The sequence below is a fragment of the Loxodonta africana genome, chromosome 18 (assembly GCF_030014295.1).
Source record: "Loxodonta africana isolate mLoxAfr1 chromosome 18, mLoxAfr1.hap2, whole genome shotgun sequence".
Classification (NCBI taxonomy): Eukaryota; Metazoa; Chordata; class Mammalia; order Proboscidea; family Elephantidae; genus Loxodonta; species Loxodonta africana.
In genome coordinates, this window is record NC_087359.1 from 7,783,047 (window position 1) to 7,927,225 (window position 144,179).

The following is a 144,179-nucleotide window of genomic DNA, read 5'->3' on the forward strand; positions in this document are numbered from 1 at the left end:
TATTTTTGGTTAGACCAAGTGTTCCTAATCCCATTTCATAGTCCTATAATACCTGGGTAAACATGGGGTTAGCTGCACATTTCATAGACATGATGTAACTAGTCTCTTTGTAGAGGCAAAGGACAAAGGACAAAATAAACAAATAAATAAAAAGGTCTGTTCTGTTTTAGTCCTTGTTTTAGCTCTCTTTTTGGCTCCTGCCAAGTTGCAAAAGTTAAAACCAGGAAGACCCAAACAGAAAGAAGTTCATGGAAAAACATTCTATGAAATTGTGCCTGGGATGAGACAAGAGAGTTGCTGCTAACTCAGTATTATTTGAAACATGCTTCTGGTCTTTTTGTCATGAGTGAGCATCTGGTAAACTCAAGGATAATTTACAAGTTCTCTGGGCACACACAGTGTGTGGAATGATCCGTTGGTAAAATTGTGGCTGGCAGAAAAAGAAACTTGATATGTTCTTTATCCATTGCTAGGTATGCAAGGCTAGCCCAGCAAGTTATATATGTAATGAAGCCCAACAGCAGTGCTTTGCCCACTAGGGAAAATTATTCTTTTTCTAGTTTTGGTCAAGTGATAAGTGGTGAGATTAAAAGCAGAAGAAGGACCCGATCCAAATACCAACAGCATTCTTTAAAAGAGATGGAAAAACTAATCATTAACTTTATATGGAAAGGGAAGGGGCCCCGGATAAGTAAAGCACTGTTGAAGAAGAATAAAGTGGGAGGGCTTGCACTACCTGACCTCAGAACCTACTATACATCTATGGTAGTCAAAACAGCCTGGACTGTTACAACGACAAATACACTGACCAATGGAACAGAATTGAAAACCCAGATGTAAATCCAACCACCTACAGTCGGTCACCTGATCTTTGACAAAGGCCCTAAGTCCATCAGATGGGGAAAAGACAGTCTTTAAAAAAAATGGTGCTGGCAAAACTGGATGTGCATCTGCAAAAAAGTGAAACAGGACCGACACCTCACACTATACACAAAAACTAATTAAAAATTAATCAAAGACCTAAATATAAAATCCCAAACTATAAAGATCATAGAAGAAAAAATTGGATCAACACTATCCAGGATCAACACTAGAGACCCTAATACACAGCATTAACAGGACACGAACCACAACTAACAACACTCAAACTCCAGAAGATAAGCTGGATAACTGGGATCGTCTAAAAATTAAACACTTATGCTCATCAAAAGACTTCACCAAAAGAGTAAAAAGAGAATCTGCAGACTGAGAAAAAAAAATTAGGCTATGACAAATCTGACAAAGGTCCAATTTCTAAAATCTACAGGAAAATTCAACACCTCTACAACAAAAAGACAAATAATCCAATTAAAAAAATGGGCAAAGGGAATGAACAGACACTTCACCAAAGAAGACACTCAAACACTTAACAGACACATTGAAAAGCAAAGATGTCACCTTGAAGACTAAGATACGCCTGACTAAAGCCATGGTATTTTCAATCGCCTCCTATGCACGTCAAAGCTGGATAATAAATGAGGAAGACCAAAGAAGAATTGAAGTTTTTGCATTGTGGTGTCGGAGAAGAATATTGAATATACCATGGACTGCCAAAACAACTAACAAATCTGTCTTGGAAGAAGTACAACCAGAATGCTCCTTAGAAGCAAGGCTGGTGATACTACGTCTCACATACTTTGGACATGTTGTCAGGAGGGATCAGTCCCTGGAGAAGGACATCATGCTTGGTGAAGTAGAAGGTCAGTGAAAAAGAGGAAGACCCTCAATGAGATGGATTGACACAGTGGCTGCAAACATGGCTTAAGCATAACGATTGTGAGGGGAGCAGTACCATGCATGCAGTGTTTTGTTCTGTGGTACATGGGGTCGCTATGACTTGGAACTGACTCAGTGGCACCTAATAACAACAGACGCATGAGGAAGTGCTCCCTATCACCAGGCATTAGATAAATGCAAATCAAAACTACAATGAAATACCATCTTACTGCAGAATTACTGATACAAATAAAAAAAAAACAGAAAATAAATGCTGGGGAGGCTGCTGGGAGATTGGAACCCTTATGCACAGCTGGTGGGAAAGCAAAATGATACAACTATTTTGGAAAATAATATGGCGCTTCCTTAGAAAGCTAGATATAGAAATACCATGTGATCCAGCATCCCACTGCTAGGTATACACACTAGAGAATAAGAGCCATCACACGAATAGACATATGAACACCCATGTTCATTGCAGCATTTTTCACAATAGCAAAAAGAGGGAAGCAACCTAGATGCCCATCAACAAATGAATGAATAAACAAACTATGGTACATACACACAGTGGAGTACTACACAACGATAAAGAACAACGATGAATCCATGAAGCATCTCGCAACGTGGATGAATCTGGAGAGCATTATGCTGAGTGAAATAAGTCAATCACAAAAGGACAAATATTGTATTGTATTGTATGAGACCACTACTATAAAAGCTCATGGAAAGAAACAATCTTTGATGGTTACGAGGGGGGGTGGGGATGGCAAAACACTAAATAGACAACAGATAAGTGGTAACTTTGGTGAAGGGTAAGACAGTACGCAATACTGGGGAAACCAGCACAACTTGTACAAGGCAAGGTCGTGAAAGCTCCATAGACACATCCAAACTCCCTAAGGGATTGAATTGCTAGTCTGAGGGCTGTGGGGACCATGGTCTCGGGGAACATCTAGCTCAACTGGCATAACATAGTTTATAAAGAAAATGTTCTACATTCTACTTTGGTGAGTAGTGTCTGGGGTCTTAAAAGCCTCTGAGCGGCCATCTAAGACTCCATGGTCTCACCCCTTTGGAAGCAAAGGAGAACAAAGAAAACCAAAGACACAAGGGAAAGATTAATCCAGAGCACTAATGGACCACAACTACCATAGGCTCCACCAAACTTAAACCAGCACAACTAGATGGTGCCTGGCTACCACCACTCACTGCTCTGAGAGGGATCCTGGGCAGAGCTGGAGAAAAATGTAAAACAAAATTCTAGCTCACAAAAAAATACCAGACTTAACTGGCCTGGCTGTGACTGTAGAAACCCTGAGAGTATGGCCCCCAGACATACTTTTAGCTCAGTAATGAATTCACTGTTGAGGTTCACCCTTCAGCCAAACATTAGACAGGCCCATATAGCAAAATGATTAAAGGAGTACACCAGCCCAGGGGCAAGGACTAGAAGGCAGTAGGGGATAGGGAAGCTGGTAGTAGGGAATCCAAGGGCGAGAAGGATAGTGTTGACATGTTGTGAGATTGGTAACCAATGTCACAAAACAATATTTGTACTAATTGTTTAAGAAGAAACTAGTTTATTCTGTAAACCTTCATCTAAACCCAGTGTACTATATATATATATATCCTATCATCGGTTTCCTTACTTTTTTTATTTCTCTGGGGTTATCATTGGCTGAACCTAACAGAAAGCCAAAGATCACAAAAAAAAACTTTCATCTGAAGTACAATAATAATAATAATAAAAAGATTAATATCACTGGTAATACATAATAACATCACATACCCCCAATATCATGTTCTGAAAAGGGCACGTTGCTTCCGTGTATCCTTCGCAATACTGCACAACCTCAATCTAATCATTAGAAAACACCAGACAAACCCAAATCAAAGGACATTCTACAAAATAACATTCTTCAAAAGTGTCAAGGTCATGAAAGGCAAGGAAACACTGAGGAACTGTCAAGGATTGGAGGAAAGTAAGGAGACATGACAATCAAATGTAATGTGGGGATCCTGGATTAAAAATAAGAATATTAAAAAAAAAGAAATATTAGTGGGTGAAAACTAAATAAATTCTGTAGGTTAGTCAGCAATATTGTACCAATGTTAATCTCTCTATTTTAATAAATTGTTCTAAGTGCTACGGCTGCTAACTCAAAGGTCGGCAGTTTGAATCCACCAGGCACTCCTCAGAAACTCTATGGGACAGTTCTACTCTGAGTTGGAATCAACTCGAAGGCAATGGGGGGGGGGTTTATAGTTATGTAAGATTTTAATGTAAGGGGAAATTGGGTTAAGGGTATATGAGAACTCTTTACTAAATTTGCAATTCATCTGTAAATCTAAGGTTATCTCAAAATAAAACATCAAAAAAAAAGCAGATAATGACTACACTGAAAACAGTAATAATAAAAGAACTACTGTTCATTGTGTACTTACTGCACAGTAGGCCTATTACCTACATTATGCTCATTTAATTCTCTCATGGAGTTTGTGAAGTAGAGATCTTTAATAATGTAAAAATTGTGACCTAGACAACAGCCAACATCATTCTAAATGGAGAGAGACTGAAAGCATTCCCCTTGAGAAAAGGAATGAGGCAAGGATACCCTTTTTTACCACTCTTACTCAACATTGTGCTGGAGGTCCTAGCCGGAACCATAAGGCAAGAAAAAGAAAGAAAGGGCATCCACATTTGCAAGGAAGAAATAAAGGTATCTTTATTTGCAGACAATATGGTCTCAAACACAGAAAATCAAAAAAAAAAAGAATTTTTTCACAAGAAAACTACTGGAACTAATAGAACACTTCGACAAAGTAGCAGTATACAAGATAAACGTACTAAAATCAGTTGGATTCCTTTACATTGACATTTGGAACTCACCAAATCAATATCATTTACAATAGACCCCAAGAAGATAAAGAACTTAGGAATAAATCTAACCAGAGATGTGAAAGACCTATACAAAGAAAACTATAAAACACTACTGCAAGAAACCAAAAGAGACCTACATAAGTGGAAAAACACACCATGCCCCTGGATAGGAAGACTCAACATCATGAAAATGCCTACTCTACCAAAAGTGATTTACATGACAATACAATCCTGATACAAACTCCGAAGGCATTTTTTTAACAAGATGGAAAACAAATCACCTACTTTATATGGAAACGGAAGAGGCCCTGAATAAATAAAGAATTACTTAAGAAGAACAAAGTGGGAGGCCTCACACTACCTGATTTTAGAACCTATTATACCGCCGTGGTAGCCAAAACAGCCTGGTACTGGTACAACAACAGACACGTAGACCAGTGGAACAGAACTGAGAACCCAGACATAAATCCATCCACCTATCTGCAGCTGGTATTTGACAAAGGCCCAAAGTCCATTAAATGGGGAAAAGACAGTCTCTTTAACAAATAGTGCTGGCATAACTGGATATCCATCTATAAAAACATGAAACAGGACCCATACCTCACACCATACACAAAAACTAACTCAAAATGGATCAAAGACCAAATATAAAATCTAAAATGATAAAGATCATGGAAGAAAAAATAGGGACAATGCTAGGAGCCCTAATACACAGCATAAACAGAATACAAGCCATAACTAACAAAGCACAAACACCGGAAGATAAACTAGATAACTGGGAACTCCTAAAAGTTAAACTTATGTTCATCAAAAGACTTCACCAAAAGACTAAAAAGAGAACCTAAAAACGGGGAAAAAATTTTTGGCTATGACATATCCGATAAGGGTCTAATCTCTAAAATCTACCAGATACTGCAATACCTCAACAACAAACAGACAAATAACCCAAATTAAAATATGGGCAAAGGATACAAACAGACACTTCACCAAAGAAGACATTCAGGCAGCTAACAGACACGTGAGGAAAGGCTCGTGATCATTAGGAATGAAAATCAGAACTGTAATAAGATACCATCTCACTCCAACAAGGCTGGCACTAATCCAAAAAACACAAAATAACAAATGTCGGAGAGGTTGCGGGGAGACTGGAACTCTTATGCACTGCTGGTGGGAATGTAAAATGGCACAATCACTTTGGAAAACAATATGGCCTTCCATAAAAAGCTAGAAATGGAAATACCATGCGACCCAGCAATCCCACTCCTAGGAATACATCTGAGAGAAATAAGAGCCATCACACAAATAGACATATGCAGACCCATGTTCACGGCCACCCACTGCCCACTGCCGTCGATGTTCACTGCCAGCACCATTAAAATAGCAAAAAGATAGAAACAACCTAAATGCCCATCAACAGATGAATGGATAAACAAATTATGGTACATACACACAATGAAGTACTATGCAACAATAAAGAACAATGATGAATCTGCAAAACATCTCACAACGTGGATGAATCTGGAGAGCGTTATGCTGAGTGAAATAAATCAAAAGGACAAATATTATATGAGACCCCTGTTATAAGAACTCAAGAAAAGGTTTAAACACACACACACAAAATTCTTTGATGGTCACATGAATGGGAAAGGAGAGGGAGGGGGAGAAAAAGGAAAAAAAAAAAGTAGAAGAAAGGCCACAGGGAACCCAGAGAGTCCCCCACATTTAGAAGTGCAATCACTCAGGTCTCTTAGCTCTAGTTATATGCACAAAACACACACACACACACACACACACACATGCACACACACACATTGACACACACATACACCCCGTATACATCTCTTAATAAGTGCCTATTTTAGAATCAAATAATCTTCCAATAGTTGGCAAAATAAATGCTGCTTCTCTCCCTTGGTAACTTTAGTGATTCACTCTTAAGATGTAGATTCAATCAAGAGTAACACTAGGTATTTCGATTATTCAGAATTTATTATTATTCTTCGTTTTTGTGTTCTGTAGGCTCTATTTCCTTCAGGAAGACTGTGAAGACAGGAATTCTGAGATAAGCAATTATTAAAGTACTTCATAGGGAAGCATACCTATTGTTAAATTTTTTTCACAATCATTCAAAAGATATTTGGAGCAGTTTTTGATAAACTTGACTGTTTTGGATGAGAAATTAGCAGCCCTTTAGGAAGAGTATAGCGTACTCCGCCCCCACCCCCACCCCCCACCCCCCCCCCCCGCCCCCCGCGCCCCGCCGCCCATGGCCATGCAGTTGGGAAAAAATGTGGCCACTTTCTCCTCTGGATGTTTTAACTAAAACGACCTCTAAAAGGTGGTGGAACTAAAGGTTAAAAAAAAAAAAAAGGTTAGGAGAAGAAAAATAGTCTATTGGAAATGTCCCTTATGTCACAATTTTAAGAGGCATACTTTCATTTTTAAAGCTCTTTGCTTTACATTTAGTTCTCATTTACACACCAAGAACATTGTTTCTCCTCCAGGAAAAATCCTATGTAATTCAAAATTGCTAGTGGGGGTGTGTGTGTGGGGAGGGAGGGAGAAGGAATTGTAACTTAAAATATTGCAAGAATAAGTGGAGAGAGCACTCCAGATGAGGAGTCATATACTACAGGCTTCAAAATCACAGAGGAAACAAGGATTTACCCTTGAGAAGCTACACAATGGGGTAATCTTAAAAAACACTTAAAAGGCTGGCTGGGCCTAAGGCAGACGTTGGTTTACCTGAGGTCAATGATATGCGTAGCTGCTCACTAAGAGCGACTAGAACACCAAAAGTGGTGCCTTTCAGCAGGAAGCAAACAGCAAGGTTCCTATAGGTTAGTGTTTTTTTGTTTTTTTTTTTTTAATGGCCCTTACTTGATTTGCCAGTGTAAATAATATTAAAGCTATTAAAATTTACCAATATTACCTCAGCCTTAATTTTTTTTTTCTAACTACAACCTGGTTTGCCTTCTTATCCTTCCTTTGAAAAGCAAACAGAGGAAATATTCAGCTTCTAATAAGTCTTTACACACTTGGCCATTGGCTAGATGAGTCGTATTATAAATCTCTCAGTGAGTGAGCCATCCTGATGAATAATGATTCCATTACCTTCAGAGGAAGTGTGGTTTGGTGGTAGGTCTATGATTCTAGGGGTCAAAGATCCTTGGTTCTATCTATCACTGACATAGCCCATGACCTGGAAGAGTGATCTATAAGTCTTTGAAAATGTCAAGGTCCCTGCCTTGGATAAAGTATGAAGCTAATGTGAACTTTAATTTCCTTTAACTTAGCTTTCCACTGGATAGAGGAGCAGAGAGGAGGCTGGGGGCACTGAGCCTGAGTTAGCCCAAGACTGGAAGCCCTCATATACCTTCCACACTCTCCTTCTTCTGGTACCCAGCTGGGTGCCCAGGGCTTTGAACCACTGTTTCCCTTTCCCCCCAGGTGTGATGAGCAGATGTGCCCTCCCCATGATACCACGCACTGATTCTTGGCCTGTGCAAGGTGGTTTGATTGGGACAGCATGGGCTTTTGGAATCAGACAACCTGAGTCTCAGTCTTAGCTCTACTTCCTACCAGCTGTGGAACTGTGCCAAGTTCCTAAGCACCTAGAAGCCGGGGATTCTATCTGTAATATGGGCTAATAATAACTGCCACAAAGGAGCTTTGGTGGCACAAAGATTAAGTTCTTGGATGCTAACTGAAAGGTTGGTGGTTTGAATGCACTTAGTGGCTCCACAGGAGAAAGACTTGGCGATCTGCTCTGGTAAAGATTACAGCCTAGAAAACCCTGTGGGACAGTTCTTCTTGACAGCACCCAACAACAACAACAACGATAACTACAACAGAGGGTTGTTGTCAATATTAGATGACAAAGTGCCCACACAGTGCTCAGTTGGTAATTTACCTTTCCTTTCCTCTCTGAGGAAACCCTGGTGGCATAGTGGTTAAGTGCCACAGCTGCTAACCAAAAGGTCGGCAGCTCAAATCCACCAGCTGCTCCTTGGAAACCCTACGGGGCAATTCTGCTCTGTTCTGCGGGGTTGCTATGAGTCGGAGTTGACTCGAGGGCACCTAATTCTCACAAAACCCCTTTTCAGTTAATATCACTATAAGGGATAGTTTTCAAGAAGACAAAATCATGACTTCATTATGTATGCGCCATGAACATTCATCAAAGGTTTTATTTAACTCTTTAAATATTAGGAAAACTGATAAAATCTAAAAAACTAGTTCAAATTTGGATTTGACTTATAGAGACTTTTATTTCCAACCAAACAATTGATTTCTGTTGCTGTGAACAAGAATAACATTTGTGTCTACGGACAGGACACATTCACACCACTGACAGTTTTCGATAAAGTAACTTCTATCTCTACCATGTTGAAACTAGCCTAGTAAAGACTTTCAAAGGTGCATACCCCTATAGAGTCATATAACCTTGATAGTCTTGGTCCCTTCGACAACACCTAGCATTCCATGGAAAGGACACCCAAGAATCTCTGTGTCATGTCAAAGTCTTTCACAATTTCCCTGGATATTACCATTCCCATTTGATAGAAAACCAAGGCTTAGAGGGAGAATAGTGGTGTTTCTCACCTTCCATGAGGGATGCTTGGGTTCAATTCCTGGCTAATGCACCTGTCTATCAGTGGAGGCTCGTGTGTTGCTGAACAGGTTTCAGTAGAGCTTTGAGACTAAGATGGACTAGGAAGAAAGGCTTGGCAATCTATAGCTGAAAAATCAGCCAATGAAAAAACCCTGTGGATCACAACTGTCTGATTCCCAGTCAATCATGGGGATGGTGCAGAACCAGGCAGAATTTCATTTCACTGCGCATGAGGTTGCCATAAGTCGGGTGGGAGGCGGGAGGCGGGGAGGGAGGGTGACTTGAGGGCAGCAAACAACAATAACAGCAACAAACTACAGCTTAATTTGTTAGTTAACGTGCCCAAAGTCTTTAAGCAGCAGAGCTGGAATTAGACCCCAGGTCTTCCAGTGTTCCTTTCATCTGGTGTAAATCTCCACCCCTACCCCAGAACTGAAGCTGTCCCTGGGCCCCACTCAAAGCCAGCTTCATACTCAGTGTTGGCTTCTCATGCCTCTCTGGCAGAAGGGACATGGAGAAAGAAAGGGAATTCGTAAGGATCAGGGAGCGGGGCCAAGACCTGTCTCTGGCTTCGTGAGGAGATGCGTTCCTTATGTGCTTGTGCCCTGGATGAAGGGGCTGGGTCCATCTCTGACCTGCACTCCTCAGTCTCCTCAGCACAGGATTTCTGAGCAAGTTGGGGTGGGGCTCTCTCATCCTGCATGGAGGGGCCTCTTGCCCAGAGATCCCTGGCCTCCCCTGAAGGCAGGCAACTTTTCTTATCTTGGAGCCCTGGTGGCACAGTGGCTAAGAGCCCCACTGCTAAACAAAGGGTCAGCAGTTCGAATCTACCAGCAGCTCCTTGGAAACTCTATGGAGCAGTTCTACTTTGTCTTGTAGGGTCACTACGAGTCAGAATCGACTCAACAGCATAGGTTTGATTTGATTTGGCCTCTGGAAAACAGTAAGGGCCCAGGAGAGGCCAAGCAAGTATTTGAAGTATTAAACTTCATCCTTCCCTTTCTGCCACTTTGTGTACTAGACACTATCCTGGAGCCTGCAGGCCCTGGAGCCAGTGCCAAGGGGAAAGCTAGCTCTCCTAGCATGCAAACACTTTACTGGGGAGTGAAACCCCAGGGAAGCAGGGGTGAGGCTGGGCAGAGAGACACCGTGTATAAAGAGGTGTGTTTCCAAGCCTGTCACAGCTTCCCAGGATGTCTTTGGAGAGGCTGAAACTGCTGCATTTCCAGCAGTCCATGTGGGGGCACGGGGAAAAGAAAAAGGGTTTCCATCTCCTACTGGGGCCACATTTTCTTCCCCCTGGGTCCTGCAGTCACTGGAAAAGGTGGATTTTGCAGCAACAGCAGTGGTATCAGCAGGAATAGTGACATCCAAGCCTGCGCCACAACCCAGGCTAGCAGCATCACTGAACCTAGAATGTGCCCATGCGGGCCTCTGACAGCAGGAGGGCTGCAGGCAGGAGGAAGGAGCTACCAGGTACCTAGAGGAGAGGATGGGGCTGGAGGGAGGGCTGATATGACAGGCCTGTAGGAGGGGACGCTCTGACTTTCCGCTGGCCGTGGGGCCCTGCAACCTCCACAATGAAGATCTCCCATCTGGGGCACAGGAGGCTGGGTTGGTGCAGGCCTTCTTTCTAGCATCTAAGGGTTACCTCTATTATGGAGTGTGGAGTGGAAGACCAGGTCTGAGGGCATCTGGGAGGTGCACGAACTGGGGCTGACACACCAGACCTTGGCTACTTACGTGGTTCTTTGGCCACAGGGTCGTCAAATCTGTCCTGCCTATGAGGGGCATCTCTGGCTCTGGCATCACCTGTCTGCTCAGTCTGTGCCTCAGGACTCTTTCTGTGCTGGTTCTTAACCAAGAACCTGTGCATCCATTCCATTTGCCCCCAAAATCTCTCAGGTCTGCACATTTTATAAAGTTCTGAATGGAATTCCAGGTAAGGTATGAGAGGCACTGTGTGGAGAGGAGTCCTCTCTGACTCACTCACCTCTTCTGCCTCAAGGCCTTGTCTTTGAAGGGCAAAGTGAAAAGAAATGAAGTGAGGCCTGTCCACCCAAGGACGCTGTTGGTGTGGTTCTTCCTCCTTCCAGTCATTTTGCCTCAGACACTAAAATTTTACTCTTTCAGCCAGTCCCGCTCTGAAGTTCCTCCAGTAACTGTGGGCCTGTTGGGTGGGAGCTGGCTTCTGGTACCTTATGCCTGCTCCTTGCCCAAGAGGCAGAAAGGGCTTTCTGCCTTCCCTGGCTTATAGATCTGGAATTCTCCCATTTCTTCCCTCCCTTTCCTTCTCCTGATTGGTCCCAGAAATGCTTCTGGATCCCTAGTTCTTACAGTCCAGGTTTTTGCTCTAACACTGCACTTTGTTCTTCTGGGAGTCCACATGAGCCTCTTCAAACAGCAGGTGGGTCATCTGACATTTACCAAGTACTGTTTTACACCAGGAGCCCTGGTGGTGCAGTGGTTAAGAGCTATGGCTGCTAACCAAAAGGTCAGCAGTTTGAATCCACCAGGTACTTCTTGGAAATCCTATGGGGCAGTTCTACTCTGTCCTACAGGGTCACTGAGTCAGAATCCACTCAATGGCAATGGGTTTTGGTTTCATACCAAGGATTGGGGCAGAGGCTGAGGGATCCAACAACAAAACAAGGTCCTCGTCCTTCAAGAGTTAGAGTTTACTAGGAAGAATGTAGATAAACAGGTGCCAGAAACCATAACATAGTTTATAAAGAAAATATTCTCCATTCTACTTTGGTGAGTAGCGTCTGGGGTCTTAAAAGCCTGTGAGCAGCCATCTAGGATGCTCCACTGGTCTTACCCTTTTGGGAGCGAGGAAGAATGAAGAAAAGTAAAGATACAAGGGAAAGATTAGTCCAAAGGTCTAATGGACCACATCTACCACGGCCTCCACCAGACTGAGTCCAGTACAACTAGATGGTGCCCGGCTATCACCACTGACTGCCCTGACAAGCAGCACAAATAGAGGGTCCTGGAAAGAGCTGGAGAAAAATATAGAACAAAATTTTAACTCAAAAAGAGACCAGATTTGCTGGCTTGACAGAGATTGGAGAAACCCTGAGAGTATGGCCCCCAGACACCCTTTCAGCTCAGTAACGCTGTCACTCCTGAAGTTTGCCCTTCAGCCAAAGATTAGACAGGCCCATAAAATAAAATGAGGCTAAAGGGGCACAACAGCCCAAGGACATGGACTGCACAGCAGGAGGGATCAGGAAAGCTGGTAATAGGGAACCCAGGGTTGAGAAGGGAGAGTGTTGACATGTCATGGGGTTGCTAACCAATGTCATTAAACAATATGTATACTAAGTATTTAAAGAGAAACTAATTTGTTCTGTAAACCTTCATCTAAATAAAGTACATTAAAAAAAAAGTGCCAGAAAGTGTAGCCATTTCAACAAGATGCACCTATGCAGGGTACATGGGAACACAGAGGAGGAGCAGCCCATTCTAGGGGTGGACTAAGAGTAAGGGGAGGGCTATTCCTCTACAACAACAAAAAGAACGTCAAAGTGGAAATCACCAAATCAATGCCATTTACAGTAGCCCCAAGAAGATAAAATACTTAGGAATAAATCTTACCAGAGATGTAAAAGACTTATACAAAGAAAACTACAGTACACTTCTGCAAGAAACCAAAAGAGACTTACATAAATGGAAGAACATACCTTGCTTGTGGATAGGAAGACTTAACATTATAAAAATGTCTATTCTACCAAAAGCGATCTATACGTTTAATGCAATTGTGATGCAAATCCCAAGGACATTCTTTAATGAGATGGAGGAACAAATCACCAACTTCATATGGAAGGGAAAGAGGCCCCAGATAAGTAAAGCACTACTGAAAAAGAAGAACAAAGCGGGAGGTCTTACTTTACCTGATTTTAGAACCTATTATACTGCCACAGTAGTCAAAACAGCCTGGTACTGGTACAACAACAGATACGTGGACCAATGGAACAGAATTGAGAATCCAGACATAAATCCATTCACATATGAGCAGCTGATATTTGACAAAGGCCCGAAAACAGTTAAATGGGGAAAAGACAGTCTTTTAACAAATGGTGCTGGCATAACTGAATATCCATCTGCAAAAAAATGAAACAAGACCCATACCTCACTCCATGCACAAACCTTAACTCAAAATGGATCAAAGACCTAAATATAAAATCTAAAAGGATAAAGATCCTGGAAGAAAAAATAAGGACAATGTTAGGAGCCCTAATACATGACATAAACAGTATACAAAACATTATAAAGAATGTAGAAGAAAAACTAGATAACTGGGAGCTCCTAAAAATCAAACACCTATGCTCATCCAAAGACTTCACCAAAAGAGTAAAAAGACTACCTACAGACTGGGAAAAAGTTTTTAGCTGTGACATTTCTGATCAGTGCCTGATCTCTAAAATCTACTTGATACTGCAAGAACTTAACTGCAAAAAGACAAATAATCCAACTAAAAAATGGGCAAAAGATATGAATAGACACTTCACTAAAGAAGACATTCAGGTAGCTAACAGATATATGAGGAAATGTTCACAATCATTAGCCATTAGAGAAATGCAGATCAAAACTACAATGAGATTTCATCTCACTCCAACAAGGCTGGCGTTAATCCTAAAAACACAATATAATAAATGTTGGAGAGGCTGTGGAGAGATTGGAACAATTCTACACTGCTGGTGGGAATGTAAAATGGTACAACCACTTTGGAAATCGATTTGGCACTTCCTTAAAAAGCTAGAAATAGAACTACCATACGATCCAGCAGTCTCACTCCTTGGAATATATCCTAGAGAAATAAGAGTGTTTACACAAACAGATATACGCACACCCATGTTTATTGCAGCACTGTTTACAATAGCAAAAAGATGGAAGCAACCAAGGTGCCCATCAAGGGATGAATGGATAAAGAAATTATGGTATATTCACACAGTGGAATACTACACATCGATAAAAGAACAGTGAAGAATCTGTGAAACATTTCAGAACATGGAGGAACCTGGAAGGCATTATGCTGAGTGAAATTAGTCAGTTGCAAAAGGACAAATATTGTATAATACCACTATTATAAGAACTTGAGAAATAGTTTAAACTAAGAAAACATTCTTTTGTGGTTACAAGATGGGGGAAGGGGGGAGGGTGGGAGAAGGACATTCACTAAGTAGATAGTAGATGAGAACTACTTTAGGTGAAGGGAAAGACAGCACACAATACAGGGAAGTCAGCACAATTGGACTAAACCAAAAGCAAAGAAGTTTGCTGAATAAACTGAATGCTTCTGAGGCCAGCGTAGCAGGGGCAGGGATCTGGGGACCATGGTTTCAGGGGACATCTAAGTCCATTGGCATAATAAAATCTATTAAGAAAACATTCTGCATCCCACTTTGAAGAGTGGCGTCTGGGGTCTTAAACGCTAGCAAGCAGCCATCAACCCAACTGGATCAAAGGAGAATGAAGAACACCAACGACACAAGGTGATTATGAGCCCAAGAGACAGAAAGGGCCACATGAACCAGCGACTACATCATCCTGAGACCAGAAGAACTAGATGGTGCCCGGCTACAACCGATGACTGCCCTGACATGGAACACAACAGAGAACCCCTGGGGGAGCAGGAGAGCAGCGTGATGCAGATCCCAAATTCTCATAAGACCAGACTTAATGGTCTAACTGAGACTAGAAAGACCCCGGTAGTCATGGCCTCCAGACCTTCTGTTGGCCCAGGACAGGAACCATTCCGGAAGCCAACTCTTCAGACATGGATTGGACTGGACAATGGGTTGGAGAGGGATGCTGGTGAGGAGTGAGCTTCTTGGATCAGGTGGACACTTGAGACTATGTTGGCATCTCCTGCCTGGAGGGGAGATGAGAGGGTGGAGGGGGTTCAAAGCTGCCAAAATGGACACGAAAAGAGAGAGTGGAGGGAGAGAGTGGGCTGTCTCATTAGGGAGAGAGTAATTGGGAGTGAACTCTATGGGGCAGTTCTACTCTGTCCTATACGGTCGCTATGAGTCGGAATCGACTCGACAGCAGTGGGTTTTAATTGGGAGTGTGTAGCAAGGTGTGTATGGGCTTTTGTGTGAGAGACTGACTTGATTTGTAAAGTTTTTCTTAAAGCACAATAAAAATCATAAAAAAAAAAAAAGAGTAAGGGGAGGGCCAGGAGACTCCTGAACTGAATTATGAAGATGAGTGTTTCTCAGGAAGAGGAAAAGGGAGAAGAAGTGGTTAGGGGGTTGTTCCAGACATAAAGGGTAGTGTGTGAAAAAACAGTGGATCTGGAAAACTCCTGGGTAGCTGTTACTTCTCCATGGACAACTATTCATAAAGTGCTGTCAGCCTCTACCTCGGAGAGAGGGATTTCGCACTCTGACACACATGTAATCCCTAACCTCAGACCCTGAGGTTTTCCTGTTAATTTCTATTGCCTCTTTAAAGCCTCTGTAATGTTTTAACGTCATATTCTCAAAATTTATTCCAAATTCTTCCTTTCTGGACCACAGCACTGACACGTTGAGTAGATCTCAAGCCTCTGGAGGTTTGCACAGGCTCTCTCCGGAGCTTGCTGGGAGGCAGGGAATCTCCATGCTATGAAGAGGGGAGACCCTTGACCATTTCAAGCGTGTCTGCTGTGGTCCATTTTTTCCCCTCCCTGAAAAGGCTCTAAATTCCTCAGGAATTTGACCTCTCTGAGTCTTGATTAAACAGTAATCTTTAGCCTACCACTCTCTGAGGTATTTATTAAGAGTTTTTAAAATTTCTTAATTTTAGGAGTGCCTATTATGATGCTGAGTGGTTAAGAGCTCAGCTGCATTACAAAGGTCAGCAGTTCGAATCTACCAGCTACTCCTTAGAAACCTTATGGGGCAATTCTATTCTGTCCTGTAGGGTTGCTGTGAGTCCAAATCGACTTGATGGCAATGGGTTTGGGTGGTTTTTTTGTTGTTGTTATTGTTGTTATGTTACTGAGCACAGCTGACTCTGGACTGTCCAGTCCTGTACCTGGCACTCCCCTGAGAGCTAGACAGGGCTCCCAGTTACCACAGCTGCCCTCCCCTGCCATGTTGAACTGAGTTTTCAGTATTATCATGGCCCCTGCCTCTTGAAATCTACTTCCCTGCACTGATGTCCAGCTCTCTGACAGCCATGGTGACACCAGGCTCATGACTAAGGGGTGACACAATCCATGGCTCCTAGAAAAGATCCTTAGAGCATAACCAGATGTTGGCTTTGCAGACACTATTCTCACCTGATACTATCTTGAAAGAGCTTAGTATTAGAGAGAAATGGGTATTTGATAGAAGAGATGTGGGGGTGGGGGGGGGGCTGAGAGGTTATTAACAATTTTAGAAGTCAGAGCAAACTCTTTGAATCCCACAGTGATCTCTCTCCTCCCATGTTCCTCTCTCGTAGGACACACTCTGTCTTACTGCCCCCATACCTCAAGTCTCCCTTTCTATCACCAAACCTGTACACTTCACCCTCCCGAAAACTTAGGGATCAGAGACTCCTCCTGCTAACAGGACCCAGAGTCATAAATAATATCACCTGAGGCTTGTCCAGGCCCATGTGGGCTGTTCCTACCACCCAGCAACCTCCTTCATGCCAACTGTGCTAATGCTGCTCACAGGCCATTCCCACTATCTGGCACCTCCCCTGCAGGATGGCCAACTGCCCACAGGCCCACGCTCATCCAGCCCATTCCCTGTGTCTTTCTCTAGGGCAGGCTCGAGTCCTTCATTTGAACTCCTTTCCTCTTCTTCTGCTTGTCACCGGAATAGGTTCCTGTTTTCTGGTTGAGCTCTGTACATTTCTCATCTGTAGTGGCAACTATCACCCAAGTCCTGGGTCTCCCTGGCTTCTTGACCAGACCACACACAGTCTCCTCACATTCAGCATGTCTAAAATTAAGTCAGTCCTCTTTTCCCAAACCTGCTCTGCCTTCTGCCTTCACTTATCTTGGCCAGTGACATAACAGGCCTCTAGTCTAGACACCTGGGTTCACCATAGACACCTTTTCTCCTTCACCTCCTACCTCCAATTAGTTCTTCCTTGTAGGTTATGTGTCTGGGACATCTCTTCTGCACCATACTCTTCCTTCTTGGTTCAGGCTTTCACCACTTCTGGTCTGAAAAATAGCTTCTGAAGTGGACTCCTCATCCAAAGCCCTCTTCTGTCTCCCCTTTCATCAAGCTAATATCCATAGTAAGTGTCCCACTTAGTAGGCTGTAAGCTTTCTGAAGACAAGGGGATTGTCCCTACTCTGACTTTGGAGCTCTAGCTTCTAGCACAGTGTAGGGACATGGTAGGTAGCTCACAGCTTAAAGTAAGACCCTAGGCTGTGGATCCAGGGTCTGGGCACAAAGACAAGTTCCAAAATTACTAGCTATATGACTATGGACATGCTGCTTCACATGTTTGTGCCTTTATTTCCACTTCTGTAAAATGGGCACGATATTAGGATTTACTTCATATGTTTGCTTTAATACATGTAAAGAGCTTAGATTGGTGCCTAACATGCAGTCAGTACTAACTAAATGTTACTGTTTATACTGAGCATTTAATATTTACTAGTTAGAGAGAATGAGTCATTCTTAATTCAGCTTTAGCTTACTTGTATTATTCTTATTATGTAGCATCGAGTAGTCCCTGATAGATTCAAAGTTCCTTGACTCTAGAAACAATTGACTTTTTAACCCAGTGAAATGCTGAATACACAGCAGGCAATCAATAAATATTTATTGGTCTATTGTTCCAAAGAAATTAAGTATTCCTCCTACACAATATTCCTCCTACACAATCCTACGGTGTGGGTTGGGAGACTATTTTCCATGGATCCCTTGCATTTCTGAACATCTTGTGAACAGAGGCACTGACAGTTTTGTTCCAGACTCTCTTTTGAAGGATGTTTACATAGGGAACAGCCTTAGAAAATAGAGATAGTGAATCCCACTGGAGCAGAGGGCAGATATGTTTGTTCTCTGCTATAAAAAGATAATGTCTCTATTTGGGGCAAATGCTAGGTAAGTTTGCTTGCAGTCCTTTATAAAATACTGGGGGGTTTTAAGCTCAAGTTTTTTCAGCTGTGATGCAAACCCACTGTGCTTTCAGTATCTACATGGGCCATTCTACCTCATCCTGGTAGGACATGGGACAAGGGGAACCCACTCAAACATGAAGCTCATGCTACTTGCTGTGTCTTGCATAATGAACTCCTTTGTCTCTGACCCAGGAGTCTTGTGTCTTCTGTCAGCATCAGTGGAATTATGGCAGGCTCACTTGTGAGTTTGCAAGTAGGGTAAAATCTCAGACCCCTCAATTCTTTACATTATGTTGGATAGAAAAGCAAACTCATTTAACTACTGGCTTTCTGTTGTTCAGACTCCATTCAGAGGTTTGGTGAACTGAATAAACAGTACATCTGATTTTTAAATTCCCTATGTATTGTATCCTAGAGGCCCAGTTTCTCATGGTACCTTTCAGTGTTATTGTTATATGATTGTAACCTGCAAGACAGAACCCAGTGATGGTGGCAAATGATTTTGCTTTGAATTTTGCTCTGTGTTTAGACAGAGGATTGTTTGGTCCTGAGAACACATTTAGGATCCTTTTGTCTAGATGCACAGCTGGGTGAATTTATGTGTTTAAACATTTGCCAGAGGGCTGACTCCAGGGAAGGTAAGCTGTGTTAAAAGGAAAGGGGTTGTTTCATTTAAAGCACATTGGGGTTTGTGCCTATAATATGAGCAATGGAGAAAGGAAGTAAAGAAGTTAACCCAGGAGAAGTGGTGTAGTTTTCATCAAATATTGGAAAAGGCCTGTCAAGTATGAGAGATATTAAATTTGCTCTGTACGGTTCCAAGATGTGGAACTTGGTTCAAAGGATGTAAGTCTCAGAGAAAAAATTTTCAGCTCAGTCTAAGGAAGAGTGTATCAAATTGAAATGGGTTCCCTCAAGGGACAGTCTTCCTACACCATGGGAAAAATTTAAATAGGGGCAGGATGGCTTAATCGGACAGATGGCTGAATTAGATTAATTCTAAGGTTCCCTAAGAGTTCAACTGTGCTTAGTGTAAAATGACTACTTATATTGGTTTAACACTGTGACATTTCTGTCCATGTAACTGATATACTCTACTCTGTACATTGGTAAATGGAAGCCGCTCTTTCTGTTTAAACTTGCTTAATACACTGAGAGATGGCTTTTTTTGTTGTTGTTGTTGTTGGCAATAACTAGTATTTATCTCTCAAACTCTGTATGGCTAAGTTGTTTTCTATAGCATCAAAACAAGTGATGCTCATTGGCCTATCCTTTCTCCAGTGAGAGAGTAATAATTGATAATCATAGACAACACCATTGACCATTGTTTTTGTGCCTGACACAGTACTAGCACTTTCCATGTCCTGTCCCATTTAATTCTCACCACTCTCCTATGGAAGAAGCCCTGGCAGTGCAGTGGTTAAGCATTCAGCTGTTAACTGGAGGGTCAGTGATTCAAACTCACCAGCGACTCTGTAGGAGAAAAGACCAGGTGATCTACTCCCATAAAGATTAAAGATTACCACCTAGGAAATCCTATGAGGCAGTTCTACTCTGTCACATGGTATCATTAGGAGTTGAAATTGATTCAACAGCAGAAAACAACAATACTCCCCTGTGAAGTTGGCACTGTGTGACCCACGTGAGAAACAAGGAAGTGAGCTATGGAATATCATGGTTGTTCAACCAAGATTGCACAGCTTAAGGACCAGAGGGGTACTTGGATCCTGAGCAGTTTGATTTCTGAGCCAGTGCTCTTGTCAACTATATGTTTAAAAAGTGGAAGCAGATATGGAAGAAAAAAAAACCTAGCAAACTGTTGAGGAAGCATGAAATGTGGTCATTTTACTCAGGTGTCAAAGGAAAAGACTCACGTGCTTCCCCTGGGATATCAAAATAACCCAAGTGTTATTTGTTCATTTCTGTCAATTGTGATGTTCATCCTGAGTCTCTGCAGGCTATTTTAAAAGATGAAGTATTTCATGACATGGGCAGTATGGGAACATTTCTTCTAAAGACAACTTTGTTTTTTGCTAAGACTCTTGAACTTATTGCTCAAAGGGAAACAAGCAAGTTTAAAAGCTGAAATTTCTAAATGCAGTTCAAAAGCTGTCTACTTTATGCTTGGAGAAAACAGCTTTTATGACAAAGGTTTTCAGTCAGATAATATGACTGTTATGTAATATTGTAGGGATGGTTCATAGCTGGACATGCTGCCATTCTTTCTAGAACTGAAGACTCAAGGGTCAACACTAATGGACTTGGGGAATAATACCATTGCCCCTAAAGGGAGAGCTGTAGGATAGTTAATTCCTGGGATGACTGCTCTTGTAAATAGATGATGTGGCTCTGTTAAAAGTGAAGTTTAAAAAAACACAGTACTACTTTTCCAATGTGAAAAAGTCATTCAATAGAGGTAGTTTTAAAAGGAGCACAGCCTTCCATGAACCTAATAATATTTTCAAAACCATTGAAAAACCAGATAATTCATCCTGGGGGTTGGCACGCTGGGGCCACAGAGTAAATAGTTCAGGCTTTTAGGCCACAAACAATCTGTTTTAACTACTTAACTCTGTAGTCGTAGCATGAAAGCAGCCACAGACAATGTAAAAACAGATGAGTGTAGTTGTATTATAATAAAACTTTATTCTTGGAGTTTTCAGTGTTACAACATATTATTCTTTCTTTTGATTTTGATTCAAGATTTAAAAATATAAAAGCCATCCTTAGCTCAAAGGCCATAGAAAAACAGGCAGTGAGCCAGATTTCAACTGCAGGCCTAAGCTTGCTGACCCCGTTTAACCTGATTTCAGACTGACTTTAGTACGGAGAATGAACACAACTGACAGCCCTTGAGGGCCAACAGACAAAGTTGGTGAGGCGGTCTTAGTGCATTTCCTCTCCTCTTTCTGCAAGTCCTTTCCACTCCTGTACTTCCCAAAGATGACTTGCTTCCAGGAGAGTTTAATGTATGCAGCATGCCTAATCAGTCTTAATTACCACTACCAAAGGAGGGCCCACTGTTTCTGAGTGCTAGTTCCTCTTTTTTAAGTCTGTAAATTATCTTCAGAGGAAGTGATTTATGGATGGCTAGTAAGTTTATATCAAGTCACATTTAGTTTGACCTGCAATGCCTTGACAGCAAGCATAAAGTGTTCTATTTCTCTCTCCATCCCATCACAGATACTGCTCGTGCTTGAGATGAGGATTCTCTGTGGTAGAGCCCAGCCAAATGTTCCATTTCTTCTCGGAAAAGTGCAATTCCTAACCTCCCTTGCAGTTAGGTGGAGCCATGTGACTGGTTTTGGCCAAAGGAATGTAGGCAAAGCGATATGTGCCATTTGCAGGCCTGACTCTTTAACCATCCAGAGTGATCTTTCATACTTTCTGGCACAGCTCTCCTATCCAGACAGTGGAAGAAAGGATGGCAGAGATGCTGGAACTGTACAATAGAAGGAGCCACAGTGTAAAAGGTGAGCCACCCAGAAGAACTACTTGACCCACGACGGACATTGTTTGAGCAAGAAATAAACTGTTGAGCTACTGAGATGGTGGGGTTGTTTGTTAGAGCAGCTAGCATTAATTACACTGATTCACATAATTTTCAATCCCTGCAATCCTACACAAAGATTTAATTCAAATTTGTCTCCTTGTCTTTGAATGGGGTTTACTGACAATCTCTTATATTGTGTCAGTTGCAAATTTTTGCCTCATAATTATAACAATAAATTGTTACAAAATTTCATCAGACCCAGCAATCACATTTCTGGGAATTTATCTCAGAGAAGTGAAAATATATGTCCACACAAAAAACTGTGCACAAATGTTCATAGGAGCATTATTTGTAGTAGACAAAACTGGAAACAACAAAAATGTCCCTCAATAGGTAAATGGTTAAATAAACTGTGGTACATCCATACCATGGAATGTCCCTCAGCAATAAAAAGGAATGAATTATTGATCCATGCAACAACTTGAATTGATCTCAAGAGCATTATGCCAAGTGAAAAAAGCCAATCCAAAAGGGTCACATACTGTATAATTCCATCTGTGTCACAAAACTTAGAGGTGAAAAAACAGATTAGTTGTTGCCAGGGATTAGAAAATTAGATCGGACAGGACATATGGCTATAAAAGAGTACCCGTGAAATTCAAGGCATTTTTATTTAATGATAAGAGTATTCTGACTACTGAGTTATTTGAAACTAGTAGTCTAGTGACTCACTGCTTTCTCTTCTTCTTTGTAATATATGATCTTTCTAAATATGAGAACTACAGCACAACTTCAAGGTGCAGCTGAAATAAGTTGATGCTGATCAGGGTTCTTTGTAAACTTGTTGGCTATCAGGGTTTTAGCATTGGACTTTTTGATTGTATCTGTGAAGCTCTTAGTCTGCCAATGGTGACTTGGTTTTATGGAAATAGAATACTTGCTGAATTATACTTTTTGCAGAAAAGTATAATTTTAAGAAGCTTTCAGACATTGAAGACTGGAGATAGCAGTGGATAAGGACAGTTAGAATAACTAATTATTCCTTCATGCGATACATAGGAATTGAAAATCTACTGTGTCTGATATTGCGGTAGGTATCATGAAGCTTACAGGGTAGTCGAGGAGATGGCTATTAATCCAAGAACCATGGCAATAATGTGAAGATATACCTGTGATAAGAGCTGTGGGGGAGAGGTGAAATGGTAGGTTCAGGAAGGTTTCCCTGAGAAAGCAACAATTGAGCTGAGATATAAAGGAAGAATAAGAATTAATTCGGCCGAAAGCAGCCATGGTTGTATATTCCAGACATTGAAGTAAAGATCTCTAACAGAAGCACACATATCACCTTAGAGGAACTGAAAGAAGGCCGGTGTAACTATGGGGTAGGAAGCCCAGGGAACATAGTTCAGAGGGAATGAGACAGGTAAGTAGGTGCTAGCTAGCTGCCTTGACCCTGCATTAAGAATTTAATCTTGATCCTAAAAGCAATGGGAAAGCATTGAAGAGTTTTAAGCAGGAGGGTAACACAATCAGGTTTGTGTTTAAACCTATCACTCAGGTTGTAGTGTGAAGAATCACACTGGGGATGGAGATGAGGTGGATGACTAAGACCAGGTGTAGGAAGACTGGCTTAGAGGCTATTGATTTCCAGGTGATATAGCATGGTAGCTTGACCTGGCATGGTTAATAGTGAACCCATTAAAAAACTAATTTTTCAAAATTTTGGGGGTATAATTACTTTGATTTAAAAGATCATTATGAGGTAAAATCAACTGGACTTGGTAATGAATTGGATATGGGAAATATAAAAGAGGGAAGTGTTGAAATGAAGCAGGGTTTTTGGATGGTATCATGTAATTGGGTCGATGTGTTTCCACCCCAGGTTTGAGGAGAAAAGAAATGAATTTATTTTGAATTTACTTTCAAAGTCCTTTGAGACACCCAAGGGGAGATACTCAGTAGGCAGTTGGATCTGCTGGACTGCAGCTCAGAGGAGAGGTGTGTGCCTCCCCTGCTTGTAGGTGACATATCTGAGACCACCTGGCAGAAGGTCATAGAGCACTCTACATTCCTCATGGAGGGAATGTCTCCAGAACAGAACCAGACTATCAAGGACCAGACCCAGGTGCCATCTCTTGGTTCTGACTTTCCATCATGTCATCCTTAGCCCAACTAGCAGAATTAGCTAGCTTCTCCCACAGCAGCTACAGTGCCTTCCTGGTTTGTCTGCCACAGCGGTGCATTATAAACACCTGTAAAACCTCCCAAACCAGAAATCTAGGGCTAAGGCTGACTCCTCTCTCCACCTCCAAACCCCATCACCCTTTCAGTAAGTCACCAAATCCTGCTGGTGTTACCACATAGATATTTCAATAGTAGATATATTAAAAACAAACAAACCCAGTGCGGTCAAGTTGGTTTCGACTCATAGCGACCCTGTAGGACAGAGTAGAACTGCCCCATAGAGTTTCCAAGGAGCGCCTGGTGGATTCGAACTGCCGACCCGTTGGTTAGCAGCCATAGCACTTAACAACTATGCCACCAGTGTGCCATCAAGTCAACTCCAACTCATGGCAACCTTAGTGACAATGAAGTGTTGCCAGTTCTTCATCACCCTCACAATCACCATATGTTGGAGTCCATCACTGCGGCTGTCGTGTCAGTCCATCACACCAAGGGTCTTCCTTGCCCTTGCCAATGCTTTTTTCACCAAGCATGATGCCTTCCTCTGGTGATTGATCCTTCCTGATGGCACATCGGTAGAATTCAGTTAGCCATGTTCCACTGTGATCCATAAGGTTTTCGTTGTCTGATTTTCAGAAGCAGATCACCAGGCCTTTCTTCCTAGTCTGTCTTAGTTTGGAAGCTCCACTGAAACTCATCCGCCATAAGTGACCCTGCTGGTATTTAAAATACCAGTAGCATAGCTTCCAGCATCACAGCAACACACAAGTCAAGGCACAGATGAGTGGTGGGTTTCAAAAATGTGTTCCCTTTTTTCCATTCCTACCAGTACTCTACTTTTTCAGACATATATATTTTTTTCTCTTTCTTGCACTATTGTAATAATCTCTTAAGCAGTTTCTAAAACTCCAATCTTTCTCCCCTAAAATCCACTCTTAGTACAGCTGTTGCAGTACTCTCTCTAAATGAAACTTTGACCAGCCATTCCCCTACTAAACCCCATTAATGGTCCCTGATGACATGATACCCTGCAGTTTCTTTACCTCCTGCTGTTCCCCGCACCACTCACTGAAGACAGAACATCCCAGCAAAGCCCAGAGTCTTGTGCTTGACATTTACCACACTGCTTTTTGCCTCTTTGCCTTTGCTCACATGGTCCCCTGAATACACAGTCTCTCCTTCTTTCACTTGTTCTCATTTTTTGAGGCCCAGCCCAAAGTTAACTCTTTCCAAACCTGCTCCAAGCAAAGCTGGGTGCCTGTCTGTGCTGCCATGTCACCCTCTAAACACCTCTATCTTTGGCTGACTCTATTGTGCCATCATTATCCAGTATACTGTCCCCATACCAGTGATTCTCAACCTTGGCCCAGTGCTGGAATCATCTGTGGAGATTTAAAAAAAAATTACTGGCACCTGAGCCCCATCTCCAAGGTTTTGCAGCAAGGGGAGCACCAAGAGAAACACCAAACAACAGCAATCAGGGTAAGGACTGGCGTTCCCCCAGAGAGCAGAAGTGACAATGGCAGTGAGGCAGTGCTACGCCCAACAGCCTTTGGGGCTTCAGATCTCCGAGAGGCCTGCATAGGAGAATGTCCACGGACTCTTTACAGAGAGATGGTGTATACTTGGGGAGTCCCAGGAATACTTCCAGGAGATTTTGAGGGGCCAAGCTAATGTCATTTTTAATGAATGTGGGTATAATAAGCAATCGAGTTCAGGATTGTTATTGTCAACATAACCTTATTCAAAAAGAACTGAGGCCAGAGGAGACAATAGTAATAGTGACTCAGAGGGCATGATCTAACATAGAATATTCTTTGATAGCTATTTGGTGCAATATCTACAGTTGATCTGATGTGAGGGTTTTCACATCCAAGGGGGCACTCCCCATCATTGACAGTTCACACCATTCACTGACTATTTTGTACTTCTGTAAGATTCACCCAAAGTTAGCACTCTGTCTATCTGGAGCAAAAGCACAATGAAATAATAAGAACCAGCATTGAATAAGTCCTTACTCTACATTAAAAAAATTAGACTCTAAGAAATCTACCTGTGCTATCTCATTGAGTACTCATAACGACATTATGGAAGTGAATGTTTTTATCCAATTCATCGATGCATGCAGCAAGATTTGAAAGGTGAAATAGCGTAACGAAGACCTCACAACTACAAAGTGGTGGAGCTGAAATTCAGATGAGTTTACCTGCTTCTGCAGATCTTGTTTTTCACTCTTACCTACACATTCGCACTTCATTTTCTAAAGAACAGTATCCTATTCAGTACAGTTAATATCACTTGGTAAATATTCTTTACTTTGACAAGAAAGCAAAAGAAATATAGCACAACTTGAAATACTTTTATGCCAGCTAGAATCACCAAAAGAAACCTAAGTATATTAAAATGTGTGGCTAAATATTGTCAGGTTCAGAATTCCCCCACAACTAAGTATTCCAAAAGGAAAATAGAACTCATTTGCTTGCTCAAATTTAACAATTTTTGTGAATTAATTATGGCTCATCTTTCCTCCTCTGATGTACATCCTGCTTTTACTTTACTAGGACGGAATTGATTTTGTTTTTGCTTTACTTTTCTGGTTATACTTTATACCCAGCATAGCATATAAATCAATTTTTTAAATAAATTTAAATAGAAAGATTGTGTGACCTCAAAACAATTTTTTTTTTCTTCTTTAATGCAGAGGAATGCACTTGAGAACACAAAGTTCCTGGAGTTGTGTGGTCCTGGTCAATGCTCCCCTTTGGCCTATGTGATTATCTAGACTGCCTTTGGGTTTCATAATTACACCCACATATTGCATTAGCAGCTTCATGCTGGGCTCCAGCACTGCCATTTGGGGAGCCCTGTGGGTTTGGAAAGAGCTAAATGGACTTGTTTCCAAGAGCCCCACAGAGTGAGTAGAGCTGATTTTGATCGTTTGCAAGCTACATCTCTGCTGTACGTGACAACAACAAAACATTATAAGACTGAGAATAAAATTCTGTGTGGGCTCTAATTTTAAGGCAGAATGGAGGAGAAAAACAATCTGTCCAGAATTGCTGCCCTCTCTGTTGCTCTATGTAAAAACCTAAATACCATTCCTGATTCTGTCCTTTCTTTTATCCCTACACCTAATTTATTAACAAGAACCCTGGTGGCACAATGGTTCGGCACTTGGCTGCTAATGGAAAGGTTGGCGGTTTGAACTCATCATCAGCTCCACAGGAGAAAGACCTGGGGAATCATAAGGGGCAGTTCTGTTCTGTCACATGGAGTCACTATGAGTTAGAGTTGATTTGATGGCAAACGACAACAATCACAACAACCACTTTACCCCAGTATTATGATTGTTTTAAATATATTTATTTCCATGATCATGGTTCAGCATTTACAGTCTATACTAGCAAAAAGTCTCTTAATTTTTCTTCCTCCTGTCACCCTTGACCATCTCCAATTTGTTTTTCAAAATGCAACCAGAGTGATTTTTTAAAAAGTGAAATGTAATTTACAACTGTAAAAAGCTGAACTGGCAAACGTTGTGTGATGGATATATTTACGACAAAGACAAAAAACAAAAACAAAAAACAAGAGAAGCTGCTTAGGCTGCTTATGTAAAACCAAACACCTCATGGGATTTGGTTTCCTGGTTTGGAGGTTTAGATTCGTGATTTCATGGGACATCCAAGTTAACTGGCCTAATAACGTGTTTAGCGCTTCTGTTCTACCTCCTAATTTGTTGCATAATGTCTGAGGTCTTAAAAGCTTGCAAGCACCCATCCAAGGCACAACAATTGGTCTTTAATCACCTGTAGCAACAGAGGAGGCAGGAGAGTCAGGAATAAGAGAAGGATATGGAATTATTTTATTTTATTTTTTTAATGGAATGTGTAACCAATTGCCTCTATGAACATCTGCCTCCTTTGCCATGAGGTCAGAAGAACTAGATGGTGTACAGCTACCATTACTGAACATTTTGATCAAAGTTTCCAAAGAAAAATCCTGATCAAAAGGGGGAATATGTAGAACAGAATTTCAAATTCTCATGGATTCTAGACTTTCTGGAACCACAGAGGATGGATGCATCCCTGAGACTATTGCCCTGAGATAATCTGTAAACCTTAAACCAAAAATATCCCCTGAAATCCTCTTACAACTGAAAAATAGTTTAGCTTAATTACTAAAAAAGGTCTACATTGAACTTTATGCTCTTTTAAGAACTATCTATATGGGATCAAATTGACAACATCAACTCAAAAGATTAGACAGGAAACTTAGGGGGCAGTGAGTATATGTTAATGAAAGAGGGGCAACTCAGAAAAGGAGGGTGAGAATGGTTGCACAACTAGATGAATGTAATCAATGTCACTAAATTTTACATGCAGAAACTCTTGAATTGATGTATGTTTTGTTGTGAGTATTTCAACAACAGCAACAAAATAAGTAAAATTTAGAATTAAAAAAAGAGAAATGTAATCAAATAACTGTCCCATTAAAAATCTTCCACAATACTGGATCCATACCTGACACCCCACAAAAAACTAACTCAAAGTGGATCAAAGACCAAAACGTTACAGCTAAAACTATAAAATTCTTGAAAGATGACATAGGGACAAAACTATGATGCCTAAATTTTTTTTCAAAAATAGATCATCACAGCAGAGCAAGGGCAGGGGTTTGGGGACTATGGCTTAAGGGGACTTCTAAGTCAATTGGCAAAATAAATTCTATTAAGAAAACATTCTGCATTCCACTTTGAAGTGTGGCATCTGGGGTCTTAAATGCTAACAAGAGGACATCTAAGATCCATCAATTGGTCTCAACCCACCTGGATCAAAGGAGAATGAAGAACACCAAGATCACACGATAACTATGAGCCCAAGAGACAGAAAGGGCCACATGAACTAGAGACCTACATCATCCTGAGACCTGAAGAACTAGTTGGTGCCCGGCCACAACCGATTACTGCCCTGACAGGGAGCACAACAGAGAACCCCTGAGGGAGCAGGAGAACAGTGGGATGCAGATCCCAAATTCTCATACAAAGACTAGACTTAATGGTCTGACTGAGACTAGAAGAATCCCGGTGGTCATGGTCCCCAAACCTTCTGTTGGCCCAGGACAGGAACCATTCCTGAAGACAACTCATCAGACATGGAAGGGACTGGACAATGGGTTGGAGAGAGATGCTGATGAAGAATGAGCTACTTGTATCAGGTGGACACTTGAGACTGTATTGGCATCTCCTCTCTGGAGGGGAGACGGGAGGGTAGAGAGGGTTAGAAACTGGCAAAACAGTCATGAAAGGAGAGACTGGAAGGAGGGAGCGGGCTGACTCATTAGGGGGAGAGTAAACAGGAGTATGTAGTAAGGTGCATGTAAGTTTATATGTGATAGACTGACTTGATTTGTAAACTTTCACTTAAAGCCCAATAAAAATTGTTTTAAAAGATAGATTATCAAACACAGCTACAAATGAACAAACAGTAGAAGGCAAATTAGATAACTGAGACCTCAAAAAAATTAAATACTTAGGCTCACCAAAAACTTTATCAAAAGAGTAAAAAGTCAACTTACAGACTGGGAAAAAAATTTTTCAAGAATGAAATATCTGATAAGGGTCTAGTCTCTAAAATATATAGAAAACTTCAAGAACTCAACAACAAAAAGACAAACAACCCAATTAAAAAATGGGCAAAGGACATGAGCAGACACTTCATCAAAGAGGACATCCGAGTAGCCAACAAACACGTGAAAAAATGTTTGCGGTCATTAGCCATTCAAACCCAAAACCAAACCCACTGCTGTCAAGTCGATTCCGACTCATAGTGACCCTATAGGACAGCCATTAGAGAGATGCAAATTAAAACTACAATGAGATACCATCTCACTGCTACTAAAATGGCACTGATTTAAAAACAAAACAAAACAAAAAACAGGAAACAACAAATGCTGGCAAAGATGTGGGGAGAATGGAACTCTTAGCCACTGCTGATGGAATTGTAAAGTGGCATAACCACTATGAAAAATGGTGTGGTATATCCTCAAAAGCTAGAAATAGAAATACCTTACAATCCAGCAATCCACTCATAGGTATATACCCCAGAGTTCTAATAAAAGAGACATAAACGGACATATGCATGCCTATGTTCGTTATAGCACTGTTCACAATAGCATAAAGATGGAAACAACCTAAGGACCTATCAGTGGATGAATGGATAAGCAAAATGTGGCACGTACATACACTGGAATACGCCATAGCCATAAAGAATAATTATGAGTTCTCGGAACATTATCACATGGATGAATCTGGAGGACATTACATTATACTGAGTGAAATAAGTCAATCACAAAAGAACAAATATTGTATGATCACACTTTTATAAGAAGAAAAGTATAGGTATATAAACGGAGATCAACATTCACTGGCAGTTACCAGGGGTGGGTGGGATGTGAGGAGAGGATCACTCTCTAAATAGTAGACACTTGATATTTTAGGTGATGGGAAAGGTAGCACCAAACGTGGGTGAAGTGCATACAGTTTGACCAAAGTAAATGATGCCACTAAGAAATACACAAGAGAAAACAACATTTTAGGTAAAGGATAAGACATAGATAATTTTGCAACAATGCCAACAACAACCAAAAAAAAAAAAATGTGTAGTTATATTTGTATATATATATATGCATATATGTATATGCTTATACATATGTCTGTACATATGTATATACATATAGATGTATCTACATGTATATGCATATGTAGGTGTGTGTGTATGCATATATACTCATATATGTGATAAACCACATAGGGGGCACAGTTACAGATATTTCTTAGACATAACCAAATACCTTGAGGATTTGGTTGTCTGGGTTTGAAGGCTTAGGACCATAGTTTTGGGAGATGACTTGGTCAATTGGCATAATATAGTTCATAAAGTTTATGCTTTACATCCTAGTTTAGTGAGTAGTATCTGGGATCTTAAAAGCTTGGGAGTGGCCATCTAAGATACAACTATCGATCTCTACTTATCTGGAGCAAAAGAGAAAAGGAAACAAAAGACTCAGAAAAGAAACTTGTCTACAAGATTAATAGTCTACATGAACCATGGCCTCATCTACCCTAAGACCAGAACCGATCATTCTGATCAGGGCCAAAATAGATGCATTCTGACAGGATGGGAGAAAAATGCAGAATAGAACCTCAGATTCTTAGAAAGTTCAGAATTACTAGACTGGTTGAAGAGGAGGACTTCCCGAGACCATTGCTCTGAGATACCCTTTAAACCTGGAACCAAAACCATCCCCTTAGGTTATCTTTTAGCTAAATAGAGGAGTGGTTCCTAAAATAAAGAATATAACCTGTGAGTACTGTGGTCCTTTAAAAAAATAATCCTCTATATGAGACCGAATTGCCAACAATCACTTCAAAGGACAGATGAGAATGTAAGAGGGCAGGGAAACTAGATTACTAGAAATGGAACAATCAGAGCCGAATTAATAAGATTGTTGACACTTTGTGAAAAATGCAACCAATTTGACTGAATAATTTGTGTAGAAATTGTTAAATGGAAGCCTGAGTTGCTGTGTATCCTCTCACTGAAAACATAAACATTATTTAAAAAATATCTTCCACAATAAAAAATAAACAAATTTTTTATAAAGAATGTAAAAAAAAAAAAATCTTTCTGTGACTTCTCATATCATTTTAAATAAAACCCAAAGTTCTTACCACGTCCTGTAAGGCCCTACAAAATCTGGCTGCTGCCTCTCTCTCCAAACTCTTCACTGACCTATTTTTCCCTTTGCTCAGTCTATTCCTGGAGCACTGACCTTCCTGCTCTTTCTCCAGCGTGCCATACTTGGTTCCCTCTCAGGGCCTTTATACTTCCTGTTCTCCATGGAGCACACTTTCTTTGGATCTTCTCAAAGTAAGTTCCTTCACTTTAATCAGGTCCCACTCAAAGAACAAATCTGTCTTGGAAGAAGTACAACCAGAATGCTCCTTAGAAGCAAGGATGGCGAGACTACGTCTCACATACTTTGGACATGTTTTCAGGAGGGATCAGTCCCTGGAGAAGGACATCATGCTTAGTAAAGTAGAGAGTCAGTGAAAAAGAGGAAGGCCCTCAATGAGATGGATTGACACACTAGCTGCAACAATGGGTTTAAGCATAACAATGATTGTGAGGGTGCCGCAGGATGGGACAGTGTTTTGTTCTGTTGTACGTAGGGTCACTAGAAGTCAAAACAGACTCAATGACACCTAACAACAACAACCACTCAAATGTCTTCTTCCCAGAGAGGCTATACCTCAAATATGATAAACATACTTAAAATGGCTTCCCCTAGATCTTATTCAATTTTTTTTTTTTTTTAACATTTATCACTACTTAGAATTATGCTCTACATTAGTTGGCTCACTTAGTAGAATATAATTTCCTTAGGGGCAGAGATATTGTCTATTTTGCTCACTGTTGTGTCCTCAGTACCTGATGTATTTTCTAGCACATAGTAAGCTCTAAGTTTTCTTTGTTGAATGGCAACAATGAATTAAGAAATGTTACACCCACCATAACTCATTTTTTCATTCTGGCCAAGTTTACACTTATCTCTCTTTTTTTTTTTTTTTTGGTGAAAATAAACAGCAAAACATACAATTCAACAATTTCTACATGCACGATTCAGTGATGCTGATTACAGTCACGTTGTCAACCATTCTTGCTATCTTTTTCCAAATTATTCCACCGCAATTAACATAAACTCACTGCCCTCTAAGTTTCTCATCTAACCTTTTGAGTTGCTATTGTCAATTTGACAATATATAGATAATTCTTTGAAAGAGCACAGTGCTCAAGGCAGATATTTTCTATTAATTATACTAAACTATTGTTTGGTTTCAAGGTGACCTCAGGGGATAATTTTGGCTTAAGGTTTAAGGATTACCTCCAGGCAATATTTTCAGGGTATCATCAGCCTCAATGGCTCCAGAAAGTCTGGATTCCATGAGAATTTGAAATTTTGTTCCACATTTTCCTTTCTTAGATCAGGATTCTTCTATAGATTCTTCCATCAAAATGCCTAGGAATGGTATCTGGGCACCATTCAGTTCTTTTGGTCTCATGGCAAAGGAGGCAACTAGGCATGCATTCCATTTCTTCCTCCTATTCCTTCTTGCTCTGTTGCTCTAGGCAAATACAGACCAACTGTTGTACCTTGAATGGCTGCTCACAACATTTAAGACCCAGGTACTACAGAATAAACTAGGAGGTAGAATAGAAACACTAAAGACAGTATTGGGCCAATTGACTGAAATGTTCTATGAAACCAGGACCTTAAACCTTCAAACCACGAAAGCAAATCCCATGAAGTGTTTGTATTACAGTAAGCAACATTAAGCAGCTGCTTTTCTGTTGTTGTTGTAAAAATATATACAACACAACATTTGTGAGTTTGACCTTTTTTTTATATAACCTATCTCTATTGCAGCGGTTCTGGTGGCACAGTGGTTAAGAGCTCAGGCTGCTAACCCAAAGGTCGGCAGTTTGAATCCACCAGCTGCTACTTGGAAACCCTATGTGACGGTTCTATTCTGTTCTATGAGTCAGAATCAACTCGAGAGTGATGGGTTTGGTTTTTGTTATCTCTATAGCCTCAAGCTAGTTGTGTTTATGCCTAGAATTTGGTTATTAGCTTCATAGAATGCATATGCAGATTTCTGAGATAGAGATGAGTTGATATCAAGGTGTCCTTATTAGTACCCTATGTATATTTTCTGAACAATCTTTCTGGGTTCTTGATCACTTGTTGCATTCTGACCCTTGCTGTCTCTTCTGTTTTTCCAGGTTCTAGGCCCCTTGCTGCTAATTCTGACCCTTCGAGCCTGGCTGATCACTGGTGTCTGGATCCTTAGTGGCAGTGACCTCCAGTAGCAGAAGAGGCCCCCCACTCTGGACTATACATCTGGCTTCAGACTTCTCTGTAGCCCTGTCTGCCTGCTCATGTTGATTAGCCATCCTGAGCCCTTAACTTTCATTCAAATGTTTGGCTCAGATTTTCTCCCCAAGTCCACCCCCTAACAGTGCTCAACCTGCCCTTCCCGCCTCCCCATATTGACATAGCCTTTTCCCAGGGGTATTATCTCAGGGATGCTTCCATTAAATTTAATTTGGGCCCTAGGTCAGTAAACCTAGTATCAGAGCAGTATATCTGGTGCATATGGAAGTATGACTTTATTACATGTAGTATTCTTTCAAATTCCTTTTACTGTTCTTAAGTGATTCTGTTGCTATAGGTCTATAGATAGACTTAGCTTTTGCAGATTGTCAAATTTAATCCTAAAAAAACTAGCTGAGGGAAATTTAGATAGAAATATTCAGATTTAAATACCAGCTCTGCTTTTCCAGCTGACCCTGCCCACCAAGCTTCTAGATTCATTGCCTTGAAATCAAGAATCTTGAACTTTCCAAGCCCAGATTTCTTAAATTGGAATTTTCCATGGAAAACTTCCAGTAATCTCAGGCTTCCTTCTCAAAGGTGCTCCTGTAAACATTAGGTACTATGATGAATTGGGCCACTATGATATTACTTGTCTACCTCAGACAACCATACAGAATCACATGGAAATGTTCAGGCATCGGAGAACACCTTCTTTTCATTACATGAGAACATGCTGGAAATGTGCCAGAGACATGTCTTTTATCCCTCAAGAGCCCAGTCCAGGTTGCCAGGCCTCAGCGACAACTTATGTTTGGTAAAGCTTTTCAGATCTTGATGAAGAAGAAAAGCCACAAAGTGGTTATGCTTACTCTAGGAACGTTTTGTCAGTAATCTTCCTTGAAAATACAAAAGTTAAAATTTTTATAATAAATACAAGGACACAAAGAATGACTGCATGCGACTGCTGTGGAAGGGGCAGTTGATGAAGTGTATTAGATTTCAGCCTGTTTGATAGAGCTGGGCCTTTAAAATTTGACATGATAATAGCTAAACATGTTGAAGTCTATGATCAGGTAATTAAAAGTTATACAATAGTTTCTTTGTGTGAATTTTAAGTCATAGAATTGCTGTGATAAGAAGAATTTTTGGAAGTCATTAAATCTAAACTTTTACCTCTATATACAGACAGGATTATACCTACAGTATTGTGCAAATAGTTAATGCCACTGGCTGCTAACTGAAAGGTTTGAGGTTCAAGTTCACCTGGAGGTGCCTTAGAAGATAGGCCTGGTGATTTACTTCTGAAAAATAAACCATTGAAAACCCTATGGAACACAGTTCTACTGTGATGGGGATGCCATGAGTTGGAATTGACTCATTAGCAAGTGGCTTTTTTGACAAGACAGTATCTACTTGTTAAAAAAAATGAGGAGAAGACCCCTGACACTTTTGCCCTTTTCCAGAGGATTCCATTTGACATCTCAGCTCCTTGTGGGATCAGTGGAAACCATTCTCTTTGTATTTATATATTTCTAAAGGTGCTTTTGGTTTGCCATGAAATGCCCCCCCCCCCTTTATTTTTTGGAGAGAATGCGATAAATGGTTACCTTCATCTGTTCAGTGAACACAAGGAAATGAGTAGGTGAAGACAATAACAGAGGCCTCTTGGGCATAAATTAGGTGTGTATTAGGCATCATAGATAAAATCAAATAGAAGTATTTATTAGACAGTGTCGTATGGGCAAAGGATGGAAATGTGAAGCTAAAAAAAGAAGTGCAGCTCCTACTTCTAGGAAGATGGAATCGGCATCATTTTCCTTCTTCTTCCTTCTAGCTACAACTGAAAACCCTGGGCATTATATACGAAACAAACGTAAGAAGACTCTGAAAAATGGGGAGAAGCAGCAGGTAGGCCAGGGACCACAGGACCGCGACACCGCATGGTGGTGGGTAGTTTGGCGGTGGCTGAGTTTTCTTTTTGCATCATGTATCCCAGGCTGGGTATCAGAGAAGATGACAATTGGTAACAATTTTCCCAAGAAAAGCCTGCCATCCCTAGTTAAAAGACCAGGAAACAGGAAGCCTAGTAAGGCAAACAACTTTCACAAAGTAACAGGTGTATTCTAGCAAAACACCAAAATAAATACTTTGGTGCCATTCCCCATGTCTGCCAGCAAAGACTGAGGGGGAGCTTAGCCTTCCACTCTGGCTCTAACAAGGCACCACAAGCTTCTTCCTCTGCCAGGGTGATGGTTTCTATTTATACATATATATATTAACAATGAACATATGGAAATTGAAATGAAAAGTAGAATACCATTTATAATCCCTCAAAAAAAAAAAAAAAGAAAGAAAAGCTTTGGTATAAATCTAACAAAATATTTGTAGAACTTGTATCCTGAAAGTCACAAAACACTGATAAAATAAAATTTTTAAAAAGATCCAAATAAATGCTTATTTCATGTCGATGGGTTAGAAGATCCAACACGGCAAAGATACCGATTCTCTTCAAAAGGATACACAGGTTGATCGCAATGTTTACAAAATCCCAGCAAGATTTTTTAGTAGATGTAGATAAGATTATTCTACAATGTATATGGAAAGACAAAGAAACTGGAAAAGTTAAAACAGTTTTTAAAAAATAAAATGGGAAGAGTCACTCTATTGATTTCAAGACTTATGGTAACCAAGTCTTGTGGTATTGACAGAGAGATAGACACATAGATCAGCAGAACAGAGTAGAGAACCCAGAAATAGCCCCAGACAGGTTCAGCCAACTGATTTTCAAAAATGTGCCAAAGCAATTCAATGGAAGAAGGATAGTCTTTTTAACAAATGGTACTGGAGCAATTGGACCTCCATAGGCAAAGCTATGAACCTTGACCTAAACTTCACACCTTATATAAAAATTAACTCAAAATGGATCACAGATTCTCCCTGCCACACCTAGGGCATGCTGGGAGCACTTAGGGAGGAGCCTTGTCTCAAACAACCAAACATCGCTCCTCCACACATCCTTTCTTTCCCTCAGTGGCTAAGGCATTTGACTGCTGACTTCTTCCAACAAGCTGCGTTTAATAAACGGGGGCAGGCAGGAGTAGTTTAAACCCCAGTGAACACAACAGCACTGACAGGAATACCTTAAGCTCGCTCTTGATGGAAGAGAGCTATGATAACCGTGGGGGACATGTGATCTGATACACCAAAGATATCAACGGTCATATAACTAATACCCAGTTATAATGCCCAGTCAGGGGAACTTTTATCACGTCACAATACCTGCAAATAGATATCTCATGCCAAATATCAGACAGGGATATAAACACAGCATACACAAAAGTCAAACACTTGTTAAACAGAGACGCTATTCTTGAGGGAAAAGTGGCTAGTATGTTTCAGAATCTATTACAAAAGCAAACCTTGTTAAATTTTAGTACTTCATGATTTAGACAGTATTTTGAGATACAGAAATTTAATTGGAAGACACAGTACTTGAAGTCTGAACTTTGGGTAATAATAACATGAGAGACAAAAAAAAAAAAAATCTGAAATTATCACAGCTCACCCCAGGCCATGTAGCTAATAAGCGGAGAAGCAGAATTTGAACTTCTGTCTGGCCACCTTTTCTTCACTGATGCTCACGGCCTTTCCTCAAGTAGACTAATAAGGGGAGTGAATTCAAGAGTATTTCACAGACCAAAATTATTTAAAAGAAAAACGAATTAAGAAGTAGAAAACAAGCAAAAAACCCAAACCCATTGCCGTCGAGTCAATTTTCACTTCATACTGACCCCAGAGGACGGGATAGAACTGCCCCGTAGGGTTCCCAAGGAGCGGCTGGTGGGTTCACATTGCTGCCTTTTGGTTAGCAGCCGTATCTTAACCACTGCACTACCAAGAAGGAGAAAGGAAACCAGTACAGAGTTGCCAGTAATTATTGTGCCAAATAACGATACTTATAAAAACTAGCATCCACTCTCACCATCATTTGATAAAGAGAGGGTATTTTAACATCAAAACGTGTAAAAAGACAATTTTAGAATTCAAAAGAGCACTTTAAATTGAATAAATTTAGTTTTATGAAAAACTCACCCCAGTAAATCTTAATGTTTCATCCTACGTATTTTTATTTAATTGACTACAGATCAGTGAAAACATTGTCAATACTCTACAGACTGGCATTTGGAAAACACTAATTCAGGAACAAGGAGCCCTGGTGGCTCAGTGGTTAAGGTGCTCGACTGCTAACCAAAAGGTCGGTGGTTGGAAGCCACCAGCAGCTTCTCGGAAGATGTAGCAGTCAGCTTCTGCAGAGATTTACAGCTGTGGAAACCCTATGCTTTGGGGTCACTATGAGTCAGAATTGACACAAGGGCAGTGAGTAATTCAAGGACAATAGGCAAGTTCACTGATGAAAGACGTGAAGAAACTAGACAGGACAAGGACAGAAAGAATCGGCCACATCTGGCTAAGTGTTTTCCTGGTTCTTTTGTTTGCAGTTGTAGAGGTTAGTATCTCTCCAGCGCTGTGTAATCTCTTTAACTGATCCCTGAAGTCTCCATCTCTGGCCATTGGAAATGCCCTGGAAACCAGGAAAATGGGAATGTATCAGGGCTTTTACTCCAAGGGTGCTCCAACTCATTCAAAGCCAAATTCATTGTATTCTCTACTTTCACAGTCTCTAATTTTTGCTCATTCTCTTGTTTTGCATTTTTTTTTTTTTTTTTTGAGATTTTCCAAAGTTCAATCAGCAGATCCTCCCATCTAGGACATTGGCTCACCCCCATCCCAATTTCCATTTTCCCCAACAGGATCAATGCCTTAGGTTGCTTTGGAGAAAACACCCCACCCAGCTTCACCTCTTTAGAAATCCTTATCTCAGGTCCACGCCCTCTGAAGGCAGCCTTTCCACCTGCTTTACTTCTGTTTCCCAAGAAAGAACAAGATAATAATGGAGATTTATCTATGTCCTATATATATATTGCCAAGTCTGTGTAATTTATAGCCTATAAAATTCCCAGCAGAAGACATCTGCTGTTTCTACCTGTAAAGCAGTCCTGACTCCTTTTTTTTTGATAACAGCTCTCCAACTGGAAAAACTATCAGTCAAGGTATGACAGCCTTGCAACCCCCACCCTCTATGCCCAGGGGTTGGCACAAAACCCATGCTAGGCCAATCTGACTTTCTTCCAGGGCTTTGCAATTTAAAGAACATAGTAGCACAGGGTGGGAAATTCATTGGAACTGAATCATTCTGATCATGGTCCCTTGAAAAGACTGATTTTTAATTTATGAAATCTAGGTTCTCCCAGCTGCCTTGTTTCCAGTTTTTCTTGATTTTTTTTCTTTTCTTTATAAGCTTCTAATTATTCCTCCTCCTCCCCTAACCCCTTTATTTTTTTCTTAAGTTAATCAGAAGCTGGTCTGATGCTTTCAACCAAATACTGAAGTTGACACAATTTTCTCACTGTCATTGATAATAAATGACAAGGTGTACTGAGGCCTGAGGAGGCCAGCACTGTGCTCAGTGTTTCGCACACTTCTCCCTGATCTCCACAATGACCTCGGGAGGTGACAGCTGGAACCAATGAGCAAAGGGAACCTTAAGTAGCTGGCCTGAGATTACAAGACTATCAGGTAAAAGGGCTTGCAACCCATTACTCTTCATCCATCTGCCCTCTCAGGCTGCCTCTAACGAGTAAAGTGTATATTCTTCTGATTCCATGGTATGAGCACAGACCTTCTCAAGGAAACTTCTGAAAATTGCAATTAAAGACAACCCTTTTCTGACCTTTTTATAGGGATGATTCTGAATATTTGAACTCAAGATTTTGAGACCCATAGTGAGAAAATAAAGTATGCAGAATCCCTTAGAAGCATTGCCTTAGTAAAGCCTCGCCTTTGCTGTATATGCCGCATATTACAGAAGGAAGACAGGCACATCTATTGCGGTGCCAGCAGCACTGGCACGTCAGGCCAGAGGAGGACATATGAGAGCAAAGGTGCATGGTGGGCCCCAAACTGTATTCAGGCAATAAAAATGTATGCAGGAAATGTAACTGTGCACCCATTCTGTGCTGTGTCCTACGCCGGGCACGACGACCACAGAGCAAAAAACGTCACAGTCCTTGCAGCCCAAAGAACTTGTAGTCGAGTGGGTTAGGAGATAAGAAAACAAACGAGAAAGATGATTTAGTTACATTATAGTTAAAATAAAAATATGTCAATTTAATTACCAATTTCGATTTACAGATGTATTACTATAACTTGTGCTCCACATATAAATTATTTAAATGAACACATCATAATGTCATGCCAAACCAAAAACCAAACCTGTTGCAATCGACTCAATTCCTACTCATAGCGACCTTATAAGACAAAACAGAACTGCCCCATAGCATTTCCAGGGAGTGGCTGGCAGATTCGAAATGCCTACCCTTTTAGTTAGCGGCCAAGCTCTTAGCCACTGCACCAACAGGGCTCCAAAGTTATGCCAGTGTATAGAAAAAAGTCATGTAAGCATAATCAATCCTTTGATACTGACTAGATCTATGATTTGTTTATGTGTAACACCGGAGATGTTGATGTTGTATGCACCCAACACGCGCTCTACAATATGACTGTACAAGTAAGACTCTACAACAAGACACAAGTCGACAACTCAACAAGTGTATTACTCTTTAAACCTACAACAAGTCTACGTGTAAGACCCTGTAGGTCTCATATGCTGCAATAGTCGTCTTACCAAAAAATTAAGTTGTGCTTGATGGAGAATTATTTCACACCGTTTCAATTTTAACGTTTAAATTTACATTAACTGAATGCAAATAAAATTAAAGATCCAGTTCTTCATTTGCACTGGCCACATTCCAAGTGCTCAATAACCACAAAAAGAATGCTTGCCAATGATCCAAAACAAAATATCTGCATTTTCTCCCTGATATCTCAGGGTATATGAATGGGCTTAATTTGAAGTTCCAAAGAAGGAAAACCTTACTTATGACCAAGCTAGACTAGATACAAGAGTTTGTGTTGAAATCTAAACTTTCTATATTACTAAATAACAATCAGAATTTAACATGTTTTTCTAACAGGAAATTCATACGCAGAAGATTTTTAACTGTAGCTGTGAGTTATCGAAATTGGCTTCAAGAACTATATGAAAAATTTGAAGAATGCTTTGTTGGTATCGATGAATATAATTGCTTTTTCAGTTTCTTCAATACCCCCTTTGAATTTGATGTTAACAATATTTAATCGACATAAGAATTAGTCAATTTACTAAACTTGGACACCTTTTGCTGCAAAGTGAAATCCATTCTTTGAAAGATTAGGAACCAGTTTCTTCAATGCGGATGCAAATATGAAAGAATAATGATCTTTGGTTACTAATACAATTATTGGAAAACTTAAGTATGTTTCAAACAATTTGGGTATATAGATCTATTTTTTCAATTACAATCTTTTATGAAATATAAATACAGATAAAATGCTTCTGATGAAAATTTAGCATTTGAATTGAGATGTGTTGTAAATAGATTTTGAAGACTTTGTATAAGAAAAAGAACATGAAAAATAATCATTATTAATTTTTATATTGATTACATGAATCATGATAATATTTTGCATATACTGGGTTAAATGAAGTATATTATTAAATTTAATTTCACCTGCTTATATGGTTACTAGAAAATTTGAAATTACATATGTGGCTTGCATTGTATTTATATTGCACATCTAGAGACGCTCTAGAGTATAAAGACAGGGACAAGGGTAAAAAAAAAGAAAAACAACCAAACCCATTGCCGTCGAGTCAATTCCGACTCATAGCAACCCTATAGGGCAGGGTAGAACTGCCCCATAGAATTTCCAAGGAGCGCCTGGTAGAGTCGAACTGCTGACCTTCTGGTTAGCAGCTGTACACTTAACCACTACACCACCAGGGACAAGGGTAGAACCAACTTTTTAAAAACATACAGAGGAATAAAGCCTACAAGATAGAAAAAAATAGAGAAATAGAATGAAAACCAGGAGAAAGAGGCTTCAAGGCAGGAAAACATTTCAAAGAGAAGGTACTGAAAATGTCAAATGCCATGGAGAAGTTAAGTAAGATGTAAGAGAGTGTCTAACGACATATTGAATCAGGCAAATATGCTGCAAGACTTCTTTAAAGTATTCAAAAGCAAAGATGTCACTTTGAGGACTAAGGTGCACTTGATCCAAGCCATGGTATTTTCAATAGCCTCATATGCATGGGAAAGCTGAACAATGAATAAGGAAGACCAAAGAATAATTAATGCTTTTGACTATGGTGTTGGTGAAGAATATTGAATATACCACAGACTGCCAGAAGAATGAACAAAGCTGTCTTATAAGTACAGTCAGAATGCTCCTTAGAAGCAAGGATGGCGAGACTTGTTCTTACATACTTTGGACATGTTATCAGGAGGAACCAGTTCCTGGAGGAGCACAACATGCTTGGTAGAGGGTCAGTGAAAAAGAAAAAGACCCTTAAAGAGATGGATTGACACAGTGGCTGCAATAATGGGCTCAAGCATAGGAACGATTATGAGGATGGTGCAGGACCAGGCAGTGTTTCATTCTGTTGTACATAGGGTTGCTATGAGTCAGAACCAACTGAACAACACCTAACAACAACAAGGGAGGGTAAAATTGGCGTGACAGGGGAGTCCTCTGATCTCCTCTAACTTCACAAGGGGGAAGGAGAACCAAGATCAACAGCCCAAGGCTGATTCCTGTGAGGCAAAGTTCAGACATGCCTCCTCTCTCCACCATCTTTACCAATTCTGACACCAACCACCCTCCCACATCCCTCTCTACTTCTCTGCTGAGTTTGATAGTTCATTGTAATGGCCACACAGAACTCGCAGACAATACAAGTGTGGGGTTTGTTAAGGAAGTAACAGGTTACAGTTCAGGTTCAGGAACTCTCAGGACACAGTTCTTCCATCAGAACAGCCTCTTCTCAACTGTGTCCACAGGCATGCCTCTCTCTTGTCCTCAGCTTCTGCCCTGGTAAGGCAAGTGTTACAAAGCTCTTTTAGCTCAGCTGATAAGTATCCAGGGGCACTTCATTCTGCCAGTAAGCCTCAGCCCTAAGGTGCTCACCTCTAGCTTTGTGGGCCAGCAAACCTAGCTCTACCAAGTGCCCAGAAGCACCCTACTTTGCCAGCAAGGCTCCTGCCTGAAGGCACTCCACTTTCTCGATCCGTGGGTCAGGAAGCCCACTGCACCATCTCCTGCCAGTCTCCTACCAATCTCTTGGTTCTGTTGTCTCTGTTGCTGCTTCTCACCATCTTGCTGTCTTGGATGTTACAGCTGTCTCTTGGTCTCCTGGCCTAGGGATCCTGGGTCCAAAGGACACACTCCACTCCTGGCTCCTCTTTCTTGGTGGTGGTGAGATCCTCCCTTCCCACCTCTGGGATGGCTCATTTTAAGCCTAGCGAGATGGCAAAACTGACCAATCCCTTCCTTAGGGTTCCATAGACCTATTTGCATGTCCCACCCCCACAAGGGTGCCATGAACTTTATTTGCATTACTAGCAAGCTATTCAATCCCCTTGGTGGGCCACAATTACCTTATTTGTGTAGTCCCACCCAAATGATTACAAGATCATAGCAAGAAAGGCCATGTAAAAATGATGCAGCACACCACAGGTAGGAAAAAATATATCTGAAGCCACAATTGCTTTAGAAGGAGGAATTAAACCACATTTTGCTAGGCTCGATTAGATGGGCCTGGTTCAGCACCTGAGAGTAGGCCATGAAGGGTGCTGAATTACTCCACCTATATAGACTGAAGGAGTCCCAGGGTGGTACAAAAGGTTGGAGGTTCGAGTCCACCCAGAGGTGCCTCAGAAGAAAGCCCTGGTAACCTACATCTGGAAAATCAGCCATTGAAAATCCTATAGAGCACAGCTGTACTCTGACACACATGGCGTCACCATGAGGAAGTATTGACAACATTTTTTTTTAATGAAATAAAAAGAATTTCATAGTCCTGGGGGAAAACCAGGAGAAATTTGGAAATAGAGCAAAAGGGGGAGAATTGAGGGAAAGGAAGAGAGGGGAGTCAGTGAGCTGTCTGGATAATCAGTACCAAGTTAGGTCACAGGGTGATGTGGTGTCTCAGTGATGGGATGGGAAGTGAAGAGAGCATTAAAGAGGCACGGCTAAGATTATACAGTAAAACATGTGAAAGCTGAAACCTGTGTGGAGGCGTTTTCCACTAAAACCAGTGAGAGAAAAGTGGTAAGACTACATCCCGTCAAAGGTGAAAAACTTGCCAGGCCTGAAAAAAAAGGCAGCCTCATTGAGTCCAGGCTGTTACAGATTTCGCTGCATCCGAAGTTGTTGGGTTTGGTTCAGCGCAGTAAACCATCGGTAAATTCTCCTGCCCACATAAAGAGCTGAATGAGAGCAGTTAGTGTAGAAATAATGGACAAGGATTAAGTCACCAAGTGTAGGTTGTTGTGATGCAGAACAACACACACAGGACTTGTAAAATAGCCATGAGAAGAACCGGCTCAGTGGAGCCTTGGGTCCAACCTGGGGTAATCAGACAAGACAAGCCCACAGGGATATCTGGGGAGGCCTTTGTGCTTCCACACATCTGCATAGGTGGGTAGAGGTAGCTAAAGGCAACTTGATCTAAATCTCGAAGGGAAAAGTGACCTAAATTAACATGTCTTTTGCCAAGATAAAGTCAGAAGGGTATTCTTTGGATTAAGCAAGGAGAAGGTGGTTAAGACCTTGAAGAGAGCAAGTGTCAGCAAAGCGACAGAAGATTCTGGCTGAGGAGGAGGAGAAGCTGACACAATTTAGTGGGGAGTCTCTTTTTGGATCTTTGCTGTGAGCAGGAGGATACAGACTGAATATAACCAGAAGGGTTTGTTTTAAGGATAGGAGCTGGACTGGATGGACAAACCAGTAGACATCCTATTGTTCATATAAAGCAGCTCCATGCTGGGAGTGCACTTATATAGCTTTCCAGTGCCAAAGCAAAGGTGGCAGTGACAAACATCAGAGCAGTGGAAGTGAATTTCAAAACAGCAGTGTGGCCCCAGCAAAGGTGATGTTAGCCAAGAGACCAAGAGATGTTAGCTGCAGACTGCAATGTCCTATAGTATGGTTTGTACCCAGACGGACACACACTGACATGGAGATGGTTGTGAATTATAAGCTAGCAATGAGTCAATTATGTAGATGTGAAAGAGTAATCTTCCCCTTCTATTCTGTGCTCAGCTGCCCTTAATATTATTTCTTAGCCTTTGCATAATGGCTTTCAGTTCTAAAGAAATTTTACTTTTATTACCCCATTCAGTGAAAGACTGAACATAGTGCCTAGTTACGGTTTTCACGCTCCATAGGGATACATCAGGTTACAAAGATAGTCACATCAGTGGTTTACAGAATGAAAGTTATTTATAAAATGCTTAAAGTAATGGAGGCTATTTAGCCTGGAGAAGACAACCCAGTGTAGTCCCTTGCTAAATACAGGATGTATGTACGTTGTATGTATGATGTATAGATGGATGGAAGGACAAACTGTGGGACATTCTAGTCATGGCCACAGAATCCTTAATGCGGTATTCCAGGCAGCCCTCACCAAACAATTTGAGTAAGCAGAGAGTTGCAATCTATTTTTCATACTGGAATTAGACCATTTTCAAGTCGTTGTCATTAGAATATCTTATAATAATTCTAGTTAATGAAAAGAATCAACTCCACCCACCCTCTAATCCCCCAGGGCAATCTCCTAATTAACTCTCCCGTCAATGTACTTTCCTAACTATTCTGTTATCTCACATATCCATATGGACTCTAGGCATCAATTGTTATCTGATTTAGATTACAGTTTACCTTAAATATGAACTCTAATGCAATTTAATTGATGTAAACAGACTTTTATTGATTACGTTCAGTATGCTGGATGACAGAGAAACAAAGATCAATAAATGGTATCGAGATACTTCGTCCACTAACTCAGTGATAAGTGCTCCACTGGGGGGTCAGAAGTGTTATGTGAGCTCAGAGAAAGAGTCAGTATTTTTGCCTGGGAGGTTGGGCAGGCTTAGCATGCAGCAGAGCTTCACTGAGGGATTGCAAGTCAAACTGTTGTTAGCTGATGTCCATTTGGTCTACGACTCAAGGAGACCCCATGCATAGTGGAGTAAAATGAGATCTCCAGGCCTTTCTTCCTAGTCCATGTTAGTCTAGAAGCTCTGTTGAAACCTGTTCAGTATCATAGTAACAAGCAAGCCATCACTGACAGATGGGTGGTGGCTGCACATAAGCAGCCTCAACAACTACTCTCTTCTATAAATATATCTACCACACATGGAAACCCTGGTGGCATAGTGGTAAAGCGCTATGGCTGCTCACGAAAAGGTCAGCAGTTCAAATCCACCAGGCCCTCCTTAGAAATTCTACCGGGCAGTTCTACTCTATCCTATAGGGATACTATCAGTCGAAATCAACTCGACAGCAATGGGTTTGGTTTTGGTTTGGTTTTATCTTTCACACAACTTCTGCCAATTCAATTTTTTACAGCTGTATGACTTATTGACAGCAATTACAACGATTGGCTGTGCAACGCACCCTTAATCCATATGATTTTTCCATCACCTTAGCCTCCTTTTCTCTCCCCCATCCTTGGTAACCACTAATAAATTTGCTCTATATACATTTGCCTTTCATTGTCTTTTTATATAGGTGAGGTCATACAATATCTGTCCTTTTGTTATTGGGTTATTTGCTCAGCATAAGGTCTTCAAGCTCCATTTGTACTGTATCATGTATAAAGACTTTATTTCTTTTACTGGCTGAGTAGGACTCCATTGTACATATGTACCCCATTTTATTTATCCATTCATCTGTCAATGGGCATTTAGGTTGTTCCCATCTTTTGGCTATAGTGAATAGTGCTGCAATGAACATTGGTGTACAAGTCTCTGAGTATTTGCTTTCAAGTTTTTTGAGTATATACCTATGAATGGAATTGCTGAGTCATATGGCAGTTCTATTTTTAGGTTTTTAAGGAACCACCACACTGTTTTCTACAACGGCTGTACCATTTTGCATTTCCACCAGCAATGGGTAAGGATTCCAATTTCCCCCCATCCTCACCAACATTTGTTATTTTCTGTTTATTTATTTATTTTTATTTAAATCTTAACCATCCTATTGTTGTTGTTGTTGTCAGGTGACCTCAAGTCAGTTTCTACTCCTAGGGACCCTATGTACAACAGAATGAAACACTGCCGGGTCCTGTGCCATCCTCACAATTGTTGTTATGGTTGAACCCATTGTTCCAGCCACAAGATCCTTGAGGGTCTTCCTCCTTTTCACTGACTTTCTACTTTACCAAGCATGATCTCCTTCTCCTGGGACGATCCCTTCTGGTAACACGTCCAAAGTCGAGGATCAATTTTTCTATTTCTGTAAAGAAAGCTGTTGGAATTTTGGTCAGGATTGCATTGAATCTATAGATCACTTTGTTTAGTATTGACATCTTAACAATATTGTCTTCTAATCCATGAATATCTTTCCATTAATTATGCCTGCTTTAATCTCTTTCATCAGTGCTTTATAGTTTCCATTGTATAAGTTCTCCACATCTCTGGTTAGATTTATTCCTAGGTGTTTTATTCTCTTAGGTGATATTGTAAATGGAATTGTTTCTCTAATTTCTCCATAGGGTTTTCAAAGGCTGCTTTTTTGGAAGTAGATCACCAGGTTTTTCTTCCAAGGCACCTTCAGGTAGGCTCAAACTGCCAACCTTCTGGTTAACAGCTGAGGACTCTGTTTGTACCACCTAGTGACTTCTGAAAATACATAGTACTTTATGAAATAGAGAAGGAGAGGAAGGATTTTATGGATCCTGAGAGTATTAGGAACAATGGTTAGAGGAGAAGGACATCAATGGGATGTTGAAGATGGTATTTAAAGCTGAAGCATGGGGCATACTTTTGGGCTGGAGGCACTGATGGGAGATGGCAGCGCAGTGATTAAGAACTCAGCTGCTAGCCAAAAGGTTGGCAGTTTGAATCCAACAGCTGCTCCTTGGAAACCCTATGGGGCAGTTCTACTCTGTCCTATAGGGTTGCTATGAGTTGGAATTGACTCGACGGCAACAGGTTTGACTTTTTTAGAAGGAAGTTTAGATTTTATCTTATATACAATGGGACTGTAGCTGGGATTTCTGAGTATTGACATGACAAGCTAATTTATGGCAGCAGTGTTGAATATGGATTGCAAAAAGAAAGCAATCAAGGTCAGGAGACTAGATGATCACAAATGTCCAGGCAAGAGGTGAAGGAGGCATGGATTAAGTGATTGGAAGCTGGACTGAGAGTATGTATTAGATTCTAGAGTAGCCAGGAATTGTAAACTGATTTAACACTGGGATTGAGAGTAAGCATGAAAAGTCAAGAGAGGTTTCAATAGATCTAGTACCCCAAAGCAAAAGATCAATTTCTTCTCTTTCTCTTCACCTTTTTGTTTCTACATTTTTCTTAAAAATGTATTTTTCCTTTTTTTTCAGAGGAGCTCTCGTGGCAGAGGGGTTATGAGCTCAGCTGCTAACCTAAGAGTTGGCAGTTCCAATCCTCCAGCCATTCCTTGGAAACCCTATGAGGCAGTTCTACTCTGTCCTATAGGGTCACTATGAATCAGAATCAACTCGACAGCAATGGGTTTGGTTTTGGTCTTTGTTTTTCAGAACCAGACCAAACCACCCTAGTGAAACTTGACTCTTCTAATTGCAGACCATAAGCCCCCAGCTGGACCCTTGCACCTCCTAACCTTGACCTCTATCAACCTTTTGACAAAGTAATGGGGAGAGTGACAAGGTAATGAATAATTCTGAGTCCCAAAATTGAAGGTACAATACACAGTTAGAATCACAAAACCCCTAATCTTTACTTTGCAATTTATAGAATTATATTATCTTGGTAGAAGTCACCTAAGCATTCATTGACAAATAAATAAAAATCTGAATTCTTATTAAGGAAGTAGATGAGACTAAGTTATATTTATTTTTTGTTTGTTGTTCTTAGGTGCTGTCAAGTTGGCTCTGATTCATGGTAACCCTGTGTATAACAGAACATAACATTGCCAGATCCTACGCCATCTTCATGATCTTTGGCATGTTTGAGTTCATTGTTGTGGCTATTGTGTCAATTCTTCTCATGTGGGTTTCCTTTGTTTCCCCGGACCCTCTACTTTACCAAGCATGGTGTCCTTTTCTAGTGATTGATCTTTCCTGATGAAGTGTGCAAACTAAGCGCACTGAAATCTCACCATCCTTGTTTCTAAGAAGCATTCTGGTTGTCTTTCTTCTAAGACTAGTTTGTTTGTTCCTTTGGCAGTTCACGATATATTCAGTACTCTTCACCGGCACTAAAGTTTGAATTTATATTAGGCTTGCCATAATTATAGGATTTACTCTTTGAGGGCTCTGTTTGGCTAAAAATGTTTCAAAACCCAGTTTCTGCCAGTAAGGAGCTTTGGAGGAGAGACACAGAAAGACAGCCTGCTTCTGACCTTGAGTGATTCTATTGCCAGTTGTTCTCTAGTCCCATGAGGTTAAGTACAACAACAAGGATTCAGGATACCTCTCTGATGGTAATTATCTGTATGTCAGTTTCCTCTTCTGTAAGGTGAGAACTTTGGACTACATGATATCTCAGTTCTTCTGTCGTTCTAACTTTTAGGATTCCTCCCACCACATTTCATGTTCACTGTCCTGTCTCCTGTGGCCTTCTTCAGGCCTTCAGATGGACCTCTCCTGCTGTTCTTCTTCCTTTCCTTAGGAAAGTGAATCAGTGTGGTCTCCATTGGCAAATCTTGTCTGGGCTGCCTCCCAGCAAACCCACTTTGGGAAAACAAAAATCAAAGCTAAAACAAAGCAGGGACCAAACTTCCCCCTCTGCCACAACAGGATAACTGGTACTAGGTGTGTCCTCTCTACACAAATAATTGGAAAATTTAACAAAATATATGAAAAAAATATTTTTCAGACATTGGAAAATATGCAGCACAGGATCGTGATCCCTGAGGGAATCAAATGAAGTAAGCCCTATGGCACCTTGGCTTTCTGCCTGGGGACACTTTCCAGAAGGTGGTGCAGGGAGGGAAAATTTCAGCAGAGCCTGAAGAGCTCAGTATATTGAGGATACATGGATTAGAGTTCCAGGAGGCTGAGGGGCTGGAATTCATAGGACAGAGGGAGCTAGTGAGAAAAAAAGAAATACATGTAAGATGCATTGATTCCATTGGTGAATACTAAACAATGCATGCATAGACAAAGTCCACGAGGCTAGACAATGGACAGAGCTCACAAAGGGCTGGCCAACTTTCTAGCTATAGCCATCCAGAGTGAAGAGGCTGAACACCCAAGGGCATTCAATAGGGATCCCAAAAAGGATCGGGCCTTATGGTGGGGTTCAAATAGCATTAGTGCAAAGGCTATACTAGACCACCCTAACAAAACTTAAAAAAAAGCCTCAGAAGGATTAAGTTGATCCACAAGTAACTTAACTGCTACCCCAAATGAATTCAATACTCTTTAAAAAATTAAACCAATTCCAGACCCTCAACAATGTAATACTAACAATGTCCAGAATCCAACAAAAGTTACTAGACAAAAATTACAAGAAAAAGGAAAATGTGACCAGGAAAAAATTGGTCAGGAGAAAGACACTGAAATGAAGGAATAAAGGAATTAACAAGCAAGGACTTTAAAATAGCTATCATAAACCTGGGGGCATAGTGGTTAAGTGCTACGGCTGCTAACCAAAATGTTGGCAGTTCGAATCCACAAGGCGCTCCTTGGAAACTCTCAGGCAGTTCTATTCTGTCATACAGGGTTGTTATTAGTCAGAATTGACTCGATGGCAATGGGTTTTTTTTTTATGAATATGCTCAAAAGTATAAAAGAAAATATGAACATAATAAGGAGAAAGTGGAAGATAAAAAAAGAGCCAAAAGGAACTTTTAGAGAAGAAAAAAAAAATGTTTGACATAAAAAATTTACCAAATAAGACATACCAGAAGAAAAATAAATGCACTTAAAAATATGCATTTGAAACTACTCAAAGTAAAGGACAAAGGTGGGGGGGAGACTGAAAAACAAAGAACAGAGTTCCACCGATCTTTGTGATAATATCAAGTGTTCTAACATACATGTAACTGGAGTACCAGAAAGAGAGGATGGAGAGGAACAGAAAAAAGTGAAGACAAAATGGCCACATTTTCCGAATTTGATGAAAACTATAAGCCGATAGGTCCGAGAACCTTAAGCATGATAAACACACAGAAAAATCATCCCAAGGTACGTTATAACCAAATTACTGAAAAACAAAAAAGTAAAGGATAAGCCTTAAAAGCAGACAGGGCATGGGGAAGACACATTATATACAGAGAAACAAAGAGAAGACTGAGGGCAGAACTTCTCATCAGAAACACTGTAAGCCAGGAGAACATGGAACAATCTTAAGGAGCCGAAAGTAAAATAACTTCAGCCTAGATTTTGTGTTCAGTGAAAAGATTTTTCAAAACAATAGCGAAATAAAGATTTTTCAGATAAACAAAACCTGAGAGACTTTTGCCAGCCGATCTGCCTATAAGAGATGGTAAGGAAGTTTTCAGGGTGAAGAAAAATTATACTAAATGGAAACTTGAATCTACACAAAGGAATGAGGAGTGGCATAAATAGAATATAGGTGGATAAATCTAAAATATTTATTTTTTTAAAAGATAATTGACTGTTTAAAGGAAAGGTAGCCAGAATGTATTGGAGACTTTCCAGCATGCTGAAATAAAATTTGTGACAGTAATAGCAAAAAGATGAGAAGATGGAAATGAAAGACTACTATTGCAAATTGTTTACATGACACAGAAAGTGGTATAATATCATCTGAAGGTAGATGATGATAAGTTAAAGAGGCATATTGTAAACTCTAGACTAAGCAATGGAAAATACAATGATGAGTTACACTAATAAGCCAATACAAAAAAAAAAAAGTTGCCGTCTAGTCTATTCTGACTCACGGCAACCCTACACGTGTCAATGAAGAACTGTGCTCCATAGAGATTCCCAATGGCTGAGTCTTTGGAAGTAGATTACAAGGTCTTTCTAGTGGCACAGTTCTGGGTGGACTCAAACCACTCACTTTCAGTTAGCAGCTGAGGATGAACTGTTTGTGCTACCCAGGGACTCAAATAAGTCAATAATGGAGATTAAATACTAAAAAAGAAAATTAATTAATTAACCTTAAACAAGGAAAGAGGAGAGAATAAAAGGACAAAACCTATGCAATCAATAGGGAGCAAATAGCAAGATGGCTGTCTTGAAAACAATCACATAGATAATTTCATCAAATGAAAGTGGTCTAAATAGTCTAATTAACAGGCAGAGATTTATAGCCTGAATGAAAAAGCAAAGCCTAACTATATGCTGTCTACAATAATGCATTTTAAACATAAAGAAACTGAAGTTAAAAATAAAGATAGAAGATGGCTTACTATGCAAATATTTATCATAAGAAAGCTGGAAGTGTTATACACATGTACGTATGACATTAATATCATACAAAGTAGAACTAAGGATAAAAAATATTACCTAAGATAAAGAAAGACATTGAATAATGCTAAAAGAGTCAATTCCTCAAGAAGATGTAACAAACCTAAAAGTGTACACAACCTAATTACAGAGAATCAATATATATGTAGCAAAAACAGAAAGTATTGAAGAAGCTAGAAAAATCCATAATTATAGATGAAGATTTCAACACTCCAGTCTCAGTCACTGTCAGAGTAAGTGGGCAAAAAATCAGTAAGTGCATAGAAGGTTTAAACAATACCATTAATTACACAAGTAAAATTTTTCTGAAGATAATTCAAAAATGGTTGCAGCAGTACATTGACGGAACTGCCAGAAATTCAAGCTGGATTCAGAAGAGGATGTGGAATGAGGGATATCATTGCTGATGTCAGATGGATCTTGGTTGAAAGCAGAGAATAGCAGAAAGATGTTTACCTGTGTCTTATTGACTTTGCAAAGACATTTGGCTGTGTGGATCATAACAAATTATGAATAACATCTTGAAGAAAGGGAATTCCAGAGCACTTAATTGAGCTCATGAGGAACCTGTACATAGAACAAGAGGCAGTTGTTAGAACAGAACAAGGGGATACTGTGTGGCTTAAAGTCATGAAAGGTGTGTGTCAGGGTTGTATCCTTTCACCATACTTACTGAATCTCTATGCTAAGCAAATAATCCAAGAAGGACTATAAGAAGAAAAACATGGTCTCAGGATTGGAGGAAGACTCCTTAACAACCTGCCATATGCAGATGACAACCTTGCTTGCTGAAAACGAAGAGGACTTGAAACACTGATAAAGACCAAAGACTCCAGTCTCCAGTATGGATTACGCGTCAACATAAAGAAAACAAAAATCCTCGCAACTGGACAAATAAGCAGCATCATGATAAACAGAGAAAAGATTGAAGTTGCCAAGGATTTCATTTTACTTGGATCCACCATCAATATCCAAGGAAGCATCAGTCAAGAAATCAAACAACATATGGCATTGGGCAAATCTGCTGCAGAAGACCTCTTTGAAGTGTTGAAAAGCAAAGATGTCACTTTGAGCACTAAGGTGTGCCTGCCTGACTCAGCCATGGTATTTTCAATTGCCTCATATGGATGTGAAAGCTGGACAATGAATAAGGAAGACCAAAGAAGAATTAAAGCCTTTGAATCATGGTGTTTGTGAAAAATATTGAATATAGTATAGACTGCTGGAAGAATGAAAAAAATCTGTTTTGGAAGTACAGCCAGAATGCTCCTTGGAAGCAAGGATAGCGAGACTTCATCTCATGTACTTTGGACATGTTGTTAGGAGGAGCCGGTCCCTGGAGAAGGACATGATGCTTGGTAAAGGAGAGGATCAGCGAAAAAGAGGAAGACCCTCATCAATATGGATTGACACTGTGGCTGCAACAATGGTCTCAAACACAGCAATGATTGTGAGGTTGGCACAGGACCAGGCAGTGTTTTGGTCTCTTGTACATGGGGTCACTATGAGCCAGAACTGACTCGACAGCACCTAACAACAACAAATTAATCAACTGTTCCTAATTGACATTTATAGAACATTCCACCCAAAAATACAGATAACACATTCTTTTCAAGTGCACTTGGACCATTAACCAAGATAGCCCATGAAAAAAAGTACCAAGATATTTAAAAGGATTGAAATCGTATAGAGAATGTGTTTGGATGACAATAGAATTATATTAGAAATAAACAACAAAAAATAACCAAATATTTGGAAATTAAATTATACTTTTCTAAACAAGTATTTTCAAAAAGAAATCAGAAGGGAAATTAGAAAATATTTTGAAATGAATGATAATAAAAAAGACATAAAAATTTGTGTGATGAAGGCAGGAGATTAATAGATTGAAATGATTACATTATGAAAAGAGAAAAGTCTAAAATCATTGACCTTTTTTTTTTTTAAGAGGGTTAGAAAGAGCCATTTAAACCCAAAGATGGAAAGACATACTACAGATAAGATATAAAATCAATGTGATGGAGAATGGACGAACAATAGAGAAAGTAAAAGAAGCAAAAAGCTGTTTCTTTCAAAAGATTAATAAAATTGATAAATTTCTAACTAAATTAATAAAGCACAAAAGAGATGAGACGCAAAGTACCAATATCAGAAATAAAAAATAAGACATCACTACTGATGTTGCAAATATTAAAGGGACAAAATGAGAGTCATGAAAAATTTTATGCCTATAAATTCAATAACTTAGAAGAAATGAAGGAACGCCTTAAAAACACATATTAGCCAAACTCAGAAAATAAGATACTGAAAATCTGAATAGCCCCATATCAATTAAATAGATTGATTTCTTAACCGGAAACTTTCCTACAAAGAATAGCCTGGCCTCAGATGGATGGCTTCATTTGTGAATTTTACTAATGCTGCACAAGCTGCTTTACGTGAGAGAGTTGTGAATACTCATTTAATGAAGTCAGATTTACCCTGATAGCAAAAGTCAACAAAGACATTACAGCTTCAAGTTACAAAAATCTTTAACAAAAAGTTATCAAGTTGACTCCAGCAATACATAAAAAAGTCAATAAATGATCAATAATTAGAAGATACATCAAGTAGACAGATATACCAGTACAAAAACTGGTGGGGAGATCAGGGCTGGAGGCATAAATAGAAAAATGAGATTTAAATCCATGAACTTTGATGAGAAATTCTAGAGCTGGAGAAGACAAAAAGAGAACAGAGCCAGAGACTGAGTCCGAGGGTACTCCCATGTTGAAAGGAGCATACCAAGGAAACAGTGACTACCATGTGCCAGACATTGCACTAGGTGTAGCGAGAATACCCAAGTCCTTTCCAGGATGTGAGAGATAGCCACTAATCCAACAATCACACAAATGCACGTAGTATTTTATCTAGTGTTCAGTAGCCTACTTTTGTACTTAGCAATATACTGTAATTATATTTCCATGTCATTTATATTCTTGTTTAATATTTTTTGTATTTATATAATATTCCATTGTAGAGTTCTACCACATTTTTTTAAGCCAATTTTTCTTGTTGGCTGTTTATATAATCCCCACCCTTTTTTTTTCTTTGCTATTCTTAATAACAATTCTAATGTAGCAAAAAATATTTATAAAAATATTACAGCTAGCTTAATTATTTCCAAAGATGATAAATTCTAAGGAATGGAGTTAGTCAAAAGGTATAAATTCTACGTTATTTGACACATAGATGTTGCCAGGAGTCCTGCATAGATGCAGAATGTAATCACTTAATTGTTTTATGGAGAGTTTGCCTCTCCTAAACTCTATCCTTATAATATGTTGCTGTCTCAGGGAAAGAGTTACAAACTACAGGTTGTTCTAGTTCTGAATTTTCACAATCTGACCTTTAAAACTTTAAGTGTCTGCCAATCACCTCATGTAAATAAATGTATATCCCAGAGGAGTGTTAGAATTTTGACCTGAGGTCCTCAGTTGTTTCAGCCTATCAAATGACAGCTTGTTTAATCTGGGGAATACAAATGAAAGAAAATAAGAAGTTGGACTAACTGATGACTTTTAATGCTCACACTGACTGCCCAGAATTTGTTGCTGAGCGTTCTTGGCAGGTATGTCTATGTTAAATCAGCTTCTTAGAAATGCATGGAGATGCCCCCTTCTCATTGTTGTTGTGTGATTCCTTCTGACATTAATGGGGTACTACATAAAGACCAAGTACACGATACAACAGGTGATACGCTGGCTGCAATAGAAACAGCAGTTTTCACAAATAAAATAACATGATTTCCTTCTGCCATGTTTCCAACAAATAAAGCTATAAAACACTTAATAGCTCGAGAAATCTAACTCATGGAAGAAAAGCAGATTACCATCAAAGGGGCCTATTTTCTTCTCTATCTCCTTAGGTAATTCCTTTTGTGATGAAAAGGGGCTCTATAATACTTTCTAAAAAGCCATTGCTCCTTTTTAAAAGGTGTCTATCTTTAAAAAGTAGCGAATAAGGCATTTTTTGGACTGCAAAAGGCATTCTGAAGATCACAACATGAATGATAATGTTCCATCCATCATCAAAAACTCAGAAAAGCCATGGGGTGCTGGTCTCTTGCCAGTTATGTTTTCTTTATAATCAGTTTCTTTATTCCCACCCTCAAAACTCCCACCATATTTTTCCCCAAATGAAAGGCATATTGGCATAGAGGAATAGTGACCTTCTGTGAAATCCACAAAGATCCTTCTGCATCTTGATAATGGCATTATACTCATGGCAGAGAACTAGGAAAGGATTATAGAAAAATAAAGGGGTTTTTCATCAGTGGCAATTCCACACCATAGGCCATATTCTTCCTACTGTAAATATTCTTAAATTTAGTAATCTCTGGCCATAATAATTTCTTCATTAAAACTGTAATACTTAAAAGTATACTAGCTTCTATTAGACATAAACCTTTCCTCTACATCAATCATTACTTTGAGCTATAGGTCGCATGCATTTATAAATTGAGTGAATTTAGGCTACATTTATATTAGGATGTGTACTATATACTATGAAATTTAAAAACGGAATCCTAACCATTCAGTATAATAAATTAGCCCTTGCATCGATTTAATGCAGAAGAATTCAAAATATTTAAACTATTTGATTTACTCTCTTAGCCTTAAAAAAAAAAGTGAGTAGAATTATGACATTTGTCTACTGTACATTTTGAATATCACTGGTAATGACCTCATTTCCTAATTGTGTTTACCCAAGGCTAAATTTTGTATCAGTCAGGAGGACACTGTTGGTTTCAAACAAGAGAGTATTGAATTAAAATTTTTTTTTTTTTTTTTTTACCACGGAAGGTGCCAAGATGGCTGACTAGGTAGACACTACCTCGGATCCCTCTTGCAACAAAGACTCGGAAAAACAAGTGAATCGATCTCATACATGACAATCTAGGAACCCTGAACAACAAACACAGATTTAAAGAGTTGACCTGAGTGGCAGAGACGGAGAACGAACAACTAAGGGGAAGCAGTGACTGTTTTCGGAGCCTGGAGCCAGCGTCCCAGTCAGGTAACCTTGGCGCTGGGCTTAGGACTGGGCCCAGGGGAGCTGAACACAACATCTTGTGACGGCGCAAACACGGGGCGCAGCCCTACCCCCCTGAACTGACCCCAGGAGGGGGCCCAGCCGTTCCACACTGGCAGTGTGGTGACGCGGCTCGTGGAAGGAGAAGTCCCCGGGAGGCAGTGACTGGTTTTGGAGTCGGGAGTGCACCATTCCAGCCGGGGAACCTTGGCACCGGGGTTTGGATTGGGCACAGGGGAGCTGAACACGGCATCTGGTCACGCCACAAACACGGGGTACAGCCCTACTCCTCTGAACTAACCCCAGGAAGGAGCCCAGCCTGTCCGCAGAGGCGGTGCGGTGACGCGACTGGTGGGAGGAGAAGTCCCTGGGAGGCAGCCACGGGTTTTGGAGTCGGGAGTGCAGTGTCCCAGCACGGGAACCTTGACGCTGGGCTTTGGACTGGCAGCAGAGGATCTGACTGTGGCTTCAGCGGGCCAGACCCTCGGGGACAATCTCCACACAGCCAGCACACATAGGCAACACGCCCCTCGGGAATCTCAGATAAAATAGTCATCTGAAACAAGATAAGCAACTTTGGCTATATTCCGGGGTGCTACTCTCTCCCATTTTTCTAAACCCTCCCCTCCCCTTCCCAGGCGGCTTCATTAACATTGGAACTTCCTGAGCCAAAGGGAGAACACCTCCGGCTCTGCAGCTTTGCTTTTCCCCCTTTTTTTGGGGGGGGTCTTTTCCTAACTCATTCTTCCGGCCTGAGAGAAGCAACCACAAAAAAACCAGGGACCAAAAATCCTTTCTTAATTGGACTAAAAACATAGAACCAGCTCAAGCCAAGCATATATGATCTAAATCTTGGGCTTTCATCCTTATAGGGAACAAGGTGGCTGTTATAATGCAAAGGCATTTCTGATAGGGATCTGACTGCATTTTTTTTTAGCGGATTTACTGGAAAAACAAGTTTCCCAGGTCTGATATCTCTGATTATTCAACAGAGCCCTAACTGACCCACAACAGGGAACTGAGGGCTGAAGCTCCCTCCAAACCACCTAGTCTCTTGCCTTAGGGATCTAAGGAGGGTGACACCTACCAATCAGTAGAGGTACTTGCATTGGGGGCCTAAGGTACAGCTGCAGAGCCCTCCCACCAAGGTGCTATAGAAATAGACACACCTACTTCACCGACACTTGGGAGAAGCCTGTCAGCATTCTGACCCCCCTGGAGTGTGAACCCCAGCTGCTACTAGAATCTGGTGCACACAACTATCACCACTACTTCTCGAGGTGGATAGGTGATAGGGTGCAGCACACACCTGATGACCCAAAATCAGATTCTACTCAAGAATAGTGAATAGACTCAGGCATATATATCTGGCAACAGCCCAAACCAGCTGGTAATAGGTCATAAGTAAGTCAAGGGCTACAACAAACAAGACAGCACAATCTAGTAGCCCATCTATGTATATTGAAAGAAAACAAAACAAGATAAGACTCAGTGAGCAAATATAGAATAAATCACTACAATATCTTAGTGATGGCTCGGAGACAGCAGTCGATACCAAACCACATAAAGAAGCAGACCATGATTGCTTCTACAACCCCCCAAACAAAAGAATCAAAATCTTTCCCAAATGAAGATACAATCCTGGAATTATCAGATACAGAATATAAAAAACTAATTTACAGAATGCTTCAAGACCTCAGAAATGAAATAAGGCAAACTGCAGAAAAAGCCAAGGAACACACTGATAAAACTGTTGAAGAACTCAGAAAGATTATTCAAGAACATAGTGGAAAAATTAATAAGATGCAAGAATCCATAGAGAGACAGCATGCAGAAATCCAAAAGATTAACAATAAAATTACAGAATTAGACAATGCAATAGGAAGTCAGAGGAGCAGACTCGAGCAATTAGAATGCAGACTGGGAAATCTGGAGGACCAGGGAATTAACGCCAAAATAGCTGAAAAAAAATCAGATAAAAGAATTAAAAAAAATGAAGAAACCCTAAGAATCATGTGGAACTCTATCAAGAAGGATAACGTGCGTGTGATTGGAGTCCCAGAACAGGGAGGGAGGACAGAAAACACAGAGAGAATAGTTGAAGATCTGCTGACAGAAAACTTCCTTGACATCATGAAAGACGAAAGGATATCTATCCAAGATGCTCATCGAACCCCATTTAAGACTGATCCAAAAAGAAAAACACCAAGACATATTATCATCAGACTTGCTAAAACCAAAGATAAAGAGAAAATTTTAAAAGCAGCCAGGGAGAAAAGAAAGGTCTCCTTCAACGGAGAATCAATAAGAATAAGTTCAGACTACTCAGCAGAAACCATGCAGGCAAGAAGGCAATGGGATGACATACACAGAGCACTGAAGGAGAAAAACTGCCAGCCAAGGATCATATATCCAGCAAAACTCTCTCTGAAATATGAAGGCCAAATTAAGATATTTACAGATAAACACAAGCTTAGAGAATCTGCAAAAACCAAACCAAAGCTACAAGAAATACTAAAGGAAATTGTTTGGTCAGAAAACCAATAATATCAGAAACCAGCACAACACAAGGTCACAGAACAGAACATCCTGATATCAACACAAACAGGGAAATCACAAAAACAAATTAAGATTAATTAAAAAAAACAAAGCTCAAAACAGGGAATCACTGAAGTCAATATGTAAAAGATCACAATAATCAAAAAGAGGGACTAAATATAGGTGGCATAGAACTGCCATATGGAGAGGGATACAAGGCGATATAGGACAATACAAGTCAGGTTTTTACTTAGAAAAATAGGGGTAAATATTCAGGTAACCACAAAGAGGTATAACAACTCCACAACTCAAAATAAAAGCCAAGAAAAACGTAACGACTCAACAAACATAAAGTCAAACACTATGAAAACGAGGATCTCACAATTTACAAAGAAAAACGTCTCAGCACAAAAAAGTAAGTGGAAAAATGAAAATGTCAACAACACACATAAAAAGGCATCAAAATGACGACACTGAACACATACTTATCTATAATTACGCTGAATGTAAATGGACTAAATGCACCAATAAAGAGACAGAGAGTCTCGGACTGGATAAAGAAACACGATCCGTCTATGTGCTGCCTACAAGAGACACACCTTAGACTTAGAGACACAAACAAACTAAAACTCAAAGGATGGAAAAAAATATATCAAGCAAACAATAAGCAAAAAAGAAGAGGAGTAGCAATATTAATTTCTGACAAAATAGACTTTAAACTTAAATCCATCACAAAGGATAAAGAAGGACACTACATATTCATAAAAGGGACAATTGATCAGGAAGATATAACCATATTAAATATTTATGCACCCAATGACAGGGCTGAAAGATACATAAATCAAATTTTAACAGAACTGAAAAGTGAGATAGACACCTCCACAATTATAGTAGGAGACTTCAACACACCACTTTCGGAGAAGGACAGGACATCCAGTAAGAAGCTCAATAGAGACACGGAAGACCTAATTACAACAATCAATCAACTTGACCTCATTGACTTATACAGAACTCTCCACCCAACTGCTGCAAAATATACTTTTTTTTCTAGTGCACATGGAACATTCTCTAGAATAGACTACATATTAGGTCATAAAACAAACCTTTGCAGAATCCAAAACATCGAAATATTACAAAGCATCTTCTCAGACCACAAGGCAATAAAACTAGAAATCAATAACAGAAAAACTAGGGAAAAGAAATCAAATACTTGGAAAATGAACAATACCCTCCTGAAAAAAGACTGGGTTATAGAAGACATTAAGGAGGGAATAAGGAAATTCATAGAATGCAACGAGAATGAAAATACTTCCTATCAAAACCTCTGGGACACAGCAAAAGCAGTGCTCAGAGGCCAATTTATATTGATAAATGCACACATACAAAAAGAAGAAAGAGCCAAAATCAGAGAACTGTCCCTACAACTTGAACAAATAGAAAGTGAGCAACAAAAGAATCCATCAGGCACCAGAAGAAAACAAATAATAAAAATTAGAGCTGAACTAAATGAATTAGAGAACAGAAAAACAATTGAAAGAATTAACAAACCCAAAAGCTGGTTCTTTGAAAAAATTAACAAAATTGATAAACAGTTGGCTAGACTGACTAAAGAAATACAGGAAAGGAAACAAATAACCCGAATAAGAAACAAGAAGGGCCACATCACAACAGACCCAACTGAAATTAAAGGAATCATATCAGATTATTACAAAAAATTGTACTCTAACAAATTTGCAAACCTAGAAGAAATGGATGAATTCCTGGAAAAACACTACCTACCTAAACTAACACATTCAGAAGTAGAACAACTAAATAGACCCATACCAAAAAAAGAGATTGAAACGGTAATCAAAAAACTCCCAACAAAAAAAAGCCCTGGCCCGGATGGCTTTACTGCAGAGTTCTACCAAACTTTCAGAGAAGAGTTAGCACCACTACTACTAAAGGTATTTCAAAGCATAGAAAATGACGGAATACTACCCAACTCATTCTATGAAGCCACCATCTCCCTGGTACCAAAACCAGGTAAAGACATTACAAAAAAAGAAAATTACAGACCTATGTCCCTCATGAACATAGATGCAAAAATCCTCAACGAAATTCTAGCCAATAGAATTCAACAACATATCAAAAAAATAATTCACCACGACCAAGTGGGATTTATACCAGGTATGCAAGGCTGGTTTAATATCAGAAAAACCATTAATGTAATACACCACATAAATGAAACAAAAGACCAAAACCACATGATCTTATCAATTGATGCAGAAAAGGCATTTGACAAAGTCCAAAACCCATTTATGATAAAAACTCTCACCAAAATAGGAATTGAAGGAAAATTCCTCAACATAATAAAGGGCATCTATGCAAAGCCAACAGCCAATATCACTCTAAATGGAGAGAACCTGAAAGCATTTCCCTTGAGAACGGGAACCAGACAAGGATGCCCTTTATCACCGCTCTTATTCAACATTGTGCTAGAAGTCCTAGCCAGAGCAATTAGGCTAGACAAAGAAATAAAGGGCATCTGGATTGGCAAAGAGGAAGTAAAATTATTTCTATTTGCAGATGACATGATCTTATACACAGAAAACCCTAAGGAATCCTCCAGAAAACTAGTGAAACTAATAGAAGAGTTTGGCAGAGTCTCAGGTTATAAGATAAACATACAAAAATCACTTGGATTCCTCTACATCAACAAAAAGAACATCGAAGACGAAATCACCAAATCCATACCATTCACAGTAGCCCCCAAGAAGATAAAATACTTAGGAATAAATCTCACCAGGGGTGTAAAAGACCTATACAAAGAAAACTACAAAGCTCTACTACAAGAAATTCAAAAGGACATAGTTAAGTGGAAAAACATACCTTGCTCATGGATAGGAAGACTTAACATAGTAAAAATGTCTGTTCTACCAAAAGCCATCTATACATTTAACGCACTTCCGATCCAAATTCCAATGTCATATTTTAAGGGGATAGAGAAACAAATCACCAATTTCATATGGAAGGGAAAGAAGCCCCGGATAAGCAAAGCACTACTGAAAAAGAAGAAGAAAGTGGGAGGCCTCACCTTACCTGACTTCAGAAGCTATTATACAGCCACAGTAGTCAAAACAGCCTGGTACTGGTACAACAACAGACACATAGACCAATGGAACAGAATTGAGAACCCAGACATAGATCCATCCACGTATGAGCAGTTGATATTTGACAAAGGACCAGTGTCAATTAACCTGGGAAAAGATAGCCTTTTTAACAAATGGTGCTGGCGTAACTGAATATCCATTTGCAAAAAAATGAAACAGGACCCATACCTCACACCATGCACAAAAACTAACTCCAAGTGGATCAAAGACCTAAACATAAAGACTAAAACGATAAAGATCATGGAAGAAAAAATAGGGGCAACCTTAGGAGCCCTAATACAAGGCATAAACAGAATAGAAAACATTACCAAAAATGACGAAGAGAAACCCGATAACTGGGAGCTCCTAAAAATCAAACACCTATGCTCATCTAAGGACTTCACCAAAAGAGTAAAAAGACCACCTACAGACTGGGAAAGAATTTTCAGCTATGACATCTCAGACCAGCGCCTGATCTCTAAAATCTACATGATTCTGTCAAAACTCAACCACAAAAAGACAAACAACCCAATCCAGAAGTGGGCAAAGGATATGAACACACACTTCACTAAAGAAGATATTCAGGCAGCTAACAGATACATGAGAAAATGCTCTCGATCATTAGCCATTAGAGAAATGCAAATTAAAACTACGATGAGATTCCATGTCACTCCAGCAAGGCTGGCATTAATCCAAAAAACACAAAATAATAAATGTTGGAGAGGCTGCGGAGAGATTGGAACTCTCATACACTGCTGGTAGAAATATAAAATGGTACAACCACTTTGGAAATCTATCTGGCATTATCTTAAACAGTTAGAAACAGAACTACCATAAATGAACCATAAATGAACTACCATACAACCCAGAAATCCCACTCCTCGGAATATACCCTAGAGAAATAAGAGCCTTCACACAAACAGATATATGCACACCCATGTTTATTGCAGCTCTGTTTACAATAGCAAAAAGCTGGAAGCAACCAAGGTGTCCATCTACGGATGAATGGGTAAATAGATTGTGGTATATTCACACAATGGAATACTACGCATTGATAAAGAACAATGACGAATCTGTGAAACATTTCATAACATGGAGGAACCTGGAAGGCATTATGCTGAGCGAAATTAGTCAGAGGCAAAAGGACAAATATTGTATAAGACCACTATCATAAGATCTTGAGAAACAGTATAAACTGAGAAGAGCACATACTTTTGTGACTACGAGGGGGAGAGGGAGGGAGAGTGGGAGAGGGTTTTTTTACTGATTAATTAGTAGATAAGAACTGCTTTAGGTGAAGGGAAGGATAATACTCAATACATGGAAGGTCAGCTCAACTGGACTGGACCAAAAGCAGTTTCCGGGATAAACCGAATGCTTCAAAGGTCAGCGGAGTAAGGGCAGGGGTTTGGAGACCATGGTTTAAGGGGACTTCTAAGTCAATTGGCAAAATAACTCTATTATGAAAACATTCTGCATCCCACTTTGAAATGTGACATCTGGGGTCTTAAATGCTAACAAGCGGCCATCTAAGATGCAGCAATTGGTCTCAACCCACCTGGAGCAAAGGAGAATGAAGAACACCAAGGTCACACAATAACTAAGAGCCCAAGAGACAGAAAGGGCCACATGAACTAGAGACCTACATCATCCTGAGACCAGAAGAACTAGTTGGTGCCCAGCCACAATCGACGACTGCCCTGACAGGGAGCACAACAGAGAACCCCTGAGGGAGCAGGAGATCAGTGGGATGCAGACCCCAAATTCTCACAAAAAGACCATACTTAATGGTCTGACTGAGACTGGAGGAATCCCGGTGGTCATGGTCCCCAAACCTTCTGTTGGCCCAGGACAGGAACCATTCCCAAAGACAACTCATCAGACCTGGAAGGGACTGGACAATGGGTTGGAGAGAGATGCTGATGAAGAGTGAGCTACTTGTATCAGGTGGACACTTGAGAGTGTGTTGGCATTTCCTGTCTGGCGGGGGCATGGGAGGATAGAGAGAGGTGGAAGCTGGCAAAATTGTCAGGAGAGACTGGAAAGGCTGACTCATTAGGGGGAGAGCAAGTGGGAGTATGGAGTAAGGTGTATATAAACTTATATGTGACAGTTTGACTTGATTTGTAAACGTTCACTTGAAGCTCAATAAAAGTTAATTAAAAAAAAAAAAAAAAACTAGAAGCATTCAGTAGGGGACCCCAGAGGCTCCTGTCACTAACCTGCTCTCCTAGTGGAACCTGTACCCACGGACCGTGTCTGTATTCCTGAGGCAACTCATGAACACCCATTCCTGCCTGTCCCCTGACTTATGCATCAGGTCCCATCTTCTCTTATCTACTCAAAGTCTTGACTCCCAAATTATCTCATCTTCTCCTGTATCATTAATCTTTCTTCTTTGGACATGCTAATATGCTATCATATCTCTCTTCTTAATAAGAAAACAAAACCACCCATGGTCTGAAATATTGTTGTTAACTGCGATCAAGTCAGCCCCCGACTCTTGGCGATCCTGTAGACAGTGAAACAAAATGCTCCTCAGTCCCGTACATTTTATGATTGGTTGCACGTTGGACCCTTGTGACCCACAGGATTTTCACTGGGATTTCGTCCATCAGTCTTCACCTGGGAATTCTGCTAAAAACAATTCAGCGTCATAGCAATGCTTAAGCTTCCACTGATAGATGGGTGGTGGCTGTCCATGGGATTCATTGGCTGGGAATTGAACCTGGGTCTTCTGGATAGAACGTGAGAATTCTGCCACTGAAGCATCACTGTCTCCTGGATCGCTATACCCCCTCCTGGAATCATACGTTTTTACTAGTCCATTTTTATAGTAAAACATCTTGAAAGAGGTGCCTCTACTAGCTGCTGCTTCGTCACCTCTTATTTTCTCCTCCACTCACCCACGCAGGCTTTGGAGCCCACAACTCCACTAAAACAATTAATACTATTACTTCTTACTTTGACAAATCTAAGAACAGTCCAACTTTTCTCACTTACCCCACAGGCAGTATTGGATACAGCGAAATAATCTCTTCCTATTTAAAGTACAGTATCACACTTTCTTCACTTGCCTTCCTCACTCTCTTGAGTTTTCCTCCTACCCACTGGCTGCTCCCTTCTCAATCTCCTGTGCAGGCTCCTTGTTAACTGTGACCTCTCACCCTTGGGCTCGTCTCCTGCCTTGTTCCTTTTTTATTTCGTCGGCTTAAGCCCTATGATTTCTTATCAGAGGTTATGGATTTAAATATCTTTTCTTTTTTTTTTTTGGATGCCTCCAGTTCTGACCTCTTCACCAGTTTTCAGACTTATACATCTGTCTATCTGACATGTCTTCTAGTAGGCAACTGTAACTTACCCAAAATAGAACTCTTGATTGTCGCCTCTAGCCAGCTCCTTCCCCAGTCTTCATACCTCAGTAAACATTGTATCTACTCATTTAGTTGTACAGGCCAGAACTCAGTCTTCATTAAGTCCTCCTTTTCCCTCACGCTTCACAACTAATCCATTAGCAAGTTCTGTCATCTCTATTTTAAAAATATATTTCAATCTGTCTAGTTTTCATCACTTCCATTAGTACCAGGTCCCATCTACTCTTACCTACTCACCATTATCTTTAGCTTGGATTATTGCAATGGCCTCCTAGATGGTCTCCCTGCTTCCACTATGCTTACTTAGAATGTTCTATCCACACAGCTTGCTATTTAACATGTAATAAGATCCAAAATCATGCCTCCACCTACAAGAGCTACATAATCTGTCCCTGCCTGACCCTTGGAACTCATGTCCTGCCATGATCCCTTTAAATACTCCATTCCAGTTACTGTTCACTCTGCCAGGAATGCTCTTCCAGTAGGCCCTCACATGACTTGCTGCCCTCCTTAATTCAGATCTATAGTTAGATGTTGCATCAAGTCTTTAATGACCATCCTATCTAAAGAAGGAGTCCCTGGGTGTGCAAACAATTAATGCACTTGGCTGTTAATCAAAAGGTTGGAGGTTCAAGTCCATCCAGAAGTGCCTCAGAAGAAAGGTGTGGTGAGCTACTTCTGAAAAATTAGCTATTGAAAACCAATGGATCACAGTTCTACTCTGACAGACAGGGAGTCACCATGAGTTGGAATCAACTCAGTGGCAACTGGTTTACTGGTTTTATCTAAAATAGCACCTGTCATCACCCCTCCCATATCAATTTCTATTTCCTTAGTCTGCTGTATTATTTCTGTGGCACTTATCTCTAACTGACAGTATACTATATGTTTATTTGTTGAACATATATTATACGTACCTGTTTTCTAGAATGTAAGCTCCAAAAGAGTGATTGGTTTCACAGCTTTGTACTCAGATCCTAGAATAGTGCTTACACATAGTAAATATATCTTTGATGGCTGGACTGATAAACAATATGATGGTAAATGGAAATAAGACTGAAGTTGTCAATGATTTCATTGTACTTGGATCAACATTCAATGTCTATAGAAGCAGCAGTCAAGAAATGAAACAATGTATCATATTTGGCAAATCTGTGGCAAAAGACCTCTTTGAAGTTGGTGATGTGTTGATATAGACTCTGATTGTAAACTTCTAGGGGAACAGGTATCTCATATATTTTATTCAATTTGTTTAATGATTGAAGAGCTCTATCATAGATCCTTATGATAACGGTGAGGGGGATATCAATGTTATACGCAAATAGTTATTGAATACCCTAGCGGTGCAGCGCTTAACCAAAAGGCTGGTGGTTCAAACCCACCAGCTGTTCTGTGGGAGAAAGACATGGCAGTCTGCTTCCTAAAGATTACAGCTTTGGAAACCCTGTGAGGCAGTTATACTCTGTCCTTTAGGGTCCTTATGAGTCAGAATGTCGACAGCAATGGTATATGGGTCTTGAATACCTTATTAAATAGTTTTTCCTGAGGAAGACACACTGAAAATAAATCAGAAAACATACAAATCTGGGTGTAAAAAGATTGCATTACTTTATTTTAAAATCTCAGATCAAATTTGACTTTTCACCTCCAGCATGGTAAGAAGTTCCATCTAAGTAGTGATTTTTAGCCTCATTACGGGTTCCCCAAGTGTCCAGGCACCTAACTCTAACGCCCAGTAAATCAGGTGGAGCTCTCAGCCCACCATGAGCTGCTTCCTATCTAAGCCCTGTGTTTTTTTGATAGATATGTGGTTCCATCCAAGTGCTCAACATGGGAATAGGAGTCAGTCCCTCATTGCAGCTCCCACCCACTGAGGCTCTTCTGCAGGGTGCATGGAACACAGGGCATTGATCTTCATTTGAGGAAACATCTCCCCCTTCTCAGTTCTCCCTCTCCTCTTCCCTAGCGATTTATTTCCTTCTTTCTTGCCAGGCAAGCTATTTCTGGTTCTTTCCAACTTGGTTTCCCCGGTCTCAAAGCTTCTGAGAACCTCTTCCAAGCCCTTAGGCGATCCAAGTCTTTCCAAAAGCGAAAGTTCTTAACTCTGTGCTGGGAACAAGGGCAGCCCCTGGCATCCAAGACAGAAAGCCTACATACTTCATTCTTTCTAAGTCTTTTACAAAGGAAGAATAATCTACCAATTCACAAATTAACATCGCCAGCAATTACCCTGATCTAAAACCCTTTGCCGGTGTGTCGATTCCGAATCATAGCAACCCTACAGCATTTTCAAGGCTATAAATCTTTAAAGAAGCTGACTGCCACATTTTTCTCCCATGGAGCAGATGGTGGGTTTGAACTGCCAATCCTTTGGTTAGCAGCTGATTGCTTTAATCACTGCACCACCCAAACCAAAAAACCCATTGCTGTTGAGTTGACTCCGACTCACAGCAACCCTGTAGGACAGAGTAGAACTGCCCCATAGGGTTTCCAAGGAGTGGCTGGTGGATTCTTAACTGCTGACTTTTTGGTTAGCTGCTGATTGCTTTAACCACTTCACCAGTAGGGATCCTAATTACCCTGTCACATGGACAAAAATGTGTGTACTCTACCCTAGGACAAGTGCAAAGGTTGCTATGTGAATTGCATGTACTCCCAGGGGCACCAAGATTCTATAATGGTCAAGACGTGGATGGCGGCAAGAAAAGATAACTCAGCAACAGGAGGGAACAACAAAGCCATTGTTACCATTGTTAACAAACAATAAAGCTTCGCTTATTGTGTACCGGTGTTTTGCAGATTTGTCTAATAAATATTAGAGCATATCAGCAATTACTTAATTATGAAGCTTTCATTTTCGTGTTAATATGAATGCAAGCCATAAGAAAAGAAAGTTATCCTTTTAACAAAGTAGTGGTTGTAATTAAATTGTAAGTAAACTGTTATTCAGCACTTATACACATGGGTCTGAGTCAGTGGCTGAGGACATGCAAACAAATTAAATGTGGTCCCTTCTCAAAGAGATCACAGCTTATAACAACATCCATTTGATAAGAAATGTGGCAATTTGCTCTTAGTATTTTGCACATCATCGAGATATTTGGTGCCACAATCATCAAAGAGGAAACCCTGGTGGTGTAGTGGTTAAGTGCTACAGCTGGTAACCAAAGGGTCGGCAGTTTGAATCCACGAGGTGCTCCTTAAAAACTCTATGGGGCAGTTCTACTCTGTCCTATAGGGTCTCTATGAGTTGGAATCGACTCGACGGCACTGGGGGGATCACCAAAGAAAATCAGCTATCTGTCATCCTTAAACTTCCAGGAAATTAATAAAGAAATAACTTATAAAATTTGATTCTACCAATGTGGAACTGGTAACAAAGAATCAGCCAGTGCATATCACATCATTTCAGTGTCCGATCTTAGACCTAAATTATAATCTAGTTTTCTCATTGTTAGAATCAAAATTTCGGTGTAAAGTAAAAAGTAATGTAATTGTTATAGGTATTGTTATTCCCAAAGCTTAGGATTTTGCAGCCAAAATAGGAGGAAACCTTGTGTCTTCTCACGAGGGTACACTTATCTAACTATAAATATTATCAGATGATTTCCTATGAAAATTCTTATGTGTTTTGCTAGATGAAAAAAATGGCCAGTTAAATATGTTGTTTTTTTTGTTTGTTTTTGAGCCACAGAAGATTTGCTGATAAGAGTAATGTCATACTAGCTGAAAATACACACACTTCAGAACTGTAAAATATACAGGGTTGTGTGTGTGTGTGTGTATGTGTGTGCGCACAAAAGCTGGGCAATGAATAAAGAAGACCAAGAAAGAATTGATGCCTTGAATTGTGGTGTTGGCCAAGAATATTGAATATACCATGGACTGTCAAAAGAATGAACAAATCTGTCTTGGAAGAAGCACAGCCAGAAATGCTCCTCAGAAGCAAGGATGATGAGACTTGTCTCACATACTTTGGACATGTTATCAGGAGGTACATCATGCTTGGTAAAGTAGATGGTCAGCAAAACAGAGGAAGACCCTCAAGGAACTGAATTAACACAGTGGCTGCAACAATGGGCTCAAGTGTAACAACGATTGTGATAATGGTGCAGGAAAGGGCAGTGTTTTGTTCTGTTGTACGTAGGATCACTACGAGTCAGAACCAACCTAACAACAACATCTTTTACAACACCTACACAGATAGTGGCAACAAAGCAGGAAATAGGGAACATCTATAGCAACTGGGTTAAGAAAACATCTAGATGTTCGTCCAGCTGGAACAGAGTTGTTATTGCAAACATTTAAAATATGTTTTATATTTATATGATGCAAGTGTAGACATTGAAATGATTTTATGCTTTTGTAAATGCATAAACTGACAAGTTTCGTCCTGTTTTAAACAAAATATTTCTGAAGCCAGTACCTGAACTCGAAATAATTCTAATAATATTTTCACAACTGCAAGATTGTTTTTTCATTTGAAAATGTTCCAGGTAAAATCACAAATATCTAAGTCAGAGTTTTGGTTCTGATTCTCATGCAGTGTTAAAAATGCAATGTATATGAACTAGAGACTTACATCATCCTGAGACCAGAAGAACTAGATGGTGCCCGGACACAAATGATGACTGCCCTGACAGGGAGCACAACAGAGAACTACTGAGGGAGCAGGAGAACAGTGGGACGCAGATCCCAAATTCCCATAAAAAGACCAGACTTAATGGTCTGACTGAGACTAGAAGAATCCCGGTGGTCATGGTCCCCAAACCTTCTGTTGGCCCAGGACAGGAACCATTCCTGAAGACAACTCATCAGACATGGAAGGGACTGGACAATGGGTTGGAGAGAGAAGCCGATGAAGAGTGAGCTACTTGTATCAGGTGGACACTTGAGACTGTGTTGGCATCTCCTGTCTGGAGGGGAGATGGGAGGGTAGAGAGGGTTAGAAACTGGCAAAATGGTCACGAAAGGAGAGACTGGAAGAAGGGTGCGGGCTGACTCATTAGTGGGAGAGTAAATGGGAGTATGCAGTAAGGTGTATATAAGCTTATATGTGACAGACTGACTTGATTTGTAAACTTTCACTTAAAGCACAATAAAAATTATTTTAAAAAAATGCAATGTATGAACCCCAGAAGTCCTATATAAATATTTGTTTGAGTAAGAATTTAGAAAAGAGCATAATTCTTTTCTTTGTTATTCAATATAAGTAACTGTAGAAGAATGCTAAAGATGGTGTTCTGTTAGATTTAGTGCAGGAGGCACTATAAGCAATAGGGAGCGTGGGGTTAATTAACTGAGCTGTAGACCATCAGGCTTCACGTTCCCTTCTGCAGAACCACAGAGATCTTGCTGAAGTGGCTGCGGAGGGTGGAGCTGTCCACCTTGACTGCTACAATCAGAGCAGCTGTGCTTTCTTCTGTTTCAAACGCTCCTGGTCTGATTGTCCACATATGATTTTGTGCTAATTTTTTTTTTTTTTAATTGAAAACCACTGTTTTCACTGTCAAATACCTATGACTTGGGTAAGTGAAAACCATGGATAGAATGAAGTGGAAAAGATACAGTGTTTTCTGAAGTGCTTTTTTCCTTATGGATTAAGTACAAAAATGTGTTCATTCATTTATTGACTTACTAGTATTTACTGAGCGCAAGCTATGAGCTTAGCACTGTGCAGGCATCCTTAGTAATAGCAAAAGAGTGGGAAAAACTAACTGGCCATTAACACGGGGAAGGCTGAATAAATTGTGGTCCATCCAGTCTCTGTAAAGCTATGCAGCTTTTAAAAACTCCAAGTTAGAGCTTCTGATATTAACTTTAAAAAATGTTCAAAATATATTGTGAAATATATCAGTGAAAAACCAGTTACAGAGAATATGTATTTTATGACCCAATTTTTGTAAAGAAAAGTAAAACAAACCTCTCAATAAAATGGATATTTGTATGTGTTTCCATGGGCAGGGAGAGGGTATGGCAGAAAATGCAGCAAAGTTCTTACTTGTTTTTCTCAACGTTTGCTGTTGAGGATGCTCAAGGTTGATTCTGCAGTTTCCGGGTTTTGACAGTGAGTGCCTCCTTCAGTTCTGTGACTTAAGCATCTCACCTGCCTTACCCTAATCCCAGTCCTGTCCTTGATTTGCCCTGCCCTGTGACAGGATCCACCAAATGCCTGTATGCAGAGACCATGGACAACTGTACACCTTTCTTTTTTTTACAGTACAGATAGGCCTTGACTTATAGCAGGGTTCCATCCCAATGACTGTTTCTTAAGTTGGTTCTGGTATAAGTTGAATACCTCATTTTGTTGTAGTTTCATTATTACTGCCTTTTATTATCAATATCTTTATAAATCATTACATTGAACATCTGTGAGTGAACATCTGAGAATGATAACATCAGGAAATTACATGCTGCAACATTGTATGTAGTACATGTTGCTAAAGATAAGAAGTACCAAAAAAAAAAAAAAAAAAACCCAGACATTCATAAGTGGGGTTCATCGTGACTCGAGTATTTCATAAGTTGAGGACTACCTGTATCCCCTTTCTTTTGGATATCACTGTCCTAAGCACCAGGAGTCCTTCGGTTGGGTAATGACTACTAAATGAAAGGTTAGTGGTTGGGGGAGTCAAACCCACCCACAGGTACCTGGTGATCAACTCCTGAAAGATCACAGCCTACTATGTAGTACATGGGGTCTCCACGAATCAGACTTGACAGCAGCGGGTTTTTTGGTTTTGGCCCTTAGCTCCATGTTGTTTAATACTGAAAACTATTATTTTAATATATTTTGACCAGATCATTCGTTCTTTAAGGAGTGTTAATCCAGACCTTGTTACTCCATCCTGGCCAGAAGTAGAAGTCCCCTGAATTCGATCTTAAAAATATAACAGAATCATCAGAGATTTGCCAAACGATGTTAAAAATTATAAAAACACGAACAATAAAAAACCACTAAAGAGCAGAATTATTTAATAGCTAAATTATTCAGACACAGTTCTATTCTAGGTAATTTATCGTGTTGTTTAGTATAGATATTATGATTATAAACAAAGAAAAACCATTGCTGTTGAGTTGATTCCACATCACAGCAATCATGTGTGTGTATATATTCTTTTACAATTTCAAGACATTTTCACACATTATTCTATGTAATCCTGATATAAAACTTGTGAGATAAATAGGATATTGCTGGACCTAGGGAGCCCGGGTGGAGCATATGGTTTGCGCTCAGCAGTTTACCCAAGGGTTGGTGGTTTGAACCCCCCAGTGGCTCCATGTTAGAAAGTCCTAGACAACTGCTTCTATCAAGATTACAGCCAAGGGGGGTGGAGCCAAGATGGCGGACTAGGCAGATGCTACCTCGGATCCCTCTTACAACAAAGACACGGAAAAAAAAGTGAATCGATCACATACATAACAATCTACGAACCCTGAAAAACAAACACAGATTTAGAGATGGAGAACGAACTAATACGGGGAAGCAGCGATTGTTTCCAGAGCCTGGAGCCAGCGTACCAGTCAGGTACGGCACAAGCACAGAGAGCTACTCCACCCCCTCGAACTAACCCCGGGAGGGGGACCAGCCGGTTCCACGGGCAGCGTGGGACGCAACCAGTAGGAGAAGTCCCCGGGAGGCAGTGACTGGTCTTGGAGCAGAAGGAGCAGCGTCTGAGCCGGGGAACCATCCCGCAGGGATTTGGACTGGACGCAGGTACGGCATAAACACGGAGAGTTGCTCCACCCCCCTGAACTAACCCCGGCAAGGGGACCAGCCAGGTCGCGCGGGCAGCGTGGGACGCAGCCGGTAGGAGAAGTCCCCAGGAGGCAGCGACTGGTATTGGAGCAGGGAGAACAGCGTCCCAGCCGGGACACTCGGTCACGGCACAAGCACGGGGAGCTGCTCCGCCAATCGTAACTAACCCCGGGAGGAGGCCCAACTGGCTCTCGGTGGCGGCACAGCCACGCGGCTGGAGGGACGAGAAGTCCCCGGGAGGCAGCGACTGATTTTGGAGTCAAGAGTGCACCGTCCCAGTAGGGGAGCCTTGACGCTGGGCGTGGGGCTGGAAGCGGAGGATCTGACCGTGACTCCAGCGGGCCAGACCCCCCGGGGGCAATCTCCACACAGCCAGCACACATAGGTGACGTGCCCCGTGGGAATCTCAGATATAATAGTCATTCCAAGCAAGACAAGCAACTCTGGCTATATTCTGAGGTGCTACTCTCCTATCTCTCTGTTCCCTCCCCCACCCTCCCCAGGCGGCTTCATTAACATCTGAATAGCCTGAGCCAGAGGGAGAACTCTGATAGGGATCTGACTGCAGTTTTTTTTTAGCGGATTTTCTGGAAAAACTAGTTTCCCAGTGATGGCTCGGAGACAACAATCCATATCAAACCACTTAAAGAAGCAGACCACGACAGCTTCTCCAACCCCCCAAACAAAAGAATCAAAATCTTTCCCAAATGAAGATACAATCTTGGAATTATCAGATACAGAATATAAAAAACTAATTTACAGAGTGCTTAATGATATCACAAATGAAATTAGGATAACTGCAGAAAAAGCCAAGGAACACACTGATAAAACTGTTGAAGAACTCAAAAAGATTATTCAAGAACATACTGGAAAAATTAATAAGTTGCAAGAATCCATAGAGAGACAACATGTAGAAATCCAAAAGATTAACAATAAAATAACAGAATTAGACAACACACTAGGAAGTCAGAGGAGCAGACTCGAGCAATTAGAATGCAGACTGGGACATCTGGAGGACCAGGGAATCAACACCAACATAGCTGAAAAAAAATCAGATAAAAGAATTAAAAAAAATGAAGAAACCCTAAGAATTATGTGCGACTCTATCAAGAAGGATAACCTGCATGTGATTGGAGTCCCAGAACAGGGAGGGGGGACAGAAAACACAGAGAAAATAGTTGAAGAACTCCTGACAGAAAACTTCCCTGACATCATGAAAGACGAAAGGATATCTATCCAAGATGCTCATCGAACCCCATTTAAGATTGATCCAAAAAGAAAAACACCAAGACACATTATCATCAAACTCACCAAAACCAAAGATAAAGAGAAAATTTTAGAAGCAGCCAGGGAGAAAAGAAAGGTTTCCTTCAAGGGAGAATCAATAAGAATATGTTCTGACTACTCAGCAGAAACCATGCAGGCAAGAAGGGAATGGGATGACATATACAGAACACTGAAGGAGAAAAACTGCCAGCCATGGATCATATATCCAGCAAAACTCTCTCTGAAATATGAAGGCGAAATTAAGATATTTACAGACAAACACAAGTTTAGAGAATTTGCAAAAACCAAACCAAAGCTACAAGAAATACTAAAGGATATTGTTTGGTCAGAGAACCAATAATATCAGATATCAGCACAACACAAGGTCACAAAACAGAACGTCCTGATATCAACTCAAATAGGGAAATCACAAAAACAAACAAATTAAGACTAATTAAAAAAAAAATACACATAACAGGGAATCATGGAAGTCAATAGGTAAAAGATCACAATAATCAAAAAGAGGGACTAAATACAGGAGGCACTGAACTGCCATATGGAGAGTGATACAAGGCGATATAGAACAATACAAATTAGGTTTTTACTTAGAAGAATAGGGGTAAATAATAAGGTAACCACAAAAAGGTATAACAACTCTATAACTCAAGATAAAAACCAAGAAAAACGTAACGACTCAACTAACATAAAGTCAAGCACTATGAAAATGAGGATCTCACAATTTAATAAGAAAAACGCCTCAGTACAAAAAAGTATGAGGAAAAATGAAATTGTCAACAACACACATAAAAAGGCATCAAAATGACAGCACTAAAAACTTATTTATCTATAATTACCCTGAATGTAAATGGACTAAATGCACCAATAAAGAGACAGAGAGTCACAGACTGGATAAAGAAACACGATCCATCTATATGCTGCCTACAAGAGACACACCTTAGACTTAGAGACACAAACAAACTAAAACTCAAAGGATGGAAAAAAGTATATCAAGCAAACAATAAGCAAAAAAGAAGAGGAGTAGCAATATTAATTTCTGACAAAATAGACTTTAGACTTGAATCCACCACAAAGGATAAAGAAGGACACTATATAATGATAAAAGGGACAATCGATCAGGAAGACATAACCATATTAAATATTTATGCACCCAATGACAGGGCTGCAAGATACATAAATCAAATTTTAACAGAATTGAAAAACGAGATAGATACCTCCACAATTATAGTAGGAGACTTCAACACACCACTTTCGGAGAAGGACAGGACATCCAGTAAGAAGCTCAACAGAGACACGGAAGATCTAATTACAACAATCAACCAACTTGACCTCATTGACTTATACAGAACTCTCCACCCAACTGCTGCAAAATATACTTTTTTTTCTAGTGCACATGGAACATTCTCTAGAATAGACCACATATTAGGGCATAAAACAAACCTTTGCAGAGTCCAAAACATCGAAATATTACAAAGCATCTTCTCAGACCACAAGGCAATAAAACTAGAGATCAATAACAGAAAAACTAGGGAAAAGAAATCAAATACTTGGAAAATGAACAATACCCTCCTGAAAAAAGACTGGGTTATAGAAGACATCAAGGAGGGAATAAGGAAATTCATAGAAAGCAACGAGAATGAAAATACTTCCTGTCAAAACCTCTGGGACACAGCAAAAGCAGTGCTCAGAGGCCAATTTATATTGATAAATGCACACATACAAAAAGAAGAAAGAGCCAAAATCAGAGAACTGTCCCTACAACTTGAACAAATAGAAAGTGAGCAACAAAAGAATCCATCAGGCACCAGAAGAAAACAAATAATAAAAATTAGAGCTGAACTAAATGAATTAGAGAACAGAAAAACAATTGAAAGAATTAACAAAGCCAAAAGCTGTTTCTTTGAAAAAATTAACAAAATTGATAAACCATTGGCTAGACTGACTAAAGAAATACAGGAAAGGAAACAAATAACCCGAATAAGAAACAAGAAGGACCACATCACAACAGAACCAAATGAAATTAAAAGAATCATTTCAGATTATTATGAAAAATTGTACTCTAACAAATTTGAAAACCTAGAAGAAATGGATGAATTCCTGGAAAAACACTACCTACCTAAACTAACACATTCAGAAGTAGAACAACTAAATAGAGCCATAACAAAAAAAGAGATTGAAACGGTAATCAAAAAACTCCCAACAAAAAAAAGCCCTGGCCCGGACGGCTTCACTGCAGAGTTCTACCAAACTTTCAGAGAAGAGTTAACACCACTACTACTAAAGGTATTCCAAAGCATAGAAAATGACGGAATACTACCCAACTCATTCTATGAAGCCACCATCTCCCTGATACCAAAACCAGGTAAAGACATTACAAAAAAAGAAAATTATAGACCTATATCCCTCATGAACATGGATGCAAAAATCCTCAACAAAATTCTAGCCAATAGAATCCAACAACACATCAAAAAAATAATTCACCCTGATCAAGTGGGATTTATACCAGGTATGCAAGGCTGGTTTAATATCAGAAAAACCATTAATGTAATCCATCACATAAATAAAACAAAAGACAAAAACCACATGATCTTATCAATTGATGCAGAAAAGGCATTTGACAAAGTCCAACACCCATTCATGATAAAAACTCTTACCAAAATAGGAATTGAAGGAAAATTCCTCAACATAATAAAGGGCATCTATGCAAAGCCAACAGCCAATATCACTCTAAATGGAGAGAACCTGAAAGCATTTCCCTTGAGAACGGGAACCAGACAAGGATGCCCTTTATCACCGCTCTTATTCAACATCGTGTTGGAAGTCTTAGCCAGGGCAATCAGGCTAGACAAAGAAATAAAAGGTATCCGGATTGGCAAGGAAGAAGTAAAGTTATCACTATTTGCAGATGACATGATTATATACACAGAAAACCCTAAGGAATCCTCCAGAAAACTACTGAAACTAATAGAAGAGTTTGGCAGAGTCTCAGGTTATAAAATAAACGTACAAAAATCACTTGGATTCCTCTACATCAACAAAAAGAACACCGAAGAGGAAATAACCAAATCAATACCATTCACAGTAGCCCCCAAGAAGATAAGATACTTAGGAATAAATCTTACCAAGGATGTAAAAGACCTATATAAAGAAAACTACAAAGCTCTACTACAAGAAATTCAAAAGGACATACTTAAGTGGAAAAACATACCCTGCTCATGGATAGGAAGACTTAACATAGTAAAAATGTCTATTCTACCAAAAGCCATCTATACATTTAACGCACTTCCGATCCAAATTCCAATGTCATATTTTAAGGGGATAGAGAAACAAATCACCAATTTCATATGGAAGGGAAAGAAGCCCCGGATAAGCAAAGCACTACTGAAAAAGAAGAAGAAAGTGGGAGGCCTCACCTTACCTGACTTCAGAAGCTATTATACAGCCACAGTAGTCAAAACAGCCTGGTACTGGTACAACAACAGACACATAGACCAATGGAACAGAATTGAGAACCCAGACATAGATCCATCCACGTATGAGCAGTTGATATTTGACAAAGGACCAGTGTCAATTAACCTGGGAAAAGATAGCCTTTTTAACAAATGGTGCTGGCGTAACTGAATATCCATTTGCAAAAAAATGAAACAGGACCCATACCTCACACCATGCACAAAAACTAACTCCAAGTGGATCAAAGACCTAAACATAAAGACTAAAACGATAAAGATCATGGAAGAAAAAATAGGAACAACCCTAGGAGCCCTAATACAGGGCATAAACAGAATACAAAACATTACCAAAAATGATGAAGAGAAACCCGATTACTGGGAGCTCCTAAAAATCAAACACCTATGCTCATCTAAAGACTTCTCCAAAAGAGTAAAAAGACCACCTACAGACTGGGAAAGAATTTTCAGCTATGACATCTCCGACCAGCGCCTGATCTCTAAAATCTACATGATTCTGTCAAAACTCAACCACAAAAAGACAAACAACCCAATCAAGAAGTGGGCAAAGGATATGAACACACATTTCAATAAAGAAGATATTCAGGCAGCCAACAGATACATGAGAAAATGCTCTCGATCATTAGCCATTAGAGAAATGCAAATTAAAACTACGATGAGATTCCATCTCACACCAGCAAGGCTGCCATTAATCCAAAAAACACAAAAGAATAAATGTTGGAGAGGCTGCGGAGAGATTGGAACTCTCATACACTGCTGGTGGGAATGTAAAATGGTACAACCACTTTGGAAATCTATCTGGCGTTACCTTAAACAGTTGGAAATAGAACTACCATACAACCCAGAAATCCCACTCCTCGGAATATACCCTAGAGATACAAGAGCCTTCATACAAACAGATATATGCACACCCATGTTTATTGCAGCTCTGTTTACAATAGCAAAAAGTTGGAAGCAACCAAGGTGTCCATCAACGGATGAATGGGTAAATAAATTGTGGTATATTCACACAATGGAATACTACGCATCGATAAAGAACAGTGATGAATCTCTGAAACATTTCATAACATGGAGGAACCTGGAAGGCATTATGCTGAGCGAAATGAGTCAGAGGCACAAGGACAAATACTGTATAAGACCACTATTATAAGATCTTGAGAAATAGTAAACCTGAGAAGAACACATACTTTTGTGGTTATGAGGGGGGGAGGGAGGGAGGGTGGGAGAGGGTTTTTTATTGATTAATCAGTACATAAGAACTGCTTTAGGTGAAGGGAAAGACAACACTCAATACATGGAAGGTCAGGTCAATTGGACTGGACCAAAAGCAAAGAAGTTTCCGGGATAAAATGAACGCTTCAAAGGTCAGTGGAGCAAGTGCGGGGGTCTGGGGAACATGGTTTGCGAGGACTTCTAAGTCAACTGGCAAAATAATTCTATTATGAAATCATTCTGCATCCCACTTTGAAATGTGGCATCTGGGGTCTTAAATGCTAACAAGCGGCCATCTAAGATGCAGCAATTGGTCTCAACCCACCTGGAGCAAAGGAAAATGAAGAACACCAAGGCCACACGACAACTAAGAGCCCAAGAGACAGAAAGGGCCACATGAACCAGAGACCTACATCATCCTGAGACCAGAAGAACTAGTTGGTGCCCGGCCACAATCGATGACTGCCCTGACAGGGAGCACAGCAGAGGACCCCTGAGGGAGCAGGAGAGCAGTGGGATACAGACCCCAAATTCTCATAAAAAGACCAAACTTAATGGTCTGACTGAGACTGGAGGAATCCCGGCGGCCATGCTCCCCAGACCTTCAGTTGACACAGGACAGGAACCATCCCCGAAGACAACTCATCAGAAATGAAAGGGACTGGTCAGCCGGTGGGAGAGAGACTCTGATGAAGAGTGAGCTAATTATATCAGGTGGACACTTGAGATTGTGTTGGCAACTCTTGTCTGGAGAGGGGATGGGAGGATAGAGAGAGAGGGAAGCCGGCAAAATTGTCAAGAAAGGAGAGACTGAAAGGGCTGACTCAAGAGGGGGCGAGCAAGTGGGAGTAGGGAGTGAGACGTATGTAAACTTATATGTGACAGACTGATTGGATTTGTAAACGTTCACTTGAAGCTTAATAAAAGTTATTAAAAAAAAAAACAAAACTCAAACACAAAAAGACAAACAACCCAATCAAGAAGTGGGCAAAGGATATGAACACACACTTCACTAAAGAAGATATTCAGGCAGCTAACAGATACATGAGAAAATGCTCTCGATCATTAGCCATTAGAGAAATGCAAATTAAAACTACAATGAGATTACATCTCACTCCAACAAGGCTGGCATTAATCCAAAAAACACAAAATAATAAATGCTGGAGAGGCTGCGGAGAGATTGGAACTCTTACACACTGCTGGTGGGAATGTAAAATGGTACAACCACTTTGGAAATCTATCTGGCGTTATCTTAAACAGTTGGAAATAGAACTACCATACAACCCAGAAATCCCACTCCTTGGAGTATACCCTAGAGAAACAAGAGCCTTCACACAAATAGATATATGCACACCCATGTTTATTGCAGCTCTATTTACAATAGCAAAAAGCTGGAAGCAACCAAGGTGTCCATCAACGGATGAATGGGTAAATAAATTGTGGTATATTCACACAATGGAATACTACGCATCGATAAAGAACAGTGACGAATCTGTGAAACATTTCATAACATGGAGGAACCTGGAAGGAATTATGCTGAGCGAAATCAGTCAGAGGCAAAAGGACAAATATTGTCTAAGACCACTATTATAAGATCTTGAGAAATAGTATAATCTGAGAAGAACACATACTTTTGTGCTTACGAGGGGGGGAGGGAGGGAGGGAGAGGTTTTTTTTTACTGATTAATTAGCTGAAAAGAACTGCTTTAGGTGAAGGGAAGGACAACACTCAATACATGGAAGGTCAGCTCAACTGGACTGGACTCTACCAAAAGCAAAGAAGCTTCCGGGATAAACTGAATACTTCAAAAGTGAGCGGAGCAAGGGGGTTTGGGAACCATGGTTTAAGGGGACTTCTAAGTCAATTGGCAAAATAATTCTATTATGAAAACATTCTGCATCCCACTTTGAAATGTGGCGTCTGGGGTCTTAAAAGCTAACAAGCGGCCATCTAAGTTGCATCAACTGGTCTCAACCCACCTGGAGCAAAGGAGAATGAAGAACACCAAGGTCACACGACAACTAAGAGCCCAAGAGACAGAGAGGGCCACATGAACCAGAGACCTACGTTATCCTGAGAACAGAAGAACTAGTTGGTGCCCGGCCACAATCGATGACTGCCCTGACAGGGAGCACAGCAGAGGACCCCTGAGGGAGCAGGAGATCAGTGGGATGCAGACCCCAAATTCTCATAAAAAGACCATACTTAATGGTCTGGATGTGACTAGAGGAATCCCGGCGGTCCTGGTCCCCAAACCTTCTGTTGGCACAGGACGGGAACCATCCCCAAAGACAACTCATCAGACATGAAAGGGACTGGACAGTGGGTGGGAGAGAGATGCTGATGAAGAGTGAGCTAACAATAACAGGTGGACACTTGAGTCTGTGTTGTCATCTCCTGTCTGGAGGGGGGATGGGAGGATAGAGAGAGTTGGAGCTGCCAAAGTTTTCACAAAAGGAGAGACTGGAAAGGCTGACTCATTAGGGGGAGAGCAAGTGGGAGTAAGGAGTAAGATGTATATTAACTTATATGTGACAGACTGACTTGATTTGTAAACGTTCACTTGAAGCTCAATAAAAGTTAATAAATAAAAAAAAAAGAAACCCTATAGGGCAGTTCTACTCTGTCCTAGGGTGGCAATGAGTCAGAATTGACTTGAAATACAATGGGTTTATCTACTACGTGTCAGGCACTGTCCTACTTTATGCCACTACAAAGATAAGGCCAACCTCGTGTTTACCCCCAAGTTGTTTACATTTATTTTAAAGAAGACTGATTTTTAAATGAAGATCTCCCATGAACCAGAGGGGGAATGCTATGATGGGGTGATTATAGTGTGCTCTGAATACATAAAGCCGGGAAACTTCAGCAATCTGTGACCTGAAATAAAACAATGTTGTTAGGTGCCATCAAGTAGATTCTAATGCACATTGAACCCATGTGACAGAGTAGAACTGCCCCATAAGGTTTCCAAGGCTGTAACCTTTACAGGAAATTGACCCTGTGGCTACGAAAGGAGGCTCAAATGTAGCAACAATTGTTAGTAGGGCATAGGACCAGGCAACATTTCCTCCTGATCTATACAGTGTCGCTATGAGTCAGAACTGACTCAACGGGACCTAACAAATATTTACAGCAGCAGATCACCAGGTCTTTTTCTCACAGAGCCATTAGGTGGGTTTGAACTAACACCCTTTTAGTTAGAAGCCATGCACTTCATCATTTCACCACCGGGGATCCTCTAACAGTGAGCATTCACACAGTCTTAGTCTGTAGCAGCCGTGTTATCAGTGATGGTATCCTCTCAATAACCCTATGAAGAAGGATAGAGTTCTCTTAATCTTAGAGATGATGGAAGTGAGTCATGGAGAGGTTATCTGCCTCATCCAAGGTCGCTCAGACAGTAAGTAGAGAAGTTGGAACTCAAAGCCAGGAGCCTAGCTGAGGTCTGCTCTTTCCACCATCATATTTCACCAGGGAGAGTGGACTAGCAGAAGAAAGGAAAGAGAACATCTTCCAATCAAAGGGAAGAGCCTATGTGAAGCCTTAGCTACAAAGGAGGCCAGAGAGGACTTCAGAGTGGACATGTGTTTTTAGGACTGGAGTGATGTGGTTCACACAGTCAGAGAAAAGGTTTGGGGGAAACAACGGCCATCACACTGTTATCATTTCCTGCACTCTCATGCCACCCCCATGGATGGGAACCTGTTTCAGGGCAGGGAAAATGTTCAGTTCATTTTTTCCGTATTATTTCCCCTATAACAACTTTCTAACCCCTACCACAAGAGTTTCCACATTTTTCTTGTTGCCCTGTTTGAATTAAAAATGGGCTCTCAGAACTGAACGATGTCAGTGATGATGTCACACAAGGGTTACTGGAAGCCTTCGTGCTCACTCAGATCCCAACTGCTCTTCGGAGAAGTTGTCGATCTGAGATCTCCTGTGGGAGAGTGACTTAAGCTACCAATTCATAGAGAGTGAGTCCTAAATCAGAGTTCCCAACTTGTGAGAGTTTGGGACATGATGTCTAACTGAGAAGAGGGAGAAACATCCTTCAAGAAGACCATCCTTTTTGGCTCATCTTCACCCAGCCAGGATGGAACCACAATAACCGAGGAAGAGGTCTCTAAGACTTGAGGTAAGGGTGGGAGGTAAATTCTCCCTGGTCAATGGGGACTGGCAGTGAGTGGTTGTATTTCCCTGAAAAAGAAGGCCACAAGGAGAGAAGATGAAGGCTTTGATGTGCGGTGAAGGGGCTCAGAAGGCTTTCCCTGAGAAAGTACTTCCATTTAATAGACAATTTCCCAAAGTGTGTGATGTGAATGAATAAACAAAGGAATAAATGGGTTAATCATAACATTCTACTGTGATCTGAGGACTTCCCATAGTAGGGAGGAGAAGTCTCTCAGTATTTTAGGTCTACAACATTCTTGCTTATGTCTCTGGGATTGAAGGAGGCAAGTGGTCAACTGGGGTAGAGGGTGTAGGACCAGGGAGAAGGGTGGTTATGGAGACTTGTACTTATTTTTCATGTCTAATGAGATTGAACTGACAAATTTTGTGATGAAATAAAAGAAATAAAATGTATCGAGGGGATTTGGGAGTGGGTGGTATGAAGGAGCACAGTACCTCAGGCTGACTCAGAGTTCCCAGGCACTGAGTCCCAACAGTCCCCAGCCTTGACTCAGACAGCTGAAGGTCTGGGCACATCATGCCCCCTGAGACAGAGCAAATTCCCTTTCCTCCAAGTTTTCTTCCAAGTTCCAAATTTCTCGTTAGAACTGAAGATTTAAAATCTCCGGAAAAGGAAAGGAAGGAGGATTTCTCCCAAAGTTGGAGGATGTGGTGATGGAAAGGCCTCCAGGGGTCGCTATGAGCAAATCTTTGGGCTAATAGATGAGAACCCAGAACAATGAAAGCTCATGTAAATTAACTGTATTCTCAGAGGTCTCTTTCCAAGAGGAAAATGCCCAAGAGTCCACAACATCCACGGCAAACAGCCCAAGCTCCAGGCCCAGGAAGAGTCCATGACCATCGGAGAGGTCTTCTCCCTCAGCTTCCACTGAATAGACCTCTCACTCCTCCAGTTATGGGGCTGCTCCAGAGAAGCAATGTGTCAGGTGCGCATATTTCACCCAGATGCGCACGGTCCGCGGGGTGGCCGTGGCCTGGAAGACCAAAAGCTCCTTTGCCTCTGTAGGCAAGATGCCCCAGGTCTTTGAGGCCGAGCTCTCTGAGACAAGGGCCATTGGCTCTGCCCCCAGTCCGGCCGACACTGAGTCCCCTGGTCAGCACCCTGGAGCCCTGGAAGGATGAGCCTGAGGCCAGTACCCCAAAGTCCAGTGTCCGAGGGGAGGAGCACGGGGCGACGTCCCGCGTGGACACCCCGGAGTGGCCGGTGACCCATAAGCATGCCTTCCGCTGTGCGGCCTGCTGCCATGTGTTTGAGTTCCAGAAGACCCTGGTGGTGCACGCAGAGCATGGCATGAGCCAGAGTTTCAGCTGCTGGGTCTTCTACGAAGAGCCACCGGAAAGGCGGTGGCGGCCCCCAGCCCAGCACAGGCCCCGATGCTGCCTCCAGCTGGCCAGGCGATGCCTGATGGCCACCAAGAACAAGGAGGTAAGGGAGAAGGCAGCAGTCTGCCGGCACCTGGAGGAGCAGCTGGAGAACCAGAGAGAGGAGCTGAAGAGGCTGAGGCACCAGCTGGAGAGGCTGCAGAGGCAAGAGGCCAGGCTGCAGAGAGTGCAGGCTGAGCACCAAGGCCAGAGGGCGAAGCGCCTGAAGATCCACTAGCAACCAGGGACTGGGAGGGCATTTGGGCTGGAAATGCGGGCCCCTGGGGGGAGACATCCATTCAGGCTCCTTTAACCCAGCTACTCTGGAAGATTCTATACCAGCTCCTGTGCCCCCTGCCCTTCTACCCCAAGTGCTTGCAGAGCTCCAGGCCTAGGGGAACTTGCATGGAAGAAGCCCCAGAACAGCTGACCACAGATACCAGGTCCATTGAGAGGCTCCCACGGTCCAGGAGAGGGGAGAACAGGCCTCATTTGCATGGTGGGGTCTCATGACCCTGAGGATGGGCACAGAGTCAAAGAACTGGAAGAAAAAGGCCCACTGAGATGAAAGAAGCAAAAGAGAGGGCAGGTTTCTAAACCCAGGGAGAACAGCGAGAACGCAGATGATCAGAGGTACAGAGACCAGAAGAGCTCATTTGCTCCAAGAACAAGCAAGAAATCAGCTGGGTCTGACTTTTATACTGTCTGTTGTGTGCTCTTCTTCCAGTGATTAAAATCTTTTGTGTCTATCGATAAAGAGAATTTTTCCCCTATTTAAAAAAAAAAAAAAACTAACAAAATTTTATAAACAAGTAATGTTTCTCCAATTAAAAAAAAAGAAGATAGAAGGGGTACACACAGTACAAGAATTGACAGAATAGCAATTGAGATATTTCAACAAATGGATGCGACGCTGGAAGCTCTTACTCATCCATACCAAGAAATGTGGAAGATAGCTACCTGGCCAACCAACGGGAAAACATCCATATTTGGGCCTATTCCAAAGAAAGAATGCAAAAATTGTTGAAAAATATCATTAATATCACATGCAAGTAAAATTATGCTGAAGATAATTCAAAAATGGTTGCACCAATAAATTGACAGGCCTGAAATGATGCCAAAAATTCAAGCTGCATTCAGAAGAGGATGTGGAAAGGTGGATATCATTGCTGATGTCAGATGGATCTTAGATGAAAGCAGATAATACCAGAAAGGTATTTACCTATGTATTATTGGCTACGCAAAAGCATTTAACTGTGTGCGTGGATCATAACAAATTATGGATAACATCGAGAAGAATGGAAATTCCAGAACACTTAATTGTGCTCAAGCAGCAGCTGTACAAAACATAACAAGGGGATACTGCATGGTTTAAAGGCAGGAAAGGTGTGCATCAGGGTTGTATCCTTTCACCATACTTATTCAATCTGTATGTTGAGCAAATAATCCAAGATGCTGGACTGTATGAAGAAGAATGGACAACAGGTTTGAAGGAGGTCTCATAAACAACTTTTAATACGCAGATGACACAACTTCGCTTGCTGAAGGTGAAGAGGACTTGAAGCACTTACTGATGGAGATCAAAGACTAAGGATTACACCTCAACATAAAGAAAACAAAAATCTTCACAACTGGACCAATAAGCAATATCATGATAAATGGAGAAAAGACTGAAGTTGTCAAGGATTTCATTTGACTTGGATCCACAATCAACACTCATGGCAGTAGCAGTCAAGAAATCCAATGATGTATTGCATTGGGCAAATCTGCTTCAAAAGACCCGTTTTCAAGTGTTAAAAAGCAAAGGTGTCACCTTGATGACTAAGGTGTGCCTGATGCAAGCCACAGTATTTTCAATTGCCTCATATGTGTGCAAAAGCTGGACAATGAATAAGGAATACTGCAGAAGAACTGATGCATTGCATTATGGTGTTGGTGAAGCATATTGAATAGGCCATGGACTCCCAGGAGAATGAACAAATCTATCTTGGGAGAAGTACAGCCAGAATGCTCCTTAGAAGCAAGAATGGCAAAGCTTCGTCTCACCTGCTTTGGACATGTTATCAGGAGGGACCACTTATCGGAGGACATCATGCTTGGTAAAGCAGAGGGTCAGTGAAAAAGAGGAACAGCCTCAAGGAAATGTTTGACACGGTGGCTGTACCAATGAGCTCAAACATAGCAACAATTGTGAGGATGGCACAGGACCAGACAATGTTTTGTTTTGTTGCACATACGGTTGCTATGAGTCAGAATTGACTGGACAGCGCCTAACAACAACAACATTGAAATTAAATTTTAAGTGACTTGATTAGTAACAGAGTAGGCTCTCTCAGGATGAAACTATGACAGAATGATGGAGATTTGAGGAGAGAATAAGAAGGTCCAGTATGTGAGTAACTGGAGTTCCAGAAGAAAATAATACAAATAATTGAGGGAAAAGGTATATTTGAAAGAAGCAGACGTCCACGTCTTTCTCCCAGGGAGCTGCTGGTTGCGTTTGAATCACTGACCGTTCGGTTAGCAGTCCAACACTTAACCACAGAGCCACTTGGGCTTCTTGCCTGAAAGAGGTTAAAAGAGGATCGCTAATTAATGGATTCATTCATCCAGCAAACATCAGATTGCCTGTTCAAGGCCAGGTACTGCGCCACAAACATAAATAAGACATGCTCTTGTTCTGAAGAGTTTCCAGTTTACAAGGAGTAAAAGTGGTTAGACAGAAGTTCTTTTTTCCTCCATGCCTTTCACTCCCTGGCAGTAGACTAAGTATTCTAAACCGGTACTTCTCAAACTGTACCATGCATAAGGATCATTTGGGGATTTTGTTAAAACGCAGATTCTAATTCAGGTGATGCGATGCTGTTGGTCTGTGGACCACACCTTGAATACAAAGGGTCAGGAGGATATTTTCTTTCTTTCTTGCCACGGTGTATTTCTCTACTACTGTGGTATTCTGACTTTTCAAGTATTACAAAGGACTTCAATTTAGGAACCAAATTATGAATGTTTATTTAACAAATTGACAGTTCTGTTTGTTTTATAAAACTATGCCTGTTAATCTTACTCTATTCAATTGAATGAACACAACCCATGTCACTTAATTTTGTTAAAATATTTTCTTAAAATTATACTGTTTGGCTAACGAAGAGCAAATGATAACTTTTACTTCGAAGTATACTGTGTTTTCCTATTTATAATGCAGGCCCATGCTAGAACAAGTGCCATTTCAATAGTAAGATTAAACCAGAAGAATGTCAGGCACATGACACACTGGAAAGCAAAAAAAAAAAAAAAACTTTTGCAAAAATTATTCTGTTCATATTTTCCTTTACTCTTTCACTCTTTCTCAACAATCTCTGTTCCACCTGTTCTATATGGCCTCTGTTTTAGACCCTGTCTCCTTCCCTTCTTTAGGACTTCCTGCAAAGAAAATGCAGTCTTCCTTAACTTCTCTTGTTTGACTTGATGTTCACTCATGACCATGTTCCTGTACTGTGATGGTTAAGATTGTGTGTCAGCTTGGATGGGCCATGGTTCTCAGTGTTTTGGCAGTTGTATAATGTGATCACTTCCCTGTTGAAATTTGATATGTGATCGCCCCCATGATGGAATCTGCTGAGTGGCACCGGTGGGTGTGGGGCCTGTGGTGGCTCACGGCCCCCCTCAGCCTTCATCTCTCTGCCCTCTGGTGCCTACTTCCTGCTTGCCTTGCCAAGGCTTTTGCCTGCTCTGGATCCTGCAGCTGCTTCTTATTCATCGGACTTCTGGTTCTCGGGCCTTGAGCTAGCAGCTTACCTGCTGACTTTGGGGTTCGTCAATCTTCACAGCCTGTGAGCAAGAGTCCTGCTCTCTAATCTGTCGATCTGGGGTTCGCTAGCTCCTGTGACTATTTGAATCAGGAGAAGCCTCTGTCCTGATGCACAGACTTGGGATGTTCCAGCCTCTACAATTACATGAGCTGTTTCCTTGATATAAATCTCCCTCTCCCTCTCTCTATATATGTTCATACACTTTACTGGTTTTGCTTCTCTGGAGAACCTAGCCTAAGACACGTATCAAACTTGAACTTTTAAGTTCCTCTTGCCTTTATGTTCAGAATATCTTGGAGTTAACTTTTTCTACATTTTTCCTGTTATTTTCTTCCAGACTAAACAGATCTTTAATACAAAATTTGCTATGACTCAGTTTTTAAAAATTAACACTGTATATTCCACTGTACGATTAGATATTATGTTTTAATACGTTTTCAAATGTAATGTGAGAAGCAAATATCCAGTAACACTAAGTTTTCTAAAGTATGAGTAAGTCTTCAACAAAAAAGCCCTGGACTTATTTTTGTCTTTATTAGTTTAGTTTGACTCTATCCTATATGAAACATAGCGACAACACGTATATCTGAATAAGAATCAAAGGAGGACCAAAGAAAGGGTATATTGGGGAGAAGTTACTCCAGCAAATAGGATATGGCTTACACAGAAGAGCCCAAAGCAGTGCAGATTAATGCAGAATAATGCAAGAGAAGGTGTCCCTGGGTGTTGCAAAGGGTTAACACTCTCGGCTGCTAATGAAAAGATTGGAGACGCCAGGCCACCCATAGATGCCTTGGCAGAAGAAAGGCCTGACAATCTATTTCTAAAAAATCAGCCATCGAGAACCCTAAGGAGCACAGTTCTACCCTACACACGTGGGGTCACCATGAGTCAGAATGAACTCAACAGCAACCGGTAAAATGCAAGAGAGCTGAGTGAAACATAGTAAGAATCTAAAAAACTATTTTTATTTTCAAGCCAATCAAACAGTTATATAACAGGTTAAAGCAGAGAAAACACAAGATGAAATACTCCAATGAAGATGTTAGAAATCAACCTTTTTTTTTTATTATTGTTGTTCGCTGCAGTCAAGTCAGGCCCCAAAGTGATGGTGACCCCATGCACAACTGAACAAATTGCTGCCCAGTCCTGTGCCATCCCTATGATTGGTTACAGATTGAATCATTGTGAACCATAGAGTTTTCACTGGCTAATTTCTGGAAGTAGATCATCAGGCTTTCCTTTCTAGTCCAGTCTTAGTCTGGAAGCTCTGCTGAAACCTGTTCGGCATAATCACGACACGCAAGTCTCCACTTGGTGGCTGTGCATAAGATGCATTGGCCAGGAGTGGAGCCCAAGTCTCCTGAATGGGAGGAGAGAATTCCATCACTGAACTACCAATGCGTCTCTACAGTTTTTTTAAATGAGATTATGTATACATATACATGTCTGTATATATATATATATGTATGTATGTATGGAAACCCTGGTGGCATAGTGGTTAAGTGCTACAGCTGCTAACCAAAAGGTTGGCAGTTCAAATCTGCCAGGTGCTTCTTGGAAACTCTATGGGGCAGTTCTACTCTGGCCTATAGGGGCGCTATGGATTGGAATCAACTCAACGGCAAAGTTTGTTTTTTTTTTTTTTTTTGGTTTATGTGTGTGTGTGAATATATATATGTATAATGTATATATATATATATGAAATTCTTAACCCAGGCCTAGATATAAAGTAAGTGGTGAATACATATTAGCTAGTCCCTAGGTGGTGCAAATGGTTAAGCACTCAATTTCTAACCAAAAGGTCTGCGGTTCATGCCCACTCAGAGGCAGCTCAGAAGTCCTGGTGATCTGCTTCAGAAAGGCCACAACCTTGAAAATCCAATGGAACACAGCCTTACTGTGCACATGGGGTTGTAACGGGTTGGAATGTACTCGATGGCAACTTTTTTTTTTTAATTCTTACTAGTTAAATGGTTTTTTGTTCCTGGTTTTTCCTTATTTAATATTTGACATTTTAAGATGTTATATTTTTATTTAGAAATTAATCCTAAAATTATAAATATTTAATAAGCACTGGTGGAATCAGTCCACATAATTATCATAATTCTTAGATTTCTGTACATTAACTTATCTGTTTTTTATTAAAAAAAAAAACATTAATCACCTGATAACAGGAACTAAAGGTAAAGATACAGCCTAGAAAGAAAACTAACTTCTTGGAGAATAAACCAAAGCTTTAAGCCATGTCACATATGTAATGACTTGAGTAATTTCTTCTCTTTTGAGGAGATTTCTCCAAAATGGAATAAACATATATGTACAAGAGGCAGCTCATAAGCTCATAGATTATTGACTCCAGTTGGGTTATACCTAAACCATTCTCTCAGATGAAAATCATTCTTTCCAAAGATGCATAGAGAAGGAGTCATGATTTGACCCAATGAAAGAGCCTCTGAAGCTCTCCCTTCACCCAATATATGGAAAGGTTCCCTGTATATTTTGTCAATGGAGAGGAGACAGGTAGAGACAACCCACGTGGAAAGTTCTTCGATAGTGAAGAACTTTCCACATGGATCTAGTGGGGTTTTACCTTCTTCCACTAAGGTAATGCTAGAGTATCATTTCAGAAGCACTAGTGCCTTTTGAGAACAACGACAAGTGATGAAATACCTACTCAACGGCTTCCATGAAGTATTATGGTGAACAGCAGGGCTCTATGATTTTATTGTTGTATTTTACTTAGCATCTTAATTAACAATCTCAAGAGAGAGTAATCAGTTTGCCAAATTTCTAGATGCTGTTTCAAACAAAACAAAACAAAAAACCCAAGGAAGATAATAAATAAAACCAATGGATTAAACCCAAACAAGTTGCTGTACTGTTCATTCTGACTCATGGTGACCCCATGGGTGTCAGAGTAGAGCTGTGTTCCATAAGGTTTTTCAGTGACTGATTTTTTTTTTTTTTTGAAGTAGATCCTCACGCCTTTCTTCTGAGGTGCCTCTGGGTTTACTCAAACTTCCAATCTTCCCATTAGCAGGCCAGCACTCTAACTATATGCATCACCCTGGGACTCCACTAATGGATTAAAAAAAAAAAAGCAAACCCAGTGCCGTCGAGTTTAGACAAGTCAAATAATCTGTCAAGAAGTGTATAAAAAAATAACACATTCGTCATCTAAGGGGTCAGTTTCTTCCTTATCAGAAAAAAAAAAAAATGAATTCCAAAGCAAGCCAAATATATTTGACTTAAAAAACAAGATAGAATGATAAGAACACTTTTTTTGTGTGATTGTCATGCCACCATTCACACAAAGCAGCTTCATTAGCTGCAATAAAAGTGGAAACTCCATAAAATAATGAGTGAGCCGGGAACCACATGCAGACTGGTGGCTGCAGTGACTCATCCAGGGCCTCTTAGCAGGTATATGGTAGATGTGGATTAACATTCCACAGCTCAGTGCATAAAACCAACACTGTTCTATTCCTTCCTTCTTTCCTTCCTTCCTTCCTTTCTTCCTTCTTTCCTTCTTTTCTTTCTTTTCAACAAATTATATTAATCGATGCTCAAGCTCTTGTGAAATCCATATGGCTAAATTGGGCCACAGCTCGTGATTTCGCAGTACTCATGTAGGGCCTCAGGACTACAGGATGATCTCTAAACACACAGTTGTTCCCAGCTCTGGTCGCACGTTAGAATCACTGAAGGAATTTTTAAAATCTCAATTCTTGAACTTTCAATCAACTAAAACCAACGTCTTGGGAGACATGGACATCAGTATTTCTGGAAAACTCCCTAGAACAATCTGTCGTACCATGAAGGTTAAGTACCACTGCCACAGGCAATATCTGTGTTTATACAGTATAGTATAATCAGTTACTGCTACCAGCAGAGGGCCTGCTACATCTTGCACAAAAGCTCAAAGCATGTGAACGTTCTGCCATCATGGGCTAGAGGACAGCAGTAGGGCCTCAGCTGAACCCTAATCAGAAAAGCTGCGGAAGCCATTCAACAGAGCATAATCCCAAACAGCTGCCTTTTGCAATAATTTTCCTGGGAAGCTGTAGATTTTCATTTTTAAAGCCATCTTATCTGGAAATTCAGACAAGAAGTTTTTGGAAAAGCCCTTGAAATAAAATTGAAGGCTAATTAAGTGGTTTCTGAAGACAAGAAGCAAAGCAAAGAGGCTCGATTTTTTTCACCTCTTAGCAAATCCATGCATATATATATCCTTTTCTAATTAATCTTTAATATGTGGTTTATCTACTAACAAAATGCTAAAGCAAAAGGGCCCAAAAGGATGATATGTTTGTGTATTCATCACTACCGATACTTCCACCAGTACAAAGAAGTTGTGTGAACTCAGAGACACGGGGCATCAGATATATCTGTTAGGGGCAACCTCTCCAGGGCCAGGGGCAGGCCACAGGTGAGCTGATAGATGCTGGAGTATCAGGGGTACCTGTTAGGGGTAACCCCTCCAGGGCCAGGGGCAGGCCACAGGTGAGCTGATAGATGCTGGAGTATCAGGGGTACCTGTTAGGGGTAACCCCTCCAGGGCCAGCGGCAGGCCACAGGTGAGCTGAGAGATGCTGGGGCATCAGATGTACCTGTTAGGGGTGACCTCTCCAGGGCCAGAGAGACGCCACAGGTGAGCAGGGGCACAGCAGGCAGTTCTCTTTCAGTCTGCAGGTGAGTGAGAAGATGAAACCGTGATTAAATCTCTGCAATGGCTTGTTAGTGTTCCAAACTAAGAAACACAGGAGAGTTTTCTGTGTTCTTCAGCTGTTTCCTGCAGTTTCGCCTTTATATTTCTTAAGCTTCATCCATACATTGGTCTGAAATTAACAGACTTAGAAGGAGGATGAAAACTTTTTTCATCTTCCTAAAGTACACAAGAAATGCCTAAAAAAGCTAAACTCTTTAAGATTCTATAGCTCTATGCATAATTATAACATATGCATATATACATAAACCATTGACCTACTTGATATTTAAAATAGAGAACATGTTCATTTTGCAATTCTCTACTCCATGGTGTAATGGTGAGCACTCTGGACTCTGAATCCAGCAATCTGAGTTCAAATCTTAGTGGGACCTTAGTGTGTAACTCAAATGAAGAATGTTTGGAAACCCTGGTGGCATAGTGGTTAAGAGCTATGGCTGCTAACCAAAAGGTCAACAGTTCTAGTCTACCAGGCGCTCGTTGGAAACCCTGTGGGGCAGGCCTACTCTGTCCTTTAGGGTCACTGTGAGTTAGAATTGACTCAACAGCAACAGGTTTGGTTTTTTGGTATCCAGCTCTCGGAGCCCCAGATACCATCTACAGTATAGTTCAATCGGTTACTGCTACCAGCAGAGGGCCTGCTATGTCTTGCACAAAAACTCAAAGCATGTGAACGTTCTGACGTCATGGGCTAGAGGACAGTAGTGGGGCCTTGGCTGCAACCTAATCAGAAAACTACGGAAACCTCTAAACAGAGCATAATCCTGATCAGCTGCCTTTTGCAATAATTTCACCGGGAAGGCTCAGTGGCTAACAGCTATGGCTGCTAACCCAGAAGGTCGGCACTTCGAAACTACCAGCTGCTTCTTGGAAATCCTATGGGGCAGTTCTACTCTGTCCTATAGGGTCGCTATGAGTCAGAATTGACTCAATGGCAACAGGTTATATCCGGCTATGATTGGAATATTTGTTGACTCAGATTTTTGGACCTATATGCCCATTGACTATTTTGTGGTATATCTTTGTTTCTTTGGGCCTGGTACCTAAGAAAATGAAGGACATCGTAAAGGAGGTTAATTAGAAGTGAAGACTAAAAGTTTTGATGGACTTAATGGCAAAGGGTTTGGTGAAGAAAAGGAAGAAAAGAAAAAGGTTTTGGTTTTCTTTTTATAGATCAGAGGAGCAAAGCTATAACACTACTCTAAATTAAAATATATGTCGCTACAAAACAAGAGCTTTTTTGCAAAGGAGATTTGCACTCTGCTTTTTTTAAGTCTAATCTTTAATGTAAGTTAAAGAGAATCCTGGAAAAATGCAGTTCCCTCCTGTGGCTTTATTTCGTGACTCAGATCCTTCCAACTGGAATTGCCCTTAGGATCTGATATGCTCCACCTCTAGGAGAGTCCTCATGATGGCTTCGAGCCCACTGGTAGGAGGGGTGGAGGGCTGTGGCCTGGGTCACGCACTCGTAGAGCCCAGGTGCACAGATTACATGGACGCTTTTACTTTCTCAGTTTATGGAAATTATCACTTCAGGCTATAACCTTCCTTCTGTAGTCTCACCTTAATGAAGATGTTATTGGAAACCAGATAAATTTTTTTTTTCCCATTTATATTTAAGAAGGGTTTTTCTCAGTACAGAAACCGTGGTGATACAGTGGTTAAACACTCAGCTGCTAACCAAAAGGTTAGCAGTTAAGACCCACCAGTCCACTCTGCAGGAGAAAGATGTGGCAGTCTGCTTCCGGAGAGATTTAGAGCCTTGGGAACCCTACGGGACAGTTCTACTCTCTCCTACAGAGTGGCTGAGTTGGAAACAACTTGATGGCAGCGGGTTTTGGTTTTGGGTCTTGATTTTTCTCTATAAATGTTAAAGAAGAAATTTGCTCACTCTCTCTTTATGATCCCCAAGTGATTAAAAATTTAAAAGGTAGAACTTTACATTACATCTCTTCCACCTGAGTATTATCGTTGTTAGCTGCCACTGAATCACCCCCCACTCTTGGCAACCCCGTGAACAATGAAAAGAAACACTGCCCAGTCCTGCGCCATCCCTGCAATTTGCTGCAGATCAGACCATTGTTCTCCATAGCGTTTTCATTGGCTGGATATTGAAAGTAGATCACCAGGCCTTTCTTCCTAGTCCATCTTAGTCTGAAAGCTCTACTGAAACTTGTTCAGCATCACAGGAACATGCAAGCCTCCGACGACAGACAGATGGTATCTGAGCATAGGGTGTATTGCCTGGGAATTGAACCCAGCTCTCCTACATGGAAGGTGAGAATTTTACCACTGAACCTAAAGGAAGAGTTTCATTAATTTCTTTTAGGAACAGCTAATTTCTTTTTTTAATTAAAAGTAAATTTTGCCATATTCAATTTCATAAACTATTCAGTTTTGCCTATGAGGATTAATTTGGTTGAGCTTAATCCCACCTGCCTGACCTATACTACCTGAAAAGACTTTCCCAGGGTCTATGAATATTTTATTATTGTTGCTATACTTATTTTTATTATTTGTGGGGTGCAAGATTAGAATCCACCACTCTCTGTCACTTTGTCATACTGTGGTGGCTGCGTGTTGCTATGATGCTGGAAGCCATGTCACCAGTATTTCAAATACCAGCAGGGTCATCCATGGTGGACAGGTTTCAGCAGAGCTTCCAGACTAAGTCAGATTATGAAAAAAGGCCTGGTGACCTACTTCTAAAAATTAGCCGGTGAAAACCCTATGGATCACAATAGAATATTGTCCTATAGAGTGCTGGAAGATGAGACATCCTAGGTTACAAAAAAAAAAAAAAAAAAGAGGTTACTAGGCACTCAAAATACAGTGTGGTAGCAACAATGGACTTGAGCATACCAACAATTATGAAGATGGTTCAGGACCAGGCAATGTTTCATTCTGTCGTACACAGAGTCACCCTGAGTTGGAGCCAACTAGAGGGCAACTAACAACAACAAGGTTGTAAAATAAGTGGGAACAGATGAAATCAAAAGAGATTCCTCACTCACCGCCCCCTGCTGAGTTCAGTCTTATGTTCCAGCCTCCATGTTCAGGAAACTTCCAAACTGCATAGTTGTGCTGCTTGGCTTGGCTTTGCTGTGGTCAGTAGGATTCCTCAGGAGTCATGCTGAAGGCTGTGACATGCTTCACTACTGTGGTGGGAAGTTGAGTATAAGTGTTTAACGTTCTCTGTTATTTAGTAATGAGAATAAAAGGAATTTGAATACTGTATGCTGCCAGGCATTTTTTCATGGATGACTCAATTCTAAATGATTGTTCTTAAATGTGACAATTTCAATAATACCAAAATGTTGTAGAAACATCACAATTAACCTAAATCAAGATTACATTTACATCATCCATGCTTATTTTGGATGTCTTCGGCATATAGGATTGTATCCAACACTGTAAGGCACAATGAGGAGATGGAGTCCATGAACTGTCCTCAGTAAGCACTTCTTGAGGGTTCCTCCATGACAGACACTTTGCTGAGCATGAGTGATTTAGCATGAAGAAGTAAGATACTTGCTTCCAATAAATATGTAGTCTGCAGTGACACCAAGTGCATAAAAAATAAATGCTATGCCTTGTAATATGTTGTTATTAGGTGCCGTCAAGTCAGTTCCTACTCATAGCAACACTATGTACAACAGAATGACACACTGTCTGGTCCTGCACCATCCTCACAGTTGTTATGCTTGAGTCCATTGGTGCAGCCACTGTGTCAATCCATCTCATTTATGGTCTTCCTCTTTTTTACTGACCCCCTACTTTACCAAGCATGATGTCCTTCTCCAGGGATTGATCCCTTATGATAACATGTCCAAAGTGTGTGAGATTGGAGTCTCACCATCCTTGCTTCCTTGCTTCTAAGGAGTATTCTGGCTGTACTTCCTCTGAGACAGATTTGTTCATTCTTCTGGCAATCCATGGTATAGTCAATATTCTTCACCAATACAATAATTCAAAGGCATGAATTCTTCTTTGGTCTTCCTTATTCATTGTCCAGCTTTCTTGTACACATGAGGCAATTGAAAACACCATGGCTTGGGTCAGGCGCACTTTAGTCTTCAAGATGACATCTTTGCTTTTTAACACTTTAAAAGCACTCATTTGCAGTAGTTTTGCCCAATGCAATGTAAGATGTAGTAACTAGAAATAGAATTTGGGTATAGTGCAAGCATAAAAAAGAATGACAAAAGCTTGTTTTGAGTCTACAGATCCTGTTCAGAATTAATAAAAAGGACATATCACCAGCTTAAAAATCCAAATGCCACATACAACTCAGTACAAACATCATCAAACAAATAAGAGCTAACAATCATTGTGCCAGGCACTGTGCCGAGTAACTTCCATGCATTATCTAATTTCACTTACACAAACCAGAAAAGGTAGATAATATTGTTATTCTTCTTTTATATGTGAAGGAGCGAAAATGATTATATGTGAAGGGGTGAAAATTGTTAAGTGTTCAACCACTAGCTGAAAGGATGGCAGTTGGAATCCACGCAGAAGCACCTCAAAAAAAAAAGGCCTGATGTTTTGCTTCTGAAAGATCACAGCCTCGAAAACCCTATGGAGCAGTTCACTCTGACACACATGAGGTTGCCATGAGTCAAAATTGACTTGAAGGCAACTTTCTTTTTCTTTTTGTAATGTGAGGAAATGAACACTTATTAAGGTGAAGTACCTTGCTCCAGATCCCACCCATTGCCACTGAGTCGGTTCCTACTCCTAGTTACCCTGTAGGACAGAGTGTAGCTGCCCCATAGGGTTTCCAAGGCTGTAATCTGTCTAAAGCAAACTGCCACATCTTTCTCCCCAGGAGAGGCTGGCAGGCTTGCTCCACTGACCTTCTGGCAAGCAGCCAAATGCTTAAGTGCTACTCAAAGTGGCCCACAAATACCATGCTGATCCGTGAACTGTTTGCCGCTGAGCTGTGATGATTTAGTGTTCAGAAAATTTACAATAATTTTACAGGACGATTTTATGTCTGTTGAATCTAATAATAATAAATATATACATAGGTTTGCATTTTGTGTGTCTTTGTTTTTTTATATTTCATTTTCATAATAATTAAGCTTATTATAGTTCACCAGAATATAAGTTTGCGATAGGTTGGAAATTTAAAAACAGCTTCCTAGCTCAAGCTGATGACCCAGGCTTTATAGAAATATCTCTTGCTCTCCTAACTTGAATCATTCCCTTTGCTTAAGCCTTCCTCCTTGCCCAGCTACCAGGCACCTTTTCCTACTTGTTATTTTCTGTTTATAGAGCCACCACCACCATTTCAGGTCCACTTTCTCCCATATTAATTCCTCACTTGCTTTTCACCTCTATCTCCACACTCAGGTTTTATCATCAGCACCCTCTTGAACCAGTGAAATGATCCTTAGTCTTCTGCCTCCAGAATAGTCAACCCTTTTGTTTCCCATTCTTACTGTTACTATCCATTTTCTTTCTTTTTTGGTTCCTTTTTCCTCTTCACTTACTAGGTTTTTCCTTTTTCTTCATTCTCATAAATTACATAGGCTCAAGTATAATATCTGAGCTGCTAATGACTTCCAAATTTGTATCTCTATCTTGATTATCTCAGTCAATACATTCCACCTGGAACTCTCAAAATCTTGTCAAAATTAAGCTGTCTGAAATTGAGCTTAACTTTTATCTCCAATACTGGCCCTCTTAGCCATTGTGGCAGAGAAAGGTTGGCTGTTCACCAAACAATGTCCTTTCCCTCCTGGCCACCCAGGTAGGGTGCAGTTAACAGCCTACTTTGCAGGTCTTAAATGTGAGATATGACTAAGTTCTAGACAGGATAATGGAATATACGCAAAAATGATACGGGTGTTCCTGTAAGACCTCCCACATGATCTGCATCTGCTGCTCTTGATCTTCCTTCCTCTGTTTGATGGAGACTGAGGGTGATCTTGCAAGACACATGCTAAAGATGTCACATGCTCTGTCAGCCTGAGTTCCTGAACAGCTGCGTGGAACAGGGAACCACCCCTCTCCCCACACATTCCTATTGGACTTTATTTCATTAGCATTTATTAAAACCCTTTGGTGACTCATGGACATACAGTATCCCAACCGCTTTTTATGCCTCTGGAGTTCCTTGGAAGCATGCGTTTCTTGCTGAAAGTATTTGTTGCCTTTCAAAGGGGACTTGCGTAACGGCAACAGGTGTAAGAAATGTTAGTTGAAGCAAAACACATGGAGTATGAGGCTTGCAGGTAAGGTAGTGCAACCAGGAAGTGTAATTGGGTAAAAATTTTGTCTCTTTTGGCTTTTGTACCCTTAGATAAGCCTTGTTTATTTATGGTTTCCTGTGTGATAGTTAGGGAACCCTGGTGGGCTTGGTTCTGTTTTCTTTTGTGTGTGTGTGTGTGATATTTGGAGAACCAGAGGTTCCCCTTGTAACCTAATGGAAGGCACCCCACCTTGTTTTCATCAACCAAGGTTCATTGGGACAGACCATCACCCATCAATCAGCAGGCTTCAGAATGCAAAAAATTCAGTGGCAACCATGTATTCCCAGATGTATTTCTCAAAATTCATATTAAAACAAAAAACTAGTGTATATTACTAACCAAAAATTTGGAGCCCTGGTGGTACAGTGGTCAAGAGCTACACCTGCTAACCAAAATTTTGGCAGTTTTAATCCACAAGATGCTCCTTGGAAACTCTATGGGGCAGTTCTACTCTGTCCTACAGGGTCACTATGAATTGGAATTGACTCAACGGCAACAGGCTTAACCAGAAATTTAAACACATCTCATGACTCAGTATATTTCCATTAATGAAAACATATGGTATCAAAAAAAAAAAAAATTCAAAGTAGAAAATAATAGGATCACCAAAGGGTTTAATGTAAAAACTTTTATTTTGTTACACATTTGAGATTTGGAGATTTATCAGTCATAACAGCTAGCACTCATAAGGCACCTCATCCATTTATTCAATGGATCTTGTTTTTCCTGATTGCCAATTCCAAAGTTCTTATGTGACTTCCCCAAACTGCATAACCCTTATCCAGGCTTTCAACAGATTGATTTCCTAATATGAAGTTGTTCCTTTCCAGCTGCTATCATTCAAGTCTATCTCTCTTCACCTCAATTTTTTTTTACTCAACAAATATTTATCCCATTCTCATTTTGGCTCAGGGCTTGTACTGACGTTACAAAAATGAGAAATGAAAACATGGTTTCTATCTGGATGCTGCTGAGCATACAACAGGATTCTAACTAAACCTCCTGTTCTGGACCATCTGCGCCACTGCACACACTGTCCAAACAAATCTTCCCCAAATATTTCATTGTGCATGTTCATGTTATTGATTAGACTAACCCTATTGACTAGACTAGATAAATGGAAATCTCCCAGCCTAATGTGAAACCCTTTCTCTTACCTGTTAGTGATACTTTTGCTCCTGCCCTCCGTGGCAATACTTATATCTTTTCCTGCCTCTCTGCTTTCTATTCCCAACTCATCACGTTTATTCCCATATTCAAGCATTGGTGTTGTATGTCTGTCTGCCCCCTTTTCTCCTTCCTTCCCTTTCTCATTCAGGTTTCCAATGTTTTTACCTCTCCCTTTATGAACACTGCTCTTAAAAAATACTGGGAAACTCATTCACATTCAAATGTCCTCCTCATCACAGCAAAAAGTACTCTTTCTCCCAGAAAATTTTCATTTTTTTCACTGAGGACAAAGGTCTAAATCTTATTTTTAAGTATTATTTAAGGGGCTTAATATAATTAAGCCCCCAAATTTTAGAAGCTAAAAGGATATTTTCCAGCTTCCTAAAGCCAGACCATCAGGTTCTACTCTGCCAGGAATTAAGTACTATTTTGAGCACTGAAGAACTGGGAGGGAGACAAGACTCCAGAAAACTTCTGGATGATTCAGTGTTATTTCTGGAACTAACTGAAATCATCAAATATTTAAATTAATTTTTGCTTTAGGGGAAAGTAGATATGAACAAAGACAAAACAGATGAAGAAATCACCAGTTTAAGTTCTTGAAACCAAACCTTCTTGTGATTCCTATAATGATTAAAGTGAATGGATATGGTGTTCCTTGAAACCCTAAAGATCAAAATGGGATGTGCTATATGCTCCCTACAAGTATTCAGGGTCAACTCTACATGACTAGGAGGGACCAAGACTGTCAGCCCCTGGAGAACTGTTGGGCACAGACTCATTCCTCCCACGCGTTTCCTTCTTGTCTCTTGATGGAAGGGCTTAATATATGCCTGCGTGCACTGCTCATTGCAGAGGCTGCTAACCCAATGCCACTGAGTCATTCAACTCATGGCAACTCCATATGTTACGGAGTAGAACTCCCCGAAAGGATTTTCTTGGCTGTAATCTTTATAGAAGCAGTTTGCCAGGCTTTTCTTTCACAGAATCACTGGATGGGTTTGAGCCTCTGGTTTAACAGCGAATTCCAAATCACTTGCACCAGCCCAGGTACCTTCAGAGGCGGCTAGTTAGGGGACAAAAAGTGTGATACTATAATGTGAAGCTCAAAGTCAGTTTCAGGACTGGATTTATACTGTTGGATTGCACTTTTCCTATGTGAAATTGATATTTGTGGGATACATTTTTTAGGAAAAAAGACAAAAACACCACAAAAATCAGTGTATCATCTTATGCTTTGAGTGTTGTCTTACAAGACAACCCTCCTGTTTCAGCTTCTGGAGGAATCGGTCAAGAAAGAAAGATGCTTGTAATTAAAACACCAATAGGGAATCTCTCTAAGCTGACACATCATCCTGTCACATCCTAATGCAATGTTCTCCTGGTATCAGCTAGAAGTAAACAAGGAAGGAGGCAAGCTGTAATGCGCCCTTAACTGCAATGCCAGTTCCTGAACTCTGAGGGCTTCTTTCAACTCAAACCTAAAATCCTCTAAGGGCTTCTGTTCGGCAACTACATTCTTTTAGCATACTGTTAAGAAAGTAGACTGAATAACAGAATATTCTGTCCAAGGCACCCCAGTACTTGGATACTGATTCTATTACCTACTAGTTGTGTGACTGAATGAGTTACTTAAGTATCCTGAAGTTTAATGACCTCACTGGAACAATGAGAACAATGAAAGTTGTCCTAGAGGTTTTTGTGAGGGTTAAGCAATTAGCATATGTAAAGTAAAGGATTTTTCAGGTCTTAAGAGTAATGTGTGTTTAGAAAATATTAGTTTCTTGGGGACAGGGCCACGATGGCAGAATAGTCAGACGCTTCATGTGGTCCTTCTCATAACAGGACCTGAAAAAACAAGTGAATTGATTACATATGACAATCTAGGATCCCCAAACATCAAAGACAAAGTTGAAACTGAGTGGCAGAGGGAGGGAGAGACAGTTCAGAAGCGGTGAAGAAGTGCCAGACCTGACCAAGCCAGCACCGGGAGGGCTGGATGATTTGGAGCATGTGGGCTATGGCAAGCAGTAGCCCTTTGTATGCATTTTACCACTTGGGGAGAAACCAAGCAGCGGAGAGTCTGCACAAGCCTCTGGAGCCAGGGGAAAGTGTCGCTGCATCTGCAAAAGTTATGTGCAAGCATCTAACCTACCTGGTGGAATCAAAATAACTCTTTCCCCTATGGGACTTCCATAACGGAGACGTGACTCCCTTCCCCTCACTTGTCCCCTCCGCTCCCTGCTCCAGTGCCAGTCTGGCATTGTTCTGTGGTTGCTGCACCCCCTAGGCCAGAAACGGGACCCATCATGCCTAGGCCAGTTTCCCAGCTATGGGAAGAGAACAAACAAACAAAGAAACTACCAGCTCCCTTAAGCTGGGAGCTCAGGAATAACTGTACCCAAACCAGTTCTGTGGCTTTAAAAAATTGTCACACCTCCTAGACCAGGAACTCAGGGCAGACACAGCCCCTTTGCATAGGCACAGACATAAGGGATCCATGGACTTCGAATGCCTGTCATACCTGCCTAGATCTGTGTAGGCCCATTCAACAGCATAGGCCCTCATTAACATAGTACAACAGGGTATATACCTGAAGGCTATTTTCAAGTGCAACAGCTAAGAGGGAGTACCAGATTCTTGACATTTGACACCGCCCTGCCCATTAAGCCAGGCACCCACCCACATCAGGGACCTGAGGACTGGCAGCTTCACCCAAGCCACCTAGCCACTCATGACAGGGATCCAAGATTAAGTGGTGTGTCCCAGTCCTTACAGCCAATAGCATTGGGTGCCCAAAGTCTAGCTGCAAAACCTGCCCACCTATGCACTCTAGGAGACAGGGACATGCCTTCCACCTTGGCACTCAGGGGCAGCCGTAAGTCCCCTACTTTGCTCAGCACATAACCCCTGACTACAGCCAGATACCTGTGCTTGCTCCAGTCACCCCTATGTACCCCTGACATCTAGGACTGTAGTTGAGAGCCTGTATCACATACTCAGTGACTGAAAACCTGGACACCTGAGCTGAACCCACACAAGAAATGTAAATGGATTCCTGGGCTCACACACCTTGTAGCAGCTCTAACCACCTGGTGACAGGACGTGAGAGCTTCAAAGATGCCAGTAATCAAAGGAGTTCACATGCCAAGCCTATTTGGGCATATCAAAACAAAACAAAACAAGAAGCTAGGGCACAGTAAGCAAACAGACAATAAATATAACTTATTGATGGCTCGGAGAAGACAGTAAATATCAAATCACATAAAGAGACAGACCATGATGGCTCCAGCAAACGACGAAAGCAAAGAGCCAGGAAACCTCCCTGAGGAAGATAAATCTTGGAATTACCAGAGGTAGAAGTCCAAAGATTAATATACAGAGCTTTTCAAGGAATCAGGAAGGAGATCAGCCAAAACTCAGACCAAGCCAAGGAACACACAGACAAAACAATAGAGGAATTTAGGAAAGCTCTACAAGAGGAGAATGACAAATTTAACACCCTGCTAGAATCCATAGAGAGACAGCAAATAGAAATCCAAAAGATTAACAGTAAAATTTCAGAATTAGACAACACAATAGAAAGTCACAGGAGCAGAATTAAGGCAGTGGAAGTCAGAATGAGTGAGATTGAAGATAATGCACTTAACACCAATTTATTTGAGGAAAAATCAGATAAAAGAATTAAAAAAAAAAAATGAAGAACCCCCCCCCTAAGAATTATGTGGGACTCTATCAAGAGGAATAACCTCCGAATGACTGGAGTACCAGAATGGGGGTTGGGGGGACAGAAAATACAGAGGATTGTTGAAGATTTGCTGGCAGAAAACTTCCCTGATAATGTGAAAGATGAGAACATATCTATCCAAGAAGCTTCTCGGACCCCACACAGGGTAGATCCCAAAAGAAAGTCACCAAGAGATATTATAATCAAAGATAAGGAGGGAATTTTAAGAGTGGTTAGGGAAAAATGAAAAGTCACCTACAAAGTAGAGTCAATAAGACTAAGCTCTGACTACTCAGCAGGCAAGAAGGCAATGGAATGAATATATAAGGCCTTGATGGAAAAAAATTGACAGCCCAAAATTATACATCCAGCAAAACTCTCTCTCATATATGAAGGCAAAATTAGGGCATTTCCAGATAAACAGAAGTTAAGAGAAGCTGTAAAAACCAAACCAAAACTACAAGATATACTAAAGGGAGTTCTCTAGCTAGAGAATCAATATCAGATAACAATCGAAAACTAGAACAGAACAACCAGATATCAACTCAGTAAGGGAAGTCACAAAAATAAGTCAAAGCTAAAACACTGAACAGGAAAACAGAGATGTCAATATGTAAAAGATGACAACATTAAAACAAAAAAGAAGGGCTAAATAGTGTAGTCACGGAACTTTCATATGGAAAGTTAAGGAAATATCAAAAAATAAAAGATTGGTTTAAAGTTAGAAAAATACAGGAAATCTTAAGATAACCAACCACAAAGGAAACTCACAAATCTACACATGAAAATAAAGAAGATGAACAACATAAAGACTCAGCAAATACAAAACAATGAAAAAGATGAAAAGAAAATACATACAGGAAAACAATTCAGAACAGAAAATTAAATGGAACAAAGAAACTGTCAACACCACACAAAAAAAAGTACGTGAGAATGACAGCACTAAATTCATACCTATCAATAATTACACTGGATGTAAATGGATCAAATGCACCAATAAAGAGACAGAGAGTGGCAGAATGGATTAAAAAAAAAAGGTCCACCTATATGCTGCCTACCAGAGACACACCATAGACTCAAAGATGCAAACAAACTAAAACTAAAAGGATGGAAAAAATATATCAAGCGAGCAACAATCAAAAAAGAGCAGGAGTGGCAATATTAACTTCTGACAAAATAGACTTTAAAGCAAAATTCACCACAAAGGATAAGGAAGGACATTATATAATGATTAAAGCATCAGTAAACCAGGAGGTCATAACCATAATAAATGTATACACACCCAATGACAGGGCCCCAAAATACATAAAACAAATTCTAACATCACTGAAAAGAGAAGTAGACACCTCCACAATAGTAGTAGGGGACTTCAACACACCACTTTTGATGAAGGACAGAACATCTGGAAAGAAGCTCAATAAAGACATGAAAAATCTAAATGCCACAATGAACCAACTTGATCTCATAGATGTACACAGAACACTCCACTCAACAGCAGACAAGTATACTTTCTTTTCCAATGTACACGGAACATTGTCCAGAATAGACTACATATTAGGCAACAAAGCAAGCCTTAACGGAATCTAAAACATGAAAATATTACAAAGCATCTTTTCTAACCATAAAGCCATAAAAGTAGAAATCAATAACAAAAAAAGCAAGGAAAAAAAATCAAACACAAGGAAGCTTAACAACACCTTGCTCAAAAACTACTGGGTTATAGAAGAAATCAAGGACGGAATAAAGAGATTCATAGAATCAAATGAGAATGAAAACACATCCTACCAGAATCTTTGGAAAACAGCAAAAGCAGTGCTCCGAGATCAATTTATTGCAATAAATGCACATATCCAAAAAGAAGAAAGGGTCAAAATAAAAACATTAACCCTACAACTCAAACAAATAGAAAGAGAGCAGCAAAAGGAGCCCTCTGGCACCAGAAGAAAGCAAATAATAAAAATTAAAGCAGAAATAAACGAAAGAGAGAATAGAAAAACAATTCAAAGAATCAACAAGACCAAAAGCTGTTTCTGTGAAAAGATCGACACAATCTATAAACCACTGGCCAAATTAACAAAAGAAAAACAGGAGAGGAAGCAAATAACCTGAATAAGAAATGAGATGGGTGGTACCACAACTGAAATTAAAAGAACCATAACAGAATACTAAGAAAAATTGTACTCCAACAAATTTGAAAACCTAGAGGAAATGGACAAATTTCTAGAAACACGCTACCTACCTAAACTAACACAAACTGTGCTAGAAAAACTAAATAAACCTGTACAAAATAAGGGTTTGAAGAGGTAATAAAAAATTCCCAACAAAAAAAAAATCCCTGACCCTGACGGCTTCACTGGAGAATTCTACCAAATTTTCAGAGAAGGCTAACAGATGGAAGGATGGAATACTTCCAAACTCATTCTATGAAACCAGCATAACCCTGATACCAAAACCAGGTAAAGACACCACAAAAAAGATAATTACAGACCAGTATCCCTCATGAACATAGATACAAAAATCCTTAACAAAATTCTAGCCAATGGAATTCAACATCCTATCAAAAAAAGTAATTCATCATGACCAAGTGGGATTCATACCAGGTATGCAAGGATGGTTCAACATTAGAAAAACAATCAATGTAATCCATCACATAAATAAAACAAAAGACAAGAACCACATGATCTTATCAATGGATGTAGAAAAGTCACTTGACAAAGTTCAACACTTGTTCATGATAAAAATTCTCAGCAAAATAGGAATAGAAGAGAAATTCCTCAACATAATAAGGGCCATTTATACAAGGCCAACAGCCAACATCATACTAAATGGAGAGAGTCTGAAAGCATTCCCCTTGAGAATGGGAACCAGAAAAGGATGCCCTCTATCACCACTCTTATTCAACATTTTGGCTGGAGGTCCTAGCCAGAGCAGTAAGGCAAGAAAAAGAAATAAAGGGCAACCAAATTGGCAAGGAAGAAGTGAAAGTATCTCTATTTGCAGATGATATGATCTTATACACAGAAAATCCCAAAGAATCCACAAGAAAACTACTGGAACTAATAGATTTCAGCAAAATATTAGTGTACAAGATAAACATACAGAAATCAGTTGGATTCCTCTACACCAACATACAGAACTTCAAAAAGAAAATCACCAAATCAATACCATTTACAACAGCCCCAAGAAGATAAAATACTTAGGAATAAACCTAACCAGAGATGTAAAAGAGCTATATGGAAAAAAAAAAAAAAAAAAACTACAAGACACTACTGCAAGAAACCAAAAGAGACCTACATAAGTGGAAAAAACATACCATGCTCGTGGATAGGAAACCTCAACATTGTGAAAATGTCAGTTCTACCCAAGGCGATCTACAGATACAATGCAATCCCAATCCAAATTCCATTGGCATTTTTTTTATGAGATGAAGAAACAAATCACCAATTTCATATGGAAAGGGAAGAGGCCCTGGATAAGTAAAACATTACTGAAGAAGAAGAACAAAGTGGGAGGCCTCACACTACCTGATTTTAGAACTTATTATACCTCCACGTTAGTCAAAACAGCCTGGTACTGGTACAACAATAGAAGCATAGATCAATGGAGCAGAATTGAGAATCCAGATGTAAATTCATCTACCTATGAACAGCGCATACTTGACAAAGGCCCAAAGTCCATTAAATGGGGAAAAGACAGTCTCTTTAACAAATGGTGCTGGCATAACTGGATATCCATCTGCAAAAAAAATGAAACAAGATCCATACATCACATCATGCACAAAAACTAACTAAAAATGGATCAAAGGCTTAAATATAAAATCTAAAACAATAAAGATCATGGAAGAAAAAATAGACACAACATTAGGAGCCCTAATACATGGCATAAACAGATTACAAACCATAACTAACAATGCACAAGTATCAGAAGAGAAACTAGATAACTGGGAGCTCCTAAAACTTTAACACTTATCTTCATCAAAAAAACGTCACCAAAAGAGTAAAAAGAGAACATACAGACTGGGGGAAAAATTTTGGCTACAACATATCCGATAAGGGTCTAATCTCTAAAGTCTACAAGATAGTGCAACACCTCAACAACAAAAAGACAAAGAACCCAATTAAAAAATGGGCAAAAGAAATAAACAGACACTTCACCAAAGAAGAGATTCAGGTGGCTAATAGATAAATGAGCAAAGGCTCACGATCATTAGTCATTCGAGAAATGCAAATCAAGACTGCAATGAGATACCATCTCACCCCAATGAGGCTAGCATTAATTCAAAAAACACAAAATAATAAATGTTGGATAGTTTGTGGAGAGACTGGAACACTCAAGCACTGCTGGAGGGAATGTAAAATGGTGCTATCACTTTGGTAAACGATTTGGTGTTTCCTTAAAAAGCAGCTAGAAATAGAAGTACCAAAAGATCCAGCGATCCCATTCCTTGGAATATGTCCTAGAGAAATAAGAGCCATCACACTAATAGATGTGCACTCGTGTTTATTGCAGCACTGCTCCCAATAGCAAAAAGATGGAAACAACCTAGATGCCCATCAACAGGCGAATGGATAAATGAATTATGGTACATATGCACAATGAAATACTGTGCAATAATAAAGGACAATGATGAATTCATGAAGTATCTCACAAAATGGATGAATCTGGAGGGCATTATACTGAATGAAATTAGTCAGTCACAAAAGGACAAATATTGCGTAAAGCCACTATTTTAAGAACTCAAGAAAAAGTTTAAACACAGAAGAAAACATTCTTTGATGGTTATGAGAGTGTGGAGGGAGGAAGAGGAGAATTCACTAACTACATAGGAGAGAAGAATCATCTTAGGTAAAGGGAAGGACAACACACAATACAGGGGAAGTCGACACAACTGGACTAAAGCAAAACCTAAGGAAGTTTCCTGAACACAAGCAAACACTTTGAGGGACAGAGTAGCTGGGACTGGAGTCTGGGGATCATGATTTCGGGGGGGTTCTGGGTCAACTGGCATAACAAAGTTTATTAAGAAAATGTTCTGCATCCCACTTTGGTGAGTGTTGTCTGGGGTCTTAAAAGCTTGCAAGTAGCCATTTAAATGGCATCAATTGGTCCCAACCCACTTGGAACAAAGGTGAATGAAGAATACCTAAGAAAGAAGGAAAATATGAGCCCAAGAAACAAAAGGGCCACATAAGCCAGAGAATTCATCAGTCTGAGACCAGAAGAACTAGATGGTATCCAGTTATCACCAAAGACCACCTTGACAGGGAACACATCAGGCAGTCCCTGACAGAGCTGGAGAAAAGTGTGGAGCAGAACTCAAATTCACATAAAAAGACCGGACTTAATGGTCTGACTGAGACTGGAGGAACCCTGGAAGACAGGATCAGCGACTCTCTGTTAACCCAGAACTAAAACCATTCTCGAAGCCCACTCTTCAGACAAAGATTAGACTGGACTATAAGACATAAAATAATACCCGTGAAGGGTGTGCTTCTTAGTTCAAGTAGACACATGAGACCAAATGGGCAGCAGGCAGGATGAGAAAGCAGAAAGGGATAGTGTGCTGTCACCTAATAGGGACTGCAATTAATCTCACATAACAATATGTGTATAAGTTTTTGTATGAGAAATTAACTTGAGCTGTAAAGTTTCATCTAAAGCACAATAAAAAAATTGAAAAAAAAATTAGTTTCCTTTTCCTATATATGGAGTCCCTGAGTGGTGTAAAGAGTTAGGCATTTGGCTACTAACCAAAAGGTTGGTGGTTCTGATCTATCCAGAGGCACACTGAAAGAAAGGCTTGATGATTCTACGTTCAAGAGGTCACAGCGTTGAAAATTCTACGGAGCACAGTTCTACTGTAAAACACCTGGGGCCACCATGAGTCCGCATCAACTTGATGGCACCTGGTGGTAATGGTTTCCTGCATATAATACTATTCCTGCATGTCTAACCGTAGCATCAATTCAACACTTGCAGCAAGCAAATATATATATTTTGACAACATGGAGTTAAAAGAGATGACAGTTATCTCCTTTGTAAGTATACCAGGGGTTCTGTGGTGTTACCATATAAACCACTACAGAGCAGGCTTTGCGAGCCTTTGTGACCACAGAGGGCAGAGTGAAGACCCCATAGGCAAGGCACTGTAATAGTTTTCTACTGCTGTGCAAAAATCCCTATAAATTTAGTGGCTTAGAACAACACACATTTATTACCTCAGAGTTTCTGTGGTCCAGAAGTCTGTGCACAGCTCACCTGGGTCCTCTGCTCAGGGTCTCACAAGGCTGCCTCTGCATTTACTGTGGCCCAGATCTAGTGAAACATCTTCAGAAAGCATCTTCAAACAGACATCTGGCTCTGATTTTCAAACCAAGTTTATGCTGACTCCTGATAAACTACATTTAATCTGAAATGGCAACAACATTCTCAGTATTTGTTCATCAAAAAAAACCAAACCCGCTGCTGTCGAGTCGATTCCAACTCATAGCGACCCTATAGGACAGAGTAGAACTGCCCCATAGAGTTTCCAAGGAGCACCTATCGTATTCAAACTGCTGACCTTTTGGTTAACTGTGGTGGCGTAGTGGTTAAGCGCTATGGCTGTTAACCAAGAGGTCAGCAGTTCAAATCCACCAGGCGCTCCTTGGAAACTCTATGGGGCAGTTCTACTCCGCCCTACAGGGTTACTATGAGTCAGAATTGACTGGACAGCAGTGGATTTGTTCATCAGTAGGTATAAAATGCTGGGAACAATGCGCTGGCCAATTTGAGATGCAACCATCTGTTGTAGTCAGGACTCTTTAGACAAAAAAAAAAAAGAAATTATATGTAGAAAGGAAGAATTTATTTATTTTAGGGAATTGGTTCTCATGAGTGTGGGGACTGGTGATTCCAAAATCTGTAGGTCAAGTGACAGCCTGGAGATCCCTGCAGTCATGTGTCCCAAAATCTGTAGGCCGTGTAATGATGAGAAGAGCAGATTGGAGAGTTCTGGCAAGATGTCATTGTATCACCTCCAGGCAGAATACAATACATCCTAGGGAAAACTCCATTTTTTGCTCGAAAGGCCTTCAACTGATTGGTTGAGATCCACCCACATTACGCAGAGTAATCTATTTTATTAAGGCCAACTAATTTAATCCCATGAAACTACTTCATAACTGCAGCTAGCCTAGAGTTTTGCCAAGCAACTTGGTACCATAGCCTAGCCAAATGGACACATAAAGTTAACCATCACACCATCTGAAACAAAATATTCATTTTGAGCAAGGTCTAAGGGCCATAGCTAAAGGAGGAAAATCTGTATAATAGGTATGTTCTTAGGTACTCACTATATATTATTTTGTATAAAGATTCTAATATCGCTGAGACCTTGGTTTTATTTAAGCTGAGGAAACTGAAGCTTAAAGAGTGACTCATCCAAGGCCATACAGCTAGTCCATGTCACAGATGGGATTTGAACGTGGGCCTATCTTCCTTAGCTCATGTTTTTTTTCCAAAAAAGCACTCTGCTTTCCTGTTAATGTTGGTGAGCCACACATACAAGAATGTTCTTTGTGTGTTCTCTGTCCTGTGGTCAATTATTCTTTGAGGTGCTCTTCAGCTCTTCATGTACATGCTTGGTGCACCATCAGATGAACCCCAGTATCTTAAAAGGACACAGAAGAGTGTTTTCTGGATTTCTGCAAGTAATCAGCTTTGGTTATGGAGGATGAGACTGGGCTGCCTTCTTCAGAATTAAGATTTATAGAAGATATAAGTTAGCTACAAGTGTCACTGATTGAAAGGTAATTTGTCCCACTGTATGATTCCAGTTATATGAAATACCTAGGAGTGGTAAGTGTTGCAGAGCAATGCTTATTAGTAGTTACCAGAGGCGTGTAGGAGGGAGGGGAAAAGGGGAACTCACTACTTAGAAGACACTGTGAAAGGTGACGGGAAAATTTGGAACGGATAATGGCGATGGCTCAACAACATGATACATACAACTAATGTCACTGTGAAGAGCGTTGAAGAGGCAACTGATTTGTCACATACATATTTACCACGATTAAAAAAACAAGTTGACTCTTTAAACTTCTAAACAGAGTTTGACTCAGTAACTCCTATAATCAGGATGCACACAGAATGATTTTTTTTTTTTTTTGCTTAAAATCAACTCCCTTGTATGTACTCAAATCCTGCTTTACTTTTATTTATTATGCAACAGAAGATGTCTTAGTGGGGCTTTCCCACAGTTCTAGGTATCTAACTCACAAATGGTATAATGATAAACAAAACAAAACTTTGTTTACTAATTAAGACATGGAATATAATACAGAATTTAGTAAAGAAGTAACTGAATTTTAAAATCCAGTAAGATTTTTAGGCAGAATTATTCCCCCAAAGTAAGAAATTCTTGGTGGATTCACCTTCAAAGAAAAAAGCGGATTAGAAAAAAAAAATTGCTTAGTGGCACAAGGAGGTGGAAATAAGTCATCATTGTTTTCCTAAGCTCTGGCTTTGTGGTTCAAATCAACCAGTCACTCCTTGGAAACCCTATGGGGCAGTTATACGCTGTCCTATAGGGTTGCTATGGTTCAGAACTGACTTGATGGCGCCTCACAACAACAACAACACTTATGTGGTTAAGGAGCCCTGGTAGTGCAGTGGTTAAGCACTTGGCTGCTAACTGAAAGTTCAGTGGTTCAAACCCACCAGGTGCTCCTTGGGAAAAAGGTGTGTGTGGTAGACTGCTTCCTAAAGATTACAGTCTTGGAAACCCCATGGGGCAGTTCTATTCTGTCACAGTTGGTAGCTGTGAGTCAGAATCAACTTCATGGCAATACATTTGGGTTTGGTTTTTTGAGCTCTGTGGCTGGAGGAGGGGAGAGAGGAAGGGCACCTCCTTCCCCTACCTTTAGAATTTGAAGATGTTGGTTTGCCCCTCCTCCAGTTTGAGGCTTGCATTTACATGGCCTGTGGACCCAGGAACACTCCAGCCAAAAAATGAATGTAAAAATTTACTTCAGGCTAGTGGTCTGCCCAAACTTATCGGCGAAACTACCTCTGGCGGGAGGGCAGGGGAAATGAGTCTACAACACAAACCACAGAGGATTCTCTCAGAATTTGCATATTTTCAGATCTCAGTTTATAAAATATGTAACAAATAAAGGAACAATTCACCATCAATGAGAGTAGCATTAGAATTTCAAGAAGTTAAAAAATTAGAATGATGATCTGAAGTAGCACTTATTTAAAATTATTAATGATGTAACTGAAGGATTTGGCGCCTTAAGAAAAGCTTAAGGTAATCTGAACACAAATAGAACTTAAAAAAAATACATAATTTACAGAAATTAAAAATACAACCTTTGAAATTAAAAAAAAAACAAATGGGTGAATTAAGCAGTAAATTAGATATAAGTAAAATAATTAATAAATTTAAAAGATAAATATGAGGAAATTCTACATCATTTAGTACAAAGGGATAAATGAAAACTATAAAAGAGGAGTTAAGAGACATGGAGGCTAGAATGAGAAGAACTAAAATACATCAGCAATGCTAGGAGAATAGAGAGTGGAAAAGCAATGTTCAGACAGATAATGGCAGGATTTTCTATAACCCTCAGTTTCTGAGCAGAATAAAAAAAACATAAACGTACACTCAGCACCTGAACCAAAACCAAACCCGTTGCCGTTGTGTTGATTCCAACTGACAGCGACTATATAGGGCACGGTGGAACTGCCCCCACAGGGTTTCCAAGGAGTGGCTGGTGGATTCGAACTGCTTACCTTCTGGTTAGCAGCCGAACTTTTAACTGCTGTACCACCAGAAGAGCGTAGTTTCAAAGTATCAATAGCAAAGATATTATTTTGGAGGCAGCCAAAGAGAAATGACAGAATACCTGCCAAGCTATAATCACTAGATTTACAGCAATCTTCTCATCAACAATAATAGAGATCAGAAGACAATGGATAATACTGTTAAATTTCAGAGGGAAACTACAGTTAAATGAAAGCTTTCATGATGTTAAACTAAAATAATTGATTCAAAAATTTTGACTTTCTAATTGACTTCATGAAAATTGGACACCCCATGAAAGCTGAATGTCCTTTGATAAACTGGCGTGAAAGCGCCGGCTGGCGTTGAAAGGGACTCCACACTCTCACCTTCCTTCACTAAGGAGAGCTCTCCCTAGTACCGCTGTTACTGACACGGTAGAGGAACAAGGCTAAACCAAGACTCAAGACATCTCACCTCCAGTCCCTGGAGCTTCACTCTTTGTGCAAATCTTTCAGCTTCTCTGACAGCATTTCTTCGTCTATACAATAAGGAAGAGAAGGGTGGTGATAGAAGACAGAGCACAAGCTTTGGCACCAGACAGGCGCACATGTAAAGCTCGACTCTGCCTCCAACTCACTGCCAGGTCCGGTGAGCTCGATAAATATTTGCTGAAGAAAGTTGTGTAGTCTAGTTGAGACTCAGGTAACCAAACCAAACCTGTTGCCGTCGAGTTGATTCCGACACACAGGAACTGTATAAGGTGGTAGAACTGCCTCACAGGGTTTCCAAGGAGCACCTGGTGGATTCAAACTACTGACCTTTTGTTTAGCAGCCGTAGCTCTTAACCACTACGCCACCAGGGTTTCCAAGCCTCAGGTACATAGTCTAAAATAAAAAAAATAGGAGGGTAAAAATGCCGTGCTCAAACGGTTGTGGGTGGACCACTGAGGTATTTCATGCGAGTCGGTTTGCTCCGCACAGAGTAAGCAGGCAATGATATCTGGTGCCGTTAGTGTCTCTAAGGTTCTTTGTAGTTCTAACATTCTCAGAATTGATCATTTGATTTCAGTAAGAGAAAAACAATTTGAGGAAAATGTAGGAATTAAGTATTCCATGTTTCAGTTTCGCGGATCTTTCCTTGACAAATAGATTGAAGTCAACGTAAACTCATCATGTTAAACATGAAATGGAAAATCAATTTTCTTGGAACCTGTTACTGCAACTTCATTACAGGGGATGCAAAGGCTGACCCCTTGTGGCAGGCGGTAATGATGACAGTCTCTAAGCTTCCTGGGACTCGGCTTGAAACGTTTGCTGAGGTTGGTCTGAGAGTGAGCGTGAAGTTGCACACTGAACACCTTTCTGTGTGTTCGCTGCTTCGCAGCATCTGATTCCAGGGAGCTGCTGCTTTTTCTCAGTATTGGCAGCTGCACCCCAAGTGCATTTTAAAAGTAGTCTACGAAAAATTAATAACGGTGCTCTTACATGGCAAGCTTCCGATGTGAGCTCTCTCTCATCTTTTCTTTCTGAAGCTATGAGCTAAAGACTTTGAGAGCTTTCACAGTCTATTATTCTTCTTAAAATTGCCGTGTGGAAATGCTACGTGCCTGCGTATCAATTTAATTCAATTTTTGTTGTTGCTGTTAAAAAGGAATCCAAACATTTGGCCAAAATTAAAATACAAAATTATTTTTAACATAGTAATATTACAAATATTCCCTTCACGTTGCAAAAACATGTTGTTAGGTGCTGTCAAGTCGCTCCTGAGTTATAGCAACCCTGTAGGACAGAGCAGAACTGACCCACAGGGTTTCCAAGGAGCGGCTGGTGGGTTTGAATGGCCGACCGTTTAGGTTAGCAGCCGAGCTCTTAACCACTGTGCTACCAGAGCTCCTGCAAAGACGTAGGAACGGAAGTTATCATTTAATTCATGGCTCAAATGGTGAGGCAGGATATTCTTCACCATCTTCTTAGTATGCTTCACGTTTGCCAGAGAAGGATCACACAGGATAGTGGAGTTACTGGCGGCCACAGGTCAGGTTCTGCAGATGCGGGTGTTGAGACGGGTTCAGAGTGCAAGACGTGAAAGCAGAGAATAACAGAAAGATGTTTACCTGCGTTTTATTGACTATGCAAAGGCATTCCACTGTGTGGATCATAACAAATTGTGGATAACATTTTGAAGAATGCTGAGCAAATAATCTGAGAAGCTGGACTATATGAAGAAGAATGTGGCATAAGGATTGGAGGAAGACGTAGTAACAACCTGCGGTAGGCAGGTGACACGACCTTTTTTGTTCTTTCTTTGGTTTTTTGTTGCTTCCTGCTTTTTTGTCTTTGCTTTTGGGCTGATGTGTGCATAGTCTTATATACATGATTGAACTATGGAGAACATCCCGCACGTGTGTTATTGTTGGCCCGATACTCCAGTCTAATCTTTGGCCTGAACCTCAGGAGTGACTTCAGTACTCAGTTAAAAGGGTGTCTGGGGGCCATACTCTCCAGGCATCTCCAGTCTCTGTCAGCCCAGCAAGCCTGGTCCTTTTTTTTTTTTTTTTGTGAATCTGATTTTTTTTCTACATTTTTCTCCCACTCTATCTGGGAACCTCTATTGTCATCCCTGCCAAAACAGTCAGTGGTGGTAGCCAGGCATCATCTAATTGCTCTGGGTTGAGTGTGGTGGAAGTTTTGTTAGTTACGGTCCATTAGTCCTTTGGGGTAATCTTTCCCTTATATCTTTGGTCTTCTTCATTCTCCTTTGCTCCAGGCAGGGTGGGACAAGTAGATTTATCTTATGTGGCTGCTCACAGGCTTTTAAGACCCCAGTCACCACTCACTACAGTTGGATGTAGACCATTTATTTACAGACTATGTAACGCCACTTGAGCTAGATGTCTCCCAAGATCATGGCCCCCAGCCCTCGGCCCAGTAGCTCAGTCTTTCAGAGCGTTTGGGTGTGTCTGTGAAGCTTCTTTGACTTTGCCCTGGTCAAGTTGTGCTGAGTACCCCAGTATTGTGTACTGTCTTATCCTTCACCAAAGTTACCACCTATCTACTATCTAGCTGATGATTTTCCTCTCCATCCATCCCCTCACTCTTAACCATCAAAGATTGTTTATTTCTGTGTGGAAATATTTTCCTGTGTTTTCATAATAGTGGCCTCATACAGCGTTTGTCCTTTTGTGACTGACTTACTTCACTCAGCATAATGCCCTTCAGATTCATCCATGTTATGAGATGTTTCATGGATTCATCATTGTTCTTTATTGTTGTGTATGTACCGTAGTTTATTTATCTGTTCATCTGTTGATGGGCACAGGTTGTTTCCATATTTTTGCTATTGTGAATAACGGTGCAATGAACACGAGTGTGCATATATATCTGTGTGATGGCTCTTATTTCTCTAGGATACATTCCTAGGAGTGGGATTGCTGAATTGTATGGTATTTCTATTTCTAGCTTTTTAAGAAAGTGCCATATTGCTTTTCACAATGGTTGTACCATTTTGCATCCCCATTAGCGGTGCGTAAGAGTTCCAATCTCCCTATAGTCTCCCCAATATTTGTTATTTTCTGTTTTTTTTTTTTTATTTGTGCTGATAATGTCAGGGTAAGATGATATCTCATTGTGGTTTTGCTTTGCATTTCTCTAACGGCTAGTGATCGCAAACATCCTTCATGTATCTGTTGGCTGCCTGAATGTCTTCTTTGGCAAAGTGTCTGCTCATATCCTCTGCCCATTCTTAACTGGATTATTTATCTTTTTATTCTAGAGACATTTATCAGACATGTCATAGCCAAATTTTTTTCCCCAGTCTGTGGGTTCTCTTTTTACTCTTTTGGTGAAGTCTCTTGATGAGTGTTAAGTGCTTTTTTTTAGGATATCCCTTCTATCTAGCTTATCTTCTGATGTTTGTATAATGTTAATTATGGTTTGTATGTTGTTTATGGAAACCCTGGTGGTGTAGTGGTTAAGAGCTATGGCTGCTAACCAAAACGTAGGCAGTTCAAATCCACCAAGCATTCCGTGGAAACTCTATGGGGCAGTTCTAATCTGTTCTATAGGGTTGCTACGATATGGAATTGACTCGATGGCAACTGGTTTTTTCTTTGGGTTTATGTTGTTTATGCTGTAAATTATGGCCCCTAGTGTTGACTCTGTTTTTTCTCCCATGATCTTTATAGTTTTGAGTTTTATATTTAAGTCTTTGATTCATTTTGAATTATTATTATTGCTTTTGTATGATGTGAGGTATGGGTCCTGTTTCATTATCAATTGCAGCCACTGTGTCAATCCACCTCGCTGAGGGTCTTCCTCTTTTCTGCTGACCCTGTACTTTGTCAAGTATGATATCCTTCTCTAGGGACTGATCCCTCCTAACAACATGTCCAAGGTATGTAAGATGCAGTCTTGCCATCCTTGCTTCTGAGGAGCATTCTGGTTGTACTTCTTCCTAGACACATTTGTTTATTCTTTTGGCGGTCTGTGGTATCTTCAATATTCTTCGCCAACACCACAATTCAAAAGTGTCAATTCTTCTTTAGCCCTCCTTATTCATTGTCCAGCTTTCACATGCATATGATGTGGTTGAAAATACCATAGTTTGGATCAGGCACACCTTAGTCTTCAAGGTGACATCTTTGCTTTTCAACACTTTAAAAATGTCCTTTGCAGCAGATTTACCCAATGAAACGTGTTGTTTGATTTCTTGACTGCTGCTTCCATGGCTGTTGATTGTGGATCCAAGTAAAATACTTATTGGTCCAGTTGTGAGGATTTTTGTTTTATTTATACTGAGTTGTAATCTATATGGAAACCTGTAGCCTTTGATCTTCATTGGTAAGTGCTCCAAGTCCTCTTCAGTTTCAGCAACCAATGTTGTATTATCTGCATATTGCAAGTTTTTAATGTCTTCCCCCAAACTGGAAACCCTGGTGGTGTAGTGATTAAGAGCTACAGCTGCTAACCAAAAGGTCAGCACTTCAAATGCACCAGGCGCTCCTTGGAAACTGTATGGGATAGTTCTACTCTGTCCTATAGGGTTGCTATGAGTCAAAATCAATTTGACAGCAAAGGGTTTGGTTTTTGGTGTTTTCCTCCAATCCTGATGCCATGTTCTTCTTCATAAGTCCAGCTTCTCAGGTTATTTGCTCAGCATACATATTGAATAAGTATGGTGAAAGGATACAACCCTGATGCACAACTTTTCTTATTCTATACCACGCAGTATCCCCTTGTTCTTTTCAAATGACTTCTGGTAGCCCTGGGAATTTATTGGCATTCCTTGGCTTGTAGACACAGTCCTTCCCCTCTGTGTGACTATCTTCCTGTGTTTGTTCTCCTTTTTTATAAGGCACCACTCAGAAGGAATTAGGAGCAGGACCTACCCTACACTGGTATGACTTAACTGATAATATCTGCAAAGAAGACCCTATTTCCACAAATAAAGTTACATTCACTGGTACAGGGGTTAGGAATTCAAAAAATTTTGGGGGGGTGGGAGGAACAATTTTATCCATAACACTCCGCCCTCAGCCTCCCCTGAATTTATGTTATCCCTACGTTCGAAGTGCGTTTACCCTATTCTTCATCCCCAAAACTCTTAACCCATTCCAGCATCCACTCTAACTCCAAAATATTACCTTCTTAATAATCTCAATCAGGTATGGATGAGACTTCCTGGGGAAAAATATCTCTTCTTCTGTGAACCTATGAATCCTAAGATACTTGCAACAGGCATAAACTAGACATTCCATTCTGATAGGGAGAAATTGGAGGGGAATGATTGTTATGCGTACCAAGAAATTTCAAAACCCAGCAGGGCAAATTTCATTAGATCTCAAGTCTTAAAAATAATTCTCTGTTCTTCAGGCCCATTTAAGTGGCAGCCCCACCTTTTGGATTCTTGGTGGTTGCCCTTTGGCCCTGAGCATCAGCTCTGCATTCCCGGACTATCAAGATGTCAGCCCCACTTCCTCAGTTTGGGTGGTGGCCCCATTTTCCCAACCCAGATCTGTGGTCCTGCCCTGTTTGCCTGGCCCACTGGGTTGTTGGGCTCACCCCCTAAGCTCTGGACATTGGCCCCATTCTCCCGGGCCACTGAGGTGGTACCCTTGCCCCTGGAACAGAGGTGGTGGCCCTGCTTTGAAACCTAGGTGGTAGCCACCCTCTGAAACCAAAGAAATGGTGACTCAGGGCCCTAGTATAATACCAGCAACTCTGTTGTTATTAGAGTAGCTCTCTCACCTGTTCCTGGGATCATCCATTTCTTTTCTTGGAGTGCAACAGATATTACAGCCAAGAAACTCCATCATCCATTTCCTGCCTGTAGAATTCCAGGAGGCAAACAGCTGTCCATCATCTCATTCTGTATCTGTCCTCTTCAGTCTAAGTTGGCATGGTTTCTTATGTTACACACCTAATCTCTTTAGCAAAAGATTGCTCAGCCACACCCTTAATGTCTTTTCCAGAACATGTTTTCTTTATTCTTACAATAGAATTTTCTGAATCTTCTGTTCTAGTTTCTTTTTGCACTGTTTATTCCTTAATTTATTGCTTTCCTCCCACATTTTACTAAAAGCCACAAAAAGAAAACATGCCATGCCTTCTATAATTTTCTTAGAAATCTCCTCAACCAAATATCCATGTTCATCACTAAATGGTTCTAGTTTTCACAAAACATGTCAGCATAATTCAGTCAAGTACTTTGCCACTTTATAACAAGGGAATATTTTCCTCTGTGTCAAATAACATGTTCATCATTTCCTTTAAAGACCTCACCAGAAGCACATTTAATATCTGCATTTCTAGCAACATTCTGATCAGGATAGTGAGAGTTTTCTCTGCAGTTCTGCTCGATTCTTTCTGAGCATTTATCAGAATTGCCTATTAGGTCCATGATTCTATCAATAATCTCTTCAAGGAAATCTAGGCTTTTACTTTCAAGTGCCTCAAAACTCATCCAGCCTCTACCCATTACCCAATTCCAAAGCCCTTTCCATATTTTTAGCTATTTTCTAGAGTAACACTTCACTTCCTGGCACCAAAATCTATCTTAGCTTCCTAGGGCCATCATAACACAATATCACAAGGGTGGCTTTAAAAACAGACTTTTATTTCCTCACAGTTCTGGAGGCTGAAAGCTCACATTCAGGGCATTGTTGAGCTGTGCTCTCTCTCTCTGCTGACTCCGTGGAAAGATCTTTCCTAGTCTCTTTCAGGTTCTGATAGCTCTGAGTATTTCTTCTCATTCCTTGGCTTTTAGATGGACCTTCACATGCTGTCTTCCTGCTGTGTGTGTCTCTGTTTCCATGTCTGTCCTCCTCTTTTATATCAGTGATATAAATTGGGACCCACCCTACTCCCATATAACTTCCTTATCATAACTGATAGTATCTTCAAGAAAGACCCTATTTCTCCTAAAAAGTTCTCATTCACAGGTACAAGGGTTTGGATTTCAATGTATCTTTTTGGCAGACACAAATCCACAACAATATGCATATATGTGTCAAATATAAAATGTGATTGTAATCATACTTTCCATGCAATTTTTTTCATTCATTCAATTTTATCTTGTGAGTGAGTTCCTATATCACTTGTAGCTCAACAAAAAAAATTACTTTAAATTACTGCATAATATCCAACTGTGTAATTCCTTTAGTCACAATGATTTTTTGCCATTTTCCTGTTTGACATTTAGGTTATTTTAATTTTGTTTTTTGCTATTATAAATGATGCTCTCAGACTCGGTTCAGCTTTTGTGGCATCTCTGGCTTTTTTCCTAATATATTTCTAGATACTGGATAAAAAGTAGCAACAGAGGGGTGCCCTAGACAGATGCACCACATCATCCCTCTGCAGCAAGGACTCAAAAAACTAAGTAAAACAGACACAAACATCAACCCTGGAATGCTGATCATCAAAAGAGGGGATAAAGAACTAGATCAAACACTGAATGGAAGAAGTAACTGACAGAAAACAGAGAATGAGGAGAGATACAGGGTGGAGGTACCCTGCCAAGTAGCACTGCACAGCATGGCCAAACACAGCCAGCAATGACCCTTGTAGCAGACAGAGTGTAACCTGACCCTACAAATGCCAGTAAATTTCCATTAGTCCTTAAACTAGCCCAAGCCAGATTTGGCCAGCTCCGCACGCATGGAAGGACCAGCTATGACTACTAATTGACCTCAACAGAGGACGTAGCAACAGGAGGAATCAAAAGGAAAATCATCACCCAGACCCTATGCCAAAGCGAGAGGTCAGACAAGAACCATGTCACTTTTTGTTTCCTGGTCGCCTTCTAGAATTTTCCCTCCCCAATATGCCTATGCAGCCACCATCTTGCTGCCTAAACCACATATAAGCCCTGCTTACTTATAGCTCAGGGAGCTGGATCTGAGGAACTTCCTCCTGGCTCCTTGCTCTGAGTATTGCAATAAAGTTACTTCCTCTTTCTTAAAGACCAGTATCCAGATAATTGGTAAGTTTGAGTGCACCAGACAAGGACCCACCTTCTACGGTCCAGTAACAAGAGCACCCAGTAATCAGAAAAACATGCTTTCCCACCCCTCACCCTTCTGGTAAGTAGTAGCCTGGCAGCCCCCACTGCAGGGTCCATAATATGAGCCCACTCACCGAGCCCACCCTGTCTCCTCCTACTCTGTGGATTTTTTTTCTCATTAATCTTTTTTTTCTTTCTCCCTCCCACCTAGCACAGCACGCCACTCCCTCCCCTTTCCTGACAGCCCCAGCCACACCGCTGTGGGTAAACCACCCCTAGCACTTAGGCCCACCACACACAAGGCCTGCACTGACCTTCCACTCCCACCACTCGATTGGCTGTTGAACAGTGGAAACGAGCTAGTACCACTCCCCATCAGACACCCTTGCTCCCACACTGCTGGGCCAACATCAGGAGGCAGGCAACACCCACTCAGTCTGCCCTCAGCCATCACCAAACCAGTGTAGAGTGAAGTGCGCTTGCCCTGCCTGCTGCTGCTCTACCCACCCAGACAAGGTGGTGAGAGCTAGCATGTCCACAGACAAGCAAGCAGCAAAGCACACCCAGGGCACTTGCCCTAACATATCAAAACAAAACAAAAGCCAAGACAAAAAAAAGAACGTAAAGAAAATACTACCTTAATGTCCTGGGGTCAGTAGACAATATCACAACATATAAAAATGCAGAACAAGATAACTTCAGCAAGAAATCAAAATAAAGAGTCAGATAACTTTCTAGTAGAAGAAAAGGCAATGAAACTCCTTATTTGCAGCTCAAAAGACTAATATTTAGGGATCCTGAAAAGATTAGGAAAGAGATCAAGGAAAACACAGACAAAACCAAGGAAAAAATAAACTCATGGAAAACACAGACAAAACCAACAAAAACATAGCCAAAATTAGGAGAAAAAAAAATTAAAAGACAAAGCAATAAAAGAATTCAGGGAAATAATACAAAAACAAAGCATTAAAATAAATCATGAGAAATCACACAAAAATAACAAATGTTAGAGAGGCTGCGGGGAGATTGATCCTATCTCATTTTCAGCAAAGGAGAATGAAGAAAACCAAAGACACAAAGAAAATATTAGTCCTAACAACTAATGGGCCACATGAGCCACAGCTTCTACCAGCCTGAGTCCAGAAGAACTAGAAGATGCCTGACTTCCCCCATCAACTGCTCTGACAGGGATCACAATAGAGGGTCCCAGACAGAGCGGGAGAAAAATATAGGACAAAATTCAAATTCACACACAAAAAAAAGAGATCAGGCTTACTGGTCTGAGACTGGAAGAACTCCCCAGACTCTGGCCCCAGGACACCCTGCTAACTCAGAATCAAAGCCTCTACTAAAGTCTACCTGTCAGCCAAAGACTAGACAGGCCTATAAAACAAACAATAGCACATGTGAAGAAAGTGCTCCTTAGTTCAATTAAGTATACAAGGCCAAATGGCCAATTTCTGCCAAAAAGCAAAGACAAGAAGGCAGGAGGGGGCAGGAAAACTAGACAAATGGACACCAAGAATGAGAGGCAGAAAGAGAAAGAGGGCTGACATATTGCTGGGATTACAACCAATGTCACAGAACAATTTGTGAATAAATTTTTTAATGAGAAACTAATTTGCACTTTAAATTTTCACATAAAGCACCATAAAATTAAATAAAAAAGTAGGAACATTTTAAGGTTCTTGATCTGCTTGGTAAGCCAAAAGGTTTGCCAATTTAGTCTTCTACTTGTATTACATAAATTTTTGTCTTATTGTTGTTCATTGCCATCAAGTCAATTCTGACTCACGGTGATACCATGTGTGAACGTACAAATGATTAAGTGCTTGACTACTAGCCAAAAAAGTTGGAGGTTCAAATTCACTCAGAGATGTCTTGGAAGACAGGCCTGGACAACTGCTTCCAAAAGGTCATAGCCTTGAAAACCCTATGTAGCAGTTCTACTCTGCACACATGGGGTCACCAGGAGTCAATTTTTGTCTACATCTGCTCTAATACTATTGTTGTTACAAAAAATATTTTCTAACTTGTTAGGTCAGAAAAGTAATCTTCTTGATAGGCTATTCAAAGAGGGCTGCTCTTCTGGGAGAACTGTAGAAAGGCAAGTGGTGCGTTTCCCAGGACACAAACTGGTACCAACTTCATCCCCTTTCTCTGCATCAGCTTTCCCAACTAAGAAGTTTCCCTGTTAAACTCTGCTTTCCATGTTACAAATCAGGGTGAAAAACAGCACAGTAATTAAGCCTAGATTTTTGACGGAGCCATGCCCCTGGCCAGGATGTCCTTGAACTTGGCTCTAATTCTGAACTTCATACTAAAATGACAGTCAGTTCAGTTCATTGTATATCCTCAGTGAAGTAGAAACTAAGGGCTTTTCACATAGAAAATTATGTCATTATCAGACAGTTAATAATCTTAATAATCTATAATTTATTTTAAAAGAACTCACAAGCCATCATTGAGAGCAGAAAAGATCTGAAACAACTGTACCAGAAGACATTAAACATTCCTTGTATCAAATTACAGTGAACATCAATAATTTAAAATATCAGGAAGCAGCAAAACCATTTAATCAATGTTTTCAAACCCTCTGCCTTCTCCACTCTCCAAAACTTAAACCAACAAGCAAGGAATTAAACAATGAAAATATAGACTAGTGCTGTGAACAAGTACCGCACTGGACTTGTTTTATTTTCAGTCTCTGAGATGGCCTTTCTGCAAGGAAATGATCAGCATGTTGTCCCCCCATTTCTCATGGTTCGGGAGGTTGACGGTTTGTTTGTACCTCTAGAGTCACTATTTGCTCGTCTGCATTTCATCCTAGTCAGCTCTCAATTATCCCAGGGCTACTCACCTTGTGTGTGGCATAGCTAGGTGTTTAGTGCATAGAGCCATCCTTTCGGCCTTGGAAAGGAAAAAAAAATTGCAATTGGGTGAAAAGATAATTGGCCAGCTCCACTAATGGGGGGAGCTCAGGCCAGAAGAGGCTCCTATCCAGGCATAACTAGTCCGTAGACTTTGAGTACCTTTCCCCTCTGCATGGACCTGTGTGGGCCTATTTCAGGAGAATAGGTCCTTGTTGGCAGACTCTAACCATTTCAGCTGTGCAGCGGAGAGTTGGGTGTGTGATGTTTGACACAGCTTTGCCTATTAAACAGGGTCTTCACCTACATACAACAGGGGCCTAAGAACTGGTAGCTTCATTCAGATCACCCAGCCACCTGCAAAAGGGGTCCTAGAATAACTGGAACCTCCAAGTCCTTACAACCAAAAACATTGGGTGCCCATGGTGATCTGCAGAACACACCCACCTGTATGCTCTAGGGAAGAGGGACATGCTTTCCTCAGAGACACATGGGGGACGATTCTCAGCCCCCTGCCTTGTTCAGAGTGTGACCCCCTGCTGCAATCAGATACTGGTACCCACACCAATCACTCCTGCCCCTCTAAGACTGTGGGGCAGAGCCTGTACCACACACTTGATGATCAGTTACCTGGACACCTGAGCTGAATGCATATAAGAAAAGTGAATGGACTTCTAGACTGATATATCTGATAACAGCCCTAGCCATCTGGGGACAGGACGTCAGAGCTCCAAAGGCAAAAATAATCAACTAGCTCACTCAAGCAACCCATTTCGACATATCAAAACAAAACAAAGCAAGAAGCTATGACACAGTAAGAAAGCGTAACATAAACTAATAAAATAACTTAAAGGTGGCTCGGAGACAACAGTCAATATCAAGTCACATAAAGAAACAGACCACGATCACCTCAACGAGCTCTCAAAACAAAGAATCAAGGCGTCTTCTAGATAAAAGTGCATTTCTGGAATTACCAGAGGCAGAATACAAAAGATTAATATACAAAACCCTTCAAGACATCAGGAAGGCAATGAGGCAATAGGCAGAAGAAGATAAGGAACACACAGATAAAGCAATTGAAGACATTAAAAAGATTACTCAGGAACATAATGAAAAAATTAATAAGCTGGAAAAATCCACAGACAGCAATCAGAAATTCAGAAGATTAACAATAAAATTACCAAAGTAAACAACTCAATAGAAAGTCAGTGGAGCAGAATTGAGCAAGTAGAAGTCAAAATTTCTGAACTTGAAGATAAATCACTTGGCACTAATATATTTGAAGAAAAATCAGATAAAAGAATAAAAAAGATGAAGAAAACTTAAGAATCATGTGGGACTCTATCAAGAGAAATAACCTACGAGTAATTGGAGTGTAAGAACAGGGAGGCATAACAGAAAATACAGAGAATTGTTGAAGATTTTTTTGCAGAAAACTTCCCGTATATGGTGAAAGATGAGAAGCTATCTATCCAAGATGCTCATCGAACTCCACATAAGGTAGATGTTAAAAGAAAGTCACCAAGACATATTATGATGAAACTTGCCAAAACCAAAGATAAAGAGAGAATTTTAAGAGCAGCGAGGGATAAATGAAAATTCACCTTTAAAGGAGAGGCAAAAAGAATAAGCTCAGGCTACTCGGCAGAAGCTGTGCAGGCAAGAAGGCAATAGGATGACTTATGTAAAAAATTGAAGGAAAAAATTGCCAAGGAAGAATCATATACCCAGCAAAACTGTCTCTTAAATATGAAGGTGAAATTAAGACATTTCCAGATAAACACAAGTTTAGGGAATTCGTAAAAACCAAACCAAAACTACAAGAAATACTAAAGGGAGTTCTTTGGTTAGAAAATCAATAATATCAGATATCATCCCAAGACTAGCACACTGGCTGGAAAAACCAGATGTCAACCCAGACAGGGAAATCAAAAAAAAACAAAGCAAGATTAAAAAAAGCTCAAAACAGGGTAACAGCGGCGTTATTATGTAAAAGAAGACAACATTAAAACAATAAACAGGGACAAAGACATGTAGTCATAGATCTTCCATATGGAGAGGAAGTTAAGGCGATACAAAGAATTAAAAGTTAGTTTTAAATTTAGAAAAATCGGGGTAAATAATAAGGTAACCACAAAGGAGACAAACTACCCTACACATTAAAATAAAATACAAGAAAAAAATAGAGACTCAGCAGAAACAAAATCAACAACAATCAATATGAGGAAAGGACGATACATAATCTACTCAGCACATAAAATTAAGTGGGAAAAAGAAACTGTTCAACAACACACACACACAAAAAAGACATGAAAATGATAGCACTAAATTCATACTTATCCATATTTATGTTGAAAGCAAATGGACTAAATGCACTAATAAAGAGGCAGAGAGTGGCAGAATGGATTAAAAAACATGATCCGTCTATATGCTGCCTACAAGAGACACACCTTAGACTTAGAGACAAAAACAAACTAAAACTCAAAGGATGGGGAAAAAAACATATCAAGCAAACAACAATGAAAAAAGAGCGGGAGTGGCAATATTAATTTCTGACAAAATAGACTTTAAAGTTAAATCCATAAGAAAGGATAAGGAAGGACACTATATAATGATTAAATGGACAATACACCAAGAAGATACAACCATCTTAAATATTTATGCACCCAATGATAGGGATGCAACATACATAAAACAAACTCTATCAGCATCGAAAAGTAAACTAGACAGCTCCACAATAATAGTAGGAGACTAACTCACCACTTTCGGTGAAGGACAGGACATCCAGAAAGAAGCTCAATAAAGACACAAAAGATCTAAATGCCACAATCAACCAACTTGACCTCGTAGACATATATAGAACACTCCACCCCACAGCAACCAACTATACTTTCTTTTCTAGTGCACACGGAACATTCTCTAGAATAGACCACATATTAGGTCATAAAGCAAGCCTTAGCAGAATCCAAAACATTGAAAAATGACAAAGTATCTTCTCTGACCATAAGACCATAAAAGCAGAAACTAATAACAGAAAAAGTAGGGAAAAGAAATCAAATACTTGGAAACTGAACAACACCCTACTCAAAAAAGACTGGACTATAGAAGACGTTAAGGATGGAATAAAGAAATTCATAGAATCCAAAGAGAATGAAAACACTTCCTGTCAGAACCTTTGGGACAAAACAAAAGAGGTGCTCAGGGTCAAATTATATCAATAAATGCACACATCCAAAAAGAAGAAAGGGCCAAAATCAAAGAACGATCCCTACAACCTGAACAAATAGACAGCAACAAAAGAAACCCTTAGGCACCAGAGGAAAACAAATAATAAAAATTAGAGCAGAACTAAATGAAACAGAAAAGAGAAAAACAATTGAAAGAGCTAACAAGACCAAAAGTTAGTTCTTTGAAAAAAATCAACAAAATTGATAAACCTTTGGCCAAACTGCCAAAAGAAAAACAGGAGAGGAAGCAAATAACTCAAATAAGAAATGAGACAGGCCATGTTATAACAGACCCAACTGAAATTAAAAGAATCATATTACTATGAAAAATTGTACTCTAACAAATTTGAAAACCTGGAAGAAATAGGAGAAATCCTAAAAACACACTACCTACCTAAACTAACACAAACAGAGGTAGAACAACAAAATAGACCCATAACAAAAGAAGAGATTGAAAAGGTAATCAAAAGACTTCCAACAAAAGAAGTCTTGGCCCAGACAGCTACACTGCAGAGTTCTATCAAACTTTTCAGAGAAGGGTTAACACCACTACTATTGAAGGTGTTTCAGAGCATAGAAAAGGATGCAATACTTCCAAACTCATTTTACGAAGCCAGCGAATCCCTGATACCAAATCCAGGTAAAGACACCACAAAAAAAAGAAAATAACAGACCTATTAATATCCTCAACAAAATTCTAGCCAATAGACTTCAACAACATATCAAAAAAATAATTCACCATGACCAAGTGGGATTCAAACCAGGTATGCAGGGATGGTTCAACATTAGAAAAACAGTTAATGAAATCCATCATATAAATAAAACAAAAGACAAAAATCACATGATTTTATCAATTGATGCAGAAAAGGCATTTGACAAAGTTCATCACCCATTCATGATAAAAACTCTCAGCAAAATAGGAATAGAAGGAAAATTTCTCAACGTAATAAATGCCATTTATTACAACGCCAACAGCCAACATCATCCTAAATGGAGAGAGTCTGAAAGCATTCCCATTAAGATCGGGAACCAGACAAGGATGCCCTTTATCACCGCTCTTATTCAACATTGTGCTGGAGGTCCTAGCCAGAGCTGTTAGGCTAGATAAAGAAATAAAGGGAATCCAGGTTGGCAAGGAAGAAGTAAAATTATCACTATTTCCAGACGACATGATCTTATACACAGAAAACCCTAAGGAATCCTCAAGAAAGCTACTGAAAATAATAGGAGAGTTCAGAAGAGTATCGGGATACAACATAAACATACAAAAATCAGTTGGGAGAAGCGGGGCCAAGATGGCGGACTAGGTGGACGCTACCGCGGATCCCTCTTGCAACAAAGACTCGGAAAAACAAGTGAATCGATCACATACATAACAATGTACGAACCCTGAACAACAAACACAGATTTAGAGACGGAGAAAGAACAAATACGGGGAGGAAGCGATTGTTTTCAGAGCCTGGAGCCAGCGTACCAGTCAGGTGACCTTCGGCGCCCGATTTGGGGCAGAGCCCAGGGGGGCAGACGGTACAAACAAGGGGCCCAGCCCTGACACTGAACTCATTCCGGAGGGGGCCCAGCCGGTTCGCGCGGGCGGCGTGGCGGCGCAGCCGGTGGGAGAAGTCCCTGGGAGGCAGTGACAGGTCTTGGAGCGGGGAGAGCAGCGTCCCAGCCGGGGAACCATCCCGCTGGGATTTTGGTGGGGCGAGGGCATGACATAAGAGCGGGGAGCAGCTCCACCCCCCTGAACTGACCCCCGCCGGTTCGCGCGGACGGCGTGGCGACGTAGCCGGTGGGAGAAGACCCCGGGAGACAGTGACGGGTCTTGGAGAGGGGAGAGCAGCGTCCCAGCCGGGGAACCGTCCCGCTGGGATTTTGGTGGGGCGCGGGCACGACATAAGACCGGAGAGCTGCTCCACCCCCCTGAACTAGCCCCGGGGGGGGGACCAGCCAATTCGCTCGGGCGGCATGGCGACGCGGCCTGTGGGGGAGGTCCCCGGGGGGCAGCGACTGGTCTTGGAGCGGGGAGAGCGGCGTCCCAGCCGGGACGCGGGGTCGCGGCGCAGGCGTGGGGAGCTGCTCCGCTCACCTGAGCTGACCTCGGGGGAGGGGCCCAGCCGGTTTTCGGAGGTGGCGCGGCGACGTGGCTGGCGGGGTGGGGAGTCCCCGGGAGGCAGCGACTGATTTTGGAGTTGGGAGTGCACCGCCCCAGTAGAGGAACCTTGAAGTTGGGCATGGGGCTGGCAGCGGAGGATCTGACCTTGACTCCAGCGGGCCAGACCCCTGGGGGCAATCTCCACACAGCCAGCACACATAGGCGACGCCTCGCGGAAATCTCAGATATAATAGTCATTCTAAGCAAGACAAGCAACTCTGGCTATATTCTGAGGTGCTACTCTACTATCTCTCTGATCCCTCCCACACCCTCCCTAGGTGGCTTCATTAACATCCGAATAGCCTGAGCCAGAGGGAGAACTCTGATAGGGATCTGACTGCATTTTTTTTTAGCTGATTTTCTGGAAAAACTAGTTTCCCAGTGATGGCTCGGAGACAGCGGTCCATATCAAACCACATAAAGAAGCAGACCATGACAGCTTCTCCAACCCCCCAAACAAAAGAATCAAAATCTTTCCCAAATGAAGATATGATCCTGGAATTATCAGATACAGAATATAAAAAACTAATTTACAGAATGCTTCAAGACATCACAAACGAAATAAGGCAAACTGCAGAAAAAGCCAAGGAACACACTGATAAAACTGTTGAAGAACTCAAAAAGATTATTCAAGAACATAGTGGAAAAATTAATAAGTTGCAAGAATCCATAGAGAGACAACCTTCAGAAATCCAAAAGATTAACAATAAAATTACAGAATTAGACAATGCAATAGGAAGTCAGAGGAGCAGACTCGAGCAATTAGAATGCAGACTGGGAAATCTGGAGGACCAGGGAATCAACACCAACATAGCTGAAAAAAAATCAGATAAAAGAATTTAAAAAAATGAAGAAACTCTAAGAATCATGTGGGACTCTATCGATAAGAATAACTTGCGGGTGATTGGAGTCCCAGAACAGGGAGGGGGGACAGAAAACACAGAGAAAATAGTTGAAGAACTCCTGACACAAAACTTCCCTGACATCATGAAAGATGAAAGGATATCTATCCAAGATGCTCATCGAACCCCATTTAAGATTGATCCAAAGAGAAAAACACCAAGACATATTATCATCAAACTTGCCAAAACCAAAGATAAAGAGAAAATTTTAAAAGCAGCCAGGGAGAAAAGAAAGGTTTCCTTCAAGGGAGAATCAATAAGAATGAGTTCAGACTACTCAGCAGAAACCATGCAGTCAAGAAGGGAATGGGACGAGATATACAGAGCACTGAAGGAGAAAAACTGCCAGCCAAGGATCATATATCCAGCAAAACTCTCTCTGAAATATGAAGGCGAAATTAAGATATTTACAGATAAACACAAGTTTAGAGAATTTGCAAAAATCAAACCAAAGCTACAAGAAATACTAAAGGAGATTGTCTGGCCTGATGACCAATAACATCAGGTACCAGCACAATACAAGGTCACAAAACAGAACATCCTGATATCAACTCAAATAGGGAAATCACAAAAACAAACAAATTAAGATTAATTAAAAAAAAAATACACATAACAGGGAATGATGGAAGTCAATAGTTAAAAGATCACAATAATCAAAAAGAGGGACTAAATACAGGAGGCATTGAACTGCCAGATGGAGAGTGATACAAGGCGATATAGAACAATACAAGTTAGGTTTTCACTTAGAAAAATAGGGTTAAATAATAAGGTAACCACAAAAAGGTATAACAACTCCATAACTCAAGATAAAAGCCAAGAAAAACGTAACGACTCAACTAACATAAAGTCAAACACTATGAAGATGAGGATCTCACAATTTACTAAGAAAAACGTCTCAGCACAGAAAAGTATGTGGAAAAATGAAATTGCCAACAACACACATGAAAAGGCATCAAAATGACAGCACTAAAAACTTATTTATCTATAATTACCCTGAATGTAAATGGACTAAATGCACCAATAAAGAGACAGAGAGTCTCGGACTGGATAAAGAAACACGATCTGTCTATGTGCTGCCTACAAAGGACACACCTTAGACTTAGAGACACAAACAAATTAAAACTCAAAGGATGGAAAAAATATATCAAGCAAACAATAAGCAAAAAAGAAGAGGAGTAGCAATATTAATTTCTGACAAAATAGACTTTAGACTTAAATCCACCACAAAGGATAAAGAAGGACACTATATAATGATAAAAGGGACAATTGATCAGGAAGACATAACCATATTAAATATTTATGCACCCAATAATAGGGCTCCAACATACATAAATCAAATTTTAACAGAACTGAAAAGTGAGATAGACACCTCCACATATGTAGTAGGAGACTTCAACACACCACTTTCGGAGAAGGACAGGACATCCAGTAAGAAGCTCAATACAGACACGGAAGACCTACTTACAGCAATCAACCAACTTGACCTCATTGACTTATACAGAACTCTCCACCCAACTGCTGCAAAGTATACTTTTTTTTCTAGTGTACATGGAACATTTTCTAGAATAGACCACATATTAGGTCATAAAACAAACCTTTGCAGAATCCAAAACATCGAAATATTACAAAGCATCTTCTCAGACCATAAGGCAATAAAACTAGAAATCAATAACAGAAAAACCAGGGAAAAGAAATCAAATACTTGGAAAATGAACAATACCCTCCTGAAAAAAGACTGGGTTATAGAAGACATCAAGGAGGGAATAAGGAAATTCATAGAAAGCAACGAGAATGAAAATACTTCCTATCAAAACCTCCGGGACACAGCAAAAGCAGTGCTCAGAGGCCAATTTATATCGATAAATGCACACATACAAAAAGAAGAAAGAGCCAAAATCAGAGAACTGTCCCGACAACTTGAACTAATAGAAAGTGAGCAACAAAAGAACCCATCAGGCACCAGAAGAAAACAAATAATAAAAATTAGAGCTGAACTAAATGAATTAGAGAACAGAAAAACAATGGAAAGAATTAACAAAGCCAAAAGATGGTTCTTTGAAAAAATTAACAAAATTGATAAACCATTGGCTAGACTGACTAAAGAAATACAGGAAAGGGAACAAATAACCCGAATAAGAAAAGAGAAGGACCACATCACAACAGAACCAAATGAAATTAAAAGAATCATTTCAGATTATTATGAAAAATTGTACTCTAACAAATTTGAAAACCTAGAAGATATGGATGAATTCTTGGAAAAACACTACCTACCTAAACTAACACATTCAGAAGTAGAACAACTAAATAGACCCATAACAAAAAAAGAGATTGAAACGGTAATCAAAAAACTTCCAACAAAAAAAAGCCCTGGCCCGGACGGCTTCACTGCAGAGTTCTACCAAACTTTCAGAGAAGAGTTAACACCACTACTACTAAAGGTATTTCAAAGCATAGAAAATGATGGAATACTACCCAACTCATTCTATGAAGCCACCATCTCCCTGGTACCAAAACCAGGTAAAGACATTACAAAAAAAGAAAATTACAGACCTATATATCCCTCATGAACATAGATGCAAAAATCCTCAACAAAATTCTAGCCAATAGAATCCAACAACACATCAAAAAAATAATTCACCATGATCAAGTGGGATTTATACCAGGTATGCAAGGCTGGTTTAATATCAGAAAAACCATTAATGTAATCCATCACATAAATAAAACAAAAGATAAAAACCACATGAGCTTATCAATTGATGCAGAAAAGGCATTTGACAAAGTCCAACACCCATTTATGATAAAAACTCTTACCAAAATAGGAATTGCAGGAAAATTCCTCAACATAATAAAGGGCATCTATGCAAAGCCAACAGCCAATATCACTCTAAATGGAGAGAACCTGAAAGCATTTCCCTTGAGAACGGGAACCAGACAAGGATGCCCTTTATCACCACTCTTCAAAATAAACATACAAAAATCACTTGGATTCCTCTACATCAACAAAAAGAACACCGAAGAGGAAATAACCAAATCAATACCATTCACAGTAGCCCCCAAGAAGATAAAATACTTAGGAATAAATCTTACCAAGGATGTAAAAGACCTATACAAAGAAAACTACAAAGCTCTACTACAAGAAATTCAAAAGGACATACTTAAGTGGAAAAACATACCTTGCTCATGGATAGGAAGACTTAACATAGTAAAAATGTCTATTCTATCAAAAGCCATCTATACATATAACGCACTTCCGATCCAAATTCCAATGTCATATTTTAAGGGGATAGAGAAACAAATCACCAATTTCATATGGAAGGGAAAGAAGCCCCGGATAAGCAAAGCATTACTGAAAAAGAAGAAGAAAGTGGGAGGCCTCACTCTACCTGATTTCAGAACCTATTATACAGCCACAGTAGTCAAAACAGCCTGGTACTGGTACAACAACAGGCACATAGACCAATGGAACACAATTGAGAACCCAGATATAAATCCATCCACATATGAGCAGCTGGTATTTGACAAAGGCCCAGTGTCAGTTCATTGGGGAAAAGATAGTCTTTTGAACAAATGGTGCTGGCATAACTGGATATCCATTTGCAAAAGAATGAAACAGGACCCATACCTCACACCATGCACAAAAACTAACTCCAAGTGGATCAAAGACCTAAACATAAAGACTGAAATGATAAAGATCATGGAAAAAAAATAGGATCAACCCTAGGAGCCCTAATACAAGGCATAAACAGAATACAAAACATTACCAAAAATGACAAAGAGAAACCCGATAACTGGGAGCTCCTAAAAATCAAACACCTATGCTTATCTAAGGACTTCACCAAAAGAGTAAAAAGACCACCTACAGACTGGGAAAGAATTCTCAGCTATGACATCTCAGACCAGCGTCTGATCTTTAAAATCTACGTGATTCTGTCAAAACTCAACCATAAAAAGACAAACAACCCAATCCAGAAGTGGGCAAAGGATATGAACACACATTTCAATAAAGAAGATATTCAGGCAGCCAACAGATAAATGAGAATATGCTCTTGATCATTAGCCATTAGAGAAATGCAAATTAAAACTACGATGAGATTTCATCTCACTCCAACAAGGCTGGCATTAATCCAAAAAACACAAAATAATAAACGTTGGAGAGGCTGCGGAGAGATTGGAACTCTTATACACTGCTGGTGGGAATGTAAAATGGTACAACCACTTTGGAAATCTATCTGGCGTTATCTTAAACAGTTAGAAGTAGAACTACCATACAACCCAGAAATCCCACTCCTCGGAATATACCCTAGAGATACAAGAGCCTTCACACAAACAGATATATGCACACCCATGTTTATTGCGGCTCTGTTTACAATAGCAAAAAGCTGGAAGCAACCAAGGTGTCCATCAATGGATGAATGGGTAAATAAACTGTGGTATATTCACACAATGGAATACTACGCATCGATAAAGAACAGTGAGGAATCTGTGAAACATTTCATAACATGGAGGAACCTGGAAGGCATTATGCAGAGTGAAATTAGTCAGAGGCAAAAGGATAAATATTGTATAAGACCACTATTATAAGATCTTGAGAAATAGTAAAAACTGAGAAGAACACATACTTTTGTGGTTACGAAGGGGGGAGGGAGGGAGGGAGGGAGAGGGTTTTTTATTGATTAATCAGTAGATAAGAACTGCTTTGGGAGAAGGGAAAGACAGCACTCAATACATGGAAGGTCAGCTCAGTTGGACTGGACCAAAAACAAAGAAGTTTCCGGGATAAAATGAATGCTTCAAAGGTCAGCGGAGCAGGGGCGGGGGTCTGGGGAACATGGTTTAAGGGGACTTCTAATTCAATTGGCAAAATAATTCTATTATGAAAACATTCTGCATCCCACTTTGAAATGTGGCGTCTGGGGTCTCAAATGCTAACAAGCGGCCATCTAAGATGCATCAATTGGTCTCAACCCACCTGGAGCAAAGGAAAATGAAGAACACCAAGGTCACACGATAACTAAGAGCCCAAGAGACAGAAAGGGACACATGAACCAGAGACCTACATCAGCCTGAGACCAGAAGAACTAGGTGGTGCCCGGCCACAATCGATGACTGCCCTGACAGGGAGCACAGCAGAGAACCCCTGAGGGAGCAGGAGATCAGTGGGATGCAGACCCCAAATTCTCACAAAAAGACCATACTTAATGGTCTGACTGAGACTAGAGGAATCCCGGCGGCCATGCTCCCCAGACCTTCTGTTGGCACAGGACAGGAACCATCCCTGAAGACAACTCATCAGACCTGAAAGGGACTGGTCAGCGGGTGGGAGAGAGATGCCAGAGTGAGCTAATTATATCAGGTGGACACTTGAGAGTGTGTTGGCAACTCTTGTCTGGAGGGGGGATGGGAGGATAGAGAGAGAGGGAAGCTGGCAAAATTGTCAGGAAAGGAGAGACTGAAAGGGTTGACTCAATAGGGGGAGAGGAAGTGGGAGTACGGAGTAAGATGTATGTAAACTTATATGTGACAGACTGATTGGATTTGTAAACGTTCACTTGAAGCTTAATAAAAGTTAATAAAAAAAAAAAAAAACAATCAGTTGGATTCCTCTCCACCAACAAAAACAACATTGAAGAGGAAATCTCAAAATCAGTACCATTTACAATAACCCCCAGGAAGATGAAATACTTAGGAATAAATCTTACCAGAGATGTAAAAGGCTTATACAAAGAAAACTACAGTACACTTCTGCAAGAAAGCAAAAGAGACCTATAAAGTGGAAAAACATACCTTGCTCATGGATAGGAAGACTTAACAGCATACAAATGTCTATTCTACCAAAAGCGATCTATAGCTTTAATGCAATTCCAATGCAAATTCCAACAACATTCTTTAATGAGATGGAGAAACAAATCACCAACTTCATATGGAAGGGAAAGAGGCCCCAGATAAGTAAAGCATTACTTACAAAGTGGGAGGTCTGACTCTACCTGATTTTAGAACCTGTTATACCACCCCAGTAGTCAAAACAGCCTGGTACTGCTACAACAACAGATACGTGGACCAACGGAACAGAATTGAGAATCCAGACATAAACCCATCCACATATAAGCAGTTGATACTTGACAAAGGCCACAGAACAGTTAAATGGGGAAAAGACAGTCTTTTTAACAAATGGTGCTGGCATAATTGGATTTTCATCTGCAAAAAAATGAAACAAGACCCATACCTCACTCCATGCACAAAAACGAGCTCAAAATGGGTCAAAGACCTAAATATAAAATCTAAAACGATAAAGATCATGGAAGAAAAAATAGGGACAATGTTAGGAGCCCTAATACATGGCATAAACAGTATACAAAACATTACTAACAATGCAGAAGAAAAAGTAGATAACTGGGAGCTCCTAAAAATCAAACACCTATGCTCATCCAAAGACTTCATCAAAAGAGTAAAAAGATTACGTACAGTCTGGGAAAAAGTTTTTAGCTATGACATTTCCAATCAGTGCCTGATCTCTAAAATATACATGATACTGCAACATCTCAGCTACAAAAAGACAAATAACCCAATTAAAAAATGGGCAAAAGATATGAACAGACACTTCACTAAAGAAGACATTCAGGTAGCTTACAGATACATGAGGAAATGCTCACTATCATTAGCCATTAGAGAAATGCAAATCAAAACTACAGTGAGATTTCATCTCACTCCATCAAGGCTGGCATTAATCTAAAAAACACAAAACAGTAAATGTTGGAGAGGCTGTGGAGAGATTGAAACACTTACATACTGCTGGTAGGAATGTAAAATGATACAACCACTTTGGAAGTCAATTTAGTGCTTCCTTAAAGAGCCAGAAATAGAACTACCATACGATCCAGCAATCCCACTCCTTGGAATATATCCTAGAGAGAGATAAGAGCCTTTACGCGAACAGATATATGCACACCCATGTTCATTGCAGCACTGTTTACAATAGTGAAAAGATGGAAGCAACCAAGATGCCCATCAATGGATGAATGGGTAAATAAATTATGGTATGTTCACACAATGAAATACTATGCACTGATAGAGAACAGTGATAAATCTGTGAAACATTTCATAACATGGAGGAACCTGGAAGGCATTATGCTGAGTGAAATTAGTCAGTTGCAAAAGGGCAAATATTGTATAAGACCACTATTATAAGAACTTGAGAAATAGTTTAAACAAAGAAGAAAATATTTTTTAATGGTTACGAGATGGGGGAGGGAGGGAGGGTGGGAGGGGGTATTCGCTAGTTAGATATTAGATAAGAATTGCTTTAGATGACGGGAAAGACAACACACAATACAGGCGAGGTCTGCACAACTGGACTAAACCAAAAGCAATTTCCTGAATAAACTGAATGCGTCAAAGGCCAGCATAGCAGGGGACATCTAAGTCATTTGGCATAATAAAATCTATTAAAAAAACATTCTGCATCTCACTTTGGAGAGTGGAATCTGGGGTCTTAAATGCTAACAAGTGCCCGTCTAAGATGCGTCAATTGATCTCAACCCACCTGGATCAAAGGAGAATGAAGAACACCAAGGACACGATCTAATTACGAGCCCATGAGACAGAAAGGGCCACATAAATCTGAGACTGTATCAGCCTGAGACCAGAGGAGCTAGATGGTGCCTGGCTACAACCGATGACTGCCCTGATAGGGAACACAACAGAGAACCCCTGAGGGAGCAGGAGAGCAGTGGGATGCAGACCCCAAATTCTCATAAAAAGACCAGACTTAATGGTCTGACTGAGACTAGGAGGACCCTGGTGGTCATGGTCCCAAGACCTTCTGTTGGCCTGGGACAGGAACCATTCCCAGGGCCTACAGAAGGTCTGGAGAAAGTCAACTCCTCAGAGGGGGATTGGAGTGGACAATGGGTTGGAAAGGAATGCTGGTGAGGAGTGAGCTTCTTGAATCAGGTGGACATTTGAGGCTTTTTCAGCATCTCCTCCCTGGAGGTGAGATGAGAGGGTAGAATGGGTTAGAACCTGGTGAAATGGACAAGAAAAGAGAGAGTGGAGGGTGGGAGCGGGCTGTCTAATTAGAGGGAGAACATTTGGGAGTATGTAGCAAGGTGTATATAAGTTTTTGTGTGAGAGACTGACTTGATTTGTAAACTTGCACTTAAAGCACAATAAAAATTAAAAAAAAAAAGGGAAGAAAAAAAAACCTTGATGGATCTAGCAACTCATTATTTACTTAAAAGTCACATGTGTCATGTTTAATTGAGTGTAAAATGAGCATGACTGAGTCAGTTGTTTCTACAAAGATCAGTTGGCCAGCTGGAATACAACAGGACTACTTGTAGGACAAAAATAACGACAAAAATAAGTTAGCCTATGCCCACCTGGAGCAAAGGAGAATGAAGAACACCAAGGTCACATGATAACTAAGAGCCCAAGAGACAGAAAGGGCCACATGAACCAGAGACCTACATCAGCCTGAGACCAGAAGAACTAGGTGGTGCCCGGCCACAATTGATGACTGCCCTGACAGGGAGCACAGCAGAGAACCCCTGAGGGAGCAGGAGATCAGTGGGATGCAGACCCCAAATTCTCACAAAAAGACCATACTTAATGGTCTGACTGAGACTAGAGGAATCCTGGCGGTCATGGTCCCCAAACCTTCTGTTGGCCCAGGACAGGAACCATTCCCGAAGACAACTTATCAGACATGAAAGGGACTGGACAGTGGGTAGGAGAGAGATGCTGATGAAGAGTGAGCTAATTATATCAGGCGGACACTTGAGACTGTGTTGGCATCTCCTGTCTGGAGGGGGGATGGAAGGATAGAGAGAGTTGGAAGCTGGCAAAATTGTCAGGAAAGGAGAGACTGGAAGGGCTGACTCATTAGGGGGAGAGCAAGTGGGAGTATGGAGCAAGGTGTATATAAACTTATATGTGACAGTCTGACTTGATTTGTAAACGTTCATTTGAAGCTCAATAAAAGTTAATAAAAAAAACATAGAAATAAAAAAAGTGAAAAAAAATGTTCATCAAAAAAAAAAATAAGAAGAAGTTAGCCTATGGCTATCCGAGATGGTTGATTTGATTTAGGGAGGGAAATTATGGATTGATTGTAAAACCCATAAGAAGCATGGTAGTTACTGTAAAATTAGTAATTATGTGCCAGCCATAGCTTTTAATTTTATTACTTGGTCTGTAATTGGGCAATCAGTTGGGGACAGCTTGGATTTGGCTTCAAAAATATGCAATAATGCACGCAGTTTGTAAATGCCCACAACGACATTTTCTTCCATTTTGCTGTGGCAGCTGAATTATACTTCAACGGATCAATCTGTCTCCCCCTTTTGCACATATTACACTGAAGTTGAGTAGACAGGAAAGCCATCAGCCAGCACCCCCAGTCAGTGTGTGCCCAGACCGCACGAACACCTTGGCTGTCGTTACCCCTTCAAGTGAATGACCATCACTTTCACTGGTCCATCTGCTCGGAACAGAGGGAAGAGAGGACAGTCATATATCTGCACCAGGCTTCTAATTCCTCCAGAAGGCAGTGGTCTTTAACCATATGGCGTACGTTGTTAAAGAACAGATCTCCCTATTTGCATTATGAACTTCAGCTTCTGGACGGTCCTCCAGGGCTATCTCCAGAGAGAACACCAAGTGTCCACTGTGTGTTTCACCATTAGCGATGAGGAGCACAGGCTTTGAAATCTCTTCACACAAGTTCAAATTGCAGCTCCTCTCATTTACTCTCTCTAGGCTTCAGTCCTCTCATTTCTAAACTAAAAAAAAAAAAAAAACCTGTTGCTGTGGAGTCAATTCCGACTCATAGTGACCCTATAGGGCAGAGTAAAACCGCCCCATACGGTTTCCAAGGAGCCGCTGGTGCAGTCAAACTGTCAACCTTTTGGTTAGCAGCCATAGCTCTTACTCAGAATCAACTTGATGGCAACGAGTATCTCTAAACTAGAGGTTTATAAATCTGCCCTCTGGAGCTGGAAACAGAGGCACATATCACTGTGCAGGTGAGTGTGGGCTCCAGTACCAGCCTGGGATCAAAGCCTGTCCCTCCACTTAAGGTCAGTTCAATGACAGGCATTTACTTGCTCACGGTCTGTGCTTTACTTCCCTAATCTTTAGAAGGACAAGACACACACAGCGCCTCCACTGAGGGTCCTTGTAGCAATTCAAAGGACAGTGCCTGGCAAAAAAGTGACTATATGAAGTGTTGCTTATTGCCATAGAGTGGCAATGACTCTGACTCACAGCAACCACGTTTACAACAAAACAGAACATTACCAGGTCCTGAGCCATCATCACAATCGTTGGCATGCTCAAGTCTATCGTTGTGGCCACCGTGTATTTTCAGTGCCTTCAGCTGAGAGGGCCCATCTTCTAGCACTGTATTGGACAACACTGTATTTAGATCCATAGGGTTTTCATTGGCTAATTTTTGGTAGTAGATCACCAGGCCTTTCTTCCTTGTCTGTCTTAGTCTGGAAGCTCTGCTGAAACCTGTCCACTATGGGTGACCCTGCTGGTATTTGAATATCGATGGCATAGGCTCCAGCATCATAGCAACATTCAAGCCTCTGCAGTGTGACAAAGTGACAGGCAGGTAGTAGGTATGAAGCATTAGCAACTATTATTAGAACATTTTTGTGAAGATTAAATGTGATGAATTAATTAAAAAAATTAGAACAGTGCCCAGTACATAGAAAGCACTCAAAGAAGGTGGCATTTCTTATTTTATTTTTATCCCTTTAAATGCTGTTTTACATGAACTATTTCATCCTGGCCTAGCAGAAATTAATTTTTTCCTTGACTCCTGGGTAAAATTGTAGCTGCATAACTAGCTATCCTGAATGCAGAGTATTATTTGAACCAAGCAGAACAGTAGTAGGGGTTGGATCCCCCCTCTTTCAGTTGATGCAGATTTAAACACAATAGGCAGTAACATTCCTAAGTATTTTTGTGACTCCCAAGTGTGGTGGAGTCATTTTGAGGACCTGAAATGCGCTGATGGGCAATAGGACGTCTGTGTAGCCCGCACTACTCCCTTATGGGCTGTGAGCGTGACTCTGACAGGCAAGGTGCTGTGTTTTTATTTTTGTCTTTGTAACAAATT